Source organism: Triticum urartu, chromosome 7A (assembly GCF_056163025.1).
Source record: "Triticum urartu cultivar PI428250 chromosome 7A, HENAU_Tu73, whole genome shotgun sequence".
Taxonomy (NCBI): Eukaryota; Viridiplantae; Streptophyta; class Magnoliopsida; order Poales; family Poaceae; genus Triticum; species Triticum urartu.
This window is the reverse complement of record NC_141879.1, coordinates 606,162,009-606,306,187: the sequence shown is the minus strand read 5'-3', so window position 1 is coordinate 606,306,187 and position 144,179 is coordinate 606,162,009. Positions and strand designations below refer to the sequence as shown.

Sequence of the window (144,179 nt, the reverse complement as noted above, 5' to 3'; positions counted from 1 at the left end):
TCAAGCATCAAACTTTTCTTAGTATTCAACGCACTCATAAGAAAGTTTTATTATCAATCTTGCATACCAAGCATATTAGGATTTTAAGCAAATTACCATGCTATTAAGACTCTCAAAATAATCTAAGTGAAGCATGAGAGATCAATAGTTTCTATAAAACAAATCCACCACCGTTCTCTAAAAGATATAAGTGAAGCACTAGAGCAAAACTATAAAGCTCAAAAGATATAAGTGAATAACATAGAGTATTCTTTCAAATTCCAAATCATGTATGGCTCTCTCAAAAGGTGTGTACAGCAAGGATGATTGTGGTAGACTAACAAGCAAAGACTCAAATCATAAAAGATGCTCCAAGCAAAACACATATCATGTGGCGAATAAAAATATAGCTCCAAGTAAAGTTACCGATAGAAGTTGACGAAAGAGGGGATGCCTTCAGGGGCATCCCCAAGCTTTGGCTTTTAGGTGTCCTTAGATTATCTTTGGGGTGCCATGGGCATCCCCAAGCTTAGGCTCTTGCCACTCCTTGTTCCATAATCCATCAAATCTTTACCCAAAACTTGAAAACTTCACAACACAAAACTTAAAGTAGAAAATCTCGCGAGCTCCGTTAGCGAAAGAAAACAAAAGACCACTTCAAGGTACTGTAATGAACTCATTCTTTATTTATATTGGTGTTAAACCTACTATATTCCAACTTCTCTATGGATTTTAAACTATTTTACTAGCCATATATTCATCAAAATAAGCAAACAACACACGAAAAACAGAATCTGTCAAAAACAGAACAGTCTGTAGTAATCTGTAGCTAGCGCAAGATCTGGAACCCCAAAAATTCTAAAATAAATTTCTGGACGTGAGGAATTTATCTATTAATCATCTTCAAAAAGAATTAACTAAATAGCACTTTCCAAATAAAAATGACAGCAGTTCTCATGAGCGCTAAAGTTTCTGTTTTTTACAGCAAGTTCAACAAGACTTTCCCCAAGTCTTCCCAACGGTTCTACTTGGCACAAACACTAATTAAACACAAAAAACACAATCAAAACAGAGGCTAGATAATTTATTTATTAATAAACAGGAGCAAAAATCAAGGAATAAAAATAAAATTGGGTTGCCTCCCAACAAGCGCTATCGTTTAACGCCCCTAGCTAGGCATAACAAGCAAGAATAGATCTAGGTATTGCCGTCTTTGGTAGGCAATTCTTCAATGAGGCATCTATCTCCCTTAGGAATTTCTTTCTTTCTAGTGATTATCAAACTCTTAGGCACAAGATTGAAAAATTCATTTGTAGCAATTGGTTCCTTAATGATAGCAAAAAGATTGGGATGAATACTTATAGATTTAAGATCCGCAGTTTCCTTACTAGATGATTCAGCCTTATTTTTAGGAACATACATAAGCTTGGAAATTTTAGTAGGAGGACTTGGAGTATTCTTTACGGAAGAAAAATCGGTTCCCAAGTTTGTAATGATACCCTCAAGTTTATCGATTCTAGTGGAATCTAGATTTATTTTCTCATTAACTATGGGTTCCTTTTCCTTAATATTTTTCAAAGTCATTCCTACCCTAGATCCATATTGGGTAATTTGATTGTGGATCTTTTTAACTAGATTTTCAATTAATTCAATGGTAGCAACTTTATTTCAATAATTTCAAGTCTTTGCATGACATGCTCCAAAGTTAACATAGTTCCATTAACCAAAAGAGGTGGTGAGCCAAATAAATCTAACATAGCATTATAAGAATCAAAAGTATGGCTACCCAAGAAATTCCCTCTGGTAATGGTATCAAGGATATATCTATACCAAGGACTATCACCTATATAAAAATTGCGGAGAAGAACTGAAGTAGATTGCTTCCTGGTAGATCTATTTTAAGCATTGCAAATTCTATACCAAGCATCTTTTAGATTTTCTCCCTCCCTTTGTTTAAAATTTAGAACTTCATTCCCGGGAGACAACGGAGAAGATATGAGACTAGCCATGGCGACAAGCAAACAAACTAACACACGAGCAAACAAAAAACAAACGGGCAAAAAGAGGCAAATAGAGAGAGAGAGGGAGGATAGAGAGAGAGGGCGAATAAAACAGCAAGGGTGAAGTGGGGGAGAGGAAAACGAGAGGCAAATGGCAAATAATGTAATGCGGGAGATAGGGATTGTGATGGGTACTTGGTATGTTGACTTTTGCACAGACTCCCCAGCAACGGCGCCAGAAATTCTTCTTGCTACCTCTTGAGCAATGCGTTGGATTTCCCCGAAGAGGAGAGGATGATGCAGCAAAGTAGCGTAAGTATTTCCCTCAGTTTTTGAGAACCAAGGTATCAATCCAGTAGGAGGCTACGCGCGAGTCCCTCGTACCTACACAAAAACAATAGCTCAACGCAACCAACGCACTTAGGGGTTGTCAATCCCTTCACGGTCACTTAGGAAAGTGAGATCTGATAGAGATGATAAATAATATTTTTTGGTATTTTTGGTATAGAGATGCAAAGTAAAAAATAAAAGCAAAGTAAAAGCAAAGCAATAATAAAGTGATGGAGATTGATATGATGAAAAAGAGACCCGGGGGCCATAGGTTTGACTAGTGGCTTCTCTCAAGAGCATAAGTATTCTATGGTGGGTGAACAAATTATTGTTGAGCAATTGACAGAATTGAGCATAGTTATGAGAATATCTAGGTATGATCATGTATATAGGCATCACGTCCGAGACAAGTAGACCGACTCCTGCCTGCATCTACTACTATTACTCCACTCATCGACCGCTATCCAGCATGCATCTAGAGTATTAAGTTAAAAACAGAGTAACGCCTTAAGCAAGATGACATGATGTAGAGGGATAGTTTCATGCAATATGATAAAAACCCCATCTTGTTATCCTCGATGGCAACGATAAAATACTTGCCTTGCTGCCCCTTCTGTCACTGGGAAAGGACACCGCAAGATCGAACCCAAAGCTAAGCACTTCTCCCATGGCAAGAAAAACCAATCTAGTAGGCCAAACCAAACTGATAATTCGAAGAGACTTGCAAAGATAACCAATCATACATAAAAGAATTTAGAGAAGATTCAAATATTATTCATAGATAGACTTGATCATAAACCCATGATTCATCGATCTCAACAAACACACCGCAAAAAGAATATTACATCGAATAGATCTCCATGAGAGAGGGGGAGAACATTGTATTGAGATCCAAAAAGAGAGAAGAAGCCATCTAGCTACTAACTATGGACCCGTAGGTCTGAAATAAACTACTCACACTTCATCAGAGGGGCTTGGATGATGATGTAGAAGCCCTCCATGATCGATGCCCCCTCCAACGGAGCTCCGGAATAGGCCCCAAGATGGGATCTTGTGGATACAGAAAGTTGCGGCGGTGGAATTAGGTTTTTGGCTCCATCTCCGATCGTTTGGGGGTACGTAGGTATATATAGGTGGAAGAAGTACGTCGGTGGAGCTTCGAGGGGCCCACGAGGCAGGGGGCGCGCCCTAGGGGGGGGCGCCCTCCACCCTCGTGGCCTCCTCGTGGCTTTCTTGATGGAGGGTCCAAGTCTCCTGGATCTTATCTGATGAGAAAATCACGTTTCTGAAGGTTTCATTCCATTTGGACTCCGTTTGATATTCTGTTTCTCCGAAACACTAAAATAGGCAAAAGACAGCAATTCTGGGCTGGGCCTCCGGTTAATAGGTTAGTCCTAAAAATAATATAAAAGTGTAAAATAAAGCCCAATATAGTCCAAAATAGTAGATAATATAGCATGGAGCAATCAAAAATTATAGATGCATTGGAGACGTATCAGCCGGTATTCTCCCTCTTTATGTAAACGTTGTAAAATTAGAGAGAATAGGCATAAGTATTGTGACATAATGTGTAATAACAGCCCATAATGCAATAAATATTGGTATAAAAGCATGATGCAAAATGGACGTATCAACTCCCCCAAGCTTAGACCTCGCTTGTCCTCAAGCGAAAGCCGAAATCGAAAAATATGTCCACATGTTTAGAGATAGAGGTGTCGATAAAAATAAAATACGGACATGAGGGCATCATGATCATTCTTAGAACAACAAATTATATAATTCTTGTCATATGATCTCTTATGCTAGAGTAATAATGCAATCACAATTTCAAGTATGAATCATAAACTTCATTGAAAACTAACAAACTATAATCTCAGTCATTGGAGCAATTGCAATTTATCATAACATAGGAAGGAGTCAATATAAGAGCCTTTCAGCAAGTCCACATACTCAACTATCATATAGTCTTTCACAATTGCTAACACTCACGCAATACTTATGGGTATGGAGTTTTAATCAGACACAGAGAAAGATAGGGGCTTATAGTTTTGCCTCCCAACATTTTACCTCAAGGGTAATGTCAACAATAATAGTTCATGAAAACTCACATCCAATTAGCCATATATACCAGGATATTTCCAACATGGTGTGCTTGCCAAAAGATAAAATGTAAAAAGGAAGGGTGAAGATCACCATGACTCTTATGCAAGGTAGGAGATAAAAGTAAAAGATAGGCCCTTCGCAGAGGGAAGCAGAGGTTGTCATGCGCTTTTATGGTTGGATGCACAAAATCTTAATGCGAAAGAACGTCACTTTATATTGCCACTTGTGATATGGGCCTTTATTATGTAGTCCGTCGCTTTTATTTCTTACATATCACACAATCGTATAAAGCTTATTTTCTCCCACACTAATAAGTCATACATATTTAGAGAGCAATTTTTATTGCTTGCACCGATGACAACTTACTTGGAGGATCTTACTCAATCCATAGGTAGGTATGGTGGACTCTCATGGCAAAACTGGTTTAAGGGTGTTTGGAAGCACAAGTAGTATCTCTACTTGGTGCAAAGAATTTGGCTAGCATGAGGGGGAAAGGCAAGCTCAATCATGTTGGATGATCCATGACAATATAATTTATCTCAGATGTAAGAAAACATAACCCATTACGTTGTCTTCCTTGTCCAACATCAACCCTTTAGCATGTCATATTTTAATGAGTGCCCACAATCATAAAAGATGTCCAAGATAGTGTATTTATATTTGAAGACCTCTCTTTCTTTATTACTTATTATTAATTGCAACGATGACCAAAACTATGTTTGTCAACCCTCAATAACTTTTATTCATCATACTCTTTCTATGTGAGCTCATTACTCTCCATAAGATCCATATGATCTCTTTTATTCCCTTTTTATTCTTTCTCTCCTCTTTTATTCACTCAAGATCATGGCAAAATAATCAAGCCCTGACTCAACACTAATCTTTATTATATATAGCTCACGGACTCGATTACATAGAAGGATCATAAAGCAAAACTCACAACTAGATCATGCTAAGAACTTTTATTCTACTAGATCAAAATATTATCAAAAGGATCGAACTAAGAAAAACGGGAAAGATAAAAGTGATGGTGATACGATACCGGGGCACCTCCCCCAAGCTTGGCAGTTGCCAAGGGGAGTGCCCATACCCATGTGATTATGTCTCCTTTGTTGGTGAAGAAGATGGAGTTGTTGATGCTGGATAGTCGCACATCGAGCGTAGGAGATCTTCCAACTTGCGGATAATGCACTTGAGTGCGATGATATGCTCCTTCAACAAAACATTTTCACGTGTTTTTTCGATAAAGGGCGATTTTATTAATTCAAAATGTAGCATCAAGTGGATACAAAGCATTATGAGTAACGTCCGGCCTCTGCATAACTAGGATGCACACAGCCAAATCCGAAAGTCCGACAAAAAAATCATCAAATAAAAACTGACAAAATGGTAATAGTGGAGTCCTATAGACCGACACTATGCCTATGTCGAAGGAGGTGGTGGGTCGATCCGAAGGTTATGCTGTCACCCATCTCGGGAAAAAACCTCCATAGCCACCTGCTCCAATCGCGTACACACCGCCTTGAACAACGGTTGGTACTCCGGTTGTTGTAGAATAGACCACGTATGTAGCGAGTGCGTACACCGGAAAATAACCTGCAAGGAAGAAGCATTTTTTCCATTTAAAATAAAATCATTTCTACATAGCCAAAGCGACCAAACTAAGGCATACGCTCCCACCCTTATTAGCGTTTTGAAACTATTTGGAATACCGTCCAACCACTGACCAAAAATATTGGCAACACTTGTGGGTGGATGCAAATTTGACACTATTTGGATGAGTGACCACGTAGAACGTGCAAACTTACATTGAAAAAAGAGGTGTTTGATTGTCTCGTCATGAGTACAAAAACAACACTTCTTACTCCCTTGCCAATTGCGTCGTGCGAGGTTGTCTTTAGTTAACACAACTCCCCTACGAAGATACCACATGAAAATTTTCACTTTTAGTGGAATCTTGGACTTCCAAATTTTCTTGTTATTACTGACAGGTACCTCAGAATGTGTGAGCGCACGGTACATAGAGTCTATAGTGAAAGACCCAGATGTAGTAAGGTTCCAGCAAAACACATCACGGCCTTCTGTCAGGTTAACCGAATCCAACCTGGATAAAAGATTATGCCATGACACAAGTCGGGGGCCAATCAAATCCCGTCTGAACGAAATATTCGGTGGGGATGAATGGAGCACATGTGCAATAGTATTATTCTTATCGCGAGCAATGTTGTATAAGGCTGGATATTGTTCTCGGAGACTAGCATTACCTAGCCATATGTCCTCCCAAAAACGAATCTCCGACCCGTCCTTTATCACGAAAGACCCAAAGCGAAAGAGATGTTTCTTTGTCTCCATTAGGCTAGCCCAAAAGTGCGAGTCGCCGGGTTTCCAAAATGCCTGGGACACCGCCTTTTGGCCTAGATGCTTGTTGCGCAACATGGTTTGCCAAACCCCATTCTCAGTAAGAAGTTTGAATAACCATTTACTGAGTAGAGCCTCATTCTTGACCTGCAGGTCATGAATTCCAAGGCCACCTTGGTCTTTCGGCCTACAAACCACGCTCCATTTGGTCAGCCTGTATTTTTTCTTTTCACCGTCTCCTTGCCAAAAGAATCTAGATCTAAAATAGTCCAGTCTTTCTAGGACCCCTTTTCACGTGTGAGATACTTGTTTTGTATATGAGCTAACTCAATCATCTTGAAAGCTTCGATCTTAGTTGGGGTAAGAAGATTGTGATCAAGTTGAAGGATGTCTTCTGTTGCCAGAACTTGGTCCTCCGTGGCCTTCTTGATCCCTTGATCCTTGTTGATCTTCATGGGTTCTTCTCTCTTCAGCTCTATCTTCATTAGCCAAGCATCGTTGCCCTCATTGTTGGAGGAGGAGGGAGACGACATGATGCTTGGCTTTGATAACCCTGGCAGAAAACAGCTCGAAACAAGAACATGAATTTTTTGAGTGATACGGTGGTCAAAACTTTTGGGAGATTATATAATGAATTTTTATTGACCAAAATACGTGTCGTGCAAGAAAACGGAGTCCGGAGAGCACACGAGGTGCCCATGAAGTAGGGGGCGCTCGTGTCCTTCCCGGACTGCTTCTTATTTTTCTATTTTTCTAAATATTCCAAAACGGAAGAAAATTGCCATTAGAACTATTTTGGAGTTGGTTTACTTACCGTACCACATACCTATTCCTTTTCGGAGTCTGAAACGTTCCAGAAAGTGTCCCTTATGTATTCCTCCGGGGTTACGGTTTCAATAACATTGGTTTCAACATTTATAGGATTACCTGAGATATAATGTTTTATTCTTTGACCGTTCGCCACCTTCGGGTTTGTGCCTTCGAAGTTGTTGATTTTTATGGCACCGGAACGATAGACCTCCTTGATAACGTAGGGACCTTCCCATTTAGAGAGAAGTTTTCCTGCAAAAAATCTTAAACGAGAGTTGTATAGCAATACATAATCACCTACATTAAACTCACGCTTTTGTATTCTTTTGTCATGCCATCTTTTAACTTTTTCTTTAAATAATTTGGCATTCTCATAGGCTTGGGTTCTCCATTCATCAAGTGAGCTAATGTCAGATAACCTCTTCTCACCGGCAAGTTTGAAATCATAATTGAGATCTTTAATAGCCCAATAATCCTTATGTTCTAGTTCAAGAGGTAAGTGATGACCCACAAGTATAGGGGATCTATCGTAGTCCTTTCGATAAGTAAGAGTGTCGAACCCAACGAGGAGCAGAAGGAAATGATAAGCGGTTTTCAGCAAGGTATTCTCTGCAAGTACTGAAATAAGTGGTAACAGATAGTTTTGTGAAGGGATAAATTGTAACGAGCAACAAGTAACAAAAGTAAATAAAGTGCAGCAAGGTGGCCCAATCCTTTTGTAGCAAAGGACAATACGGAACAAACTCTTATAATAGGAAAAGCGCTCCCGAGGACACATGGGAATATCGTCAAGCTAGTTTTCATCACATTCATAGGATTCGCGTTCGATACTTTGATAATTTGATATGTGGGTGGACCGGTGCTTGGGTGCTGTTCTTACTTGAACAAGTATCCCACTTATGATTAACCTCTATTGCAAGCATCCACAATTACAACAAAAGTATTAATGTAAACCTAACCATAGCATGAAACATGTGGATCCAAATCAGCCCCTTACGAAGCAACGCATAAACTAGGGTTTAAGCTTTTGTCTCTCTAGCAACCAATCATCTACTTATTACTTCCCAATGTATTCCTCTAGGCCCAAATAATGGGGAAGTGTTATGTAGTCGACGTTCACATAACACCACTAGAGGCTAGACAACATACATCTTATCAAAATATCAAACGAATACCAAATTCACATGACTACTAATAGCAAGACTTCTTCCTTGTCCTCAGGAACAAACTTAATTACTCACAAAGCATATTCATGTTCATAATCAGAGGGGTAATAATATGCATATAGGATCTGAACATATGATCTTCCACCAAATAAACAAATTAGCATCAACTACAAGGAGTAATCAACACTACTAGCAACCTACTAGCACCAATCCCGGACTTTGAGACAAGAATTGGATACAAGAGATTAACTAGGGTTTGGAGATGAGATGGTGCTGGTGAAGATGTTGATGGAGATTGCCCTCTCCCGACGAGAGGAGCGTTGGTGATGACGACGATGATGATTTCCCCCTCCCGGAGGGAAGTATCCCCGACAGAAGAGCTCTGCCGGAGCTCTAGATTGGATCCTCCAAGGTTCCGCCCCGTGGCGGCGGAGTCTCGTCCCGAAAAGTTCCTTCTTATTTTTTTCTCATCGAAAGACCTCATATAGGAGGAGATGGATGTCCGAGAGCCACCAGGGGGCCCACGAAGTAGGGGGGCGCGCCCTAGGGGGGGGCGCCCCCCACCCTCGTGAGCAGGGTGTGGGCCCCCTGGCCTTTATCTTTGGCATGGATTTTTCTTTATTTATTTTAAGATGTTCCGTGGAGTTTCAGGACTTTTGGATTTGCGCAGAATAGGTCTCTAATATTTGCTCCTTTTCCAGCCCAGAATTCCAGCTACCGGCATTCTCCCTCCTTATGTAAACCTTTTAAAATAAGAGAGAATAGCCATAAGTATTGTGACATAAAGTGAAATAACAGTCCATAATGCAATAAATATCGATACAAAAGCATGATGCAAAATGGACGTATCAACTGTTGGGGAACGCAGTAATTTCAAAAAAATTCCTACGCACACGCAAGATCATGGTGATGCATAGCAATGAGAGGGGAGAGTGTTATCTACGTACCCACGCAGACCGACCGATCCAAGCACCGTTACTCCGGCATCTCCGATCCTAGTTGGAATAGGATTCCCCGAGGGGGAAAGAGAGAGAGAGAGGGGGGCCGGCCACCTCTCCTTGTCCTAATTGGACTAGGGGAGGGGGGAGGCGCGCGGCCCACCTTGGGCTGCCCCTTTCTCCTTTCCACTAAAGCCCACTAAGGCCCATATAGCTCCCGGGGGGTTCCGGTAACCTCCCGGTACTCCGGTAAAATCTCGATTTCACCCGGGACACTTCCGATATCCAAACATAGGCTTCCAATATATCAATATTTATGTCTCGACCATTTCGAGACTCCTCGTCATGTCTGTGATCACATCCGGGACTCCGAACTAACTTCAGTACATCAAAATGCATAAACTCATAATAACTCTCATCGTAACATTAAGCGTGCGGACCCTACGGTTCGAGAACAATGCAGACATGACTGAGACACATCTCCTGTCAATAACCAATAGCGGGACCTGGATTCCCATATTGGCTCCTACATATTCTAGGTAGATCTTTATCGGTCAGACCGCATAACAACATACGTTGTTCCCTTTGTCATCGGTATGTTACTTGCCCGAGATTCGATCGTCGGTATCCAATACCTAGTTCAATCTCGTTACCGGCAAGTCTCTTTACTCGTTCCGTAATACATCATCTCACAACTAACATATTAGTTGTAATTCTTGCAAGGCTTATGTGATGTGCATTACCGAGAGGGCCCAGAGATACCTCTCCGACAATCGGAGTGACAAATCCTAATCTCGAAATACGCCAACCCAACATGTACCTTTGGAGACACCTGTAATGCTCCTTTATAATCACCCAGTTACATTGTGACGTTTGGTAGCACCCAAAGTGTTCCTCCGGCAAACGGGAGTTGCATAATCTCATAGTCATAGGAACATGTATAAGTCATGAAGAAAGCAATAGCAACATACTAAACGATCATGTGCTAAGCTAATGGAATGGGTCATGTCAATCAGATCATTCAACTAATGATGTGACCTCGTTAATCAAATAACAACACTTTGTTCATGGTTAGGAAACATAACCATCTTTGATTAACGAGCTAGTCAAATAGAGGCATACTAGTGACACTCTGTTTGTCTATGTATTCACACATGTATTATGTTTCCGGTTAATACAATTCTAGCATGAATAATAAACATTTATCATGATATAAGGAAATAAATAATAACTTTATTATTTCCTCTAGGGCATATTTCCTTCAGTCTCCCACTTGCACTAGAGTCAATAATCTAGATTACACAGTAATGATTCAAACACCCATGGAGCCTTGGTGCTGATCATGTTTTGCTCGTGGAAGAGGCTTAGTCAACGGATCTGCAACATTCAGATCCGTATGTATCTTGCAAATCTCTATGTCTCCCACCTGGACTAAATCCCGGATGGAATTGAAGCGTCTCTTCATGTGCTTGGTTCTCTTGTGAAATCTGGATTCCTTTGCCAAGGCAATTGCACCAGTATTGTCACAAAAGATTTTCATTGGACCCGATGCACTAGGTATGACACCTAGATCGGATATGAACTCCTTCATCCAGACTCCTTCGTTCGCTGCTTCCGAAGTAGCTATGTACTCCGCTTCACATGTAGATCCCGCTACGACGCTTTGTTTAGAACTGCACCAAATGACAGCTCCACCGTTTAATGTAAACACGTATCCGGTTTGCGATTTAGAATCGTCCGGATCAGTGTCAAAGCTCGCATCAACGTAACCTTTTACGATGAGCTCTTTGTCACCTCCATATACGAGAAACATATCCTTAGTCCTTTTCAGGTATTTCAGGATGTTCTTGACCGCTGTCCAGTGATCCACTCCTGGATTACTTTGGTACCTCCCTGCTAAACTTATAGCAAGGCACACATCAGGTCTGGTACACAGCATTGCATACATGATAGAGCCTATGGCTGAAGCATAGGGAACATCTTTCATTTTCTCTCTATCTTCTGCAGTGGTCGGGCATTGAGTCTGACTCAACTTCACACCTTGTAACACAGGCAAGAACCCTTTCTTTGATTGATCCATTTTGAACTTCTTCAAAATCTTGTCAAGGTATGTGCTTTGTGAAAGTCCAATTAAGCGTCTTGATCTATCTCTATAGATCTTTATGCCTAATATGTAAGCAGCTTCACCGAGGTCTTTCATCGAAAAACTCTTATTCAAGTATCCCTTTATGCTATCCAGATATTCTATATCATTTCCAATTAGTAATATGTCATCCACATATAATATCAGAAATGCTACAGAGCTCCCACTCACTTTCTTGTAAATACAGGCTTCTCCGAAAGTCTGTATAAAACCAAATGCTTTGATCACACTATCAAAGCGTTTATTCCAACTCCGAGAGGCTTGCACCAGTCCATAAATGGATCGCTGGAGCTTGCACACTTTGTTAGCTCCCTTTGGATCGACAAAACCTTCTGGTTGCATCATATACAACTCTTCTTCCAGAAATCCATTCCGGAATGCAGTTTTGACATCCATTTGCCAAATTTCATAATCATAAAATGCGGCAATTGCTAACATGATTCGGACAGACTTAAGCATCGCTACGGGTGAGAAGGTCTCATCGTAGTCAACCCCTTGAACTTGTCGAAAACCTTTTGCGACAAGTCGAGCTTTGTAGACAGTAACATTACTGTCAGCGTCAGTCTTCTTCTTGAAGATCCATTTATTCTCAATCGCTTGCCGATCATCGGGCAAGTCAACCAAAGTCCATACTTTGTTCTCATACATGGATCCCATCTCAGATTTCATGGCTTCCAGCCATTTTGCGGAATCTGGGCTCACCATCGCTTCTTCATAGTTCGTAGGTTCATCATGATCTAGTAGCATGACTTCCAGAACAGGATTACCGTACCACTCTGGCGCGGATCTCACTCTGGTTGATCTACGAGGTTCAGTAGCATCTTTATCTGAAGTTTCATGATCATTATCATTAGCTTCCTCACTAACTGGTGTAGGTGTCACTGAAACAGTTTTCTGTGATGTACTACTTTCCAGTAAGGGAGCAGGTACAATTACCTTGTCAAGTTCTACTTTCCTCCCACTCACTTCTTTCGAGAGAAACTCCTTCTCTAGAAAGTTTCCGAATTTAGCAACAAAAGTCTTGCCTTCGGATCTGTGATAGAAGGTGTATCCAATAGTTTCCTTTGGATATCCTATGAAGACACATTTCTCCGATTTGGGTTCGAGCTTATCAGGTTGAAGCTTTTTCACATAAGCATCGCAGCCCCAAACTTTCAGAAACGACAACTTTGGTTTCTTGCCAAACCACAGTTCATAAGGCGTCGTCTCAATGGATTTTGATGGTGCCCTATTTAACGTGAATGCGGCCGTCTCTAGAGCGTATCCCCAAAACGGTAGCGGTAAATCAGTAAGAGACATCATAGATCGCACCATATCTAGTAAAGTACGATTACGACGTTCGGACACACCATTACGCTGTGGTGTTCCTGGTGGCGTGAGTTGTGAAACTATTCCACAATTTTTCAAATGTACACCAAACTCGTAACTCAAATATTCTCCTCCACGATCAGATCGTAGAAACTTAATTTTCTTGTTACGATGATTTTCAACTTCACTCTAAAATTCTTTGAACTTTTCAAATGTTTCAGACTTGTGTTTCATTAAGTAGATATACCCATATATGCTTAAGTCATCTGTGAAGGTGAGAAAATAACGATATCCTCCACGAGCCTCAATATTCATCGGACCACATACATATGTATGTACGATTTCCAACAAATCTGTTGCTCTCTCCATAGTACCAGAGAATGGTGTTTTAGTCATCTTGCCCATGAGGCACGGTTCGCAAGTACCAAGTGATTCATAATCAAGTGGTTCCAAAAGTCCATCAGTATGGAGTTTCTTCATGCGCTTTACACCGATATGACCTAAACGGCAGTGCCACAAATAAGTTGCACTATCATTATCAACTCTGCATCTTTTGGCTTCAACATTATGAATATGTGTATTACTACTATCAAGATTCAATAAGAATAGACCACTCTTCAAGGGTGCATGACCATAAAAGATATTACTCATATAAATAGAACAACCATTATTCTGTGATTTAAATGAATAACCGTCTCGCATTAAACAAGATCCAAATATAATGTTCATGCTCAACGCTGGCACCAAATAACAATTATTTAGGTCTAATACTAATCCCGAAGGTAGATGTAGAGGTAGCGTGCCGACCGCGATCACATCGACTTTGGAACCGTTTCCCACGCGCATCGTCACCTCGTCCTTAGCCAATCTTCGCTTAATCCGTAGTCCCTGTTTCGAGTTGCAAATATTAGCAACAGAACCAGTATCAAATACCCAGGTGCTACTGCGAGCATTGGTAAGGTACACATCAATAACATGTATATCACATATACCTTTGTTCACCTTGCCATCCTTCTTATCCGCCAAATACTTGGGGCAGTTCCGCTTCCAGTGACCAGTCTGCTTGCAGTAGAAGCACTCAGTTTCAGGCTTAGGTCCAGACTTGGGTTTCTTATCTTGAGCAGCAACTTGCTTGCCGTTCTTCTTGAAGTTCCCCTTCTTCTTCCCTTTGCCCTTTTTCTTGAAACTAGTGGTCTTATTGACCATCAACACTCGATGCTCCTTCTTGATTTCTACCTCCGCAGCTTTCAGCATTGCGAAGAACTCGAGAATAGTCTTGTTCATCCCTTGCATATTATAGTTCATCACGAAGCTCTTGTAGCTTGGTGGCAGTGATTGGAGAATTCTATCAATGACGCAATCATCTGGAAGATTAACTCCCAATTGAATCAAGTGATTATTATACCCAGACATTTTGAGTATATGCTCACTGACAGAACTGTTCTCCTCCATCTTGCAGCTATAGAACTTATTGGAGACTTCATATCTCTCAATCCGGGCATTTGCTTGAAATATTAACTTCAACTCCTGGGACATCTCATATGCTCCATGACGTTCAAAACGTCGTTGAAGTCCCGATTCTAAGCCCTAAAGCATGGCACACTGAACTATCGAGTAGTCATCAGCTTTGCTCTGCCAGACGTTCATAACATCTGGTGTTGCTCCAGCAGCAGGCCTGGCACCCAGCGGTGCTTCCAGGACGTAATTCTTCTGTGCAGCAATGAGGATAATCCTCAAGTTACGGACCCAGTCTGTGTAATTGCTACCATCATCTTTCAACTTTGCTTTCTCAAGGAACGCATTAAAATTCAACGGAACAACAGCACGAGCCATCTATCTACAATCAACATAAACAAGCAAGATACTATCAGGGACTAAGTTCATGATAAATTTAAGTTCAATTAATCATATTACTTAAGAACTCCCACTTAGATAGACATCCCTCTAATCCTCTAAGTGATCACGTGATCCAAATCAACTAAACCATGTCCGATCATCACATGAGATGGAGTAGTTTCATTGGTGAACATCACTATGTTGATCATATCTACTATATGATTCACGCTCGACCTTTCGGTCTCTGTGTTCCGAGGCCATATCTGTATATGCTTGGCTCGTCAAGTATAACCTGAGTATTCCGCGTGTGCAACAGTTTTGCACCCGTTGTATTTGAACGTAGAGCCTATCACACCCGATCATCACGTGGTGTCTCAGCACGAAGAACTTTCGCAACGGTGCATACTCAGGGAGAACACTTCTTGATAATTTAGTGAGAGATCATCTTATAATGCTACCATCAATCAAAGCAAGATAAGATGCATAAAAGATAAACATCACATGCAATCAATATAAGTGATACGATATGGCCATCATCATCTTGTGCCTGTGATCTCCATCTTCGAAGCACCGTCATGATCACCGTCGTCACCGGCGCGACACCTTGATCTCCATCGTAGCATCGTTGTCGTCTCGCCAAACTTATGCTTCTACGACTATCACTACCGCTTAGTAATAAAGTAAAGCATTACATCGCGATTGCATTGCATACAATAAAGCGACAACCATATGGCTCCTGCCAGTTGCCGATAACTCGGTTACAAAACATGATCATCTCATACAATAAAATTTAGCATCATGTCTTGGCCATATCACATCACAACATGCCCTGCAAAAACAAGTTAGATGTCCTCTACTTTGTTGTTGCAAGTTTTACGTGGCTGCTACGGGCTTAAGTAAGAACCAATCTCACCTACGCATCAAAACCACAACGATAGTTTGTCAAATAGACTCCGTTTTAACCTTCGCAAGGACCGGGCGTAGCCACACTCGGTGCAACTAAAGTTGGAGAGACAGTCGCCCGCAAGCCACCTATGTGCAAAGCACGTCGGGAGAACCGGTCTCGCGTAAGCGTACGCGTAATGTTGGTCCGGGTCGTCTCGTCCAACAATACCGCCGAACCAAAGTATGACATGCTGGTAGGCAGTATGACTTATATCGCCCACAACTCACTTGTGTTCTACTCGTGCATATAACATCAAACCATAAAACCTAGGCTCGGATGCCACTGTTGGGGAACGCAGTAATTTCAAAAAATTTCCTACGCACACGCAAGATCATGGTGATGCATAGCAACGAGAGGGGAGAGTGTTATCTACGTACCCACGCAGACCGACTGCGGAAGCGTTGACGCAACATAGAGGAAGTAGTCGTACGTCTTCTCGATCCGACCGATCCAAGCACCGTTACTCCGGCACCTCTGAGTTCTTAGCACACGTACAGCTCGATGACGATCCCCGGGCTCCAATCCAGCAAAGCGTCAGGGAGGAGTTTCGTCAGCACGACGGCGTGGTGACGATCTTGATGTTCTACCATCACAGGGCTTCGCCTAAGCACCGCTACAATATGATCGAGGTGGAATATGGTGGCAGGGGCACCGCACACGGCTAAGGAACGATCTCAAGGATCAACTTGTGTGTCTAGAGGTGCCCCCCTGCCCCCGTATATAAAGGATCCAAGGGGGAGGGGGCGGCCGGCCAGGAGGAGGGCGCAGGAGGAGTCCTGCTCCTACCGGGAGTAGGACTCCCCCCCAATCCTAGTTGGAATAGGATTCCCCGAGGGGGAAAGAGAGAGAGGGGGGCCGGCCACCTCTCCTTGTCCTAATAGGACTAGGGGAGGGGGGAGGCGCGCGGCCCACCTTGGGCTGCCCCTTTCTCCTTTCCACTAAAGCCCACTAAGGCCCATATAGCTCCCGGGGGGTTCCGGTAACCTCCCGGTACTCCGGTAAAATCTCGATTTCACCCGGGACACTTCCGATATCCAAACATAGGCTTCCAATATATCAATCTTTATGTCTCGACCATTTCGAGACTCCTCGTCATGTCCATGATCACATCCGGGATTCCAAACTAACTTCGGTACATCAAAATGCATAAACTCATAATAACTGTCATCGTAACGTTAAGCGTGCGGACCCTACGGTTCGAGAACAATGCAGACATGACTGAGACACATCTCCGGTCAATAACCAATAGCGGGACCTGGATGCCCATATTGGCTCCTACATATTCTACGAAGATCTTTATCGGTCAGACCGCATAACAACATACGTTGTTCCCTTTGTCATCGGTATGTTACTTGCCCGAGATTCGATCGTCGGTATCCAATACCTAGTTCAATCTCGTTACCGGCAAGTCTCTTTACTCGTTCCGTAATACATCATCTCACAACTAACATATTAGTTGTAATGCTTGCAAGGCTTATGTGATGTGCATTACCGAGAGGGCCCAGAGATACCTCTCCGACAATCGGAGTGACAAATCCTAATCTCGAAATACGCCAACCCAACATGTACCTTTGGAGACACCTGTAATGCTCCTTTATAATCACCCAGTTACGTTGTGACGTTTGGTAGCACCCAAAGTGTTCCTCCGGCAAACGGGAGTTGCATAATCTCATAGTCATAGGAACATGTATAAGTCATGAAGAAAGCAATAGCAACATACTAAACGATCGTGTGCTAAGCTAATGGAATGGGTCATGTCAATCAGATCATTCAACTAATGATGTGACCTCGTTAATAAAATAACAACACTTTGTTCATGGTTAGGAAACATAACCATCTTTGATTAACGAGCTAGTCAAATAGAGGCATACTAGTGACACTCTGTTTGTCTATGTATTCACACATGTATTATGTTTCCGGTTAATACAATTCTAGCATGAATAATAAACATTTATCATGATATAAGGAAATAAATAATAACTTTATTATTGCCTCTAGGGCATATTTCCTTCAGTCTCCCACTTGCACTAGAGTCAATAATCTGGATTACACAGTAATGATTCTAACACCCATGGAGCCTTGGTGCTGATCATGTTTTGCTCGTGGAAGAGGCTTAGTCAACGGATCTGCAACATTCAGATCCGTATGTATCTTGCAAATCTCTATGTCTCCCACCTGGACTAAATCCCGGATGGAATTGAAGCGTCTCTTGATGTGCTTGGTTCTCTTGTGAAATCTGGATTCCTTTGCCAAGGCAATTGCACCAGTATTGTCACAAAAGATTTTCGTTGGACCCGATGCACTAGGTATGACACCTAGATCGGATATGAACTCCTTCATCTAGACTCCTTCGTTCGCTGCTTCCGAAGCAGCTATGTACTCCGCTTCACATGTAGATCCCGCTACGACGCTTTGTTTAGAACTGCACCAACTGACAGCTCCACCGTTTAATGTAAACACGTATCCGGTTTGCGATTTAGAATCGTCCGAATTAGTGTCAAAGCTCGCATCAACGTATCCTTATATCATCCGAGCCTATGGTTTATGGTTTGATGTTATATGCACGAGTAGAACACAAGTGAGTTGTGGGCGATATAAGTCATGCTGCCTACCAGCATGTCATACTTTGGTTCGGCGGTATTGTTGGACGAGATGACCCGGACCAACATTACGCGTACGCTTATGCGAGACCGGTTCTCCCGACGTGCTTTGCACATAGGTGGCTTGCGGGCGACTGTCTCTCCAACTTTAGTTGAACCGAGTGTGGCTACGCCCGGTCCTTGCGAAGGTTAAAACGGAGTCTATTTGACAAACTATCGTTGTGGTTTTGATGCGTAGGTGAGATTGGTTCTTACTTAAGCCCGTAGCAGCCACATAAAACTTGCAACAACAAAGTAGAGGACGTCTAACTTGTTTTTGCAGGGCATGTTGTGATGTGATATGGCCAAGACATGATGCTAAATTTTATTGTATGAGATGATCATGTTTTGTAACTGAGTTATCGGCAACTGGCAAGAGCCATATGGTTGTCGCTTTATTGTATGCAATGCAATCGCGATGTAATGCTTTACTTTATTACTAAGCGGTAGTGATAGTCGTAGAAGCATAAGTTTGGCGAGACGACAACGATGCTACGATGGAGATCAAGGTGTCGCGCCGGTGACGATGGTGATCATGACGGTGCTTGGAAGATGGAGATCACAGGCACAAGATGATGATGGCCATATCATATCACTTATATTGATTGCATGTGATGTTTATCTTTTATGCATCTTATCTTGCTTTGATTGACGGTGGCTACCTCATACTTCTCCCTACTTCGGCCTCATACTTCTCCCTCTTGGTGCGCTCCGTGGCTGCCCTCTTCTCGGCCTCGACCAGCGCTTGCTTAAGGGTCGCCACCTCAGACGTGGCCCCTACAATAGCCACGATAATCCTATCATTTTTTGCAATTGCACCTTTTTATATATGTTTAAACAAGGTATTTCTTACCTTCATTGTCCTCGAGCTGCTTCTTGGCACGCCCGAGCTCTTGCTCAGACCGCTCGAGGTTCTGCTTTAGCGTGTCCACTTCCGCAGTCAGTGCGGCGGACGCAAGCAGAGAAGCCTGCATACGCATATTGACTCCCTTTTGTTAGACTCCTGCGAATTTTATTTGATCCTCTATTCGGATTTTCTTCCCGAACGCCAAACAGAGCATCAGGGGCTACTGTCTATGCGGTAATATTATTTACACATTCTTTACTTACCTCAAAGCCTGTTAAAAGGCTAGTACAAGCTTCAGTCAGTCCGCTCTTGGCGGACTGAACCTTCTGGACCACTGCACTCATAATGGTGCGGTGCTCCTCGTCGATGGATGTGCCTTGGAGCGCCTCCAACATATTGTCCGGCGCCTCCGATTGGACGGGGGTCACCGGCACGGTGGGCTTGCTCCTCTTGGAAGGAGGTCCCCCGCCGGACTCTGGAACCTTTGAAGGTTCCGGAGCGGTGTCCGGCCTAGAGCTGGACTTGGAGCCCTGGGGGGTTTCATCCCCTTTACTCCTGGAGTCCAGGAGGTCGCCTTGCGGCGCCTCCAGGACCACCTCCTCCCGGCTTGGAACCTGTTGGGACAACACTTCGGTGTCGTCCGTAGGGCGGGGGGAGGAAGCCGTCGGAAGCGAGTTCACATCCGACGAGTCCAGTGATCCGCTCGACGACGCGTCGAGCCGGTCTTTGGGTGGGCTGCATAAACATATTCGACATAAGGGAAAGCTGTGCAATAAACGAATACTATGAATTACTCTGGTATCCGGATACTTACGGTTTTGCCAGGGGCTTGGCCCTGGGAGGCCACTCCTCTCCGCCGTCGTCGGCATCGGTGGAGTAGACCGGAGGAAGGGTTTTCCCCTTCTTGGACCATCCAGCCTCCCCAGAGAGGGCGACCTTCCTTTTCTTCTCTCCTCCCGCTGGAGGGGGAGAGGTCTCATCTTTTTCCTCCCCGTCTTCACGGGAGGAATGCACCTCGGAACCGTCAGATGATGGATCCGACACCTCCTGGCGCCGGGCACTCTTTCGAGTCCCCATGACCTTTTTCGCGGCCTTCTTCTCCGGCACCACATAGGGTGCCGGAACCAGCAGCTTCGCCAAGCGAGCGTCCGCTGGGCCTTTGGGCAAAGGAGCCGGACAGTTGATCTGTCCGGACGTCACCTGCCAATCTTGTCAAAGGTAAGGGAGCTTAGATCCCGCATGGAGTCAAACTATGAAAAACTGATACCCTGTAAAAGGAAAAAACAGCTTACCGCATGAGCGTGACACTGCATACTGAATCCGCGATCCTCGGTAGCGGATGCGGGGGCCTTGGCGCCCTTGAAAAGCACCTTCGAGGCATCTTCGTACGTCGTGTCGAAGAGCCTGCTCAGAGTTTGGTGCCGCGCCGGGTCGAACTCCCACAGGTTGAAAGCCCGTTGTTAACACAGGAGGATCAGGCGGATGAGCATAACCTGGACTACGTTGACAAGTTTGAGCTTCTTGTCCACCAGGGTTTGGACGCATGTTTGGAGTCTGGTCAGCTCTCCTTTTTTACCCCACGACAGGCCCGTCTCCTTCCAGGAGGTGAGTCGCGTAGGGGGTCCGGATCGAAACTCGGGGGCTGCGACCCACTCGGGGTCGCACGGCTCGGTGATGTAAAACCACCCCGATTGCCACCCCTTCAGGGTCTCCACAAAGGAGCCCTCGAGCCATAATACGTTGGCCATCTTGCCCACCATGGCGCCTCCGCACTCCGCCTGGTTGCCGCGCACCACCTTCGACTTGACATTGAAAGTCTTGAGCCATAGGCCGAAATGGGGGTGGATGCGGAGGAAAGCCTCGCACACGACGATAAACGCCGAGATGTTGAGGACAAAGTTCGAGGCCAGATCGTGGAAAATCCAGGCCATAGTAGAACATGAGCCCCCGGACAAATGGGTGAGGAGGGAAGCCCAGTCCGCGGAGGAAATGGGGGAGGAACACCACCCTCTCATGGGGCCTAGGGATGGGGATGAGCTGCCCCTTTTTGGAAAGCCGGTATGCAATGTCATTAGACAAGTATCCGGCCTTCCTCAGTTTTTTTATGTGTCCCTCCATGACGGAGGAGACCATCCACTTGCCTCCCGCTCCGGACATGGCTGGAGAAGGTTGAGGTGGGGAGTGCGGACTTGGGCGCTGGAGCTCGAGTGCGCGAGAATGGATAAGCAAGGGAGGAAGAAGGCGTAGGTGAAAAGCTGGATCCTTATCCCCTTATATGGGTAGACGCAACTACGTGTCCCCACCAGCCTGGTAAAACTCGCTTATCTCCAAGCGCCGTAATCAATGGCGCGGTTGGGTTACCCACGCCCGTATTGATGAGAATCCCAGAATAAGGGGACACGATCTCTGCTTTAACAAGACGTGCCAAGGAAACCGCCTCGCATGACATGCTGAGGTGGGATAATGAAACGACTCGGATAAAGGCTTGGCCGTGGTGTGTCATGCTACGGAATACGTCAGCAGATTAGATTGGTGTAAATATTATTCTCACTATGGCAATATGTGGAAACTTATTTTGCAGAGCCGGACACTATCTTTGTGTTCAAAATCTTCTATGAAGTACTTGGAGGAGGAACCTGCCTAGCAATGCCGAAGACAATCTGTGCGCGGGACTCGTCATCATTGAAGCCTGGTTCAGGGGCTACTGAGGGAGTCTTGGATTAGGGGGTGTCCGGATGGCCGGACTATACCTTCAGCTGTACTCCTGGACTATGAAGATACAAGATTGAAGACTTCGTCCCGTGTCCGGAAGGGACTTTCCTTGGCGTGGAAGGCAAGCTTGGTGATACGGATATGCAGATCTCCTACCATTGTAACCGACTTTGTGTAACCCTAACCCTCTCCGGTGTCTATATAAACCGGAGGGTTTTAGTCCGTAGGACAACATACACAACAATCATACCATAGGCTAGCTTCTAGGGTTTAGCCTCTCCGATCTCGTGGTAGATCTACTCTTGTACTACCCATATCATCAATATTAATCAAGCAGGACGTAGGGTTTTACCTCCATCAAGAGGGACCGAACCTGGGTAAAACTTCGTGTCCCTTGTCTCCTGTTACCATCCGGCCTAGATGCACAGTTCGGGACCCCCTACCCGAGATCCGCCAGTTTTGACACCGACACCCCCTAATCCAGGACTCCCTCAAGGGGGTTATGTGGAGAAGACAAAAAAGGAGAAAGTCTCACATCAACGAGGCTAATCAATGGGCTATGTAGATGCCCACCGATTGATGTTAATGCAAGGAGTAGGGATTGCCATGCAACAGATGCACTAGAGCTATAAATGTATGAAATCTCAACAAAAGAAACTAGTGGGTGTGCATCCAACTTTCTTGCTCATGAAGACCTAGGGAACTTGAGGAGGCCCATTGTTGGAATATACAAGCCAAGTTCTATAATGAAAAATTCCCACTAGTATATGAAAGTGATAACATGGGAGACTCTCTACTATGAAGATCATGGTGGTACTTTGAAGCACAAGTGTGGTAAAAGGATAGTAACATTGTCCCTTCTCTCTTTTTCTCTCATTTTTTTGGGCCTTCTCTTTTTTATGGCCTTTCTCTTTTTTGGGCCTTCTCTTTTTTATGGCCTTTCTATTTTTTTATTCCTCACTTGGGACAATGCTCTAATAATGATGATCATCACACTTCTATTTATTTACAACTCAATGATTACAACTCGATACTAGAACAAAGATGACTCTATATGAATGCCTCCGATAGTGTACCGGGATATGCAATGAACCAAGAGTGACATGTATGAAAGAATTATGAACAGTGGCTTTGCCACAAATACTATGTCAACTACATGACCATGCTAAGCAATATGACAATGATGAATGTGTCATGATGAACGGAATGATGGAAGGTTGCATGGCAATATATCTCGGAATGGCTATGGAAATGCCATAATAGGTAGGTATGGTGGCTGTTTTGAGGAAGATATAAGGAGGTTTATGTGTGAAAGAGCGTATCATATCACGGGGTTTGGATGCACCGACGAAGTTTGTGCCAACTCTCAATGTGAGAAAGGGCAATGCATGGTACCGAAGAGGCTAGCAAGGATGGAAGGGTGAGAGTGCGTATAATCCATGGACTCAACATTAGTCATAAAGAACTCACATACTTATTGCAAAAATCTACAAGTCATCAAAAACCTCGGCACTACGCGCATGCTCCTAGGGGGATAGATTGGTAGGAAAATACCATCGCTCGTCCCCGACCGCCACTCATAAGGAAGACAATCAAATAACACCTCATGTTTCAAATTTGTTGCATAACGTTTACCATACGTGCATGCTACGGGACTTGCAAACTTCAACACAAGTATTTCTTAATTTCACAACTACTCAACTAGCATGACTTTGATATTATTACCTCCATATCTCAAAACAATCATCAAGCATCAAACTTTTCTTAGTATTCAACACACTCATAAGAAAGTTTTATTATCAATCTTGCATACCAAGCATATTAGGATTTTAAGCAAATTACCATGCTATTAAGACTCTCAAAATAATCTAAGTGAAGCATGCGAGATCAATAGTTTCTATAAAACAAATCCACCACCGTTCTCTAAAAGATATAAGTGAAGCACTAGAGCAAAACTATAAAGCTCAAAAGATATAAGTGAATAACATAGAGTATTCTATCAAATTCCAAATCATGTATGGCTCTCTCAAAAGGTGTGTACAGCAAGGATGATTGTGGTAGACTAACAAGCAAAGACTCAAATCATAAAATATGCTCCAAGCAAAACACATATCATGTGGCGAATAAAAATATAGCTCCAAGTAAAGTTACCGATAGAAGTAGACGAAAGAGGGGATGCCTTCAGGGGCATCCCCAAGCTTTGGCTTTTAGGTGTCCTTAGATTATCTTGAGGGTGCCATGGGCATCCCCAAGCTTAGGCTCTTGCCACTCCTTGTTCCATAATCCATCAAATCTTTACCCAAAACTTGAAAACTTCACAACACAAAACATAAAGTAGAAAATCTCGCGAGCTCCGTTAGCGAAAGAAAACAAAAGACCACTTCAAGGTACTGTAATGAAATCATTCTTTATTTATATTGGTGTTAAACCTACTGTATTCCAAATTCTCTATGGATTATAAACTATTTTACTAGCCATAGATTCATCAAAATAAGCAAACAACACACGAAAAACAGAATCTGTCAAAAACAGAACAGTCTGTAGTAATCTGTAGCTAGCGCAAGATCTGGAACCCCAAAAATTCTAAAATAAATTTCTGGACGTGAGGAATTTATCTATTAATCATCTTCAAAAAGAATTAACTAAATAGCACTTTCCAAATAAAAATTACAGCAGTTCTCATGAGCGCTAAAGTTTCTGTTTTTTACAGCAAGTTCAACAAGACTTTCCCCAAGTCTTCCCAACGGTTCTACTTGGCACAAACACTAATTAAACACAAAAAACACAATCAAAACAGAGGCTAGATAATTTATTTATTAATAAACAGGAGCAAAAATCAAGTAATAAAAATAAAATTGGGTTGCCTCCCAACAAGCGCTATCGTTTAACGCCCCTAGCTAGGCATAACAAGCAATAATAGATCTAGGTATTGCCGTCTTTGGTAGGCAATTCTTCAATGAGGCATCTATCTCCCTTAGGAATTTATTTCTTTCTAGTGATTATCAAACTCTTAGGCACAAGATCGAAAAATTCATTTGTAGCAATTGGTTCCTTAATGATAGCAAAAAGATTGGGATGAATACTTATAGATTTAAGATCCGCAGTTTCCTTACTAGATGATTCAGCCTTATTTTTAGGAACATACATAAGCTTGGAAATTTTAGTAGGAGGACTTGGAGTATTCTTTACGGAAGAAAAATCGGTTCCCATGTTTGTAATGATACCCTCAAGTTTATCGATTCTAGTGGAATCTAGATTTATTTTCTCATTAACTATGGGTTCCTTTTCCTTAATATTTTTCAAAGTCATTCCTACCCTAGATCCATATTGGGTAATTTTATTGTGGATCTTTTTAACTAGATTTTTAATTAATTCAATGGTAGCAACTTTATTTCAATAATTTCAAGTCTTTGCATGACATGCTCCAAAGTTAACATAGTTCCATTAACCAAAAGAGGTGGTGAGCCAAATAAATCTAACATATCATTATAAGAATCAAAAGTATGGCTACCCAAGAAATTCCCTCTGGTAATGGTATCAAGGATATATCTATACCAAGGACTAGCACCTACATAAAAATTGCGGAGAATAACTGAAGTAGATTGCTTCCTGGTAGATCTATTTTAAGCATTGCAAATTCTATACCAAGCATCTTTTAGATTTTCTCCCTCCCTTTGTTTAAAATTTAGAACTTCATTCCCGGGAGACAACGGAGAAGATATGAGACTAGCCATGGCGACAAGCAAACAAACTAACACACGAGCAAACAAAAAACAAACGGGCAAAAAGAGGCAAATAGAGATAGAGAGGGAGGATAGAGAGAGGGGGCGAATAAAACGGCAAGGGTGAAGTGGGGGAGAGGAAAACGAGAGGCAAATGGCAAATAATGTAATGCGGGAGATAGGGATTGTGATGGGTACTTGGTATGTTGACTTTTGCACAGACTCCCCAGCAACGGCGCCAGAAATTCTTCTTGCTACCTCTTGAGCAATGCGTTGGATTTCCCCGAAGAGGAGAGGATGATGCAGCAAAGTAGCGTAAGTATTTCCCTCAGTTTTTGAGAACCAAGGTATCAATCCAGTAGGAGGCTACGCGCGAGTCCCTCGTACCTACACAAAAACAATAGCTCAACGCAACCAACTCACTTAGGGGTTGTCAATCCCTTCACGGTCACTTACGAAAGTGAGATCTGATAGAGATGATAAATAATATTTTTTGGTATTTTTGGTATAGAGATGCAAAGTAAAAAATAAAAGCAAAGTAAAAGCAAAGCAATAATAAAGTGATGGAGATTCATATGATGAAAAAGAGACCCAGGGGGCATAGGTTTGACTAGTGGCTTCTCTCAAGAGCATAAGTATTCTATGGTGGGTGAACAAATTATTGTTGAGCAATTGACAGAATTGAGCATAGTTATGAGAATATCTAGGTATGATCATGTATATAGGCATCACGTCCGAGACAAGTAGACCGACTCCTGCCTGCATCTACTACTATTACTCCACTCATCGACCGCTATCCAGCATGCATCTAGAGTATTAAGTTAAAAACAGAGTAACGCCTTAAGCAAGATGACATGATGTAGAGGGATAGTTTCATGCAATATGATAAAAACCCCATCTTGTTGTCCTCGATGGCAACGATACAATACTTGCCTTGCTGCCCCTTCTGTCACTGGGAAAGGACACCGCAAGATTGAACCCAAAGCTAAGCACTTCTCCCATGGCAAGAAAAACCAATCTAGTAGGCCAAACCAAACTGATAATTCGAAGAGACTTGCAAAGATAACCAATCATACATAAAAGAATTTAGAGAAGATTCAAATATTATTCATAGATAGACTTGATCATAAACCCATGATTCATCGGTCTCAACAAACACACCGCAAAAAGAAGATTACATCGAATAGATCTCCATGAGAGAGGGGGAGAACATTGTATTGAGATCCAAAAAGAGAGAAGAAGCCATCTAGCTACTAACTATGGACCCGTAGGTCTGAAATAAACTACTCACACTTCATCAGAGGGGCTTGGATGATGATGTAGAAGCCCTCCATGATCGATGCCCCCTCCAACGGAGCTCCGGAACAGGCCCCAAGATGGGATCTCGTGGATACAGAAAGTTGCGGCGGTGGAATTAGGTTTTTGGCTCCGTCTCCGATCGTTTGGGGGTACGTAGGTATATATAGGTGGAAGAGTACGTCGGTGGAGCTTCGAGGGGCCCACGAGGCAGGGGGCGCGCCCTTGGGGGGGGGCGCCCTCCACCCTCGTGGCCGCCTCATGGCTTTCTTGATGGAGGGTCCAAGTCTCCTAGATCTTATCTGATGAGAAAATCACATTTCCGAAGGTTTCATTCCATTTGGACTCCGTTTGATATTCTATTTCTCCGAAACACTAAAATAGGCAAAAGACAGCAATTCTGGGCTGGGCCTCCGGTTAATAGGTTAGTCCTAAAAATAATATAAAAGTGGAAAATAAAGCCCAATATAGTCCAAAATAGTAGATAATATAGCATGGAGCAATCAAAAATTATAGATGCATTGGAGACGTATCAGCCGGTATTCTCCCTCTTTATGTAAACCTTGTAAAATTAGAGAGAATAGGCATAAGTATTGTGACATAATGTGTAATAACAGCCCATAATGCAATAAATATTGATATAAAAGCATGATGCAAAATGGACGTATCAACTCCCCCAAGCTTAGACCTCGCTTGTCCTCAAGCGAAAGCCGAAATCGAAAAATATGTCCACATGTTTAGAGATAGAGGTGTCGATAAAAATAAAATACGAACATGAGGGCATCATGATCATTCTTAGAACAACAACTTATATAATTCTTGTCATATGATCTCTTATGCTAGAGTAATAATGCAATCACAATTTCAAGTATGAATCATAAACTTCATTGAAAACTAACAAACTATAATCTCAGTCATTGGAGCAATTGCAATTTATCATAACATAGGAAAGAGTCAATATAAGAGCCTTTCAGCAAGTCCACATACTCAACTATCATATAGTCTTTCACAATTGCTAACACTCACGCAATACTTATGGGTATGGAGTTTTAATCGGACACAGAGAAAGATAGGGGCTTATAGTTTTGCCTCCCAACATTTTACCTCAAGGGTAATGTCAAGAATAATAGTTCATGAAAACTCACATGCAATTCTTTGCGTGAAAACGACATGATGCTTGGCTTTGATAACCCTGGCGGAAAACAGCTCGAAACAAGAACATGAATTTTTTGCGTGATACGGTGGTCAAAACTTTCGGGAGATTATATAATGAATTTTTACTGACCAAAATACGTGTCGTGCAAGAAAACGGAGTCCGGAGAGCACACGAGGTGCCCACGAGGTAGGGGGCGCTCGTGTCCTTCCCGGACTGCTTCTTATTTTTCTATTTTTCTAAATATTCCAAAGGGGAAGAAAATTGCCATTAGAACTATTTTGGAGTTGGTTTACTTACCGTACCACATACCTATTCCTTTTCGGAGTCTGAAACGTTCCAGAAAGTGTCCCTTATGTATTCCTCCGGGGTTACGGTTTCAATAACATTGGTTTCAACATTTATAGGATTACCTGAGATATAATGTTTTATTCTTTGACCGTTCGCCACTTTCGGGTTTGTGCCTTCGAAGTTGTTGATTTTTATGGCACCGGAATGATAGACCTCCTTGATAACGTAGGGACCTTCCCATTTAGAGAGAAGTTTTCCTGCAAAAAATCTTAAACGAGAGTTGTATAGCAATACATAATCACCTACATTAAACTCACGCTTTTGTATTATTTTGTCATGCCATCTTTTAAATTTTTCTTTAAATAATTTGGCATTCTCATAGGCTTGGGTTCTCCATTCATCAAGTGAGCTAATGTCAGATAACCTCTTCTCACCGGCAAGTTTGAAATCATAATTGAGCTCTTTAATAGCCCAATAATCCTTATGTTCTAGTTCAAGAGGTAAGTGATGACCCACAAGTATAGGGGATCTATCATAGTCCTTTCGATAAATAAGAGTGTCGAACCCATCGAGGAGCGGAAGGAAATGATAAGCGGTTTTCAGCAAGGTATTCTCTGCAAGTACTGAAATAAGTGGTAACAGATAGTTTTGTGACGGGATAAATTGTAACGAGCAACAAGTAACAAAAGTAAATAAAGTGCAGCAAGGTGGTCCAATCCTTTTGTAGCAAAGTACAAGCCGGAACAAACTCTTATAATAGGAAAAGCGCTCCCGAGGACACATGGGAATATCGTCAAGCTAGTTTTCATCACGTTCATATGACTCGCGTTGGATACTTTAATAATTTGATATGTGGGTGGACCGGTACTTGGGTGCTGTTCTTACTTGAACAAGCATCCCACTTATGATTAACCTCTATTGCAAGCATCTGCAACTACAACAAAAGTATTAAGGTAAACCTAACCATAGCATGAAACATGTGGATCCAAATCAGCCCCTTACGAAGCAACGCGTAAACTAGGGTTTAAGTTTCTGTCAGTCTAGCAACCCATCATCTACTTATTACTTCCCAATGTCTTCCACTAGGCCCAAATAATGGTGAAGTGTTATGTAGTCGATGTTCACATAACACCACTAGAGGCTAGACAACATACATCTTATCAAAATATCAAACGAATACCAAATTCACATGACTACTAATAGCAAGACTTCTCCCTTGTCCTCAGGAACAAACGTAATTACTCACAAAGCATATTCATGTTCATAATCAGAGGGGTAATAATATTCATATAGGATCTGAACATATGATCTTCCACCAAATAAACCAATTAGCATCAACTACAAGGAGTAATCAACACTACTAGCAACCTACTAGCACCAATCCCGGACTTTGAGACAAGAATTGGATACAAGAGATTAACTAGGGTTTGGAGATGAGATGGTGCTGGTGAAGATGTTGATGGAGATTGCCCTCTCCCGACGAGAGGAGCGTTGGTGATGACGACGGTGATGATTTCCCCCTCCCGGAGGGAAGTATCCCCGACAGAAGAGCTCTGCCGGAGCTTTAGATTGGATCCGCCAAGGTTCCGCCCCGTGGCGGCGGAGTCTCGTCCCGAAAAGTTCCTTCTTATTTTTTTCTCATCGAAAGACTTCACATAGGAGGAGATGGACGTCGGAGAGCCACCAGGGGGCCCACGAAGTAGGGGGGCGCGCCCTAGGGGGGGCGCCCCCACCCTCGTGAGCAGGGTGCGGGCCCCCTGGCCTTTATCTTTGGCATGGATTTTTCTTTATTTATTTTAAGATGTTCCGTGGAGTTTCAGGACTTTTGGATTTGCGCAGAATAGGTCTCTAATATTTGCTCCTTTTCCAGCCCAGAATTCCAGCTACCGGCATTCTCCCTCCTTATGTAAACCTTGTAAAATAAGAGAGAATAGCCATAAGTATTGCGACATAAAGTGAAATAACATTCCATAATGCAATAAATATTGATACAAAAGCATGATGCAAAATGGACGTATCAACTCCCCCAAGCTTAGACCTCACTTGTCCTCAAGCGAAAAGCCGATAACAATAAATATGTCCTCATGTTTAGAAGTAGAGGCGTCGATAAAAATAAAATACGGACATGAAGGCATCATGATTATTCTCATAACAGCAACCTATAAAGATTTTGTCATATGATTACTTATATTCAAGTGATGATCTATTCACAATGCAAATGTATAAATCTTAAACCTTATTGGGCTCCGACAAACTATAATCTCAGTCACTGAAGCAATTGCAATTTATCATAACATCGGAAAGAGTCTATGTCTGAGCTAAAAAGTAAGTCCGCATACTCAACTATCATTTAGTCCTCCATAATTGCTAACACTCACGCGATACTTGTGGTTACGGAGTTTTAATCGGACACAGAGAAAGATAGGGGCTTATAGTTTTGCCCCACAACCTTTTACCTCAAGGGTAATGTCAACAATAATGGTTCATGCTCCCCTACATCCAATTAGATATATATATATATATATATATATATATATCATGTTCTTTCCAACATGCTGAGCTTGCCAAAGGATAAAATGAAAAAGAAAAGGTGAAGATCACCATGACTCTTGCATAAGGTAGAAGATAATAATAAAGGATAGGCCCTTCGCAGAGGGAAGCAGAGGTTGCCATGCGCTTTTATGGTTTGATGCATAAAATCTCAATGCGAAAGAACGTCACTTTATATTGCCCCTTGTGATATGAACCTTTATTATGCAGTCTGTTGCTTTTATTACTTCCACATCATAAGATCGTATAAAGCTTATTTCTCCCACACCAATCAATCATACATATTTAGAGCAATTTTTATTGCTTTGCATCGATGACAACTTACTTGAAGGATCTTACTCAATCCATAGGTAGATATGGTGGACTCTCATGGAAAAACTGGTTTAAGGGTATTTGGAAGCACAAGTAGTATTTCTACTTGGTGCTGAGAATTTGGCTAGCATGAGGGGGAAAGGCAAGCTCAACAAGTTAGAGGATCCATGACAACATACTTTATCTCAGATATAAGAAAGACATAACTCATTACGTTGCCTTCCTTGTCCAACATCAACTCTTTAGCATGTCATATTTTAATGAGTGCTCCCAATCATAAAAGATGTCAATGATAATATATCTATATGTGAAAACCTCTCTTTCCTTATTACTTCCTATTAATTGCAACAATGACCAAAGCTATGTCTGCCAACTCCCAACAACTTTTAATCATCATACTCTTTGTATGTGAAGTCATTACTCTCAATAAGATCAATATGAACTTTTTGTTTCTTTTTATTATTTTTCTCTTTTCTTTTATTCACCCAAGATCGTGGCAAAATAATCAAGCCCTTGACTCAACACTAATCTTTATTATCTATAACTCACGGACTCGATTACATAGAGAGATCATAAAGCAAACTCAAAACTAGATCATGCTATAAACTTTATTCTACTAGATCAAGATACTACTAATAGGATCGAACTAAGAAAAACGGTAAAGATAGGAGTTGTGATTGTGATACGATACCGGGGCACCTCCCCCAAGCTTGGCAGTTGCCAAGGGGAGTGCCCATACCCATGTGATTATATCTCCTTGGTTGATGAAGAAGGTGGAGGTGTTGTTGATGATGCGGGCTTGTCATCCATCTTCCAAGGCATTGGTTCACCATCATAGAAGGATGATCGAGTCTCCAGAATCCTCGAATCTGCAGCCAAACTCATTCTTTTGAATCTATATTCATACTCACAGTTTTGGTTTTGCAGGTCATATATTTGGGCTTGGAGGTGCTCGATCTTCTCATATAGCTTGAAGATGGCCTCCTCGGTGTTCTTGGCATCCGGCTTGTAGTTGTTAGTGAACTCCGCGAGCATCGTGTGGCTAGCGTTGATTCCACGCTCCACCATCCCCTGACACTTGAAAATTTGTTGCTCCATTGCTTCGAGCCTCGTCTCCACGATTCCAGTTCCTTTTGGTCCCTCAACATCGTGGATGTGCAACAACCCATCACGCATCTCAATGGTTTGAGGGTGTCGCAGCACCTCCGCGAGGTAAGGGTTGATGACCTTCTCGAAGAACTTGTCCTTGGAAGCACTTGGGGACTTCATGATAATCTAGATCTGTCAGAAAAATAGCTCGAAACAAAGACATGAGATTTTTGCGTGATACGGGAGTCAAAACCCCCGGGAGATTATATAATGAATTTTTACCGACCAAAATACGTAACGTGCAAGAAAACGGAGTCCGGAAGGCACACGAGGTGCTCACAAGGTAGGGGGGCGCGCCCAGGGGGGTTGGGCGCGCCCACCACCCTCGTGTCCTTCCCGGACTGCTACTTATTTTTCTATTTGTCTAAATATTCTAAAACGGAGAAATATTTCCTTAAAAATTGTTTTGGAGTCGGTTTACTTACCGTACCACATACCTATTCCTTTTCGGGGTCTGAAACGCTCCGAAAAGTGTCCCTTATGTATTCCTCCGGGGTTACGGTTTCAATAATATTGGTTTCAACATTTATGGGATTACCTGAGATATAATGTTTGATTCTTTGACCGTTTACCACCTTCGGATTTGTGCCATCGAAGTTGTTGATTTTTAAGGCACCGGAACGATAGACCTCCTCGATAACATAGGGGCCTTCCCATTTAGAGAGAAGTTTTCTTGCAAAAAATCTTAAACGCGAGTTGTATAGCAATACATAATCACCTATATTAAACTCACGCTTTTGTATCCTTTTGTCATGCCATCTTTTAACTTTTTCTTTAAACAACTTGGCATTTTCATAAGCTTGGGCTCTCCATTCATCAAGTGAGCTAATATCAAATAACCTCTTCTCACCGGCAAGTTTAAAATCATAGTTAAGCTCTTTAATGTCCCAATATGCCTTATGTTCTAGTTCGAGAGGTAAGTGACATGCTTTTCCATAAACCATTTTATACGGAGACATACCCATAGGATTTTTATATGCAGTTCTATAAGCCCATAATGCATCATCAAGTTTCTTGGACAAATTCTTTCTAGACCTATTAACAGTCTTTTGCAAAATTAATTTGAGCTCTCTATTGCTCAACTCTACTTGACCACTGGACTGTGGGTGATAAGGAGATGCAATTCTATGATTAACATCATATTTAGCAAGCATTTTACGCAAAGCACCATGAATAAAGTGTGAACCACCATCAGTCAGTAAATATCTAGGGACTCCAAACCTCGGGAAAATAACTTCCTTAAGCATTTTAATAGAAGTGTTATGATCAGCACTACTAGTTGGAATAGCTTCTACCCACTTAGTAACGTAATCAACAGCAACTAGAATATGTGTGTATCCATTAGAGGCAGGAAAAGGTCCCATATAATCAAAGCCCCAAACATCAAATGGTTCAATAACAAGAGAATGATTCATAGGCATTTCTTGTCGTCTACTAATATTACCAATTCTTTGACATTCATCACAAGACAAAACAAACTTACGGGCATCCTTGAAGAGAGTAGGCCAATAAAAACCAGATTGCAATACCTTATGTACAGTTCTATCTCCAGCGTGGTGTCCTCCATAAGCCTCGGAATGACACTTGCGTAGGATCTGTTCTTGTTCATGCTCAGGTACACAACGTCTAATAACACCATCTACTCCTTCTTTATAAAGATGTGGGTCATCCCAAAAGTAATGTCTTAAATCATAGAAAAACTTTTTCTTTTGTTGGTATGTGAAGCTAGGTGGTATAAATTTAGCAACAATATAATTAGCATAATCAGCATACCATGGAGTACTACGAGAAGTACTTATAACATTTAATTGTTCATCAGGAAAGCTATCATTAATAGGTAGTGGGTCATCAAGAATATTCTCTAACCTAGACAAGAGTTCTGCAACGGGGTTCTCAGCTCCCTTTCTATCAACAATATGCAAATCAAATTCTTGTAGCAAGAGAACCCATCTAATAAGTCTAGGTTTAGCATCTTTCTTTTCCATAAGATATTTAATAGCAGCATGATTAGTTTGAATAGTTACTTTAGAATCAACAATATAAGATCTGAACTTATCACACGCGAATACAACTGCTAAAAGCTCTTTTTCAGTAGTAGCATAATTTCTTTGAGCATTGTCTAGAGTCTTACTAGCATAATGAATAACATTTAATTTCTTATCAACTCTTTGCCCTAGAACAGCACCTACAGCATAATCACTAGCATCACACATAATTTCAAAGGGTATATTCCAATCAAGTGGCTGAACAACAGGTGCAGAGACTAATGCTTTCTTAAGTATTTCAAATGGTTCTACACAATCATCATCAAAGACAAATGGTATATCTTTTTGCAATAAATTAGTCAGAGGCCGAGAAATTTTTGAGAAGTCCTTAATGAACCTTCTGTAAAATCCGGCGTGACCAAGGAAACTTCTTATACCTTTGATGTCCTTGGGACATGGCATCTTTTCAATAGCATCAACCTTGGCTTTATCAACTTCAATACCTCTTTCAGAAACTTTATGCCCCAAGACAATACCTTCATTAACCATAAAGTGGCACTTTTCCCAATTCAAGACAAGATTAGTTTCTTCACATCTCTGCAACACTCGATCAAGATTGCTCAAGCAATCATCAAAAGAGGAACCATAGACGGAAAAGTCGTCCAAGAAAACCTCACAAATCTTTTCACAAAAGTCAGAGAATATAGCCATCATGCATCTTTGAAAGGTAGCAGGTGCATTACATAAACCAAAAGGCATACGTCTATAAGCAAAAGTACCAAAAGGGCATGTAAAAGTAGTATTTGATTGATCTCTAGCCGACACAGGTATTTGAGAGAAACCAGAATAACCATCTAGAAAGCAATAGTGTGTATGTTTGCATAATCTTTCTACCATTTGATCAATAAAAGCTAAGGGGTAATGATCTTTCTTAGTAGCTTTATTTAATTTGCGGAAATCAATTACCATCGTATAACCTGTGATAATTCTTTATGGAATCAATTCATCTTTATCATTAGGAACAACAGTAATACCTCCCTTCTTAGGGACACAATGGACAGGACTTGCCCACTCACTATCAGCAACGGGATAGATTATACCTGCCTCTAGAAACTTTAGTATTTCTTTTCTTACCACTTCTTTCATTTTAGGATTCAGACGTCATTGAGGATCACGAACTGGTTTGGCATCTGCTTCCAGATTTGTTTTATGTTGACATAGAGTGGGACTAATGCCCTTAAGATCATCAAGAGTATATCCAATAGCAGCACGATGCTTTTTCAGAGTTTTCAATAATCTTTCTTCTTCATGCTCTGAAAGGCTAGCACTAATAATAACAGGATATATCTTCTTTTCATGAAGATAAGCATATTTAAGATTATCAGGCAAAGGTTTAAGCTCAAACACGGGATCACCCTTGGGTGGAGGAGGATCCCCTAAAATTTCAACAGGCAAATTATGTGGCAGAATAGGTTCCTTTTTAAAGAATACTTCATCTATTTCCCTTCTTTCATTCATGAACATATCATTTTCATGGTCTAGCAAATAGTGTTCTAAAGGATCACTAGGAGGTACGACAATAGAAGCAAGACCAATAATTTCATCCTTACAAGGTAATTCTTCCTCACGATGTTGTTTACTAAATTTAGATAAATTAAACTCATGAACCATATCATCCAAGCCAATAGTAACAACATTCTTTTTGCAATCTATGGTAGCATTGACAGTATTTAAGAAGGGTCTACCAAATATAATTGGACAAAATCTATCTTGCGGAGAAGTAAGAACAAGAAAATCAGCAGGATATTTAGTTTTCCTACACAAGGCTTCAACATCTCTAACAATTCCAATTGGTGAAATAGTATCTCTATTGGCAAGTTTAATTGTGACATCAATACCTTCTAACTCAGCAGGTGCAATTTCATTCTTAATTTCTTCGTATAAAGTATGCGGTATAACACTAGCACTTGCACCCATATCACATAAGCCATGATAACAATGATCTCCTATTTTAACAGAAATAACAGGCACGCCTACCACAGGTCTATGTTTATCTTTAGCACAAGGTTTAGCAATTTTAGCAGTTTCACCTTCGAACTGAATAACATGCCCATCAATATTATCAGACAAGATATATTTAACAATAGCAATATTAGGTTCTACTTTAACTTGCTCAGGAGGTGTATAAGTTCTAATATTGCTTTTACGAACAACAATTGAAGCTTTAGCATGATCCTTTATTCTAATAGGGAAAGGTGGTTTCTCAACATAAGAAGTAGGAACAATAGGATCATTATAAGTGACAGTCTTTTTTTCAACTTTAATAGGTGCAAATACTTTTACTTCTATGGGAGGATGATATTTAAACCACTTCTCCTTAGGGAGATCAACATAAGTAGCAAAAGATTCACAGAAAGAAGCTACTATCTCAGAGTCAAGTCCATATTTAGTGCTAAACTTACGGAAAATATCGGTATCCATAAAAGATTTAACACAATCAAACTTAGGTGTCATACCTGACTCCTTACCTTCGTCGAGGTCCCAATCTTCAGAGTTGCGTTTAATTCTATCCAATAAATTCCATCTGAATTCAATAGTCTTCATCATAAAAGAGCCAGCACAAGAAGTATCGAGCATGGTGCGATTGTTATCAGAAAGCCGAGCATAAAAACTTTGCATAATTATTTCTCTCGGGAGCTCATGAGTGTGGCATGAATATAACATTGATTTAAGCCTCCCCCAAGCTTGAGAGATTCTTTCTCCTTCGCGAGGCCAAAAATTATATATATAATTGCGATCACGATGAACAAGATGCATAGGGTAATACCTTTGATGAAATTCCAACTTCAATCTTTTATAGTCCCATGATCTCATATCATCACATAGCCTATACCATATCAATGCGTCTCCCTTCAAAGATAAAGGGAAGAACTTCTTCTTAGCAACATCATCGGGTGTACATGCAAGCTTAAATAATCCACAAACTTCATCCACATATATTAAGTGCTCATCAGGATGCTTTCTTCCATCTCCTGTAAAAGGGTTAGCTAGCAGTTTTTCCATCATACCCGAAGGAAATTCAAAAGGAGTTTCAATTTCAATAGGTTCAGTAGGTTGAGGAGCAACTCTTTGATCTACCGGATGGGGTGAAGATACCCCGAACAAGCCCCTTAGAGAATTACTTTCCATAGTAACAAGTGACAGTAAATTTCAGCATACTATATAAAATTTTCCTTACCAAATTCCACCTACCAAAGGCGCTACACTCCCCGGCAACGGCGCTAGAAAAGAGTCTTGATGACCCACAAGTATAGGGGATCTATCGTAGTCCTTTCGATAAGTAAGAGTGTCGAACCCATCGAGGAGCGGAAGGAAATGATAAGCGGTTTTCAGCAAGGTATTCTCTGCAAGTACTGAAATAAGTGGTAACAGATAGTTTTGTGACGGGATAAATTGTAACGAGCAACAAGTAACAAAAGTAAATAAAGTGCAGCAAGGTGGTCCAATCCTTTTGTAGCAAAGTACAAGCCGGAACAAACTCTTATAATAGGAAAAGCGCTCTCGAGGACACATGGGAATATCGTCAAGCTAGTTTTCATCACGTTCATATGACTCGCGTTCGATACTTTAATAATTTGATATGTGGGTGGACCGGTACTTGGGTGCTGTTCTTACTTGAACAAGCATCCCACTTATGATTAACCTCTATTGCAAGCATCTGCAACTACAACAAAAGTATTAAGGTAAACCTAACAATAGCATGAAACATGTGGATCCAAATCAGCCCCTTACGAAGCAATGCGTAAACTAGGGTTTAAGTTTCTGTCAGTCTAGCAACCCATCATCTACTTATTACTTCCCAATGTCTTCCTCTAGGCCCAAATAATGGTGAAGTGTTATGTAGTCGATGTTCACATAACACCACTAGAGGCTAGACAACATACATCTTATCAAAATATCAAACGAATACCAAATTCACATGACTACTAATAGCAAGACTTCTCCCTTGTCCTCAGGAACAAACGTAATTACTCACAAAGCATATTCATGTTCATAATCAGAGGGGTAATAATATGCATATAGGATCTGAACATATGATCTTCCACCAAATAAACCAATTAGCATCAACTACAAGGAGTAATAAACACTACTAGCAACCTACTAGAACCAATCCCGGACTTTGAGACAAGAATTGGATACAAGAGATGAACTAGGGTTTGGAGATGAGATGGTGCTAGTGAATATGTTGATGGAGATGAAGGAAATATGCCCTAGAGGCAATAATAAAGTTATTATTTATTTCCTTATATCATAATAAATGTTTATTATTAATGCTAGAATTGTATTAACCGGAAACATAATACATGTGTGAATACATAGACAAACAGAGTGTCACTAGTATGCCTCTACTTGACTAGCTTATTTATCAAAGATGGTTATGTTTCCTAACCATAGACAAAGAGTTGTTATTTGATTAATGGGATCACATCATTAGATGAATGATCTGATTGACTTGACCCATTCCGTTAGCTTAGCACTTGATCGTTTAGTTTGTTGCTATTGCTTTCTTCATGACTTATACATGTTCCTATGACTATGAGATTATGCAACTCCCGTTTACCGGAGGAACACTTTGTGTGCTACCAAACGTCACAACGTAACTGGGTGATTATAAAGGTGCTCTACAGGTGTCTCCGAAGGTACTTGTTGGGTTGGCGTATTTTGAGATTAGGATTTGTCACTCTGATTGTCGGAGAGGTATCTCTGGGCCCTCTCGGTAATGGACATCACATAAGCCTTGCAAGCATTACAACTAATGAGTTAGTTGTGAGATGATGTATTACGGAACGAGTAAAGAGACTTGCCGGTAATGAGATTGAACTAGGTATTGAGATACCGACGATCGAATCTCGGGCAAGTAACATACCGATGACAAAGGGAACAACGTATGTTGTTATGCGGTCTGACCGATAAAGATCTTCGTAGAATATGTAGGAGCCAATATGGGCATCCAGGTCCCACTATTGGTTATTGACCGGAGACGTGTCTCGGTCATGTCTACATTGTTCTCGAACCATAGGGTCCGCACGCTTAAGGTTTCGATGACAGTTATATAATGAGTTTATGAGTTTTGATGTACCAAAGGAGTTCAGAGTCCCGGATGAGATCGGGGACATGACGAGGAGTCTCGAAATGGTCGAGACGAAAAGATCGATATATTGGACGACTATATTCGGACATCGGAAAGGTTCCGAGTGATTCGGGTATTTTCAGAGTACCGGAGAGTTACGGGAATTCGCCAGGAGAAGTATTGGGCCTTATTGGGCCATACGGGAAAGAGAGAGGGGCTGCCTAGGGCAGGCAGCGCGCCCCCCCCAAGGCCTAGTCTGAATTGGACTAGGGGGGAGGGGCTGCGCCCCCTCCTTCCTTCCCTTCTCCCTTCCCCTTCCTTGTCTCCTACTCCTACTACATGGAAGGACTCCTAGTTGGACTAGGAAAGGGGGAATCCTAGTCCCGGTGGGAGTAGGACTCCCCTAGGGCGCGCCATAGAGAGGGCCGGCCCTCCCCTCCTCCACTCCTTTATATACGGGGGCAAGGGGGCACCCTAGAACACACAAGTTGATCTTCGTGATCGTTCCTTAGCCGTGTGCGGTGCCCCCCTCCACCATATTCCACCTCGGTCATATTGTAGCGGTGCTTAGGCGAAGCCCTGCGACGGTAGAACATCAAGATCGTCACCACGCCGTCGTGCTGACGGAACTCCTCCCCGATGCTTTCTGGATCGGAGCCCGGGGATCGTCATCGAGTTGAACGTGTGCCAAGAACTCGGAGGTGCCGGAGTAACGGTGCTTGGATCGGTCGGATCAGGAAGACGTACGACTACTTCCTCTATGTTGCGTCAACGCTTCCGCTTCGGTCTACGAGGGTACGTAGACAACACTCTCCCCTATCGTTGCTATGCATCACCATGATCTTGCGTGTGCGTAGGAAATTTTTTGAAATTACTACGTTCCCCAACAGTGGCATCCGAGCCTAGGTTTTTATGGTTTGATGTTATATGCACGAGTAGAACACAAGTGAGTTGTGGGCGATATAAGTCATACTGCTTACCAGCATGTCATACTTTGGTTCGGCGGTATTGTTGGATGAAGCGGCCCGGACCGACATTACGCGTACGCTTACGCGAGACTAGTTCTACCGACGTGCTTTGCACAGAGGTGGCTGGCGGGTGTCAGTTTCTCCAACTTTAGTTGAACCAAGTGTGGCTATGCCCGGTCCTTGCGAAGGTTAAAACAGCACCAACTTGACAAACTATCGTTGTGGTTTTGATGCGTAGGTAAGATTGGTTCTTGCTTAAGCCCGTAGCAGCCACGTAAAACTTGCAACAAACAAAGTAGAGGATGTCTAACTTGTTTTTGCAGGGCATGTTGTGATGTGATATGGTCAAGACGTGATGAGATATAAGTTGTTGTATGAGATGATCATGTTTTGTTGAAGTTATCGGCAACTGGCAAAATCCTTATGGTTGTCTCTCTATTGTATAAGATGCAAGCGCCCAATAATTGCTTTACTTTATCGCTATGCGATAGCAATAGTTGCAGGAGCAATTGTTGGCGAGACGACCATGTGACGACACATTGATATAGATCAAGATGATGGAGATCATGGTGTCATGCCGGTGACGATGGAGATCATGATGATGCTTTGGAGATGGAGATCAAAGGCGCAAGATGATCATGGCCATATCATGTCACATATTTATGATTGCATGTGATGTTTATCTTTTTACATCTTATTTTGCTTAGTTCGACGGTAGCATTATAAGATGATCCCTCACTAAATTATCATAGTAAAAGTGTTCTCCCTGAGTATGCACCGTTGCGAAAATTCTTCGTGCTGAGACACCACGTGATGATCGGGTGTGATAGGCTCTACGTTCAAATACAACGGGTGCAAAACAGTTGCACACGCAGAATACTCAGGTTAAACTTGACGAGCCTAGCATATAACAGATATGGCCTCGGAACACGAAGACCGAAAGGTCGAGCGTGAATCATAGAGTAGATATGATCAACATAGTGATGTTCACCGTTGAAACTACTCCATCTCACGTGATGAACGGACATGGTTTAGTTGATATGGATCACGTGATCACTTAGAGGATTAGAGGGATGTCTATCTAAGTGGGAGTTCTTAAGTAATATGATTAATTGAACTTTAATTTATCATGAGCTTAGTCCTGGTAGTATTAGCATATCTATGTTGTAGATCAATAGCTCACGTTGTTGCTTTCATATGTTTATTTTGATATGTTCCTAGAGAAAAATTGTGTTGAAAGATGTTAGTAGCAATGATCCGGATTGGATCCGTGATCTGAGGTTTATCCTCATTGCTGCACAGAAGAATTATGTCCTTGATGCACCGCTAGGTGACAGACCTATTGCAGGAGCAGATGCAGACGTTATGAACGTTTGGCTAGCTCAATATGATGACTACTTGATAGTTTAGTGCACCATGCTTAACGGCTTAGAATCGGGACTTCAAAGACGTTTTGAACGTCATGGACCATATGAGATGTTCCAGGAGTTGAAGTTAATATTTCAAGCAAATACCCGAGTTGAGAAATATGAAGTCTCCAACAAGTTCTATAGCTAAAAGATGGAGGATAATAGCTCAAGCAGTGAGCATGTGCTCAGATTGTCTGGGTACTACAATCACTTGAATCAAGTGGGAGTTAATCTTCCAGATAAAATAGTGATTGACAGAATTCTCTAGTCACCATCACCAAGTTAGTAGAACTTCGTGATGAACTATAATATGCAAGGGATGACGAAAGTAAAGTCCTGAGCTCTTCGCGATACTAAAATTGACGAAGGTAGAAATCAAGAAAGAACATCAAGTGTTGATGGTTGAAAAGACCACTAGTTTCAAGAAAAGGGCAAAAGGGAAGAAGGGGAACTTCAAGAAGAACGGCAAGCAAGTTGTTGCTCAAGTGAAGAAGCCCAAGTCTGGTCCTAAGCCTGAGACTAAGTGCTTCTACTGCAAAGGGACTGGTAAGCGGAACTGCCCCAAGTATTTGGCGGATAAGAAGGATGGCAAAGTGAACAAAAGTATATTTGATATACATGTTATTGATGTGTACTTTACTAGTGTTTATAGCAACCCCTCAGTATTTGATACTGGTTCAGTTGCTAAGAGTAGTAACTCAAAACAAGAGTTACAGAATAAACATAGACTAGTTAAGGGTGAAGTGACGATGTGTGTTGGAAGTAGTTCCAAGATTGATATGATCATCATCGCACACTCCCCTATACTTTCGAGATTAGTGTTGAACCTAAATAAGTGTTATTTGGTTTTTTGCGTTGAGCATGAATATGATTTGATCATGTTTATTGCAATACAGTTATTCATTAAAGTCAGAGAATAATTGTTGTTCTGTTTACATGAATAAAACCTTCGATGGTCATACACCCAATGAAACAAGTTCGTTGGATCTCGATCGTAGTGATACACATATTCATAATATTGAAACCAAAAAGATGCAAAGTTAATAATGATAGTGCACCTTATTTGTGGCATTGCCGTTTAGGTCATATTGGTGTAAAGCGCATGAAGAAACTCCATGCTGATGGGCTTTTGAAATCACTTGATTATGAATCACTTGATGCTTGCGAACCATGCCTTATGGGCAAGATTACTAAAACGCCGTTCTCCGGAGCAATGAAGCAAGCAACAGATTTGTTGGAAATCATACATACTGATGTATGTGGTCCGATGAATATTAAGGCTTGCAGCAGGTATCATTATTTTCTGACCTTCATAGATGATTTGAGCAGATATGGGGATATCTACTTGATGAAACATAAGTCTGAAACATTTGAACAGTTCAAAGAATTTCAGAGTGAAGTGGAAAATCATCATGACAAGAAGATAAGGTTTCCACGATCTGATCGCGGAGACGAATATTTGAGTTACCAGTTTGGTCTTCAATTAAAACAATGTGGAATAGTTTCACAAATTCATGCCACCTAGAACACCACAGCATAATGGTGTGTCCGAACATCATAACCGTACTTTATTGGATATATTACAATCTATGATGTTTCTTACCCATTTACCACTATCGTTTTGGGGTCATGCATTAGAGACAGCTGCATTCACGTTAAATAGGGCACCATCAAAATCCGTTGAGACGACGCCTTATGAACTGTGGTTTGGCAAGAAACCAAAGTTGTCGTTTCTTAAAGTTTGGGGTTGCGATGCTTATATGAAAAAGTTTCATCCTGATAAGCTCAAACCCAATTCGGAGAAATGTGTCTTCATAGGATACCCAAAGGAGATAGTTGGGTACACCTTCTATCACAGATCCGAAGGCAAGACATTCGTTGCTAAGAATGGATCCTTTCTAGAGAAGGAGTTTCTCTCGAAAGAAGTGAGTGGGAGGAAAGTAGAACTTGATGAGGTAACTGTACCTGCTCCATAATTGGAAAGTAGTTCATCACAGAAATTTGTTCCTGTGACTCCTGCACCAATTAGTGAGGAAGATAATGATGATGATCATGTCACTTCGGATCAAGTTACTACCAAACCTCGTAGGTCAACCAGAGTGAGATCCGCACCAGAGTAGTACGGTAATCCTATTCTGGAGGTCATGTTACTTGACCATGACGAACCTACAAACTATGAGGAAGCGATGATGAGCCCAGATTCCGATAAATGGCTTGAGGCCATGAAATCTGAGATAGGATCCATGTATGAGAACAAAGTGTGGACTTTGGTGGACTTGCCCGATGATCGGCAAGCCATTGATAATAAATGGATCTTCAAGAGGAAGACGGACACTGATAGTAGTGTTACTATCTACAAAGCTAGAATTGTCGCAAGAGGTTTTCGACAAGTTCAAGGTGTTGACTACGATGAGAGTTTCTCACTCGTATCTATGCTTAAGTCTGTCCGAATCATGTTAGCAATTGCCGCATTTTATGAAATCTGGCAAATGGATAAACAAAACTGCATTCCTTAATGGATTTATGAAAGAAGAGTTGTATGTGATGCCACAAGAAGGTTTTGTCAATCCTAAAGGTGGTAACAAAATATGCAAGATCCAGCGATCCATTTATGGACTGGTGCAAGCATCTCGGAGTTGGAATATACGCTTTGATAAGTTGATCAAAGCATATAGTTTTATACAGACTTACGGTGAAGCCTGTATTTACAAGAAAGTGAGTGGGAGCACTACAACATTTCTGATAAGTATATGTGAATGACATATTGTTGATCGGAAATAATGTAGAATTATTCTACAAAGCATAAAGGAGTGTTTGAAAGGAGTTTTTCAAAGAAAGACCTCAGTGAAGCTGCTTACATATTGAGCATCAAGATCTATAGAGATAGATCAAGACGCTTGATAAGTTTTTTCAATAAGTACAAACCTTGACAAGATTTTGAAGTAGTTCAAAATGGAGCAGTCAAAGAAAGAGTTCTTGCCTGTGTTACAAGGTGTGAAGTTGAGTAAGACTCAAAGCCCAACCACGGCAGAAGATAGAAAGAGAATGAAAGTCATTCCCTATGCCTCAGTCATAGGTTCTATAAAGTATGCCATGCTGTGTACCAGATCTATTGTATACCATACACTGTGTTAAGAGAGGGAGTACAATAGTGATCTAGGAGTAGATCAATGGACAGCGGTCAAAATTATCCTTATTGGAATAAGGATATGTTTCTCGATTACGGAGGTGACAAAAGGTTCGTCGTAAAGGGTTACGTCGATGCAAGTTTTGACAGTGATCCAGATGACTCTAAGTCTCAATCTGGATACATATTGAAAGTGGGAGCAATTAGCTAGAGTAGCTCCATGCAGAGCATTGTTGACATAGAAATTTGCAAAATACATGCGGATCTGAATGTGGCAGACCCGTTGACTAAACTTCTCTCACAAGCAAAACATGATCACTTTTTGGGTCTTAATCACATAGCGATGTGAACTAGATTATTGAATCTAGTAAACCCTTTGGGTGTTAGTCACATGGAGATGTGAACCGATCACACAAAGATGTGAACTATTGATGTTAAATCACATGGCGATGTGATCTAGATTATTGACTCTAGTGCAAGTGGGAGACTGAAGGAAATATGCCCTAGAGGCAATAATAAAGTTATTATTTATTTCCTTATATCATGATAAATGTTTATTATTCATGCTAGAATTGTATTAACCGGAAACATAATACATGTGTGAATACATAGACAAACAGAGTGTCACTAGTATGCCTCTACTTGACTAGCTCATTAATCAAAGATGGTTATGTTTCCTAACCATAGACAAAGAGTTGTTATTTGATTAATGGGATCACATCATTAGATGAATGATCTGATTGACTTGACCCATTCCGTTAGCTTAGCACTTGATCATTTAGTTTGTTGCTATTGCTTTCTTCATGACTTATACATGTTCCTATGACTATGAGATTATGCAACTCCCGTTTACCGGAGGAACACTTTGTGTGCTACCAAACTTCACAACGTAACTGGGTGATTATAAAGGTGCTCCACAGGTGTCTCCGAAGGTACTTGTTGGGTTGGCGTATTTTGAGATTAGGATTTGTCACTCCGATTGTCGGAGAGGTATCTCTGGGCCCTCTCAGTAATGCACATCACATAAGCCTTGCAAGCATTGCAACTAATGAGTTAGTTGTGAGATGATGTATTACGGAATGAGTAAAGAGACTTGCCGGTAACGAGATTGAACTAGGTATTGAGATACCGACGATCGAATCTCGGGCAAGTAACATACCGATGACAAAGGGAACAACGTATGTTGTTATGCGGTCTGACCGATAAAGATCTTCGTAGAATATGTAGGAGCCAATATGGGCATCCAGGTCCCGCTATTGGTTATTGACCGGAGACGTGTCTCGGTCATGTCTACATTGTTCTCGAACCGTAGGGTCCGCACGCTTAAGGTTTCAATGACAGTTATATAATGAGTTTATGAGTTTTGATTTACCGAAGGAGTTCGGAGTCCCGGATGAGATCGGGGACATGACGAGGAGTCTCAAAATGGTCGAGACGTAAAGATCGATATATTGGACGACTATATTCGGACATCGGAAAGGTTCCGAGTGATTCAGGTATTTTCAGGGTACCGGAGAGTTACGGGAATTCGCCAGGAGAAGTATTGAGCCTTATTGGGCCATACGGGAAAGAGAGAGGGGCTGCCTAGGGCAGGCCGCGCCCCCCCCCCCAAGGCCTAGTCCGAATTGGAGTAGGGGGAGGGGCTGCGCCCCCTCCTTCCTTCCCTTCTCCCTTCCCCTTGCTTGTCTCCTACTCCTACTACATGGAAGGACTCCTAGTTGGACTAGGAAAGGGGGAATCCTACTCCCGGTGGGAGTAGGACTCCCCTAGGGCGCGCCATAGAGAGGGCCGGCCCTCCCCTCCTCCACTCCTTTATATACGGGGGCAAGGGGGCACCTTAGAACACACAAGTTGATCTTCGTGATCATTCCTTAGCCGTGTGTGGTGCCCCCCTCCACCATATTCTACCTCGGTCATATTGTAGCGGTGCTTAGGCGAAGCCCTGCGACGGTAGAACATCAAGATCGTCACCACGCCGTCATGCTGACGGAACTCCTTCCCGACGCTTTGCTAGATCGGAGCCCGGGGATCGTCATCGAGCTGAACGTGTGCCAAGAACTCGGAGGTGCCGGAGTAACGGTGCTTAGATCGGTCGGATCGGGAAGACGTATGACTACTTCCTCTACGTTGCGTCAACGCTTCCGCTTCGGTCTACGAGGGTACGTAGACAACACTCTCCCCTATCGTTGCTATGCATCACCATGATCTTGCATGTGCGTAGGAATTTTTTTGAAATTACTACGTTCCCCAACAGGAGATTGCCCTCTCCCGATGAGAGGAGCGTTGGTGATGACGACGGTGATGATTTCCCCCTCCCGGAGGGAAGTATCCCCAGCAGAATAGCTCTGCTGGAGCTCTAGATCCGCCAAGGTTCCGCCTCGTGGCGGCGGAGTCTCGTCCCGAAAAGTTCCTTCTTATTGTTTTTCTCATCGAAAGACCTCATATTGGAGAAGATGGACGTTGGAGAGCCACCAAGGGTCCCACGAGGTAGGGGGCGCGCCCTAGGGGGGGGGCGCCCCCCACCCTCGTGAGCAGGATGTGGGCCCCCTGGCCTTCATCTTTGGCGTGGATTTTTCTTTATTTATTTTAAGATGTTCCGTGGAGTTTCAGGACTTTTGGAGTTGTGCAGAACAGGTCTCCAATATTTGCTCCTTTTCTAGCCCAGAATTCCAGCTGCCGGCATTCTCCCTCCTTATGTAAACCTTGTAAAATAAGAGAGAATAGCCATAAGTATTGCGACATAAAGTGAAATAACAGTCCATAATGCAATAAATATCGATACAAAAGCATGATGCAAAATGGACGTATTAGTAAGTGACATGCTTTTCCATAAACCATTTTATATGGAGACATACCCATAGGATTTTTATATGCAGTTCTGTAGGCCCATAATGCATCATCAAGTTTCTTGGACCAATTCTTTCTAGATCTATTAACAGTCTTTTGCAAAATTAATTTGAGTTCTCTATTATTGAATTCTACTTGACCACTAGACTGTGGGTGATAAGGAGATGCAATTATATGATTAACTACTTAGCAAGCATTTTATGGAAAGCACCATGAATAAAATGTGAACCACCATCAGTCATTAAGTATCTAGGGACTCCAAACTTCGGAAAAATAACTTCTTTAAGCATCTTAATAGAGGTGTTATGATCAGCACTACTAGTTGGAATAGCTTCTACCCACTTAGTAACGTAATCAACAACAACTAAAATATGTGTGTATCCATTGGAGGCAGGAAAAGGTCCCATATAATCAAAGTCCCAAACATCAAATGGTTTAATAACAAGTGAATTATTCATAGGCATTTCTTGATGTCTACTAATATTACCAATTATTTGACATTCATCACAAGATACAACAAACTTACGGGCATCCTTGAAGAGAGTAGGCCAATAAAAACCGGATTGCAATACCTTATGTGCAGTTCTATCTCCAGCATGGTGTCCTCCATAAGCTTCGGAGTGACACTTGCGTAGGATCTATTCCTGTTCATGCTCAGGTACACAACGTCTAATAACACCATCTACTCCTTCTTTATAAAGATGTGGGTCATCCCAAAAGTAATGTCTCAAATCATAGAAGAACCTTTTCTTTTGCTGGTATGTGAAACTAGGTGGTATAAATTTAGCAACAATATAATTAGCATAATCAGCATACCATGGAGCACTACGAGAAGCATTTATGACATTTAATTGTTCATGAGGAAAGCTACCATCAATAGGTAGTGGGTCATCAAGAACATTTTCTAACCTAGACAAGTTGTCTGCGATGGGGTTCTCAACTCCCTTTCTATCAAGAATATGCAAATCAAATTCTTGTAGCAAGAGAACCCACCTAATTAGTCTAGGTTTAGCATCTTTCTTTTCCATAAGATATTTAATAGCAGCATGATCCGTGTGAATAGTTACTTTAGAATCAACAATATAAGGTCTGAACTTATCACAAGCAAATACAACTGCTAAGAATTCTTTTTCAGTAGTAGCATAATTTCTCTGAGCATTGTCTAGAGTTTTACTAGAATATTGAATGACATTTAATTTCTTATCAACTCTTTGCCCTAGAACATCACCTACAACATAATCACTAGCATCACACATAATTTCAAAGGGTAAATTCCAATCAGGTGGCTGAACAATAGGTGCAGAGATCAATGCTTTCTTAAGTATTTCAAATGCTTCTACGCAATCATCATCAAAAACAAATGGTATATCTTTTTGTAATAAATTAGTCAGAGGCCGAGAAATTTTTGAGAAGTCCTTAATGAACCTCCTATAAAAACCGGCATGACCAAGGAAACTTCTTATACCTTTGATATCCTTGGGACATGGCATCTTTTCACTAGCATCAACCTTAGCTTTATCAAATTCAATACCTCCTTCAGAAACTTTATGCCCCAAGACAATACCTTCATTAACCATAAAGTGGCACTTCTCCCAATTCAAGACAAGGTTAGTTTCTTCACATCTCTGTAAAACTTGATCAAGGTTGCTTAAGCAATCATCAAAAGAGGATCCATAGACGGAGAAATCGTCCATGAAAACCTCACAAATCTTTTCACAAAAGTCGGAGAATATAGCCATCATGCATCTTTGGAAGGTAGCAGGTGCATTACATAAACCAAAAGGCATACGTCTATAAGCAAAAGTATCGAACGGGCAAGTAAAAGTGGTCTTAGATTGATCATCAGCTGACACAGGTATTTGAGAGAAACTAGAATAACCATCTAGAAAGCAAAAATTTGTATGTTTGGATAATCTTTCTAGCATTTGATCAATAAAAGGTAAGGGGTAATGATCTTTTTTAGTAGCCTTATTTAATTTGCGGAAATAAATTACCATCCTATAACCTGTAATAATTCTTTGCGGAATCAATTCATCTTTATCATTAGAAACAACAGTAATACCTCCCTTTTTAGGGACACAATGGACAGGACTTACCCACTGACTATCAGCAACGAGATAAATTATACCTGCCTCAAGGAGCTTTAGTATTTCCTTTCTTACCACTTCTTTCATCTTAGGATTCAGCCGTCGTTGGTGATCACGAACTGGTTTGGCATCTTTCTCCAAATTTATTTTGTGTTGACATAGTGTGGGACTAATGCCCTTAAGATCATCAAGAGTATATCCAATAGCAGCACGGTGCTTCTTCAGAGTTTTCAATAATCTCTCTTCTTCATGCTCTGAAAGGTTAACACTAATAATAACAGGATATATCTTTTTCTCATCAAGATAAGCATATTTAAGAGTATCAGGTTACGGTTTGAGCTCAAACACGGGATCAACCTTGGGTGGAGGAGGATCCCCTAGGATTTCGACAGGCAAATTTTGTTTCAGGATGGGTTCGTATTTAAATAATACTTCATCTATTTCCCTTCTTTCATTCATAAACATGTCATTTTCATGGTCTAGCAAATATTGTTCTAAAGGATCACTACGAGGACGACAATAGAAGCAAGACCAATAATTTCATCTTTACTAGGCAATTCCTCTGCACGGTGTTGTCTGAAAAATTTAGAGAAATTAAATTCATGAGACATATCACCTAAACCAATAGTAACAACATCCTTTTTGCAATCTATCTTAGCATTAACTGTGTTCAAGAAGGGTCAACCAAATATAATGGGACAAAAGTTATCTGAACCAAGAACAAGAAAATCAGCAGGATATTTAGTTTTCCCACACAAGATTTCAACATCTCTAACAATTCCAATTGGTGAAATAGTATCTCTATTGGAAAGTTTAATTGTGACATCAATATCTTCTATCTCAGCAGGTGCAATATCATGCATAATTTCTTTGTATAAGTCATGAGGTATAGCACTAGCACCCATATCACACAAGCCATGGTAACAATGATCTCCTATTTTAACAGAAATAACAGGCATGCCTACCACGGGTCTATGTTTATCTTTAGCACATGGTTTAGCAATTCTAGCAGTCTCATCACAGAAATGAATAACATGCCCATCAATATTATCAGACAAGAGATCTTTAACAATAGCAATATTAGGTTCAATTTTAATTTGCTCAGGAGGTTTATAGGTTCTAATATTGCTTTTACGAACCACTGTTGAAGCTTTAGCATGATCTTTTATCCTAACAGGAAAAGGTGGTTTCTCAACATAAGCAGTAGGGACAATAGGATCATTATAAGTGATAGTCTTTTCTTCAACTTTAATAGGTGCGGCTACTTTTACTTCTATGGGAGGATGATATTTAAACCACTTCTCCCTAGGGAGATCAACATGAGTAGCAAAAGATTCACAGAAAGATGCTACTATTTCAGAGTCAAGTCCATATTTTATGCTAAATTTACGGAAAACATTGGTATCCATAAAAGATTTAACACACTCAAACTTAGGTGCCATACCTGACTCCTTACCTTCGTCGAGGTCCCAACCTTCAGAGTTGCATTTAATTCTTTCCAATAAATCCCATTTGAATTCAATAGTCTTCATCATAAAAGAGCCAGCACAATAAGTATCGAGCATGGTGCGGTTGTTATCAGAAGGCCGAGCATATAAATTTTGAATAATCATTTATCTTGAGAGCTCATGATTGGGGCATGAATATAACATTCACTTAAGCCTCCCCCAAGCTTGAGCGATGCTTTCTCCTTCGCGGGGCCAAAAATTATATATATAATTGCGATCACGATGAACAAGATGCATAGGATAAAACTTCTGATGAAATTCCAATTTCAATCGTTTGTAGTTCCATGATCCCATATCATCACATAGCCTATACCATGTCAATGCATCTCCCTTCAAAGATAAAGGGAAGACCTTCTTCTTAATAACATCATCGGGCACACCTGCAAGCTTAAATAATCCACAAACTTCATCCACATATATTAGGTGCTCATTAGGATGCATTGTTCCGTCTCCTGCAAAAGGATTAGCTAGCAGTTTTTCTATCATACCCGAAGGAATCTCAAAGTAGAAATTTTCACTTTTAGTAGGTTCAGTAGGTTGAGGAACAACTCTTTGCTCTTTTGGTCGGGGTGAAGATACCCCGAACAAGCCCCTCAGAGGATTACCTTCCATAGTAACAAGTGACAGTAAATTTCAGCACACTATATAAATTTTTCCTTACCAAATTCCACCTACCAAAGGCGCTTCACTCCCCGGCAACGATGCCAGAAAAGAGTCTTGATGACCCACAAGTATAGGGGGTTTATCATAGTCCTTTTGATAAGTAAGAGTGTTGAACCCAACGAGGAGCAAAAGGAAATGATAAGCGGTTTTCAGCAAGGTATTCTCTGCAAGCACTGAAATTATAGGTAACAAATAGTTTTGTGATAAGATAATTGATAACGAGCAACAAGTAACAAAAGTAAGTAAAGTGCAGCAAGGTGGCCCAATCCTTTTTGTAGCAAAGGACAAGCCTTAACAAATTCTTATATAGAGAAAAGCGCTCCCGAGGACACATAGGAATATCGTCAAGCTAGATTTCATCACGATCATATGATTCGCGTTCGGTACTTTGATAATTTGGTATGTGGGTGGACCGGTGCTTGGGTACTGCCCTTACTTGGACAAGCATCCCACTTATGATTAACCTCTATTGCAAGCATCCGCAACTACAACAAAAGTATTAAGGTAAACCTAACCATAGCATGAAACATACGGATCCAAATCAGCCCCTTAGGAAGCAACACATAAACTAGGGTTTAATCTTCTATCACTCTAGCAACCCATCATCTACTTATTACTTCCCAATGCCTTCCTCTAGGCCCAAATAATGGTGAAGTGTCATGTAGTCGACGTTCACATAACACCACTAGAGGAGAGACAACATACATCTCATCAAAATATTGAACGAATACCAAATTCACATGACTAGTAATAGCAAGACTTCTCCCATGTCCTCAGGAACAAACGTAACTACTCACAAAGCATATTCATGTTCAAAATCAGAGGGTTATTAATATGCATATAGGATCTGAACATATGCTCTTCCACCAAATAAATGAACTAGCATCAACTACAAGGAGTAATTAACACTACTAGCAACCCATAGGTACCAATCCCAGACTTGGAGACAAGAATTGGATACAAGAGATGAACTAGGGTTTGAGAGGAGATGGTGCTTGTGAAGATGTTGATGGAGGTTGACCCCCTCCCGATGAGAGGATCGTTGGTGATGATGATGGCGATGATTTCCCCCTCCCAGAGGGAAGTTTCCCCGGCAGAACAGCTCCGTCGGAGCCCTAGATTGATTCCGCCAAGGTTCCGCCTCGTGGCGGCGGAGTCTTTTCCGGAAAGCTGGCTTATGATTTTTTTTCCTCATTGAAAGACTCCATATAGCAGAAGATGGACATCGGAGGGCCACCAGGGGTCCCACGAGGTAGGGGGCATGGTGTGCCCCCTGGTGAACTTCTTGCGCTCAGTATTTTTTATATATTCTGAAAATGACTTCCGTGAAGTTTCAGGACTTTTGGAGCTGTGCAGAATAGGTCTCTAATATTTGCTTATTTTCCAGCCCAGAATCCCAGGTGTCGGCATTCTCCCTCTTTATGTAAACCTTGTAAAATAAGAGAGAATATGCATAAGTATTGTGACATAATGTTTAATGACAACCCATAATGCAATAAATATTGATATAAAAGCATGATGCAAAATGGACGTATCACTATACAAACCTGCTGAACATCTCCCTGGATCAACAAAATCGTGTCATCCGCGTACTGAAGGACAGGGAACAGATCAGCCACACCAAGAGGATGTTTGAGGTTTCCTGCCCTATACTCTTGGTTGCAAAGCTGCTGCAGGACATCTGCCACCAGTATGAACAGATAAGGGGACATGGCATCTCCTTGCCGCAGCCCACTCTTGGATGGGATTTTGCTCCCAAGGTGCCCATTAATCATAATCCTGGAGGAGCTGGATTCCAGGAGCTCAGTGATCCATCTGATCCATCTATGACTGAATCCCCTTGCTGCAAGTAATTGTCGAAGCGCCTCCCAACTGACACTGTCGAAGGCTTTTTGAAAATCAAGCTTTAAGACAAACATCGCCCGCTTCTGTTTCTTTGCTTGCTGTACTAACTCAGCTGCCAACACATAATTCTCAAGAATGTTCTTGCCCGGGAGGAAGCCGGACTGTAGTGGGTGTACCAGACTCAGTATTTGTCTCTGAAGCCTCATAGCAAGTACCTTAGAAGCTAGCTTGGGTAGGCTGTGCACCAAGGAAATGGGCCTGAAGTCTCTGATATCCGTGGGGTTTTCCTTTTTTGGGATCAACATGATGTGCGAAGTGTTGATATTGCGAAGGGGGGAGTTGTGATCATATAATTCATGGAAGAATTGCATCAAGTCATCCTTCAACGTACCCTGGAAGTTCTTGTAGAACTCATTAGTGTACCCGTCTGGTCCTAGGCTCCGATTGTTGGGGCTTTTTGGATTACTGATGCGACTTCAACCCATGTGAAGGGCTCTTCTAGTGTGTTAAGAGAAGCATGTTGATACAGTCTGGACAGATCAACAGTAGGAAGGCAGGGAGATTCCTTCCCAAAAATGCTAGTGAAAAAGTCTGTTGCTACCCCAATCTTGTCCTCCTCCCCAAAGAATTCCACCCTGTCCTTTATTGACATCTTAATCTTGTTCTTCCTGTGGTGGCAGTTTGTTGCAGCGTGGAAGAACTTCGTGTTCTCATCACCGAGGGTGCAGCCCCGTATCTTTGCCCGACGTCTCCATATACTTGCTTGCCGAAGAATCAGCTATCGTGCTTTCTCATTCGCATGCTTCCTCAGAGAAGACTCAAGGTGGGACAAGCTTCTCCTTTCTTCCACGGCATCCATGTACGCAACAACCACTACAAAAAATACACTTCCGTGATGATACGTGTTTGTCACATTAGGTCGCGTTTTTTGTCATGCATGTACATCCATGATGATTTTATGACAGAATCAAGATAGTCATACCTGTGCTGTCGTAGAAGTGTTCCATGACATTACCAAAATTATCATCACGGAAGTGTCCACTTCCATGACGATAAATCGCGCGTCATAGAAGTGCTTTCGTCAAGGGTGACCGACACATGGCATCCACCGTAACGGAACGCCGTTAAGCTATCGGGTCGGATTTTGGATCCGATAACCCGTTAACAGCCCTGACCAATGGGAAATTTCCACGTGTAAAATTCTGATTGGCCAAAGGAAACACGTATTGCCTCACCGTTGGGACAGATGTCATCCACTCATTGGACAGGAGGCGCCTATGATAGGTCGACACGTGGCACGGCCCAACAGTGGCCCATTCCGGTGAAAAAGGCCGGCCCAATAAAAATTAGCAGGCCGGCCCATATAAGGCCTACTTGTGTCAGGTCCATTTAAGCCCACGGCCCATACGAGATGTGCCAATTCGGCCCGTCAATGGCCCGTTAAAGATTTGACACCATTGCAGCCCATCGTCAGTCCGAGCTCGTTAATAGCCCGCTATATATTTGGGCTCAATATCGTCCCGATGAGATTTCGGTCTGTTAACGGCCCATTTAATGGATGGGCCAATTTTCAGGATGTACCTCTTTCGGCCTTTTAGTGACCCATTTAAATGTTGGGTTAATTTCTGGCCCGGTGTGTCTTTCAGCCTGTTGACGGCCCATAAATCTGATGGGCCATTTGCAGTCGGACCTGAGTTTCGGCCTTTTAGCGGCCCATTTAAGTGTGGGGCCAATTTCTGGCCCGGTGTCACTTTCAGCCTGTTGACGGCCCATAAATCAGTTGGGCCATTTGTAGTCGGACCTGAGTTTTGGCCTTTTAGTGACCCATTTAAGTGTTGGGCCAATTCCCGGCCCTGTGTGCCTTTCGGCCTATTAACGGACCATAAATGAGTTGGGCCATTTGTAGTCGGACATTAGTTTTGGCCTTTTAACGGCCCATGCCCTTCATGGTCCAATACCAATCCAGTTTCTCTTTTCGCCTGCTAAAGGCCCACAACACAGTTGGGCCGTTTACAATACGACCTGACTTTCGGCCTCTTAGCAGCCCATGCTCTTCATGGTCCAATACAAGCCCGTTGTCTCTTTCGGCCTGCTAAAGGCCTACAGTATAGTTGGGCCATATGTAGCCCAAACTTAGTAACGGCCTGTGAAATAAATTGGGGCCACCTGTTACCCGCTTTGATGTCGGCCTGTTAACGACTCGGGAGGTAAGAGGGCCGACCATTAACTTTTGGCCTAGTAACGGCCCATTAACTTAATGGGCCCACTAAAGTTCGTTCATGTCTTTAGGCCAAATTTGATAATTTGAGACCATTACGACGAGCAATTATGCATAGGACCAAAACCGATCAAGCAAAGGTACGACATACATGGAATAACGTTGCACATCTAGCATATATTACAGGAAATTACATCCATTGGGCAATCAAAGATTGATGCCAGTGCAAATAAATGAGCAGAACCTAACCATCTACAACATCACAATCTGCAACCTTAGCACAGATGACGCCCATAAGCATGTGGGCAAGTTATTGCTGCTTTGCTACACTGTCTCTGAAAACATTGATCAGTTGTTGTGTCGCACGACTCTGCACCTCTAATTCATCCACCATTTCCATCATTGCTTTAGCCATTAATTGGTTCCCAAACATACATTTATTCCGTTGCATTCGAGACAGAGGATACTGAACAGATTCAGATGGCGATTTTGGCAGGCTTGTATTATTGATAGTGGAGAGTGTCTCGACCACTGCATCATAACATAAATTAGGACGGGAACCAAACAGATTAATCATGAGTTATTGCCATATTATCTGGCCTAGATTTACTGGAAAGAAACAATGGGTTTGCCTTGCTGTTTTCAGAGTTTGTCTTCTTATCTTCAGCAGCCTGCACAAAATTAACACACTAGCATTGCTATCATTGGCCAAGTCAGATAATAGGAAAGCAACATTGACACAACGAACGTTTGGGAAACTAGCCTACACCAAATTAACACAATATGGCACAGCTATCATCAGCCAGGTAAGGTAATACGAAAGCAACATTGACACAATGAATGAATGGGCAACCAGAGAAGCACTACAATTCAGTAATGTGCGTGATATGAGATAGTACATTCATGCAGCTCAGTATGCAAAACTACCAGGCAGTTTTCCTTACAAAAATCAACATTGGCGCCTTTAACATTTTGCTACAACTAATTTTAGATCAGATAAAGGTTAGATTCATGCCGATTAACAAAATACATGCTGATATAAAATTATAGTGATATACAACAGGTACTTACATCAGCATTGGAGCACAGAGAATTCCGGCAAGATATTTTCCTCGAATACGATCCCAATGGAGGAAGTCTTGTATCGTTTAACCTTATTTTCTAAAAGAGAGATGGGTAAGAAACATGTAGAAAATATGATCAGAATGCTATAAAATTTCATGATGCGAGGATACGCACACGCTTCTTAGAATGGAGTTGACATTCTTTTGCTGGACTGGAGCAGACTACTTCTTTGGCCACTGGAATCTGCTTATTATCAGTGGGAGTTGGGTTTCTCTGTGTTGGAGCAGTATCCATGAAAAATGGAGTTGGTTTATTATCTCCTGGCATTTGGATCTTTTGCAAAGACCTGGTTTGTAACCTTTCAGATTCTAACATAGCCGTCTTCCCCTTGCATGCCTTATATAGAAGAATGGTGATTCAGTTATAAAACATGCTACAGCAGAGATGGAATAGGTACTGAAGAATAGAAAGGCATGACATATTGACATGTATTCCCTCCATCTGGAAATAAATGGATGGGTCTAGGCGTATTTCAGTTCTAGATACATCCAGTTTTATCCATTTCTGCGACATTTAATCCGGACGAAGGGAGTATGATGTAAGAGCTAGGGATACGACAGGACAACACAGTAAAAAAACACTGAAAAACCCACTACAGAACCAAAGTATTCAAACCCAATGATATGAGATAGTACACTCATGCAGCTCAGGATGAAAAACTACCAGGCAGTTTTCCTTGCAAAAATCAACATTGTGGCCTTTAATCATACATTTTGCTACAACGAAAATTTAGATCAGATAAAGGTTGGATTCATGCCGATTAAAAAAATACATGCTGATGTAAAAATATAGTGATATACAACATGTACTTACATCTACATTGGAGCACAGAGAATTCCTGCAAGACTCTTTCCTCATAAACGATACCATTGCAGAAATTCTTCTATCTGTTAAGCTTATTTTCTAATAGAGAGATGGGTAAGAAACAAGTAGAAAATATGATCAGCATGCTATAAAATCTCATGATGCAAGGATACGCACACGCTTCTTAGAATTGAGTTGACATGTTTTTGCTGGACTAGAGCGGACTAGTTCTTTGGCCACTGGAATCTGCTTATTATCAGTAGGAGTTGGGTTTCTCTGTGCTGGTGCAGTATCTATAAAAACTGGAGTTGGTTTATTATCTCCTGGCGTTTGGATCTTGTAACACTCCGGATGTAATTTACCTTATATGTATTCCAACTCTTGCCGTTTCCGGCGCTAAGTTATTTTATTTCTCCGCTGTCGGGTTTTTGTCTCCGTGTGGTGTTGTCTTTGTCATGCATCTCATATCATGTCATCATGTGCATTGCATTCGCATACGTGTTCGTCTCATGCATTCGAGCATTTTCCCCGTTGTCCGTTTTGCATTCCGGCGCTCCTATGTCCTCCGGTGGTCTTTTCTACCTCTTTTCTTGTGTGGGGGTTAAACATTTCCGGATTGGACCGAGACTTGCCATGCGGCCTTGGTTTACTACCGGTAGACCGCCTGTCAAGTTTCGTGCCATTTGGACTTCGTTTGATACTCCAACGGTTAACCGAGGGACCGAAAAGGCCTCGTGTGTGTTGCAGCACAACACCTCTCCAAATTGGCCCAAAACCCACCTAAACCTACTCCATCATCTAGAGCATTCGATCACGACCGCGTGGCCGAAAACCGCACCTCATTTGGAGCTTCCTAGCTCCCTCTACCTCTATAAATAGATCCCCTTCTGAAATCCCGGATCTCATCCCCCGAAACCCTAAATTTCCGCTCCCCGCGCCGCCGGACACGTCCGGAGCAGACCGGACGCGTCCGACACTGCCTCCGCGCCTATCACCGCCTGCCACGCGGCCCGCCGACCTCCACCGCCGCCGTGGCCCGTCCTGGCCCGCAACCGGCCCTCTCCGTCGCCTCCTGGGCCGTGCCCCCGCGCCTGACGCCACCGCCTTCTTCCCGCCGCCCGGCGACGCCGCGCCGCCGCACGGACTCAACGTCGGCCGCCGCCCTCCGCCGTCCAGCGCCGCCGCAGGCCGCCGACCGGCCATCGCAGCACCCCGCGCCCGCCGCCTCTCCTCTCCTCCCGCGCCGGCGACGAACCCCTCCATTCCCGGCGTCCTCCTCCGGCCGGTGCCCTCCCCTTCGGCGAATCTCGTCGATGCCGGCCGCCGCGTCCATTGACTCCGGTGAGATCCGCGAAGCTACAGTACCTGCTACAGTACCCGGAACCCGATCTGGATCTAGATCTCGGTTGACCCCAAACCCTAATTCCGTATTTTTTTAGCATTTTTCTGCATGCTATAACTCTGCATCCGTAGCTCCGATTCATGCGTGTAGCATATCAAAATGTTCATCTCGACGAGTACATAATTTCATCTCATTGAATCATTTTCATTTGAGCTAATCTTGATGCCCGAAATGCGGTTGGAAGAGGGCTATGTGATGGATTTGTCAGATCTGTTTCAGCAAATAGCTATTTGTCATTTTTGCCATGTTTAATGTGTGCATGCTATGATCCTGAGCTCTACATGTGTTTTGTTATATGCCATGCCATATTTACAGAGGTGCTTGCCATGTATTTGTGTGATAATTGTGGTGACTAGCACAAGCTTGCAAAGTAGCGTAATCGGTAATGCTGATTTTAGGGACTTAGAATTTCACAAAGTCCTTGTTCTGTTTTTGTTGTTATGCCATATGTTCATGTTGTTTCCTAGTGATCCGTGCCTCTTTTGAGGATGATCAGTAAGGATGTTTTGTTAATATTGTGGTGCTATATGCATCCATGTCTTTGTTTGCATTTATGGAGCACCCTAGCTTGAGTCAATCGAGCTCTACTTTTGCTATAAAATAATCCTGGCAGATTGTTGACATGTTTAGCGATTTTGCCGACGATGTTGCTATTGATCCGTGCATGCTATGTTGTTGTTCTTGCCATGTCTAGATTCTATGCCATGTATTCTTGATGGGTGTATGCTTAGTTTGTCATGCCATGCTCTGTACAGAGTGCATCGATCTCGTAAACATGCCTACTCGTTAACTGTTTTGCATGCTCCAGTTTTTTACTAAGTCTCAATCTGTTTATGTTTTTGCCATGTTCACATGCTTGCAATTGTATTTTCTGATCCATTTTTGCTCAAGGTCACTAAGGGACTTTTGCTCTAGTTTCCGTCATACGGTGTTATGTTCTCGGATTTTGCGTTCCTTATGCGGTTGGGTTATAATGGGAACCCCTTGATAGTTCACATTGAATAAAACTCCTCCAGCAATGCCCAACCTTGGTTTTACCATTTGCCACCTAGCCTCTTTTCCCTTGGGTTTCCGGAGCCCGAGGGTCATCTTTATTTAAACCCCCCCACCCCCCGGGCCAGTGCTCCTCTGAGTGTTGGTAAAAACTAGAGCCCTGTGCAGCGCCCCCTCGGGGAAACTCGAGGTTTGGTTTTAGTTGTATGGAGCGCTCATCTGAGTGTGCCCTGAGAACGAGATATGTGCAGCTCCTATCGGGATTTGTCGGCACATTCGGGCGGTGTTGCTGGACTTGTTTTACCATTGTCGATGATGTCTTGTAACCGGGATGCCGAGTCTGATCGGATTGTCTTGGGAGAAGGAATATCCTTCGTTGACCGTGAGAGCTTGTGATGGGCTAAGTTGGGACTCCCCTGCAGGGATTTGAACGTTCGAAAGTCGTGCCCGCGGTTATGGGCAGATGGGAATTTGTTAATGTCCGGTTGTAGATAACCTGAAACTTAACTTAATTAAAATGAACCAACCGCGTGTGTAACCATGATGGTCTCTTCTCGGCGGAGTCCGGGAAGTGAACACGGTGTTGGAGTAATACTTGACGTAGGTTGTCCTAGGATCACTTCTTGATCATAGTTACTCGTCCGTGCCTTGCCTTCTCTTCTCGCTCTCTTTTGCGAATAGGTTAGCCACCATATATGCTAGTCGCTTGCTGCAGCTCCACTTAATACCTTGTCTTACCTATAAGCTTAAATAGTCTTGATCGCGAGGGTGCGAGATTGCTGAGTCCCCGTGACTCACAGTTTACTTCCAAACCAGATGCAGGGACCGATGATACCGTTCCAGACGATGCGCTTGAGCTCAAGTGGGAGTTCGATGAAGACTCTCGCCGTTACTACGTGTCTTTCCCAGATGATCAGTAGTGGTGCCCAGTTGGGGCGATTGGGGACTTTTGTCGCATGTGGGGGTTGATCTTTATTTTCGTACCATAGTCGGACCATGAGTGTATTGGATGATTGTAATGTTATTCATGTATTTGTGTGACGTGGCGAGTGTAAGCCAACTATGTATATGTTCCCCTTTTATTTATTTACATGGGTTGTTGTGAAGATTACCTTACTTGCGACATAGCTTTCAATGCGGTTATGCCTCTAAGTCGTGCTTCGACACGTAGGAGATATAGCTGCATCGAGGGCGTTACAAGTTGGTAATCAGAGCCTTCCCCGACCTTAGGAGCCCCCTGCTTGATTGAATCGTTGATGTTGTTGAGTCTAGAAAAATGTTTTGAGTCATTTAGGAATTATATATCGGAGAGTTTATGAATTCTTTTTACTCCCTAGTCCCTTCATCGCTCTGGTAAGGCATCCTGACGTAGAGTTTTGACTCTTCTCTTCTCAAATTTCACTAAAAAAAATTTAGGATCACGCGGGTATCTTGGAATCGTTCCGATCGATTTGTAACGGGAACATTGTTCTTGGTGCCTCCTGTCATTTAGGGGTTGTGGCAGTGTACCGAGGAGTTGAGCTCCAAGGTGTTGTCGTCACAATTTTATCGTTGAGATTCTGGAATACCTGAGTTTCACCGACATCAAAAATCTCTTTTATGCAGTTCTTGGTGAGATAACCTCGACGCCACCCAGTACTGGGGCGGGAGTTCGGGAGTATTGCCATAACTTGTATAACGGATGCTTTTCAAAGGTTGAGGTAGATGATTTCCGAAGGTTTCTCGGTTATGTGTTGAAGGATGGATACAACTGGATGTAGGATTGGCTAGATTTGGGTGAGATATTATGCTTCCCCTGTATCCCCAACACCTGATTGCATAACCGGAAAGGTTCGGGAGTTTCATAGGTGGGAATTCTTGTAGCTCTAGTTCTTCTTCCGCGGATATTTGGTTTGGGATTGGGTAATCCTCACCTAGTATTCGTTCTTGTTCATACCTTGTTGGTTTTATTATTCTACCTCAATTCTAAGTGGCTTCTCAACTTATGGAAATGTGACCATTTCAATTGGAATGCATTCGTTCATTTGGTTCGGATGTGAAGACTTTATGTTGCAATTTCAACCCGTTTGATTCAGCTTCAGTATTTGTCTGTCAAGTTGCTAACGGATGTCAACCTCTTCAGGATGGCTCCTCCAACGCGCACGACTCTGAATCCTGATCCGCCACCACCACCTCCACCTCCGGAGGCATGGCAAGCTGTGGTGGCCGCTACCAATGCAAACACGTAGCTGATCATGCAACTTCTTCAAGAGCGCAACCAAGGGAACCAGGGCCATGGCAACAATCAGAATCAGTTTGCTACACTCAACCAGTTCCTTGCTAACTAGCCAAAGACCTTCAGCAATTGTGTTGAGACAACATACGCTGATGATTGGCTCGTGGACATATGCAAGCATTTCGAGTGCAGTAACGTCAGGCCAGAGGAGTTTTTCAAGTTCGCCTCCTTCCAACTCAAAGACCAAGCTGCAGAATGGTTTCAGCAGTACAAAGATTCCAGAGGAGGCCGTGCAATTACCTGGGATGAATTCCGTCAAGACTTCAAAGCTCATCATATTCCTCAGAGTGTGGTTGAAAGCAAGCGTGAGGAATTCCGCAACCTGAAGCAAGGCACTATGTCTGTTTACCAGTACAACATCATGTTTCAGAAGCTCGCCCGTTTTGCTAAGCAAGACGTCCCTGACGAGAAGAGCATGATATACCAGTTCAGGGGTGGTCTCAGAGAAGAAATCCAGCTAGCTCTCGTCCTTTTTGAGCCCAAGAAGTACGATGAGTTTTACAATATGGCAATGAAGCAAGAGACTGCTCAACTGAAGTGCGATGCTTCCAAGAAGCGAGTCAGAGATGCAACTCCTTCCTCAACTCAAGTGGCTAAGTAGCAAAAGTATTGGCTGCCTCCTCCTCCATTCCGTCAGCCTTATCAGCAGAAGAGCAAAGGTGGCAATGGATCTTCCCACCCACCCAACCCTGGCTTTCAGAACAAGACTTCGTCTCAAGCTCCAAGATCAAGTGCTCTGTATCACCGTCCGCTGTCAGAGGTCACGTGCAACAAGTGCCAACAAAAGGGTCACTATGCCAACAAATGCTTCAATCAGAGGCGTCTCCCTCCTCCTCCTCCCGTGAGATCGGCAAGTACCGCAGTGGTCAAGCATAACCCCAAGCACGCCAAGGTCAACTTGATGAATGCAGCTCAGGCAGAGGACTCGCCAGATGTCATCATGGGTAACCTTCCTGTTAATGATATTCCTGCAAAAGTTCTTTTTGACACTGGTGCATCGCATTGCTTCCTTTCTAAACCTTTTGCATCAAAGTATGAGTGCGATTATTAGCATTTGCAAAGACCTTTGCAAATCGTGTCTCCGGGCAAGCAAATGACAGCTAATATCTGCGTCCCGGATGTTACTATCACGTTGGGCGACTACAAATTTCTAGCTTCTCCTATTGTTCTGGGCGACTCGGATATTGATCTTATTCTCGGAATGGATTGGCTTTCTAAGCACAAGGCTCATCTTGATTGTGCTGCCAGGCAGATTCGATTGACTCATTCGTTTGAGGATGTAATTGTCTTTGCAGCTCGTGATGATACCATCCGTCTGTTTTCTCTCAATGATAAGGGTGAACTGTATGCCATCTCTCAAATTCCAGTCGTTTGCGAATATCAAGACGTCTTTCCAGAAGAGCTTCCAGGAATGCCTCCGCACCGGCCAGTTGAATTCGTCATCGATCTTGAGCCTGGCACGGAACCTGTTTGCAAACGTCCTTACAAGCTTGGACCTGAAGAGTTGAAGGAGCTGAAGAAGCAACTTGATATTCAAGAGCGAATGGGTCTCATCCGACCTAGTTCTTCTCCGTGGGGTTGTGGAGTTCTTTGTGTGAAGAAGAAGGATGGAACGGACCGACTTTGTGTTGACTACCGTCCATTGAACAAGAAGACTATAAAGAACAAGTACCCACTTCCCAACATCAACGAGTTGTTTGAATAACTCAAAGGTGCTCAAGTTTTCTCCGAGCTTGATCTTCGTATGGGCTATCACCAGATTCGAATTCGTGAGCAGGATATCCCCAAGACATCATTCAGAACAAGCTATGGTTCATATGAATACACTGTCATGTCTTTTGGCCTCGTCAATGCTCCTCCGACATTCTCTCGCATGATGAACTTCATCTTCTACCCCTACAAAAATGACTTCGTCTTGGTCTACCTCGATGACATTTTGGTCTTTTCCAAGAAAAAGGAAGATCATGCCAAGAACTTGCGTTTGGTGCTCGATAAGCTCAGAGAACATCATTTCTATGCCAAGTTTTCAAAGTGCGAGTTTTGGCTCGATGAGGTTCTCTATCTTGGGCATATCATCTCTGCCAAGGGCATAGCGGTGAATCCTGAGAAGGTGTCTGCAATTGTGAATTGGGAACCACCTCAGAACGTGAAGCAACTCCACAGCTTCCTTGGTCTCGCAAGCTATTATCGAAGGTTCATTGAGAACTTTCCAAAGATCGCGAAGCCTCTTTCCAACCTTCTCCAGAAGCACGTGAAGTACATTTGGTCTCCTGAATGTGACATCGCTTTCAACACCTTGAAAGAGAAATTAGTCACTGCTCCAGTTCTGACTCCTCCTGATGAATCCAAACCATTCGAGGTCTTCTTTGATGCCTCTCTTCAAGGTCTCGGTGCAGTATTGATGCAAGAGAAGAAAGTTGTGGCCTATACCTCTCGCCAGTTGAATCCCAACGAGAAGAACTACCCCACTCATGACCTTGAGTTGGCGGCAGTTGTGCATGCTCTTTTGAATTGGAGACATCTCTTATTGGGAAGAAAAGTGGACATCTTCACTGACCACAAGAGTCTCAAGTACATCTTCACTCAGCCTAATCTCAACCTCAGGCAGACTCGTTGGGTCGAAATGATTCAAGAGTATAATCCGAGTATCGAATATACTCCAAGTAAGGCCAATGTAATTGCTGACGCATTGAGCAGGAAGGCTTACTGCAACAGTTTGATTCTCAAGCCTTACCAACCTAAGCTTTGTGAAGCTTTCCGCAAACTCAATCTGCAAGTTGTTCCTCAAGGTTTCCTCGCCAACCTTCAAGTCTCTCCTACTTTGGAAGATCAGATTCGTGAGGCTCAACTTCTTGATGCTATGGTGAAGAAGGTGAAGATTGGGATTGCCAAGAGTCAATCCAAGTACAAGTGCTATCGCCTTGATGACAAGTGTTGGGGATATTACTACTGGGCGTAAACCGGCCTATCTGGGCCGGGTTAACTTCATCAGTAGTTAAGTAAGTTAAAGCCCAAGAAGACAGAGGAGGGCTCAAGGCCCGTGGTCGGCTCAAGGCCTGCAGCCGTAAACCGGCGTTAGTAGTTAACCTGTATTGTAAGTTAGGAATAAGAAGAGACCAAACCGGACACATCTATGAGCCGGTATTGGGACTCCGTAAGCCGACGAGAGTCACCCGTGTATGTAAGGGGACGACCCGGCGGCGGTTCAAGGACAATAGAGAACAACTCGAGACATAGGCGAAGCTTGTTTGCTCCCTAGTCATCAAAACCCCATCAATTCCATCACAACTAGACGTAGGCTTTTACCTTCATCGAAGGGGCCGAACTAGTATAAACTCTCTTGCGTCCTTGTGTCCGCTTTAACCCCTTCAAGCTAACCCGTCGCGATGGCTCCATGACTAAGTCCTTTCTCTAGGACATCTGTCGTGACAAAACAACGACAGTTGGCGCCCACCGTGGGACTATCGCATGATGGTTTCCGGTTCTTGGAGGGCCGCTTTGAAGGACTCGAGGGCTACGCTGTAGGCCGGATGACTAAGAGTCATCGCGGCAAGCTCTACATCGACGACGCAGGCTGGGGCCCCGAGGCCGGCTCAATTGAGTACGGGTACCGGGTCCCCTTTGGTAGCATTTACATTTTCATTGGCAAGATCGGTGAACCGGGCCCTGAGCCGGACATCTGCACCGACCTCGTCGAGACGGCTCAGCATGCGCAATCCGCCCGGGTTAAACCGGCCATGAAGCGTGCCTTCGTGGGAGTCATCCATGGAGGAAGTTATGAGGACGGATCGGAATTTCGCGGGGCGACTGTCATTTGTTCCGGTGACGAATCTTCGACCGGAGAAACCGAATCTCTTTATCAGCAACAAGATGGCCGGATTGGGAGCTGTTCCGATGGCAACAGTATTCCGGACCCCTCTGATCTGCCCAACCAGGTTGGAATATTCATGGCCGGAACACAAGCAGCGCTTCATTCTTCGACAGCTACGGCAACGATCTCCGGTTCAGCAGCGGCGACGGCTGCCGGGGCAGGAGGCCCTGTGCGCCCGCCGGCTCAGGTTTGAAAGTGCGTTATATCGACTAGAGGGGGGTGAATAGGCGATTTTTATGAAATTCTTCAGAACATAGGAGTTTTGAAGACAAACGATAAAAATTAAACCTATTACCATGCAGCGGAAGGTAGACTACGCTACGCAAACCATAGTCAAGTATTCAATGAAGTGAAAGCACAAAGACTAATAGCAGCTAGGTAGTAAGGATCAGGTAGGAAGATATTGTGAAGCCAAACAGAACACGCAGTCACTCAGTGAAGATAAATGATAGAGCAAACATACAATGACTTCATAAGGAGGAACAATAAGTAAAGTGAAGTGAAGATGAAACCAGTGACTCGTTGAAGACAATGATTTGTTGGACCAGTTCCAGTTGCTGTGACAACTGTACGTCTGGTTGGAGCGGCTAGGTATTTAAACCTTAGGACACATAGTCCCGGACACCCAGTCCTGAACACACAGCTCAGGACACCCAGTCCTCACCGTATTCTCCTTGAGCTAAGGTCACATAGACCTCGCCCAATCACTCTGGTAAGTCTTCAAGGTAGACTCCCAAACCTTCACAGACTTCGTTCACTGGCAATCCACAATGTCTCTTGGAAGCTCAGAACGCGACGCCTAACCGGCTGGAGGATGCACAGTCCTCAAGTGTAATAAGTCTTTAGATCACACAGACAAGAAGACTTAAGTGATGCCCAATTCTCTCTGGCTCTAGTGGTTAGGGCTTTATCCTCGCAGGGAATTCTCTCTCAAAGGCTTCGAGGTGGGTTGCTCTCAAACGACAAATGCCGTACTTTCAATCTGAGCAGCCAACCGTTTATGGTTGTAGGGGTGGGCTATTTATAGCCACTTGGCAACCCGACCTGATTTGTCCGAAATGACCCTGGGTCACTAAGGAACTAACACGTGTTCCAACGGTCAGATTTCAAACTCACACGGCAATTTTACTTGGGCTACAAGCAAAGCTAACTTGTCCGACTCTGGACAAGATTCGCTCTCATTGTCTTCACTCGAAGACATAGGTTTTTGGTTTAGGCATCACTTCAGTCATTCTGACTGGTTCTCTTGGACCCCACTTAACAGTATGGTGGTTCCTATGACTCAACACAAAAGAAAAAGAACTACGAAAGATCTAAGTCTTCGAGCTCCATAGGCTTCATATCGTGTATTCTCTTGTCATAGTCTTCAATGTGAATATCTTCATATACCACCTTTGACTTCAATGTCTTCATACATTTTTAGGGGTCATCTCTGGTAGTAAAACTGAATCATGAGGGACTTCTACCTGTGTTATCCTGCAATTCTCACAAACACATTAGTCCCTCAACTAGGTTTGTCGTCAATACTCCAAAACCAACTAGGGGTGGCACTAGATGCACTTACAATCTCCCCCTTTTTGGTGATTGATGACAAACTAGTTGAAGTTTTCAACGGGGAATATAATCTGTGAAACTGTAAAGGATAAGGAATTGTCTTCATAAATTGCAAGGGCTCCCCCTGAAGATGTGCATATTAGTTAATTTGCTTTTGGTGTGCAACTGCACATGGCAGGTGGTACATGTGGAGATCCGCTTCAACTTATGATGACAATCCACTATGCATGTGAAAGTATATGAAGATAATGCCATGCATAATGGAAAATGGACGTCTGCAGAATGAGCTAGGTGCGGAATTTATCGTCGCACATGCGGAATTTATCTTCGCAAAACAAGGTGGCAAATAAGTAGCAGACGACCATCTAGTTTAAGTGTTACAACTCATAAGAACCAAATGTAGCAAAAAACGAGAGTTGTAAGCACGAAGCAAAATATAAGGCACCCGCCCATATGAACCCGCTTGAAGACTATCAATCTCATATGCTTCTCCCCCTTTTGTCAGTAATGACCAAAAAGGTTTGAAGACATAGAGCCTCTACTCGTTCCCATGAGGAGTAGGTGAAGTAGCAGGATTGTTGGTGTTGTTTGGCGGTGCAGAAGAGCTTGGAGGTGCTGAAGGATATGGCGGTGAAGTAGCATCGTCTTCTTCCTCAATAATTTTGACAGTGACTGTGGCAGCAGAGGAAGAGAACTCAGAGTCTTCAAGGGATGGAGTTCCTAGCAGCACAGCCCTTCGAGGAGGTGTGGAGTCAAACTTGAATCTCTCAGTGAAGCCATCCTCTTGAAGATCAGCTTCAGAAAGCATCATCGTTAGCCCTTTCCATGTGCGGCGACAGGTTTCATGGGCAAAGAACGCATTCTTGGTGGCAAGATTTCGAGTGCGATTAACATCCACCAAGAGGCTTTTCATCTGACGCTTCAGCCAGTCATGATGCCTATCTTGTTTCTGATGTAGAGCCACAAGAAGCTCTCGGTCGTTGAGAACACGAGTGTGCTTCTTGGGTCTTGGAGCGGTGGCACTGTCAGTGGCTTCAGTTGAAGCAGGGTGTGGTGCACGTGTAGTGCCAGCCAAAGGATACACCCGAGAAACTGCTTCAACGCCTTCAACGTTCTGAGTAAAACTCTGATGTTCTGCATTCTGAAGACTTAGAGGTTGCTTGGCAGGCTCAGAATATATGGCTTCAGTAGACATGTCCACGTCAGGCAAGAAGATCCGATGGTTGCGGGCTGAGGGCTGATACGAGATGGCGGAGTGTAGTTTGATCAGCCGCATGACCCAAGGGGCGTAGAACTTCAAACCAAACAGATCCATGCCTGATGCAGCAAGTTGGCGTATGAATAAGTCCTGTGCATTGAAGCATTTGCCATGAAGTATATAGAAGACCAAAGTCTTCATTGCACCCAGAAGCTTGGCATTTGTAGAGTGCCCTTTGATAGGCCAGAGAGTTCGCCTGATGATGTGATAGATGGTTCTGGGCAGGTACTCAAGGTCTTCAACGAAGAACTCTGTGGGATAAGCAGCATCTTGAGGCAATGGCTTCATCATGCTGAGCATTTGACTCATATTAGGTTCTGGCCGCTGAAAGATGCTCTCAATAGCTTCAGCATGCAGCTGACAGCCTTGCTCGAAGAGATCGCCAGGAGTGGGCAAGCCAGTGAGCTCAATGATGTCAAATGCATTGGCTTCGTGATGAACATTGCCAGACATCCACTCCAGGACCCAAGTCTTCGGATCTCTGCTATACCCTTTGATGTGAAGTATGGCATAGAATTGTAGCAGCAGCTCTTCATTCCAATGCTCTTCATCAGTAACAAACTGCAGCAGACCCACTTGCTTGAAGCAATCCAACGCTTCTTCTAGACAGGGCAGACCAGCTATAGCTTCAACATCAAGGCGCTTGTGTGGGAAGATGCAACCTTGGTTGTAAAGAATGCAAGAGTAATAGCTTCGCTGAGGATAGCTCCAGAACCGATCAGATGATATCCGTTCCCTTGAGTAGGGGTTCCTGGAGCTATTGAAGAACGTGTTGTCTGCCCTGAAGCCATTGATGTTGAAGGAGCCAGGTGCTGATGCAGGACCTGGAAACCTTGGCAGTCTTGGGATTGGCTTCTGGACCTGAGGCCTGTGCTCAACATGATAGTTGAATTGGGGACCGGCAGCAGACTCAGGAACAGAAGTGGCAGGATCAGTGGCTTCACTGTCTTCTGAAGCTTTTGCTGGGGAGGGCTCCACATTAGCTTCGTTGTTGGTTGTGGCAGCCTCAAGATTTTCATCCTCCACTTGACTAGTTGGAGGGTCGGTCACAGGCACGTTCTCCTGGAGAACTGCTTCTTGGTGGAGCAGGGGAGTGGGATCTTGTGGTACTTCTTCTTCTGCGGCTGATGCAGCCGGAATGTCTTCAGCATAGACTTGAGGCCTTGGACCTTTGTGAAGCCTGCGGAACGCAGACGACGCCTATGGAGTTGGAGTGGGCTGGGCCTCATAGTCTTCTTCCTCTTGTGGGCAATCCGCCCATGAAGCATCCTGTGCAATTGGCGTCAGTGGACGACCAATGCTGATGAGTTCGCTGTTTTCAAACTGAGGAAGGACTGCATCATCTTCTACATTGTCATGATGACCAATGTCTTCAGCAGCGATAGGATCAGCTGCTGGAATGTCTTCAGCGTCAGGAGCCTCTGTGGAAGCAGGCTCATGAACTGTCAGTTGACGTTCTGCGTCAGGATGAACCATAGAAATGGGTTCAACTATCAAGGGCTCTGTGGGAGCAGCCCGAGCTTTCTTGGTCTTTCTCTTTTTCTTGGTGGGGGCAGTAGGAGAGGCTTCAGAGTGTTTCCTGTTCCTGGCTTCAGCCTCAGCAGTTCTTGTCTTCTTGAGCTCTGAAGTTATTGACCGGCTCTTTGGCTTCGAGCCATTCATTCTTGTTGGGAAGACAATCGGAACTGCTTCTTGCCTTGGTGCATCAGATTCAGCCGTAGCAGGCTTCTTCTTCTTCTTTGCGGCCATCCTGGGGTCGATGCCAGGATGCCCAAGTGCTTTGCGCTTCTCAGCCTCATTATAGGCTTGCACACATCTGTCAACCAGAGTCTTCATGCACTCACGCGAACCCTGAGCTTCTGCACGCTTCTTCACAAAGGCTTCCTTGAGCTCGTGCATCATTGTCTTGAAGTTCTTCACTTCTTGCACGCTGAGCTTGGCCATATGCTTCTTGAACTGAGCCTTTTCATAGTCAATCTTCTGCTTCAGTTCAACAATGCGCTGGGCAATAGCAAGTTCTGAAGCAATTGCGCCTTGGAAGGCGACACTGAGGCCAATAGGTAGCTGCAGATCTTTAAAGCTGATGTTTGGCGTGTCAAACCACTCGTCAATGAAGTTGTGGATGATGGTGACATCAAAGAGAGGAAGATCATTGAAGATTTCTGCTTCTTCTTTGCTCTTGATGAGTTGCTCAAGAGCGTCATCTGCAAGATCTTCATCACTTGACAGATCAATGTCGTCATTGCGCAGGATGGCAGCAGCTGTTAGCTCTTTGCCAGTGTAAGACAGAGGCATCTTGGCCTTCTAGGGCTTGGAGACGCGTGATAAATCTTTAGACTGCACACTGTCTTCAGGAGGTGTAGTTGCCAATGGCTTCGCCCTTGAGATTTTTGGTGAAGGGGCTGGCTTTGAAGCTTTTGGCTTCTTCAACTGCTTTGGCTTCGGCACTGCAGGCGCGTCATCAGACTCAGTGTCAGCCGCAGGCTCATTCACTGCAGTCCCTTGAACCAAGATGTAGGTGATGAGGCCTTCAAGGTTGGCGAAAGGACCAATGACATTGGGTTCTACATGTCGTGTGCCATCTGCCCTTGGAGATGAGGGACCAGGGTTGAAGTCTAACCCAAAAGTCTTCTTGTTCTGCTTCACAGCGTTTTGAGCAAACTGGAATTTGCGCTTGAACAGATTGTCGTCACGACACCATAGCAGTGACGACGAGTGTGCATCAGCAGGCTGTGGTCCACGGACCACGCATGGATAGAAGCCTTGAGCAATGGCTTCATCTCTGGACCTGGGTAGAAGATTCTTGAATAGGATGTCTCCCCACGGTCTCTTGATGGCAATTTTCTCAGCATACTCCTGGGTCACAAATCTGTATTTGAACCATTGTTCTGCCCAATATCTTCGAATCCATTGGATTCGGGTCTTGCGCTGACTGTAATCCTCTTCAGGATCTGTCTTGTACATTTCTGAGAGTTCATCTGGCAGATCTCTGGAGGTCTCACCACGACGCTTTCTGCCACCCTTCCTTGCTGCCTTTTCTGAAGCCATAAACTTTAACTTGAAAGGGTTCAAGACGTTCAAAGGCTTCAAAGGTTTTCGTTTGCTGGACCAACAGGAACTGGCTTCGGGAGAATTTATGTGATGCTGTAAGAATTCTGCAAATGAATGCAGACTATGAGAACCAAAGGATTCTCCCACGGACATGTACCTGTGACAGCATTAAGGTGTGAGGGAAGGGGAAGAGGTCATATGCATTCTCAGAAGATTTTGAAGATAGATCAATTTAGAAGACATTGACCTCATCGTGCGAAGACATTCACTCATAGATAAGAAGTTGGTTCCAGATTTGTATGAATCCACAGATCAGTACAAGTGAGGAATCTAACTACTTTGTGAAGCACAAGTGAATATACTAGGCACGTTATGAGATGCAGTATGAGAGAGATCTAGCTTGTGTGAACAGAAACTGCTTGTGGTAGAAAGTGACAGATCAATAGGATCAACGGTGTTGTAAAAAGGGAGTTTTATTTACCACACTGAGAACTGCTAGACGGAGTGGGAGATGAGGCCGAGCAGTTCACTCTTTCGTGCCCTAACTTGGCGACGGAGGACACCTACAGCGACGGCGGAGAGGACGATGTCCGCGGTCGGCGTGAAGACGGCGTCGGAGAGGTTGCGGCAGCGAAGCGCTTCGTCGCCGGCGTCGTCGAGAGCTAGCGGTGGCGCTAGGGTTCGTGCGAGGGTGGAAGAAGAGATAATGACCGCTGTGAGTGTGTATTTATAGGCACAGGGGCGGCACTGTGCTATTACACAGGTGCCCCTGGCGATTCGCATCTGAGGAACACGTGGCCAGTATACGGAATTTTGGGGTTTGTTCCACGTCCCACACATGCCTGGATTGTCGGGTGGTCGTTCCTACTTCTCCGGATTTCATGTGGAGGAATGAGCATTGAAAACGGACTTAATGGTTGTCTCTGTATCTTCTGCTGACAAGGACGCAGAGAAGACATTCGACAATTTCAATAGAATGCATATGACTTGGAGAGATAGAGTTTGAGATAGAAAGCATAGAGAAGTTGGGGTCCGATCACATTCACTTAGTTCAAGAGATTCAACACGAAGACATAGCTATAAGTGAATGCTGTAGAGGACAGAACACTAGCATATATATATATATATATATATAATCAACATAGTGAAGATAATCATGAAAATATGTTGAGTTCAAATCCAAACCAAATGTGAAGACATTGCAAGGTAATGCCATGAGTGAAACACTTCAAAATAGAACGTTAGGTGGTGGCGTTACCCACCGTATAGGAAGTATTAGACCCAGACACGGCGCACAATTATCGTGGCGCTCCGAAGTCAAATTCCACATTAATGTATTCAAACTTAGAATGTATGTCTTCATTGATTGAAGATATACTTCACTTCGTGTGTTGCACATCTAAGTCATCAATATGCATATGCGTTAGGATGTGTGCCTGATCACAGGACATTTGAGGATTCTAGGATATTTAGCTCACACCGTAACTTGCAAAACCTCTTCTCATCCAAGGGCTTGGTGAAGATATCTGCCAATTGCTCTTCAGTGTTGACGTGTATGATATCAATGTCTTCCTTCACAACATGATCTCTGAGAAAGTGATGACGAATTTCAATGTGCTTTGTCTTCGAGTGCTGAACTGGGTTGTTGGCAATGTTGATGGCGCTTTCGTTGTCGCAGTAAAGTGGCACTTGCTTCAAATGAATGCCATAGTCCTTGAGTGTTTGCTTCATCCACAGAAGCTGAGCGCAGCAAGATCCAGCAGCAATGTATTCAGATTCAGCAGCAGAGAGAGATACACAGTTCTGCTTCTTTGAAGACCAACATACAAGTGATCGTCCCAGAAAGTGACTTGTGCCTGATGTAGACTTGCGATCAACTTTGTCACCAGCATAATCAGCATCCAAGAATCCAACCAGATCAAACTCTGAGCCCTTTGGATACCATAATCCAAGAGTTGGGGTGTGAGCCAAATATCGAAGAATTCGCTTCACAGCTAAGTGATGCGACTCCATTGGTGCCGCTTGAAATCGAGCACACATGCAAACACTAAGCATAATATCTGGCCTAGATGCACATAGATAAAGTAAAGAACCAATCATGGAGCGGTATACCTTTTGATCGAACTCTTTACCATTGTCGTCAGGACCCAGATGATGTTTGGCTGGCATTGGTGTTGTGAAGCCTTTGCAGTCTTGCATACCGAACTTCTTCAGGCAATCTTTGAGATACTTCTCTTGAGATATGAAGATGCCATTGCGTTGTTGTCGTATTTGAAGACCAAGGAAGAACTTCAGCTCCCCCATCATGGACATTTGATATTTCTCTTGCATCATATATCCAAACTCTTCACTGTACTTCTGATTGGTGCAGCCGAAGATAATGTCATCCACATATATTTGGCACACAAACAGTTCACCATCATATATCTTCGTGAAAAGAGTGGGATCTAGGGAACCAGGTATGAAGCCTTTGCTCTTCAAGAAGTATTTGAGCGTGTCATACCAGGCCCTAGGGGCTTGTTTGAGGCCATACAGTGCCTTGTTGAGCTTGTATACCATGTCAGGATGTTTTGGATTTTCAAAGCGAGGCGGTTGTGCAACATACACTTCTTCTTCAATCTTGCCATTGAGAAAGGCACTCTTCACATCCATTTGATATAGAAGTATGTTATGATGATTTGCATAGGCTAGCAGTATGCGTATGGCTTAAAGTCTAGCCACAGGAGCAAATGTTTCATCGAAGTCAATGCCTTCCACTTGAGTATATCCTTGAGCAACGAGACGAGCTTTGTTTCTGACAACTTGACCATGCTCATCTTGCTTGTTGCGGTATATCCATTTGGTGCCTATTATATTGTGCTTTCATGGATCAGGATGCTTAACCAGTTCCCATACATTATTCAGCTCAAGCTGTTGAAGCTCTTCTTGCATAGCTTGAATCCATTCAGGTTCCATGAAGGCTTCTTCAACTTTCTTGGGTTCTGATATTGAGACGAATGCGAAGTGCCCACAGAAATTTGCTAGCTGAGTTGCCCTTGAACGAGTGAGTGGACCAGGTGCATTGATGCTATCAATTATTCTTTCAATCTGCACTTCATTGGCAACGCGAGGATGTACAGGGCGAAGACTTTGCTCTTGCTGTTCATTGTCGTTGTTGGAAGGAATGTCTTCAGGCTGAGCATTGTCTTCATGTTGATCAGGTGCTGAAATGATAAGTTCTTCTTCAGGATGAGCTTCAGAAGGTATAATTTCTCCAGTTCCCATTAGCTTGATTGATTCACTGGATGGAACTTCATCCAGCACACTTAGCAGCTGCTCTCTTTGTGAATCGTTGGTCTCATCGAACCGCACATCCACTGTTTCAACCACTTTGTAATGAAAGAGATTGAAGACTCTGTAGGAGTGCGAATCCTTTCCATATCCAAGCATAAAACCCTCATGTGCTTTTGGTGCAAATTTTGAGGTGTGATGTGGGTCCTTGATCCAGCACCTTGCGCCAAATACTCTGAAGTAACTGACATTTGGCTTTTTGCTATTAAGGAGCTCATAAGATGTCTTGTTCAGTAGCTTGTGAAGATAAACACGATTGATTGTATGGCATGCAGTATCAATGGCTTCGGGACAGAATTTTCTTGGGGTCTTGTATTCATCTAGCATCGTTCTGGCCATCTCAATTAGTGTTCTGTTCTTGCGTTCGACGACGCCATTCTGCTGTGGCGTGTACGGGGCTGAGAATTCATGTGTGATGCCCAAGGTATCAAGATATGTATCAAGGCCAGTGTTCTTGAATTCAGTGCCATTGTCACTTCTTATGTGCTTTATCTTGGCGCCAAAATTGTTCATAGCTCGATTGGCGAAGCATCTGAAGACATCCTGCACTTAAGTCTTGTAAAGGATTATGTGCACCCAAGTATATCTAGAATAATCATCAACAATAACGAAGCCATAGAGGCAAGCAGTAGTAGTTAGAGTTGAGTAATGAGTGGGACCAAAAAGATCCATGTGAAGCAGTTCGAAGGGTTGAGTAGTGGTCATGATTGTCTTCGAGGGATGTTTGGCCCTCGTCATCTTCCCTACTTCACAGGCACCGCATAAGTGGTCTTTCTTGAACTTGACACCCTCGATGCCTATGACATGCTTCTTCTTCGCAAGGGTGTGGAGGTTCCTCATGCCAGCATGTCCAAGCCTTCGATGCCAGAGCCAGCATTCTGAAGCCTTTGCTAGAAGACATACTGCAAGCTGTGGCCCTGCTGAGAAATCTACCACATACAAATCATCTTTTCGATACCCTTCAAACACTAGAGACTTGTCAGATTCCATTAGTACAAGCCAACGATATTTTCCAAACATTACGATCATGTTCAAATCGCAAAGCATTGAGACAGACATTAAGTTGAAGCCAAGGGATTCAACAAGCATGACTTTATCCATGTGTTGATCCCTTGAGATTGCAACTCTACCTAGACCCAATACCTTACTTTTACCAGTGTCAGCAAATGTGATGTGGCTCTTGTCGGATGGACGTAAGGTTGAGTCCATAAGAAGACTTCTTTTGCTAGTCATGTGATTTGTACACCCACTGTCAATAATCCATTCTGAAGACGCTGGTGTCGTACCCTATAGTGCAGTTAGGGGGGATAGGCTTCACCAAGACATTGTGAAGCAAAAACATTTGATGAACCAGTGGGTTATGAAAGCTTAGATCCAGGTTAGGACTAATAGGGAGAGTAGCAAGCGATTCAGGTACGAAGTACATAGTAAGACCATTTGGGCATTTGATCTTGCGCCCTACAAGATGTTTAAGGTCCCCAGCAATAGCGTCCGACGACTTTGGTTTTCTGCTGGAGACCTTTCCCTGCAAAAGAGAGTTAAGCCTTCTTAACCACCCACATCTTCAAGGGTGGCTTAGAAGCAATAAGTCTAAGTGCAGCATCTGAGAATTTTGGCTTTGAAGCCTTAGCAAACAGTCTTGCAGGCGGACAATAGTACTCATAAGAATAAGCAGAATAATTCTTGGTCTTATGAACATGGCGATTTGATGAACCGCTCTCATATTCATATGCCTGAGTATGATTTTCCTGCAAAACATTTGTGTTAGTGCGACTCAGGTGAGTCCCCTGTCTGTATGAAGCCTTTTGACCGTATGAAGCCTTTGGTATGAGGTTTGTCTTCTTCACGTGAGGTGTCATGATGACATTCACAGGAAGACTCTCCAGACACCTTTTCGGAACCCAGATCTTCTTCATAGGTGGTCCATTCCTGCAGTTAGTACCAATGTACCTGGCAAACACTTCACCATTCTGATTCTTAAACAGTATATAGTTTGCATCAAAGGATTCATTAATGATAATGGGGTTAGCACAAGTGAAGCCAGATAGATTGGATGGATCTGCTGAAGGTTCCTTTGCAGCAACCCACATGGTTTTGGGGTACTGCTCAGGTTTCCAGTAAGAGCCATCTGCATTCATTTTCCTTACGAACCCTACACCCTCTGTCCTAGGGTTTCGGTTCAGAATCTGCTTTTTCAGGACATCACATAGCGTCTGATGCCCTTTAAGACTTTTGTACATCCCTGTTTCAAGCAATGTCTTCAACCTAGCATTCTCATCAGCAATAGCGGTGGTATCCTCAGCAGAGGGGTTACCGCATCAACAGTTGAAGATATTGCAACAGCAGTAGCAGTAGAACATTCAGCAACAGAAGTAGCATTATCATGCTCAATGCATTTAAGACATGGTGGTTCAAATCCTTCCTGAGCGGGACTGATCTGTTTGGCACGAAGTGACTCATTTTCCGTTTGAAGATCTTCATGAACCGCTCTCAATTTCTCAAGATCTTGCTTCCTTTGAAGATAATCATAGGAAAGCTTTTCATGAGTTGTTGAGAGAGTTTCATGACGACTTTGAAGTTCCTGATACTTAACGTGAAGATTTTTTATGTCTTCAATTAAGGATTCAGATCGAGTCATTTCAGCACCTAACAGATCATTGCTTCTGTCTAACAGTTTTTGAATATGTTCCATAGCTTTCTGTTGTTCAGTTGCAATTTTAGCAAGTGTTTTGTAGCTAGGTTTTGAACCACAATCAGAGTCATCGTCACTAGATGTTTGATAGTGAGTAGTGCGTGTGTTTACCTTGGCACCGTGTGCCATGAAGCAGTAGGTAGAAGCGGAGTAGTCCTTGTCATTTGCATCGGTGTCGGTGATGCAGTCATTGTCTTCAGTGTTGAAGATGGACTTGGCAACGTATGCTGTAGCCAGACTTGCGACACCTGAGTCGGATTCCTCCTCAGACTCCACCTCCGCCTCCTCAGAAGCAGACTCCTCCTCTGAATCCATTTCCTTGCCAACAAACGCACGTGCCTTGCCAGATGAGCTCTTCTTGTGTGATGAAGACTTTGAGGAAGACTTGGAAGAAGACTTTGAGTATTTCTTCTTCTTCTTCTTCTTGTCGTCAGAGTCATATTCCTTGCTCTTCTTCTTCTTTTTGTTCTCATTGTCCCACTGTGGACACTCAGAGATGAAGTGGCCAAGTTTCTTGCACTTGTGACATGTTTTCTTCTTGTAGTCATGAGTAGGAGCTTCATCATTCCTTGAACTTGATCGGGAAGACTTTCTGAAGCCTTTCTTCTTGGTGAATTTTTGGAACTTCTTGACAAGCATAGCAAGTTCCCTTCCAATGTCTTCAGGGTCATCAGAACTGCTGTCAGATTCTTCTTCAGATGAGGAGACAGCTTTTGCCTTCAAGGCACGAGTTCGCCCATAGTTTGGACCGTAGATCTCTCTTTTCTCCGAAAGCTGAAACTCATGTGTGTTGAGCCTCTCAAGTATGTCAGACGGATCGAGTGTCTTGAAATCAGGACGTTCTTGAATCATCAGGGCCAGGATGTCAAACGAACTATCAAGTGATCTCAGCAGCGTCTTGACGACTTCGTGTTTGGTAATCTCAGTGGCGTCGAGGGCTTGAAGCTCATTTGTGATGTCAATGAGTCGGTCAAATGTGTGCTGAACATTCTCATTGTCATTTCGCTTGAAGCGGTTGAAGAGGTTGCGAAGGACACTGATTCTTTGATCTCTCTGGGTTGAGATGCCTTCATTGACCTTGGAGAGCCAGTCCCAGACCAGCTTGGATGTCTTCAAAGCACTCACATGGCCATACTGTCCTTTGGTCAGATGACCACAGATGATGTTCTTGGCAGTAGAGTCCAGTTGAACGAATTTCTTGACATCAGCAGCAGTGACACCTTCTCCAGTCTTGGGAACGCCATTCTCGACGACATACCATAGGTCGACGTCAATGGCTTCAAGATGCATGCGCATCTTATTCTTCCAGTAGGGATATTCAGTTCCATCGAAGACGGGGCACGCAGCGGAGACTTTAATTATCCCTGCAGTCGACATAGCTAAAACTCCAGGTGGTTAAACCGAATCACACAGAACAAGGGAGCACCTTGCTCTGATACTAATTGAAAGTGCGTTATATCGACTAGAGGGGGGGTGAATAGGCGATTTTTATGAAAGTCTTTAGAACATAGGAGTTTTGAAGACAAACGATAAAAATTAAACCTATTACCATGCAGCGGAAGGTAGACTACGCTAGGCAAACCATAGTCAAGTATTCAATGAAGTGAAAGCACAAAGACTAATAGCAGCTAGGTAGTAAGGATCAGGTAGGAAGATATTGTGAAGCCAAACAGAACACGCAGTCACTCAGTGAAGACAAATGATAGAGAAAACATACAATGACTTCACAAGGAGGAACAATAAGTAAAGTAAAGTGAAGATGAAACCAGTGACTCGTTGAAGACAATGATTTGTTGGACCAGTTCCAGTTGCTGTGACAACTGTACGTCTGGTTGGAGCGGCTAGGTATTTAAACCTTAGGACACACAGTCCCGGACACCCAGTCCTGAACACGCAGCTCAGGACACCCAGTCCTCACCGTATTCTCCTTGAGCTAAGGTCACATAGACCTCGCCCAATCACTCTGGTAAGTCTTCAAGGTAGACTCTCAAACCTTCACAGACTTCGTTCACTGGCAATCCACAATGTCTCTTGGAAGCTCAGAACGCGATGCCTAACCGGCTGGAGGATGCACAGACCTCAAGTGTAATAAGTCTTCAGATCACACAGACAAGAAGACTTAAGTGATGCCCAATTCTCTCTGGCTCTGGTGGTTAGGGCTTTATCCTCGCAGGGAATTCTCTCTCAAAGGCTTCGAGGTGGGTTGCTCTCAAACGACAAATGCCGTACTTTCAATCTGAGCAGCCAACCGTTTATGGTTGTAGGGGGTGGGCTATTTATAGCCACTTGGCAACCCGACCTAATTTGTCCGAACTGACCCTGGGTCACTAAGGAAGTGACACGTGTTCCAACGGTTAGATTTCAAACTCACACGGCAACTTTACTTGGGCTACAAGCAAAGCTGACTTGTCCGACTCTGGACAAGATTCGCTCTCATTGTCTTCACTCGAAGACATAGGTTTTTGGTTTAGGCATCACTTCAGTCATTCTGACTGGTTCTCTTGGACCCCACTTAACAGTATGGTGGTTCCTATGACTCAACACAAAAGAAAAAGAACTACGAAAGATCTAAGTCTTCGAGCTCCATAGGCTTCATATTGTGTCTTCTCTTGTCATAGTCTTCAATGTGAATATCTTCATATACCACCTTTGACTTCAATGTCTTCATACATTTTAAGGGGTCATCTCTGGTAGTAAAACTGAATCATGAGGGACTTCTACCTATGTTATCCTACAATTCTCACAAACACATTAGTCCCTCAACTAGGTTTGTCGTCAATACTCCAAAACCAACTAGGGGTAGCACTAGATGCACTTACAAGGTTCTATCAGAACTATTTGATGCGTTGGCTGTGCTTATGGCGGAAGTTAATCCGCCAGATCAGGACGTTCACAACACGGAGATTGCAAAGGTAAAGGAACAGATCACCCAGGCCAAGGCGGATTTGGCGGCTGAGGACACCAGGATGGCGCAGAGCGGGCCGCTTTAGACGCACAGGCCTACAGGCTTATGTTGGACCAGAGCGCGTCGCATGAAGTCATGAGGAGGAAGCACCAATCCCGCTTACCTCCGGTTTTCGAGGCCAGAGACCTTTTCAACACTCCAGGACCAAGAGCCGGCAATCCGCTAGAGGGGAACCGGGCAGAAGCCCCTGGGACCGGTGCACCGGTTCAGCCTCGTCAGATGGACCCGCCTCGTCAAAACACCATTATACCTCAAGATGCTTTAACACCTCCGGGTCACTACTCCAACCCAATGGACAATCTTGTTGCCGCTGCTGCACGGCTGGAGGCCATTCCAATTGAAGGTGACTCGCCGCAGGCAGTAGAGACGCGACGGGTCAAGGAACTTCTGAGGACAGCTTTGGCCCAACAGGAAGCGTACTCGTACAGCCGCGACCGGATCCACTCGACCCCCCGTCCAAGACGGAGCTATAGCAGACATATGGATGAACCAGCAGTGTTGAGTAATGAACGACGTGGAGCACCCCGTGGCAACAACCCGACGGGTGGTGCTGATGACGCTCAGGAAGTGGTGAACCGGGCCCGAGCGCGCAGGGAGGCCGAGTTAGCCGCACAGCATCAGGCTTGGCAGCTCACGCCGGTTCGTCCAACCATCTCGATCGAACCTGGTGTTACTTCTAGTTCTTTGGGGGTGCCTTGCCTTATCCCCGCTTTACGCAACGTGCGCCTGCCCAAGGATTTCAAAGGCCCGCGCAAGGCACCAAATTACACGGCGGATCAACCTCCAGAGACATGGGTGGAGAGCTATGAGATGGCCATGGAGATGCTTGATGTGGATGACACGGCGTGTGTGAAATACTTCACCATGATGCTTGAAGGAACGGCCCGTACTTGGTTAAAAAGCTTGCCAGCTAATTCTATCAGTTCATGGGACCAATTACGAGCCCGGTTTATCAGCAATTTCAAGGATACCTGTAAACAGCCTATGTCGATAGTGGACTTAGCTGCATGCGTCCAGGAGGAAGGAGAATCAATGACTCATTGGGTGCGCCGGGTTTCACAAGTGTTGCACTCCTCAGACCGCATCAACGCTGACACCGCAGTATTAACCCTAGAAGGCAACTGCCGGTTTGGGCCCCTGAAGTTGAAATTGGGACGGATGAAACGTCATTGCACCGACATGGGGACCCTCATGGCCGCTTTGGTGAAATATGCTAATTCTGATAGTACCAAGGATCCCGAATCTGATGATGACAAGACAAGGAAAGGGAAGAAGAACAGCAGCTCCAAAGGTCAGCAGCATCACTGGGTAGGCAATGGTGGAGGAGGCAAGCGTAAAGCGGATGGTAACATGGACTTTGTGGCTAATACCAACGCACAGGACAATGGCCAGCGACGCAAGGGTAGGCCGAAAAATCGTAATGGAGCACCCAACCCTAACCCAAACCGCCTAAACTATCTGCTAAGCCAGCCCTGTCCAAGACATGGGACGAAAGAAGCGCCAGCAAACCACCTTTGGAAGGATTGCTTTATTATCCAGGAGTTCAAGAATTCTAATAATTTCCGGTATGATCATGAATCTGGTGGTGGCTCAGGATCTGGGCCGGGTTACGGTGGAGGAAGTTCCGGTTCAGGATTTAATGGTAATCCGGGCGGACATAATGGTCAAAATAGTCAGAACAACCAGGGTGGTTACAACCAACAACAGCAACAGTCAGGTTACCAGAGCAACCCAAAGCAGTTGAGTAGTGGACAGTACCATGTCTTCACCACTAGCTTGGACAAGCGAGACCGGAAGGTTCAGAGGCGGGCAGTCAACTCTGTTGAACCGGCCATACCCCGTTATCTACGTTGGTCTGAACAGCCAATCATATGGAGCAGAGAGGATCACCCTCCCCAGGTCGATAATCCGGGTCAGTTGGCTCTGGTGGTGGCGCCTCAGGTGGGAGGTTATAAGTTCACCAAGGTGCTCATGGATGGAGGGAGCAGCATTAACATCCTGTACTGTGAGACCTTCCGTCGTATGGGACTAACAGATAAGAATCTCAAACCGTCTAATACAGTATTCCATGGTGTAGTGCCTGGCATATCAGCATATCCCGTTGGTAAGATAGCTCTGGAAGTGGCCTTTGGGGATGATCATGATTCCAGGTCGGAGACATTGACGTTTGAAGTGGTGAAAATCCAAAGTCCATATCATGCCCTGTTTGGGCGACCAGCCTACGCCAAGTTTATGGCTCGACCCTATTATGTGTATTTGTAGCTCAAGATGCCAGGTCACAAGGGGACAATAACGGTTCACGGAAGCCGCAAAATCGCTTTGGAATGCGAGGAAGGAGATGCGGCTTATGCAGAGTCGGTTTGTGCCACCGAGGAGTTGAAGTACTATAAAGACAATGTTGATCCGGCGGACATGACTCCGTTGAAGAAGCCAACTACGGAGCATGATCCGGCCCTGAAGTTCAAATCGGCAGCAGAAACTAAGCTTGTTGACTTCGTACCTGGCGATTCGTCCAAGCAGTTCAGCATCAGTGCCAACTTGGATCCGAAATAGGAAAGTGCGCTCATCGAGTTCATCCGTGAGAATCGGGACATTTTTGCATGGAAGCCCTCCGACATGCAAGGTGTACCGAGGCAACTCGCTGAGCACACACTTAATGTGGATCCTAAATATAAACCGGTGAAACAGTTCCTCCGCCGGTTTAACGAAGAAAGACGCAAGGCGATTGGAGAAGAGGTAGCCAGGCTCTTAGCAGCTGGCTTTATTGTTGAAGTTTTTCACCCTGAGTGGCTTGCCAATCCGGTGCTGGTCCTCAAGAAAAACGGCACCTGGCGCATGTGTGTGGATTACACAGATCTTAATAAAGCTTGTCCAGCAGATCCTTTTGCCCTCCCCCGTATTGATCAAATTATTGATGCTACGGCGGGTTGTGAGCGCTTAAGTTTTTTGGATGCATATTCTGGCTATCATCAGATCAAAATGGAAGTTAAGGACCAGGAGAAGACAGCATTTATAACTCCCTTTGGAGCCTTCTGCTATGTGTCTATGCCCTTCGGGCTCAAGAGTGCCCAGGCAACTTACCAACGGTGTGTACAAAATTGTCTTCACAAGCAGATTGGCCGTAATGTACATGCTTATGTGGATGATATCGTGGTTAAATCCAGGGAGAAGGAGACTCTGATTGATGATTTGAAGGAAACCTTTGATAACCTGAGAACATACAAGATGATGCTTAATCCGGACAAGTGTGTCTTTGGTGTACCGGCGGGCAAGCTATTGGGTTTTCTAGTGTCCAATAGGGGAATTGAGGCTAATCCGAAGAAGATCACGGCTATCACCTCCCTGGCTAAACCGAAGTGTATCAACGATGTTCAACGCCTGGCAGGCCGGATTGCTGCGCTAAGCCGGTTTATCAGTCGCCTGGGTGAGAAGGCAATCCCTTTGAATCAGATGTTGAAAAAGACGGATTAGTTTGTCTGGAGTTCTGCTGCTGATGAAGCATTTGAGGACTTAAAGCGGCAATTGGCCAATCCGCCTGTGCTCGCCGCTCCCATTGACAAGGAGCCGTTACTGCTATATGTTGCTGCTAATGTTCGGGCGGTCAGCGTAGCTATTGTGGTGGAGCGAAAGGAGGCAGGTAAGGAGCATCCGATTCAACGTCCGGTCTATTATATCAGCGAGGTGCTCATTGAGTCCAAGGAAAGGTATCCGCATTGGCAGAAGCTGGTGTATGGAGTTTTTATGGCAAGCCGGAAGCTTAAACAATATTTCCAAGGGCACTCAATTACGGTGGTCAGTTCTGCTCCTTTGGGAGATATCATCCAGAACCGGGAAGCAACTGGCCGGATTGCAAAGTGGGCCATAGAGCTGGGGCCGTACGGTTTGAAGTATGTGCCTCGGACAGCGGTTAAGTCTCAAGCACTTGTTGATTTCATCAATGATTGGACGGAAATGCAAGCACCTGAAGAAAAGCCGGATCATACGTATTGGACCATCCATTTTGACGGATCCAGGCAGTTGGAAGGCTCGGGGGCTGGAGTCGTATTAACTTCCCCACGAGGTGATAAGTTTTGTTATGTTCTCCGTTTAATGTTCCCTTGTACTAACAATGCAGCTGAGTATGAAGCCTTGCTCCATGGTCTCCGGATGGCTAAGGAGATGAATCTAAGTCGAGTTAAGTGCTTCGGTGACTCGGACCTTGTGGCTCAGCAAGTGTCTGGCACTTGGGACTCCAAGGACCCACTCATGGCAGCATATCGTTGTGAGGTGGATACTGTCGCAGGTTATTTCAAAGGCTATCAGGTGGACCACGTGGATCGGCGGAAAAATGAAGCGGCAGACGCTTTAAGCCGGCTGGGCTCTCAGCGCAAACCGGTCCCACCCAATGTTTTTCTGGATGTGCTGCACAACCCGTCGGTCAAGATCCCTGGTGAAGAGGATTTGGCTATTCCTGATCCGGAGGCTCAATTGGTGGCGAATCTTCATGTTATTCCAAATTGGACGCTTCCTTACCTGGCGTACAAGAACCGGGGTGAGTTGCCAGAGAATGAGATTCTAGCCCGGCAGATAAACCGGCGATCCAAGTCCATGGCTATCATCAACGGCGAGTTGCATCATTACAGTATATCAGGAGCTTTTCAACACTGCGTGTCTCCTGAAGAAGGCCGTGAAATTTTGTGTGGGATCCATGAAGGAGATTGTGGTCACCATGCTGGTTCAAAGTCTCTGGTGGCTAAAGCGTTTCGCCATGGTTTTTATTGGTTAACTGCTCATGCTGATGTGGAGGATCTGGTCAGACGATGTGATGGTTGCCAAAGGTTTTCAAGGCATGCTCATGTACCGGCTCAAGAATTGAGAATGATTCCAATTACTTGGCCGTTTGCGACTTGGGGGATGGATATGGTTGGGCCTTTAAAAAGGTCCAAAGATAAGAAGACCCACCTCCTGGTGGCGATAGACAAGTTTACAAAGTGGATGGAGGCAGAACCTGTTAGCAAGTGTGATGCGGCCATGGCGGTTCAGTTCATCAAAAAGGTGATTTTCCGGTTTCGCTTTCCGCACAGTATTATCACAGATAATGGTACCAATTTGTCCAAAGGTCCTATGAAGGAGTTCTGCGAACGGGAGCACATCCGGCTCGACGTTTCATCAGTGGCACATCCACGGTCCAATGGTCAAGCAGAAAGAGCTAATCAAGAGATCCTGAGAGGCATCAAGCCCCGGCTCATGGTTCCTTTGCAGAGAACGTCGGGTTGTTGGGTAGAAGAATTACCATCTGTGCTATGGAGCATCAATACAACGCCCAATAGATCAATAGGGTATACATCGTTCTTCATGGTTTATGGAGCGGAGGCGGTTCTCCCCAGTGATATCCGTCATGATTCACCTCATGTAACGGCTTATATCGAAGCGGACAACGAGACAGCACGGCAAGATGCTTTGGACCGGTTGGATGAAGAGCGTGACATCGCAGCCGCCCGATCGGCGATTTACCAGCAGGATCTTCGTCGTTATCACAGTCGCCGGGTCAGAACCAGAACCTTTCAGGAGGGAGATTTGGTGCTTCGGCTCATCCAAGATCAAACTGGTATGCATAAGTTATCCCCACCTTGGGAGGGGCCTTTCGTGGTCAGCAAGAATCTGCACAACGGGTCATACTATCTGATAGATATTCGAGAACATAAGGACTCACATACATCAGAGGAGGAGACCAACAGGCCGTGGAACATAGCTCATCTTCGGCCTTATTATACCTGAGCCATTGGTTCTACTTATGTACATATTACAACGATGTATATATTAACTATAATAAACCGGAACCTCAGCTAAAGCGGGGTATCTGTTCTTTTACATCATGTGTGGTTACACGGAGTTGTTTTACAGCGGCTTCCGGTTTACCCCTTGAGTTCGCTTTGCTAAAAGCATCGTGTTATATCACTTGGAGGATTGGTCGTGTCCGAACCAATACCATGCCTCTTGATAGGCGAGAGCCACCAGATCACTTGGGGACTTGGTCATGTCTGAACCAGTCATGCCTCTTGATTGGCCTAAGGCCACAGAATCACTTGGGGGCTTGGTCGAACCCGAACCATGACCATGCCATTTGGTCGACATAAATGCCACGGTTTCATTTGGGGACCTGGCTGACTAGAACCATAGTTACACCTAACGGGAGCTTGGTCGTGTTTGGCCATGGTAACGCCATTTGATCAGCTTAAATAAACCTTTTTGGCAAATGGTTTTGTCGTTGCTTTTGCTTCACACTTTTCTTTGAAGGGGGGGTTTTGCTTTTCATTGTGTTTTTTAAACCGACAAAGTTTTTTTAACCAATCAATTGATGGAACACAGTTCACGTCAATCCGGAGACTATTTGTCCGGTTTGATCCTTGTTGTTAACATCCTCTTATGGAGTAACACGGTGTTTATTATAACCCGGCACGGTTTACATGGTAAACCAGCGTCATATATATATATATATATATATATATATATATATATATATATATACAGGAGCTGTTATCTCCTCCAACAGTGTGGGTTTGCAAAACTCTGCTTCAAGATTGGCCGAGCCAACTTCACACTCAACGATGGCAGGTATTATGTATCTCCAAAATTTGATCATATACTTAAAATTTTGTTTTGGATGTTTTGATTTCATATATACAGACATCATATTCCGCCTGACGGTACAACCGCGGTGGCACTTGACGAATTTCTCATTTCAGAAAGTGTTTTGGAAAGTTCATTACCACAGGAAGAACAAGTTATGCACGAAGGCATATCAACATCATAGGTATCAGCTAGCCTATTACAAGGCAACATGGTGCCCATAATAATATATTTTTTCACAAAGGAGAGGCAGTTTTAAAACCGGCTTCCGGTTCAAGCTTGGTCACCAGCCTGGCCTGATGGTTGTGGGTCATCCTGCGCCGCTTCAGCTTCCGTTTCTCTACCCAGTGGCTGGAAATCCACAGTTGTCCAGTCGATTCCCATTAATGCTTGAAAAATAGCTTCATCACGGATCAGCAATGACGGGTCAATATCGGGAGCGTAAGTATGCTTACGGATTGGAGGGATCAGATTTTCTGATTCATGGATTGGTGCAGCTATTCGCTTGTTCTGACTGTCATATTGCGCTTGATAATGAGACAAGTCTGCTTCCTCAGCCAACTGACAAGCTAGTGGACGTACCTCCCGATTTATTGCTCGCAGATCCGCTTCACCAAATTCTGACCCGTCTTCCTTCAAGCTGGGATAGCCCTGAGCCGCTTCAATAGGATCAAAATCCGGCACCCAGGCTTTTGCCCGGATTAAGGCATTGATTGCACCGGTTCGAGCAGCAGATTTCTTCAGCTCTTCAACCCGGGCAGGAAGCACTGATAGTTTCATCAGAGTATCTTGAATCAAAGTGGGCGCCGGTTTGTTATGAGACGCGGTGCAGATGATCCGCTGGGCACCAGTATACAATTGTTCAACCAATGTATAGGCGGCTTTCAATTTCTTCCGCACATCTGACCCCAAGTGACCAATGCGTGTCCCTGAAATACCATAAAGGGTTAATAAACCGGCGACTCTGTAAGAAGGCAGAGCCAATTCAGAAGGCAAGTTGGCTTACCAAAGATAGCAATGGTCATGGCATGAACGTGCCGCTTTATGCTGGTCAGTTCATCCGTCACTGGTTTTAGTGCAGCCTCGACATCCTCTGCTCGTTTGATCAAAGCGGACTTTTCAGTGGCCCAATCCGCCCGTTTCTTCTTGAAGTTCTCCTTAAGTTGTTCCATGGCGCTTAAAGCACTGGCCAATTCCTCTTTTGCTTTGGAGGTTTCAGCCTGTTGGGTTTTCAGGTTTTCTTGAAGATCGATGACTTGGTTTTCTTTCGTCTTCAGCTCCGCCTGCATGCATACAGATATATGTTTCAACAAATCGGTAGAAGGATTCAAGTACCAACCACATAGCAAGTTATGCGCTTAGCACTTGGGGGCTAATGCATATTCGATCTTCATCTTTCAATTGTTTACAAAGTCCCAAGATCAATACAAGTATTCAACTTGGCACTTGGGGGCTAATGGCTATTTGATCATATATATTCTGATGCGGCAGTTTCAGTTACTTAAAGTACCGGTTTAACTATGCTAAGTTGAACCAGCCCTTGGGGGCTACATCAACAAATTTCAAAGCATCAAGATTTATATTATTAAGTCCCGGTTTGAAAGAATATTTCAAACCGGCCCTTGGGGGCTAGGAGAGTCAGCAAGAATGGAAGCATACAAGCAGGAAGGAGCATATGGAAGTTACCTCATATTTATCTTTCATCATATTAACCAGACCGGCTTCGTAGTCACGGCTGGTATACAGCCGGTTCAGATAGCCGGAATGGATATCTTGGGCGTTCAGAGAAGGGTAAGTCGTCAGATCAGCGTTCCACTTGCCTTTGCCAAAGGCAGCAAATTCTTCCTTGGCAGAATGTTTGGATAAAGCGACAGGATTGCTTGGCTCAGTATGGCCAGTGCCAGTAATGACAACCTCATCATCCTTGGTACTGCCGGTTTGCACTGGAGCTGTTGGCTTGTCAGTAGGTTTCGCTGGACCGGTGGAGCTTTCAATCCGAATGGAACCTGTGGGCTGATGGATAGGACCTGAGGTATAAGTAGGTCACTCTTCAGCAATAAGATCATCATCTTGCTGCGGTGGATCGTTGGGAATATCCTCAGGAATAGCCGCTTCAGCATTGGGCGTCTTGTCTGCTTCAAGAACGACATCTTCTTCAGCCGCTTTGTCCAGGCGGGCTTTCTTGCTTGGCCTAGGTTTGGCCCTGAGAAGAATAATAAAATCAAATACAGCATATGTTCTAAGGCGATGTACTGCAAACATCACAATAAGTATAGCTTACCTAAGCACCGTTTTAAGCGGTGGGAGCTGAGTAGCCGAGGACTCGCCAGAAGATGAGTGGGAAGTAACCTGGTAATTGGAGTCAGACGGATTAAGAGGTTGACGAAAGCAGCCCGCTTTAGGACAAGCACTGACAAGCAAATTAGAGACCTCTGAATGGCGTTTCCGAACCGGACTATTCGGTAAACCGGCGGAGGTAACTACCTGGCCGCTGTGCCGGGTTGTGCGACAAGCTTCGTGTTGTTGGGTCTTCATAAGAAATTTAGGATCCAAATAAGCAAGAGGATGAGAAAATTTAACTTTCCGGTTTGCCTGGCGGATTTTTTGTGAAGGCAAAGTTTCTGAATCGGAAGAGAGAATAATTACCTCTGCAACATCCGCGTGGCTGGCTTCGGCATCATCCTGACAAATATCATCATCAATAAAACGCATGAAAAATAAACCAAGTGAGTCAAGCTCTACCTCAAAGTCCAGATTATCCACATCATGATCAGTGGTCGGATTAGAAGATGCAGTGGTTCTTTTCCTGTGGGCAGTCTTCTTCACAACTTTAGTCTTTTGCCGGGTTGCTCTTTCCGGTTTGTCTAGTTTATCTGGTTTCTCCTGCGGCAGTTTTTTGCTCCAAAATGGATCATTGCCCTGATTATGCAGACACTGATATTAAAAACACTGACCAGACATATCAATAACAGATTCAGCAAAGAGAAAAATCAAAGTCTTACAGCTGGCGGTTTGTTGGTAGCACAGAAGGGAAGCAGGCCGATTCTAGCGCAGACGTGTTCCGGTTCATTCAGTATCTTATGCATAGCCTCTATGATTTCTTCATCGGAGAGCTGGAGTTTTGAATGTCGCAGTGCGTCATCAACACTGTCAGTATACTCGCACATCAAACCGGAGCGCTGACTAAGGGGCAGTATGCTCCATGATATCCAACAGCGAGCGAGATCAACCCCTGTTAAACCGTTGGCCATAAAGGCTCTGAGCTTTGACAGCTGGGGAGCATATTTGCTTCTCTCCTGGGCAGTCAATCTTTGAGGAAAAGGGTGTGTATTGCTGAGCCGCTCCGGACTAAAGCCAGGCAAGGGATTCTCACCAGCAGGGGAGGTGTCTTTGCAGTAGAACCATGTCTGATTCCACTCCTTGGGGTGACTGTGCAGCTTGGCGTGAGGGTATGTGACCTCTTTCCTTTTCTGAATCGCCATGCCACCCAACTCCGTATTAGAGCCATCAGTAAACTCAGTACGGCGGTTTAGATGGAAAAGGTCTCTGAACAATTCCACTGTGGGATCCTCTTGAAAGAACACCTCACAGAGCACTTGGAAGTGGCACATATTTGTAACAGAGTTGGGGCCAGTGTCTTGCGGATGGAGTTGGAAATCGGCTAAAACATCCCGGTAAAATTTAGAACCGGGCGGCTTAAAGCCCCGGGCTAAGTGATCTACAAAAACAACAACCTCTCCTTCTCGAGGTGTGGGAGGGCATTCTTTGCCAGGAGCCCTCCAATGGATGGTATCTTTGCTGCCTAAAGCGCCAATCAGGACTAAATCGTCCAGTTGATCCTCTGTGACGCGAGAAGGAACCCAATTGCACTCATATACTTGCTTGTCCATGATGGAATCTACAAGGTAGAAGATCCCGGTTCAAAAATGCATTTGATCAAGGTACGTTGGTATGGGCACTATTAAACCGGAGACAGAACTATCTGAACCGGAGTTTCATGAAGCAACCAACATCTGGCGGTTCAACAAGGGGACTAATGGCATATACTGGTTTGGAAAATTTTCTATAAGGTTAAACCGCCTGATCTAAGCATTGAAAAGCTGAGATTGCGGATAGACAAGTACGCACAAACAGGTTTCACAAGATTTCTTTACAGCATTGGATCTGAAGCAAGTTCAGAGAAGAGATAAATACTTAGAGGTTCAAAGGAGCAGTACCGAACCAATGAGCAAAACGTTCATATAGACCCATGGTTTGAGATGCATAACTAAAGGCGAAGGTCAAACAACTATCATTGCACAGAATAAAGATTTGCGGATTCATCTAAAGATCTATTGTATGAGCAAGAGGCAGGCGATGAACACTGAAGAACTGCGAAACCCTAGGCCAGATCTGCGGGGGGAAAGATAGAAGATTTACCGGAGCTGAGGAAGATGCGGAAGGTTGCTGCGATGTTCTGGTGCGCTCAGGTTGATGCAGCGGCCAAGGATGAGGCAGAGGTCGACGGCGGCGGCGGAGCTCCGAGGCTGGCGACGCGAGGAAGATGAAGAAGGCACGGAAGGAGAAAGGAAATGACCCTTCAGTCCTATTTATAAGGCGAAAGAACATGAGTCAGGCGCGACAATCAAGGGGCCACAAAACGGAGTTGTCGCCTCGATTTCCGCTGATCTATTAAACAAAGAAGCATAATGGAAAGCTTCGTTATGATAGGTGACATCACTCCGGTTTACAGCAATCAGAGAAGATGACATCATGGCGGTTTACCAATTTATAAGAAGATGTTGAAGATGAAGCTTTTATTAAAGGATTGACATGAACCCGTTCAAATCAATCTGGGGCCTAATATTGGGGATATTACTACTGGGCGTAAACCGGCCTATCTGGGCCGGGTTAACTTCATCAGTAGTTAAGTAAGTTAAAGCCCAAGAAGACAGAGGAGGGCTCAAGGCCCATGGTCGGCTCAAGGCCTGCAGCCATAAACCGGCGTTAGTAGTTAACCTGTATTGTAAGTTAGGAATAAGAAGAGACCAAACCGGACACATCTATGAGCCGGTACTGGGAGTCTGTAAGCCGACGAGAGTCACCCGTGTATATAAGGGGACGACCCGGCGGCGGTTCAAGGACAACAGACAACAACTCGAGACATAGGCGAAGCTTGTTTTCTCCCTAGTCATCGAAACCCCATCAATTCCATCACAACTAGACGTAGGCTTTTACCTTCATCGAAGGGGCCGAACTAGTATAAACTCTCTTGCGTCCTTGTGTCCGCTTTAACCCCTTCAAGCTAACCCGTTCCGATGGCTCCACGACTAAGTCATTTCACTAGGACATCGGCCGTGACAAAACAACGACAACAAGGACACTCTCTTCTTCGAGGATCGCATTGTTGTGCCTAAAGGTGACCTTCATAAAGTCATTATGAACGAGGCTCACAATTCACTCCTCTCCATCCACCCTGGGAGTACAAAGATGTACCAGGACCTCAAGCAGGCGTATTGGTGGACTCGAATGAAGCGCGAGATTGCTCAGTTCGTGTATGAATGTGATGTCAGCAGAAGAGTGAAGGCAGAACACCAACGAACAGCTGGTCTCCTCCAACCTCTTGCCATTCCGGAATGGAAGTTTGACCACATTGAGATGGACTTCGTGACTGGATTTCCAAAGTCCAAGCGTGACAATGATGCTATCTTTGTTGTCATCGACAAACTCACTAAAGTGGCTCACTTTCTGCCTATCAAAGAGTCTATCACTGCAGCTCAATTGGCAGAGCTTTATACCTCTCGGATTGTCTCTCCGCACGGCATTCCACAGTTGATATCTTCAGATCGTGGCAGCATCTTCACCTCAAAGTTTTGGGATTCTTTTCAGAAGGCCATGGGCACCAACATCCGTTTCAGCACAGCTTTTCATCCTCAAACTAGCGGCCAAGTCGAGCGTGTCAATCAGATTCTTGAAGATATGCTCAGGCCTTGCGTTATCTCTTTCGGTATGAAGTGGGAAGATTGTCTTCCATATGCCGAGTTTTCCTACAACAACAGCTTTCAAGCGAGTTCGGGCTAGGCCCCATTTGAAATTCTCTATGGCAGGAAGTGTCGTACTCCTCTTAACTCGTCAAAGACTGGTGAACGTCAACTTCTTGGAAATGACTTGATCACAGAGGCAGAAGAGATGTGCAAAGTCATTCGTGATAACCTCAAAGCCGCGCAATCGTGCCAGAAGAGCTACTATGATAGTAAGCATCGTGATTTGGCTTTCGAGATCGGAGACCATGTTTACCTCCGCATCTCTCCAATGAAAGGTACTCGTCACTTCGGTATCAAAGGGAAGCTTGCCCCTAGATACGTGGGTCCTTTCAAGATCGTCAGCAAGAGAGGCGATCTCGCCTATCAACTCGAGCTTCCCTCCAAATTTGCAAACATGCACGACGTGTTCCATGTCTCTCAGCTCCGCAAGTGCTTCAAGACCCCTGACCGCACCGTCAACTTCGAAGACATTGATCTCCAAGAAGACCTTTCTTATCGTGAGCACCCCGTTGCTATTCTTGAAGAAACTGAGCGCAAGACTCGCAACAAGTCAATCAAATTCCTCAAAGTCAAGTGGTCACACCATTCCGACCGTGAAGCCACCTGGGAGCGCGAGGATCACCTCCGTTCTGAGTACCCGGAGTTTTTCCAGTCCTAGATCTCGGGACGAGATCCTTTCGTAGTGGAGTGTTGTAACACCCTGGATGTAATTTACCTTATATGTATTCCAACTCTTGCCGTTTCCGGCGCTAAGTTATTTTATTTCTCTGCTGTCGGGTTTTTGTCTCCGTGTTGTGTTGTCTTTGTCATGCATCTCATATCATGTCATCATGTGCATTGCATTCGCATACGTGTTCGTCTCATGCATTCGAGCATTTTCACCGTTGTCCGTTTTGCATTCTGGCGCTCCTATGTCCTGCGGTGGTCTTTTCTACCTCTTTTCGTGTGTGGGGGTTAAACATTTCCGGATTGGACCGAGACTTGCCATGCGGCCTTGGTTTACTACCGTTAGACCGCCTGTCAAGTTTCGTGCCATTTGGACTTCGTTTGATACTCCAACGGTTAACCGAGGGACCGAAAAGGCCTCGTGTGTGTTGCAACCCAACACCTCTCCAAACTGGCCCAAAACCCACCTAAACCTGCTCCATCATCTAGAGCGTTCGATCACTACCGCGTGGCCGAAAACCGCACCTCATTTGGAGCTTCCTAGCTCCCTCTACCTCTATAAATAGATCCCCTTCCGAAATCCCGGATCTCTTCCCCTGAAACCCTAAATTTCCGCTCCCCGCGCCGCCGGACACGTCCGGAGCGGACCGGACGCGTCCGCCACCGCCTCCGCGCCTATCACCGCCTGCCACGTGGCCCGCCGGCCTCCACCGCCGTCGTGGCCCGTCCCGGCCCGCAACCGGCCCTCTCCTTCGCCTCCTGGGCCGCGCCCCCGCGCCCGACGCCGCCGCCTTCTTCCCGCCGCCCGGCGACGCCGCGCCGCCGCACGGACTCAACGTCGGCCGCCGCCCTCCACCGTCCAGCGCCGCCGCAGGCCGCCGACCGGCCATCGCAGCGCCCCGCGCCCGCCGCCTCTCCACTCCTCCCGCGCCGGCGACGAACCCCTCCGTTCCCGGCGTCCTCCTCCGGCCGGTGCCCTCCTCTCCGGCGAACCTCGTCGACGCCGGCCGCCGTGTGCATTGACTCCGGCGAGATCCGCGAAGCTACAGTACCTGCTACAGTACCCGGAACCCAATCTGGATCTATATCTCGGTTGACCCCAAACCCTAATTCCGTATTTTTTAGCATTTTTCCGCATACTATAACTATGCATCCGTAGCTCCGATTCATGCGTGTAGCATATCAAAGTGTTCATCTCGACGAGTACATAATTTCATCTCACTGAATCATTTTCATTTGAGCTCATCTTGATGCCCGTAATGCGGTTGGAAGAGGGCTATGTGATGAATTTGTCAGATCTGTTTCAGCAAATAGCTATTTGTCATTTTTGCCATGTTTAATGTGTGCATGCTATGATCCTGAGCTCTACATGTGTTTTGTTATATGCCATGCCATCTTTACAGAGGTGCTTTCCATGTATTTTTGTGATAATTGTGGTGACTAGCACAAGCTTGCAAAGTGGCGTAATCGGTAATGCTGATTTCAGGGACTTAGAATTTCACTAAGTCCTTGTTCTGTTTTTGTTGTTATGCCATATGTTCATGTTGTTTCCTAGTGATCCGTGCCTCTTTTGAGGATGATCAGTAAGGATGTTTTCTTAATATTGTGGTGCTCTATCCATCCATGTCTTTGTTTGCATTTATGGACTAACCTAGCTTGAGTCAATCGAGCTCTACTTTTGCTATAAAATAATCCTGGCAGATTGTTGACATGTTTAGCGATTTTGCCGAGGATGTTGCTATTGATCCGTGCATTCTATGTTGTTGTTCTTGCCATGTCTAGATTCTATGCCATGTATTCTTGATGGGTGCATGCTTAGTTTGTCATGCCATGCTCTGTAGCGAGTGCACCGAGCTCGTAAACATGCCTACTCGTTAACTGTTTCGCATGCTCCAGTTTTTTACTAAGTCTGAATCTGTTTATGTTTTTGCCATGTTCACATGCTTGCAATTGTATTTTCTGATCGCTTTTTGCTCAAGGTCACTAAGGGACTTTTGTTAAGTGCTTTGAGTATATCCATGCCATTCCTTGCCTTGCCATGTTAAGTTCCTGTAGCATGTAGTTTTCATGCTCTAAATTGTGCTTCCTGATGGTAAATTCCAAACTTGTGTTAATTTCACTAAGTCTGAAACCTGTTATCATTTGCACTTGTGACATGCTTGTTTAAACCTGTTAGTGGATGAATTAGCCGTAGCTCAGTGTTCATATTTTGTCAAGCTTCATGAGTGGATACCTTCCATGTATTTTTTTGTCATGTTTGAGTGTTGTAGCATATTTATCTTGATGCATTTAGTTGGTCACTTGCTAATTATTGCAGACCGGTGCCATATTTGTTTTGCTTGCCATTTCCAAACCGTGCATCCGATTCCAGTGATCTTTATATCGATTTCAACCGAAATCACCTCAACTTTCCAGTGGCACTCTTGGGTTTCTAAGTTGAGTCCAGGTTCAATCATTCCTTGTCAAATCATGCATATGCATCACATATCGCATCCCGCATATCATACCATGTTTGCATCATGTTGTTTAAGCATTGCACGTGGTTGATTGTGTTCTGTTTGCTTGTTGTTCTTGTTTGCGTAGAGCCGGGAGACGAGTTCATGAACGAGGAGCCCGTTGAGTTCGCTTATGAGGATCAAGTCAACTCTGACAACTTTGCAGGCAAGATGACCATACCCTCGAAATCACTTCTATCTTTGCTTGCTAGATGCTCGCTCTTTTGCTATGCCTATGCTACGATACCTACCACTTGCTTATCATGCCTTCCTATTTCCATGCCAAACCTCTAACCCACCATGTCCTAGCAAACCGTTGTTTGGCTATGTTACCGCTTTGCTCAGCCCCTCTTATAGCGTTGCTAGTTGCAGGTGAAGATTGGAGATGGTTCCTTGTTGGAACATTGTTTATTGTTGGGATATCACCATATTATCTTGTTTATCTTAATGCATCTATATACTTGGTAAAGGGTGGAAGGCTCGGCCTTTTGCCTAGTGTTTTGTTCCACTCTTGCCGCCCTAGTTTCCGTCATATCGGTGTTATGTTCCTGGATTTTGCGTTCCTTACGCGGTTGGGTTATAATGGGAACCCCTTGATAGTTCACCTTGAATAAAACTCCTCCAGCAATGCCCAACCTTGGTTTTACCATTTGCCACCTATCCTCTTTTCCCTTGGGTTTCCGGAGCCCGAGGGTCATCTTTATTTAACCCCCCCCCCCCGGGGCCAGTGCTCCTCTGAGTGTTGGTACCAACTAGAGCCCTGTGCAGCGCCCCCTCGGGGAAACTCGAGGTTTGGTTTTAGTTGTATGGAGCGCTCATCTGAGTGTGCCCTGAGAACGAGATATGTGCAACTCCTGTCGGGATATGTCGGCACATTCGGGCGGTGTTGCTGGACTTGTTTTACCATTGTCGAGGATGTCTTGTAACCGGGATGCCGAGTCTGATCGGATTGTCTTGGGAGAAGGAATATCCTTCGTTGACCGTGAGAGCTTGTGATGGGCTAAGTTGGGACTCCCCTGCAGGGATTTGAACTTTCGAAAGCCGTGCCCGCGGTTATGGGCAGATGGGAATTTGTTAATGTCCGGTTGTAGATAACCTGAAACTTAACTTAATTAAAATGAACCAACCGCGTGTGTAACCGTGATGGTCTCTTCTCGGCGGAGTCCGGGAAGTGAACACGGTGTTGGAGTAATGCTTGACGTAGGTTGTCCTAGGATCACTTCTTGATCATACTTACTCGTCCATGCCTTGCCTTCTCTTCTCGCTCTCTTTTGCGAATAGGTTAGCCACCATATATGCTAGTCGCTTGCTGCAGCTCCACTTAATACCTTGTCTTACTTATAAGCTTAAATAGTCTTGATCGCGAGGCTGCGAGATTGCTGAGTCCCCGTGACTCACAGTTTACTTCCAAACCAGATGCAGGGACCGATGATACCGTTCCAGACGATGCGCTTGAGCTCAAGTGGGAGTTCGATGAAGACTCTCGCCGTTACTACGTGTCTTTCCCAGATGATCAGTAGTGGTGCCCAGTTGGAGCGATTGGGGACTTTTGTCGCATGTGGGGGTTGATCTTTATTTTGGTACCATAGTCGGACCATGAGTGTATTGGATGATTGTAATGTTATTCATGTATTTGTGTGACGTGGCGAGTGTAAGCCAACTATGTATATGTTCCCCTTTTATTTATTTACATGGGTTGTTGTGAAGATTACCTTACTTGCGACATAGCTTTAAATGCGGTTATGCCTCTAAGTCATGCTTCGACACGTAGGAGATATAGCTGCATCGAGGGCGTTACAAGTTGGTAATCAGAGCCTTCCCCAACCTTAGGAGCCCCCTGCTTGATCGAATCGTTGGTGTTGTTGAGTCTAGAAAAATGTTTTGAGTCATTTAGGAATTATATATCGGAGAGTTTAGGAATTCTTTTTACTCCCCAGTCCCTTCATCGCTCTGGTAAGGCATCCTGACGTAGAGTTTTGACTCTTCTCTTCTCAAATTTCACTAAAAAATTAGGATCACGCGGGTATCTTGGAATCGTTCCGATCGATTTGTGACGAGAACATTGTTCTTGGTGCCTCCTGTCATTTAGGGGTAGTGGCTGTGTCCCGAGGAGTTGAGCTCCGAGGTGTTGTCGTCACAATTTTATCGTTGAGATTCTGGAATACCTGAGTTTCACCGACATCGAAAATATCTTTTATGCAGTTGTTGGTGAGATAACCTCGACGCCACCCAGTACTGGGGCGGGAGTTCGGGAGTATTTCCATAACTTGTACTCCCTCCGTTCGGAATTACTTGTCTTGGATTTGTCTAGATACAGAGGTATCTAGCACTAAAATGAGTCTAGATACATCCGTATCTATATAAATCCAAGACAAGTAATTCGGAATGGAGGGAGTATAACGGATGCTTTTTGAAGGTTGAGGTAGATGATTTCCAAAGGTTTCTCGGTTATGTGTTGAAGGATGGATACAGTTGGATGAAGGATTTGCTAGATTTGGGTAAGATATTATGCTTCCCCTGTATCCCCAACACCTGATTGCATAACCGGAAAGGTTCAGGAGTTTCATAGGTGGGAATTCTTGTAGCTCTAGTTCTTCTTCCGCGGATATTTGGTTTGGGATTGGGTAATCATCACCTAGTATTCGTTCTTGTTCGTACCTTGTTGGTTTTATTATTCTACCTCAATTCTAAGTGGCTTCTCAACTTTTGGAAATGTGACCGTTTCGATTGGAATGCATTCGTTCATTTGGTTCGGATGTGAAGACTTTATGTTGCAATTTCAACTCGTTTGATTCAGCTTCAATATTTGTCTGTCAAGTTGCTAACGGATGTCAACCTCTTCAGGATGGCTCCTCCAACGCGCACGACTCCGAATCATGATCCGCCACCACCACCTCCACCTCTGGAGGCATGGCAAGCTGTGATGGCCGCTACCAATGCAAACACGCAGCTGATCATGCAACTTCTTCAAGAGCGCAACCAAGGGAACCAGGGCCATGGCAACAATCAGAATCAGTTTGCTACACTCAACCAGTTCCTTGCTAACCATCCAAAGACCTTCAGCAATTGTGTTGAGGCAACAGACGCTGATGATTGGCTCGTGGACATATGCAAGCATTTCGAGTGCAGTAACGTCAGGCCTGAGGACTTTGTCAAGTTCACCTCCTTCCAACTCAAAGACCAAGCTGCAAAATGGTTTCAGCAGTACAAAGATTCCAGAGGAGGCCGTGCAATTACCTGGGATGAATTCCGTCAAGACTTCAAAGCTCATCATATTCCTCAGAGTGTGGTTGAAAGCAAGCGTGAGGAATTCCGCAACCTAAAGCAAGGCACTATGTCTGTTTACCAGTACAACATCATGTTTCAGAAGCTCGCCTGTTTTGCTAAGCAAGACGTCCCTGACGAGAAGAGCATGATATACCAGTTCAGGGGTGGTCTCAAAGAATAACTCCAGCTAGCTCCCGTCCTTTTTGAGCCCAAGAAGTACGATGAGTTTTACAATATGGCAATGAAGCAAGAGACTGCTCAACTGAAGTGCGATGGTTCCAAGAAGCGAGTCAGATATGCAAATCCTTCCTCAACTCAAGTGGCTAAGCAGCAAAAGTATTGGCTGCCTCCTCCTCCATTCTGCCAGCCTTATCAGCAGAAGAGCAAAGGTGGCAATGGATCTTCCCACCCACCCAACCCTGGCTTTCAGAACAAGACTTCGTCTCAAGCTCCAAGATCAAGTGATCCGTATCACCGTCCGCTGTCAGAGGTCACGTGCAACAAGTGCCAACATAAGGGTCACTATGCCAACAAATGCTTCAATCAGAGGCGTCTCCCTCCTCCTCCTCCCGTGAGATCGGCAAGTACCGCAGTGGTCAAGCATAACCCCAAGCACGCCAAGGTCAACTTGATGAATGCAGCTCAGGCAGAGGACTCGTCAGATGTCATCATGGGTAACCTTCCTATTAACGATGTTCCTGCAAAAGTTCTTTTTGACACTGGTGCATCGCATTGCTTCATTTCTAAACCTTTTGCATCAAAGTATGAGTGCGATTATCAGCATTTGCAAAGACCTTTGCAAATCGTGTCTCCGGGCAAGCAAATGACAGCTAATATCTGCGTCCCGGATGTTACTATCACGTTGGGCGACTACAAATTTCTAGCTTCTCCTATTGTTCTGGGCGACTGGGATATTGATCTTATTCTCGGAATGGATTGGCTTTCTAAGAACAAGGCTCATCTTGATTGTGCTGCCAGGCAGATTCAATTGACTCATTCGTCTGAGGATGTAATTGTCTTTGCCGCTCGTGATGATACCATCCGTCTGTTTTCTCTCAATGGGAAGGGTGAACTGGATGCCATCTCTCAAATTCCAGTCGTTTGTGAATATCAAGAGGTTTTTCCAGAAGAGCTTCCAGGAATGCCTCCGCACCGGCCAGTTGAATTCGTCATCGATCTTGAGCCTGGCACGGAACCTGTTTGCAAACGTCCTTACAAGCTTGGACCTGAAGAGTTGAAGGAGCTGAACAAGCAACTCGATATTCAAGAGCGAATGGGTCTCATCCGACCTAGTTCTTCTCCGTGGGGATGTGGAGTTCTTTTTGTGAAGAAGAAGGATGGAACGGACCGACTTTGTGTTGACTATCGTCCATTGGACAAGAAGACTATAAAGAACAAGTACCCACTTCCCAACATCAATGAGTTGTTTGAACAACTCAAAGGTGCTCAAGTTTTCTCCAAGCTTGATCTTCGTATGGGCTATCACCAGATTCGAATTCGTGAGCAGGATATCCCCAAGATATCATTCAGAACAAGCTATGGTTCATATGAATACACGGTCATGTCTTTTGGCCTCGTCAACGCTCCTCCGACATTCTCTCACATGATGAACTTCATCTTCAACCCCTACACAAATGACTTCGTCTTGGTCTACCTCGATGACATTTTGGTCTTTTCCAAGAACAAGGAAGATCATGCAAAGCACTTGCGTTTGGTGCTCGATAAGCTCAGAGAACATCAGTTCTACGCCAAGTTTTCAAAGTGCGAGTTTTGCCTCGATGAGGTTCTCTATCTTGGGCATATCATCTCTGCCAAGGGCATATCGGTGAATCCTGAGAAGGTGTCTGCAATTGTGAATTGGGAACCACCTCAGAACGTGAAGCAACTCCACAGCTTCCTTGGTCTCGCAAGCTATTATCGAAGGTTCGTTGAGAACTTTTCAAAGATCGCGAAGCCTCTTTCCAACCTTCTCCAGAAGCATGTGAAGTACGTTTGGTCTCTTGAATGTGACATCGCTTTCAACACCTTGAAAGAGAAATTAGTCATTGCTCCAGTTCTGACTCCTCCTGATGAATCCAAACTGTTCGAGGTCTTCTGTGATGCCTCTCTTCAAGGTCTCGGTGCAGTATTGATGCAAGAGAAGAAAGTTGTGGCCTATACCTCTCGCCAGTTGAAGCCCAACGAGAAGAACTACCCCACTCATGACCTCGTGTTGGCGGCAGTTGTGCATGCTCTTTTGACTTGGAGACATCTCTTATTGGGAAGAAAAGTGGACATCTTCACTAACCACAAGAGTCTCAAGTACATCTTCACTCAGCCTAATCTCAACCTTAGGCAGACTCGTTGGGTCGAAATGATTCAAGAGTATAATCCGAGTATCGAATATACTCCAGGCAAGGCCAATGTAATTGTTGATGCATTGAGCAGGAAGGCTTACTGCAACAGTTTGATTCTCAAGCCTTACCAACCCGAGCTTTGTGAAGCTTTCCGCAAACTCAACCTACAAGTTATTCCTGAAGGTTTCCTCGCCAACCTTCAAGTCTCTCCTACTTTGGAAGATCAGATTCGCGAGGCTCAACTTCTTGATGCTATGGTGAAGAAGGTGAAGATTGGGATTGCCAAGAGTCAATCCAAGTACAAGTGCTATCGCCTTGATGACAAGGATACTCTCTTCTTCGAGGATCGCATTGTTGTGCCTAAAGGTGACCTTCGTAAAGTCATTATGAACGAGGCTCACAATTCACTCCTCTCCATCCACCCTGGGAGTACAAAGATGTACCAGGACCTCAAGCAGGCGTATTAGTGGACTCGAATGAAGCGCGAGATTGCTCAGTTCGTGTATGAATGTGATGTCTGCAGAAGAGTGAAGGTAGAACACCAACGAACAGCTGGTCTCCTCCAACCTCTTGCCATTCCAGAATGGAAGTTTGACCACATTGAGATGGACTTCGTGACTGGATTTCCAAAGTCCAAGCGTGACAATGATGCTATCTTCGTTGTCATCGACAAACTCACTAAAGTGGCTCACTTTCTGCCTATCAAAGAGTCTATCACTGCAGCTCAATTGGCAGAGCTTTATACCTCTCGGATTGTCTCTCCGCACGGCATTCCACAGTTGATATCTTCAGATCGTGGCAGCATCTTCACCTCAAAGTTTTGGGATTCTTTTCAGAAGGCCATGGGCACCAACATCCGTTTCAGCACAGCTTTTCATCCTCAAACTAGCGGCCAAGTCGAGCGTGTCAATCAGATTCTTGAAGATATGCTCAGGCCTTGCGTTATCTCTTTCGGTATGAAGTGGGAGGATTGTCTTTCATATGCCGAGTTTTCCTACAACAACAGCTTTCAAGCGAGTTTGAGCAAGGCCCCATTTGAAATTCTCTATGGCAGGAAGTGTCGTACTCCTCTTAACTGGTCAGAGCTGGTGAACGTCAACTTCTTGGAAATGACTTGATGACAGAGGCAGAAGAGATGTGCAAAGTCATTCGTGATAACCTCAAAGCCGCGCAATCGCGCCAGAAGAGCTACTATGATAGTAAGCATCATGATTTGGCTTACGAGATCGGAGACCATGTTTACCTCCGCGTCTCTCCAATGAAACGTACTCGTCACTTCGATATCAAAGGGAAGCTTGCCCCTAGATACGTGGGTCCTTTCAAGATCGTCAGCAAGAGAGGCGATCTCGCCTATCAACTCGAGCTTCCCTCCAACTTTGCAAACGTGCACGACGTGTTCCATGTCTCACAGCTCCGCAAGTGCTTCAAGACCCCTGACCACACCGTCAACTACGAAGACATTGATCTCCAAGAAGACCTTTCTTATCGTGAGCACCCCTTTTCTATTCTTGAAGAAACTGAGCGCAAGACTCGCAAATGGTCAATCAAATTCCTCAAAGTCAAGTGGTCACACCATTCCGACCGTGAAGCCACCTGTGAACGCGAGGATCGCCTCCGTTCTGAGTACCCAGAGTTTTTCCAGTCCTAGATCTCGGCACGAGATCCTTTCGTAGTGGTGGAGTGTTGTAACACCCCGGATGTAATTTACCTTATATGTATTCCAACTCTTGCCGTTTCCGGCGCTAAGTTATTTTATTTCTCCACTGTCGGGTTTTTGTCTCCGTGTGGTGTTGTCTTTGTCATGCATCTCATATCATGTCATCATGTGCATTGCATTCGCATACGTGTTCGTCTCATGCATTCGAGCATTTTCCCCGTTGTCCGTTTTGCATTCCGGCGCTCCTATGTCCTCTTGTGGTCTTTTCTACCTCTTTTCGTGTGTGGGGGTTAAACATTTCCGGATTGGACCGAGACTTGCCATGCGGCCTTGGTTTACTACCGGTAGACCGCTTGTCAAGTTTCGTGTCATTTGGACTTCGTTTGATACTCCAACGGTTAACCGAGGGACCGAAAAGGCCTTGTGTGTGTTGCAGCCCAACACCTCTCCAAACTGGCCCAAAACCCACCTAAACCTGCTCCATCATCTAGAGCGTTCGATCACGACCGCGTGGCCTCCACCGCCGGAGCGGACCGGACACGTCCGCCACCTCTTCCGCGCCTATCACTGCCTGCCACGTGGCCCGCTGACCTCCACCGCCGCCGTGGCCCGTCCCGGCCCGCAACCGGCCCTCTCCGTCGCCTCCTGGGCCGCGCCCCGCGCCCGACGCCGCCGCCTTCTTCCCGCCACCCGGCGATGCCGCACCGTCGCACGGAGTCAACGTCGGCCGCCGCCCCCCACCGTCCGGGGCCGCCGCAGGCCGCCGACTGGCCATCGCAGCGCCCCGCGCCCGCCGCCTCTCCTCTCCTCCCGCGCCGGCGACGAACCCCTCCGTTCACGGCGTCCTCCTCCGGCCTGTGCCCTCCTCTCCGGCGAACCTCGTCGACGCTGGCCGCCGCGTGCATTGACTCCGGCGAGATCCGCGAAGCTACAGTACCTGCTACAGTACCCGGAACCCGATCTGGATCTAGATCTCGGTTGACCCCAAACCCTAATTCTGTATTTTTTAGCATTTTTCCGCATGCTATAACTCTGCATCCGTAGCTCCGATTCATGTGTGTAGCATATCAAAATGTTCGTCTCGATGAGTACATAATTTCATCTCATTGAATTATTTTCATTTGAGCTCATCTTGATGACTGAAATGCAGTTGGAAGAGGGCTATGTGATGAATTTGTCAGATCAGTTTCAGTGAATAGCTATTTGTCATTTTTGTCATGTTTAATGTGTGCATGCTATGATCCTGAGCTCTACATGTGTTTTGTTATATGCCATGCCATCTTTACAGAGGTGCTTGCCATGTATTTTTTTTGATAATTGCGGTGACTAGCACAAGCTTGCAAAGTAGCGTAATCGGTAATGCTGATTTCAGGGACTTAGAATTTCACTAAGTCCTTGTTCTGTTTTTGTTGTTATGCCATATGTTCATGTTGTTTCCTAGTGATCCGTGCCTCTTTTGAGAATGATCAGTAAGGATGTTTTGTTAATATTGTGGTGCTCTATCCATCCATGTCTTTGTTTGCATTTATGGAGCAACCTAGCTTGAGTCAATCGAGCTCTACTTTTGCTATAAAATAATCCTGACAGATTGTTGACATGTTTAGCGATTTTGCCGAGGATGTTTCTATTGATCTGTGCATGCTATGTTGTTGTTCTTGCAATGTCTAGTTTCTATGCCATGTATTCTTGATGGGTGTATGCTTAGTTTGTCATGCCATGCTCTGTAGCGAGTGCATCGAGCTCGTAAACAAGCCTACTCGTTAACTGTTTTGCATGCTCCAGTTTTGTACTAAGTCTGAATCTGTTTATGTTTTTGCCATGTTCACATGCTTGCAATTGTATTTTCTGATCCCTTTTTGCTCAAGGTCACTAAGGGACTTTTGTTAAGTGCTTTGAGTATATCTATGCCATTCCTTGCCTTGCCATGTTAAGTTCCTGTAGCATGTAGTTTTCATGCTCTAAATTGTGCTTCCTGATGGTAAATTCCAGACTTGTGTTAATTTCACTAAGTCTGAAACCTGTTATCATTTGCAATTTTGCCATGCTTGTTTGAACCTGTTAGTGGATGAATTAGCCGTATCTCAGTGTTCATCTTTTATCAATCTTCATGAGTGGATCCCTGCCATGTATTTTGTTGTCATGTTTGAGTGTTGTAGCATATTTATCTTGATGCATTTAGTTGGTCACTTGCTGATTATTGTAGACCGGTGCCATATTTGTTTTTCTTGCCATTTCCAAACCGTGCATCCGATTCCGGTGATCTTTATATCGATTTCAAGCGAAATCACCTCAACTTTCCAGTGGCACTCTTGGATTTCCATGTTGAGGCCAGGTTCAATCATTCCTTGTCAAATCATGCATATGCATCACATATCCCATCCCGCATATCATACCATGTTTGCATCATGTTATTTGAGCATTGCACGTGGTTGACTGTGTTCCGTTTGCTTGTCGTTCTTGTTTGCGTAGAGCCGGGAGACAAGTTCGTGAACGAGGAGCCCGTTGAGTTCGCTTACGAGGATCAAGTCAACTCTGACAACTTTGCAGGCAAGATGACCATACCCTCGAAATCACTTCTATCTTTGCTTGCTAGATGCTCGCTCTTTTGCTATGCCTATGCTACGATACCTACCACTTGCTTATCATGCCTCCCATATTGCCATGTCAAACCCCTAACCCACCATGTCCTAACAAACCGTTGTTTGGCTATGTTACCGCTTTGCTCAGCCCCTCTTATAGCGTTGCTAGTTGCAGGTGAAGATTGGAGATCGTTCCTTGTTGGAACATTGTTTATTGTTGGGATATCACCATATTATCTTGTTTATCTTAATGCATCTATATACTTGGTAAAGGGTGGAAGGCTCGGCCTTTTGCCTAGTGTTTTGTTCCACTCTTGCCGCCCTAGTTTCCTTCATATCGGTGTTATGTTCCCGGATTTTGCGTTCCTTATGCGGTTGGGTTATAATGGGAACCCCTTAACAGTTCGCCTTGAATAAAACTCCTCCAACAATGCCCAACCTTGGTTTTACCATTTGCCACCTAGCCTCTTTTCCCTTGGGTTTCCGAAGCCCGAGGGTCATCTTTATTTAAACCCCCCGGGCCAGTGCTCCTCTGAGTGTTGGTCCAAACTAGAGCCCTGTGCAGCGCCCCCTCGGGGAAACTCGAGGTTTGGTTTTAGTTGTATGGAGCGCTCATCTGAGTGTGCCCTGAGAACGAGATATGTGCAGCTCCTATCAAGATTTGTCGGCACATTCGGGCAGTGTTGCTGGACTTGTTTTACCATTGTCGAGGATGTCTTGTAACCGGGATGCCGAGTCTGATCGGATTGTCTTGGGAGAAGGAATATCCTTCGTTGACCGTGAGAGCTTGTGATGGGCTAAGTTGGGACTCCCCTGCAGGGATTTGAACTTTCGAAAGCCGTGCCCGCGGTTATGGGCAGATGGGAATTTGTTAATGTCCGGTTGTAGATAACCTGAAACTTAACTTAATTAAAATGAACCAACCGCGTGTGTAACCGTGATGGTCTCTTCTCGGCGGAGTCCGGGAAGTGAACACGGTGTTGGAGTAATGCTTGACATAGGTTGTCCTAGGATCACTTCTTGATCATACTTACTCGTCCGTGCCTTGCCTTCTCTTCTCGCTCTCTTTTGCGAATAGGTTAGCCACCATATATGCTAGTCGCTTGCTGCAGCTCCACTTCATACCTTGTCTTACCTATAAGCTTAAATAGTCTTGATCGCGAGGGTGCGAGATTGCCGAGTCCCCGTGACTCACAGTTTACTTCCAAACCAGATACAGGGACCGATGATACCGTTCCAGACGATGCGCTTGAGCTCAAGTAGGAGTTCGATGAAGACTCTCGCCGTTACTACGTGTCTTTCCCAAATGATCAGTAGTGGTGCCCAGTTAGGGCGATCGGGGACTTTTGTCGCATGTGGGGGTTGATCTTTATTTTGGTACCATAGTCGGACCATGAGTGTATTGGATGATTGTAATGTTATTCATGTATTTGTGTGACGTGGCGAGTGTAAGCCAACTATGTATCCGTTCCCCTTTTATTTATTTACATGGGTTGTTGTGAAGATTACCTTACTTGCGACATAGCTTTCAATGCGGTTATGCCTCTAAGTCGTGCTTCGACACGTAGGAGATATAGCCGCATCGAGTGCGTTACAGATCTTTTGCAAAGGCCTTGTTTGTAACCCTTCAGATTGTAACATAGTCATCTTCCCCTTGCATGCCTTGTATAGAAGAATGGTGCTTTAATTATAAAACATGCGACAACAGAGAGATGGAATAGGTACTGAAGAATAGAAAGGCATGACATATTGACATGTATTCCCTCCATCCAGAAAAATGGATGGGTCTAGGCGTATTTCAGTTCTAGATACATCCTTTTTTATCCATTTCGGCAACATGTAATCCGGACAGAGGGAGTATGGTGTAAGAGCTAGGGATACGACAGGACAACACCGCAAAAAAACACTAGTTGAATGTAAAACTGTATGGTAGCGGAATACGTGCAGAAATAATTAAGGCAACATACACGTGTATGATTGGGAAAATAAGATGGCATTGCAACAGAGCACTAGAACAGCACTTCAATGTAAAAAAACATGGTATGGTAGACAGATGAAGTACATACTGATGAATAACAATGCATAAGATATTCAGAAGCATGATGTCCAAATGAAGCAGATGGCATTGCGATAGAGTAGAATGACATTACTTGAATTTGAAAACATGTTATCATGAATGGAATAGGTACTGAAAAACAGGAAGGCATGACATATTTACATGCATGATTAGCATGCTAAGCACATGGCATTGCAACAGAGTAGATACACTCCAGGACATTATATGCATGTTGTACCCATATCACAGGCCAAGTTTGAGAAAGGACCTTGTGGGGTGAAGAGGATTCATCATCTTTCAGCAAGTCTTCTGAAGAACTGCCTTTACATGTTCCATCATATTGGGTATCATTGACATCAAGTTTATTGGCCTTTACATTGCTCCGTGAGGTTCTTGTGGATATATCAGTGTGTGCAATTATATCTGACATGCATGGAAGACAACTAGTAGTTAGATTTATCTAATGAGTGCCTGTAGGAGACGACATAAATAGTAGGACTGGGGTTAACTAGCAGAAACAGGTCTCATAAACTAAAGGGAGAACACAGATGAAAGCTACAGAATATGTATCGTTTGTACTCGAGATTAACTAGATGGCACACAAAAGTATTAAAGAACAACATAGGTAATACTAGAAGTGGTATAATACTATAATCACTAGCCTGTGGGATAGCATTGACTGATGGATGATAACTATGGAATAGCATTACCTAAAGAACAAGTATCTTAGCTGAACTATGGAACAGCGTTAACTCCTGAACAAGACCCGTAAGAGATCAGCATGAATATATAGTGAAATGTGATGATCTATTTTCCATGCTTAGATGAATAACAAAGCCATAAATGTTGCACACAAGTAAGATGAGGGTACAACCTATCTGACTGCCATCCATAGGAGTGAGCATCATGTGCTGACTTGTCGATGGCCCTGCAGTTGTTGTGGCTGTCCATGTCGGGCACGCGCATTCGATGCAGGGAACTGTTGAGTGGGGACTATAGCTCCCTTCTGGTGTATGCTTCCCTTGTTGGAGCAGCTGCGGTGAGTCGGAAGACGGTGTGTCTGAAGATGCAGATAATGCATAATGTTAAGAACGACATATCTGTTTGATCTGAAGAAATACACTAAGAGATCAATAGCAAGGTACGAGAGTGGTCACACGTCTGTTGACTGAAGACTAAATTGGGGTCACACGATTTTATTTTATTTTGGTACTGTCCGATCTACGTCGGATGGCTAGCCGTCTTGTGCCTCCCGGCTGACTCTGTTCGGAATCTTCCCCGAAGAGCCAGCGACCAACGGCAGAGCAGCCTGCCTCCGCCGTCCATGGCCCCAGCCAAAACCCCGCTCCCTGACCCACCGCACTGCCGTGGTTGCGCCGCCCCCGGGCCAATCCACAAAGACTCCCCTTCATCCAGATCTGGCGGCGGCAGTACCTTCAACCCACGCAACTCTAAAAGATAGCCATCTAAGTGCTGCTTCCGTGGCGAACTTGCGGCCCCGCACCATTACGTTAGACACCAGCCAACCGGCAGCCTAGGAGCCCTGCTGCCTCGAGGGGTGTTGTTTCCCATTGGGAATCGATTGGCCCAGAATAAAAATTCAGACAACTGACGCCTAAATAAAGTGATTTGAGATGAGGGTGCGACCTATCTGGCGGCATGGTGAAGTAGGCAGGTCCAGCTGCCGAGTCGGTGAGGCCGGCGCGGTTGCGGTGGCGACCGATGGCAGGGAAAGAGCGACGGTCGACGGCTACGCGGAAGCAGCACCAGGACTCTGGACGGATCCGAAGTTGGAGCCGCTCCGGTGCCGTGAACAACGGCGGGGGTGAATCGTCTCCGGTACGGTTCACGCGGCCGTCGTCGAGGCAGCACCAGCAGCACGGAGTAAGAGGCACATGGCCCAGTGCACGACGGCAAATGGATAGCGTCTCCGGCATTAGGGAGGAGGGCGGCTGTGAAATTGGTGCGGTGGGGGCGCCATGGAGGTGGGGCTGAGGCTTCGCGGCTGGGGAGAAGGGAGCTTCCCGGGGAGAAGGTGATTTGGCGCACACGAGGTATGAATGGGGGCGAGCGGGGGGAATTGGGAGGGGAGTGGAACCATGTCTTACGGACACATTTGTCTGAAATGTGAGGGGGAGTTACAGTTCTACCCTTGCCTATAGGCTTCTCGGCTTGGGTCTGTGTACTGAGGGTCAGGGATAGTAGAGTAACTTTGCTTCTCCCCAAATAGTGGGCGGGAGCGATTTTAGGCGAGGAGGGCATGTTTTGAACTATAGTGGGCGCGAGCGATTTCGGGTGAGGAGAGCGTGTTTTGAAATAGTGGGCGCGAGCTATTTCGGGTGAGGAGAGCGTGTTCTGACGACCATGGTTTATGAATTATTCGGCACATGTCATTTCGGCCGAGGAGAAGGCACGCTTGGATGAAGTTACGAACCTACCCTCGATGTACAACAGGCCAATTGATGTGTGTCCCACATAGGACGGTAATTTCACGTCTCCCATTTATTTGCTCGGGCGAATTCCACCGAGCAGAGAGGATGTTTAACAGTTCGTTCAAATTTTGGGAGAATGAGCATCCATGTCTACCTTACCAAGTCGATTTGGATCAAATTTTGAAATATTAGCTTGCCACTTCTTTTTTAGATGGAGAGATGATGCTCGGGAGTAATGTGTTTTTACATGCTCGTTGCTAGCGATTTACTATATGACAAATAGTTGACCCACTCAAAAACACGAATCAAACCCAAAATGAAATATCTCGATTCAATGAAATAGCTCGTTCAGTAGGTCAAAATAGTGAACTAAATCCAAAATTGAACACCTCAATCGAGTAGCATGTTGTACAGTATTATAGTACTCCATGAACATGTTGAAAGTCAAATTAATGAACTTGTTTGATATATGCATATATCTGTTCATGTGTGGATTGCAGACCACATGTTCTCCAATTTAAATATTTGAATGCAAGTTTATATCAAAACATGGTTTATATCAGTCTTTGATGCATAAAACGTGACCTCCCCCTCTCCCGGACTCCTTCTCTCTCTCTCTCACCGACAATCTTCAATTTTGTCGCACGCATCTGACACAAAAACCTTGTTGGTCCCTCTCCCTTTCTCTCCATCTCTCTCTCTCTCTCTTTGTGTGTGGGGGGGGGGTCTTTCTAGTTCACATGCATATATACACCATCTATAGGTCTCTCTCACACACTATGTATGATACTCTGGCTAGTCCAAGCTAGATATCTTGGGTGCACTCATCGTACGCACACAAATTCCTTGGCTCTTTGCCCGTAACTCTCTCACGCACCACTATGTCGTCTCAGAGCTCTTCCCCCCCTCTCTCAAACTCTCCATCCACCTGGGTCACACATACACATGCATATCTCACTCGCACTTGATAGGCCCATCTAAAACTCTATCTCTCCCCCTCGTTCTCTCTCCATCCCACACGCGCACACACACAATCTCATGCCCAGCTAGCCAAGTATGATGGTCTCTCACTCAATTGTAGGCTCACGCAGTCCCCCCTATATGTATATGACTAGCTAATCTTAGTCTCCATCACAAACATGTGCATGGTCTATCTCGATTTGTCTCGGGGCATCTTTCTATCACGCACGCACTCCCTCGATCTCCCACCCATGTAGTCCCCTCATGATCTCGACGGGATCTCTCTATCACAAACACACCCTCTCTCCCTCCCCATGCGTCCATGCCATCCATGTGTCCCTCTCGACCTTTGTTCCTTGTTGGCCAGACCTCTATTGGACATGTGCTACAGGGGTGTCTCTCTCCGTTGCAAACAATCACACACTAGCTATCTTCGTGTATCTCCTCGCCTCGCTTTTCCATCTCGGAGATGCATGCGTGATATGTTCGCATAAGAAACGAAAAAACACACTCTCTCTCTAAATTATCATTTGTTGTCACTTTCTCTTTCACACACATACTCTTTTTGCACACTTACTCATTCTCCTTCACACACACTTGATCTATCTCGACTGAGGCACTCTCCTTGGTCCATAGCATATAGATTTATTGTAAAGTCAAACATCACAAAGTTTGACCATGTACGTGGAGAAAAAGAATTACATCTAGTACGACAAACATATACCATTAGATTCACCATGAGATGTAGTTTTGTATGATGTATCTTTGGTATTGTAGATATAAATAATTGCGTAAACCTGATCAAAGTTTCCAAAGTTTGACTTCTAAAAAATTTACATGCACTGCATTATCGAGCGGATGGAATATCTCTTTCCCCCTCTCAACTATCTGACGCACCACTCAGCCTTATCGGGGCTCCTCAATCTCTATCAAACTTTATTGGTCAGTTTAGTTCGTGACCTGACCCTCATGCCTTGATGGCCGGTACTGCCTGGTGTGGACGTGAGATGTAAAATATTTCTGCCTGGCCAGGCTTGTGTGGTGCTGAAGCGTTTGGTTCATGCCTGGGCCAGGAAAAGCATCAACGTCCCATCAATCAATCCGTGCATCAATTATTTAATGCTAATATCCATCCATGTTGTTATTAGCCTCGTGGCCACACAACCAGGCACGGCCAGGCGTTCGAAATCGGTCGCCTGGGCCAGGCTACTTGCAGTGTCTAGAGTTCAGCCAGGCTAATTAAAGTGCAAGGGAACCCAGGCCAGGTGGGCTTTCTTTTTCATAGGGTAGCAACCAAACAAGCATGCATGAAATCCAGCCACAACCCCAGGCCAGGAAAAAGATGCTCAGGACGCAAGCCAAACTGGCCTTATATCTCCCTGGTTCACACATACACATGTCTCGCTCGCGCTATACATATAGACCCATCCAACACTCTCCGCCCTTGTTCTCTCTCCATGTGACACGCACCCCCCCCCTAAGTACCATAATCCCTCACTCCATCATAGGCGCAAGCACTCCCATCTCTTACTAGCCATTAGGAACACACGTATTGTCTCCTTCCATCCATACGTCTATCTCGATATCTCTCGGGGCATCTTCTATCGCGCACACACCTTGTCACTCGATCTCCCAGCCATGTAGTCACATCACGATCTCCAAGGGATCTCTCTATGACAAACATACACTCTCTCCTCCCCATGTCTGCATTTTCTCCGTGCGTCTCTCTCGACCTCTCTCCCTTGTTTGTCAGACCCCTCTTGGCCACGTGCTAGGGGTCTTGCTCTCTCGGTTCCAAACAACTACACACTATCTCATCACCTTGCCTCCGTTGTCGAAGATGCATGTGTGATATGTTTGCATAAGACACGAACACTTTTTCTCTACTTTTATCGTGTTTTGTCCATGTCTCTTTCACACACGCACACACACATTTTTCACTCTCTCTCTCTCTAGTTAGGGACTCTGTCACGTCCATAAGCATAGGGATGTTTTGAAAAGTCAAACCTCAGAAAAGTTTGACCAGGTATATGTGGAGAAAAACATTTACATCTGGAACGATCATTAGATTCATCACAACATGTACTTACTTCATACTATCATTTATCTTTGGTATTGTAGATATAAGTAATTTCTTTATAAACTTGGTCAAAGTTTCAAAAGTTTGACTTAAAAAAATGTTGGAACTACATTATCGAACGGAGGGAGTAGCTGTTTCTCTCTCTCTCTGCTATCTCTCACGGGCCTCCCCTCTCACTCGAACTCTCTATACCGACGGATTATACGCTCATTGTGTCGGCGTATAGCTCCGTATATTGTTTAGTTGACCGGTCAACCAATCCACATGCTGCCTTGTCAGCTCATGTTCTGTATCTTCGTGTGCTGGCCCATGTGGCAGTGGGTGAAAATAAGTAAACTAGAGGCCCATCTGACACGCGGTGAAGTAAACAAAGTTGAAACCACTCGGGGTAGCACCCCGCATGCTAGTAAATTGAGGGCGCATTAAGGACAAACTTCTTGCGCATGAAGGACGCACTCGCGCACAATTCACCACTACGCGGTGGCATGCATAGAAGGACGCACTCGCGCACACCCAGCACACAACACACACCAGCACACGTGTACACCGGCGTCGCCGCCGGTTGAGATGGATGGCGAGGCAGCCAACGAGCGGAGGCGGCTCAAGCCAAAACCGCATCCGGCGAGCCTGGACTTCATCAGCAGCCTCCCCGACGACATGCTGCTCATCATCATCGGCCTCCTCCCCACAAAATCTGCCGTGCGGACTGCCCTGCTCTCCCGGCGGTGGCGCCCCCTCTGGCGCTGCGTCCCCCTCAACCTCACCGTCGACAGCTGCCTCTGCGACGGGGATTGCAAACACATGGCCGCAGTCTCCAAGATCCTTTCATCACAACTCATAATATTGCCGTGTCCTATTCCTACGTTTTCAAAATCCTACGAATCAAACAGGTCCTGAGTTGGTGATGATGTTGTGCCTCCCATCTTTCACCAATAGCCGTCGAATCTAGATCTGACGCATACAAACCAAGCTTCTCCATTTTTGCAAAAAGATGCCCGCACTTGTTCCCTATTTACAAACAACTCCTTGTCTCTCACAATCAGCCTTATCTCCTCCCCACCACATCTAGAAGGCCGTGGAAAAATCTGGCGCGATGGCCGCTACCGGAGCCGTCCACCCCCAATCTTGGTGTTCCGTGCAATGCACAGGCATCTACGCACAGGAAATTATGTCGAACAGGGCTAGTTGTAAGCAGGCTAGCTCTACAGCCATGATGACAGTGACTGCAGACGATGAGGCTGACTATGGTATGCCGAACACGGCGCCTATACTCAGGTGTCATCTCCGGCGCAGGGTCTTGTCACTTCATTGTGTGGAGCAGCACGTAATAATTTAACCAACGGGTAGTACAGTGCTAGTACTCCTACTACTACATTGGTAGTACTACTACTAGTACTAGTAGCACCACCATCTGGATTTAGGAGTACTACCACGTCCATCTGGATTTTAGTATTTGACTAGCAATATCTAGTAATGCATGTCACAAAAAATGTACTACTCCCTCTGTAAATAAATACATGGTGTTCTATTCCTATCGGCGAGAGAACTTAATGTTTTTTTGCTAACTAGAGTACTAATAGGATTACATGCAATGAACTAAACACCGCATGTCATGTTTGGTAGTCTCGAGTCATTGAAAGCATGCACGGCCCACATCTCTCATTGGTTGATATGTCATGAAATAAGAAACAAGGAGGGAGTTAATGCACCGTGCCTAAGTATTTTGGGATTATTTGGTTTTCGTAAGGTGACTTACACAACATTTTTGTTTACATGCATTAATATTTTATTAGTTAAATCAAAGGTCAAAACTTGGCGCAAAATGCAAAGGGGGCCAATAAACCAGTAAACATCAAACTTCTCTCGTTCGGCCCCAACTATAGGTCCGGTGAGATGACTATACTACACCGGCACGGAGGGGGACACAGCTTCATTGACTTACGGCAACTTCCTTTGGGTGAATGACACGTGGGCCCAGGGGGTGGCTGGCCCACTATCATACAGCCAAAGGCAGGTGCAGTAGAGGGCTGAGGAGTAGTACGAAATCCTACGCACCTACGCACGCTAACCAAGGGCAAGAGTGATCACTCGAATCGCAAGATCAGTTGACTAGAAGCTAAGCTAGACCCATGGAGGCGATGAGCGCGAGCATCAGCCGCCTGTGCCAGATGGTCCACGACACCGGCCTACGGCCCGACACCGAGGAATGTCTCTAGGTAGTATTGCTTGAGGCCGCTAGGGCGAGGGGCTGCTTGGACGACAGCTTCGTCTCCTTGTTCAACGAGGTCCGCGTCGGTTTCCTTGACAATTTCATCGTCGTCAAGAAGCTTGCGGACGACTTTGACGTAAGCCTCCAGCCGACACGCCCAGGATCTGCGATGCCCGCCACCCTCAACGGCCACTATGGTGACAACCTCTTCGATGCACTGGCCCTGTGACTGCCCGCCGTCGTGTCGGAGAATGTTCACCTCAAGGTCGCGCTCAACGCGCAGCGCCTGCGCAGCAAGACACCATCGACATAATCACCCACGTATACGCGCAAATCATCCACAAGGACTACTACATGCAAGAGGAGGACGATAGGACGCTGGCCTTCTTGGACCGCAGGGCAACCTTTGACGACACTGTTCAGAAGCACGTTGAGCTCGCCGCCAACACCACTGCTCCTCACACGTCGATTGGTGACCCGACGCACTAGGGCGTGAGGATGTCGTTGATGGATCCGTATGTATTTTTATCTTTCCGTCAAATCCATGTAGTAGTATATGATACTACATTAATTATCTTACCTTTTGCATCAACTTCATAATTTTCGTACGTACTCCATGCATGACCGGTGCCAGAACCAAACTTCTCATTACTCTAGGCAAAATCATTATTTTCTATCTATCGGTCGCGCCATGGAGCAGAACCAAATTTTACAAGTTACGAGTTCAAAAGGAAAAGCCTACCGTGTTCGTGTCGCACCCCCACACGGTTGGTCTGGCACGCCGCTCAAGTGGGAATGCGTGCGATGTTGCATTTTCACTTACAAGTGGGACCGCAGTTGAGCAAACTGACTATCGGCAAACCCCCACCCCACCCATCGCACGATGGCTGACAAAACAGGAGGGAGAAGAGATGGATGTAGCACGGACTCCAAGAAAATTGGTGTCGAATGGGACTCGTGTGGGTGGTGTGTGCCGTACTGCTAGACGTGAATGCTAGTTATGGTCCATGCCACCCCACTATATCGAGCCTATATCGAGGTACGTAGAACAAATTTCCTATAGTCCATGCTCAGCCCTCCTCTATCTCTCTTCTCAGCCAGCCAGCGGACGCGCGGAGCCCATCGTCTGTTTGCTCACATGCGGCCCCACATGTCAGTGAAAACGCAAGAGGACCCACTGAACCTGCACATCTTTCACCTCGACGTGCTGGTGATGAAAAACAAATCCAATAAAGATCTTCGGTGGCCGCTTTTGGAGTTACTCAAGAGTAGTAAGATTCTATTTACAATTTAACCCAAGATGCACATCTCGTGGCTTCAACTACCACTCTATTTTCTTTCATGACACGACCTGGATGTTGGATGTCCCACGTGTTGGCAAAAGGAGGAAGAGCCCGACCAAATCTTCGGTTGTGCTCTCGGATTAGACTAGTTGTGCTAACTTAAAAAATTTATTGTGTACTCCCTCCGTTCCAAAATACTTGACTTCCATTTGTCCAAAAATGGATGTACTTATATACTAAAACATGTCTAGATACATATATATTTTGACAAATAGAAGGCATGTATTGTGCAATGGAGGGAGTAGAATGGATGCAAGTTTTTGTATTGGGAAGAAGAGTACATCCATATATTGATAGAGCGCAATTTAGTAGAGGTTCTATCACTTTTAGATAGCACAGAGGCTAGAGATGAGATTAGTGCACTTGTTGATACTCCTACTAGAATAGAGGCTAGAAATGAGACTAGATGCGAGGAAGCAACGTCTACTTCTTTACACTCGAAGAAGAAAGAAGCACGCAAGATCGAGCCTCCGCAGATCAACAATGAATGCATCGAGAAGGCACTAATCCAACTTACAGGAGTAGTAAAATGTATTCTTATGGTTCTGGTTTTCTTTGGTCTTGCTTTTCTAGTCAAAATTATCATTGGAGTTCGTGCAAAACGGAGGTCCGTTTGGGGTCGTGCGTTGGAGTTGGCCTTACAAGTGGGACCGCAGCTAAGGAAACCGACTATCGGTAAACCCCCACCTCGCCCGCCGCGTGATGGCTGAAGTTAGAGAAACGACAAGGTTGAGGAGATTGCTCTAGCACGGACTCCAAGAAATAATATGGTGTCAGATGGATGTCGTGGTGGTGGCGTGTGCCGTACTCCTGGACATGAATGCTTGTTCTGGCCCATGCCACCCTACTACTCCTACTACTTACTCCTACTATATAGTACTAGTATCGAGGATTCGAGGTGCTGGTTACGTACAGCGAACACATTAACATATGGCTACAGTAAAAACACCTGCCCGACGCGCGAAGCATGTGAAGCTAGTACAAATAGTGTAATACTATTGTTGATTGGCCATTCATAAATTTAGTAAGTTTATCACAGGCATATCATTTTATTACATACAACAGGTCATCAACCCACATCGACAATGAGGATACATTATAAATACTAAAGTTTTCACCACACAACAAATAACGAGCAATGAAATGAACTTCAACTCAACCATTCCTCGGCATTGGAAACGCTTGCTTTGAACCACAAGTGATTCTCTGGGACGGGCCATCGATTGTCGATCTAGAAACCAATGCAGGACTGATCATCCAGGATGAAGCGTCCTACTATATCAGAACCAGGGTAGGGAACCACCCAAATGTCCGAGGTATAGACACATTTGCTTCTCATAAATAGTACTGTTAACGTTGTGTCAACAGCAGTTGGATCGCCTTTCACCATCATCAGATAGTTTTGTCCAAGGAAGAGCAAGTTTTCTCCAAGACTATCAATTCTGTACCAGGGAGAAGGAGTTGGCTCTAGCACACTAGTATCCATCCAGAATACCATGCAACGGGTGTTGGAATAGGTCCGGAGAGTGCGACCATGGGAGACTACACCTGCTTCCTTAGCAGTAACATCATTAGTGGGCTGTATACACACAAGAAGAGGTGATCCATCGGAATTAGTTGCCAGGCGCCGCAGAGTATATGGGCGCTGCTCGTCCTCATGCTTGTGATCATCACCATCGTCATCTCCCCCTTGGTTATAAAAATTTTCGAGTATAGGTGGTGGGATGTTCACAGGACCTTGGAAACACAAGAAGAAGGTTAATTAGTAAAGGGAAACTTGCTAACCCGCATGCATGTGGATGAAACAATTATAATTACGGTGGAAGACAAACGTACCGAAACTACGAGGTTCCCATGCAAAAACAGTGCCACGAGTGGTGGCAGCAAACACAAGGCCCTCGTATTGAATTGCATCACAGTACTCATCCGTGTACAGAAACTGATTTTTGAGCAATATCCATCGAGTCAAACCACCAAGGACGGCAACAAGCTTGTCGAAGATAGCAACAACTTGATAGTTGTTGTAATTCCAAGAGCGGTTGGGAACTCGACAAATTGCTATCTTCCGTAGAAGACAGTCACCATGATCATATTTGAACGTGCGTACAATACTGGTGTGCTCAACCTCTGGGCGTCTGCTGAGATTTTTGGAAGTGGAACCCGGTCACGAGTGTACACATTCACAAGTTCCCACTCGCAGTTGGACCCAATGTAAACAACCCAATCTCCATTTGCGCCTGCCCAAGCCTTGCCCTCAAGAGATGGCATCTTAACATCATACATATCATTATCAAGCGGCATCAACTGGCACAGGGCGAGGCCTCCGTCGTGCCGGCGCCAGTCATCAGGGTCACGGCGAAGAAGATAGGGGAGATCAAACCGCTCCTTGACTCTTGGGTTCTTTGTAATGATGTTATTAGTTGAGTCGAGAATGGGCTTGAACGAACCTGCCATGCTAGCCGAGGTGATGACGTCGCACCGATCAATGAGTTCCTCCACCATGTCATCTTTTAGATTAGGGAAAGAATAACGGGGTTGTTTCCGGCCTGTTCCCTCCATGGAGAAGACGACCGAACAATGGCAGAAGAAAGGGTGAAGGGCTAAAGGAAAATGGAGGAGGGAGAGGAAGAGCATGCGACAGCAGTTCCAAATCGAGAGGGAAAGTCAAAGAGTCGGTGGATGGTTGCGAGTTTTCCACGGTTCACGAAGAGGAGCCCCGTCCCACACGTCCATTCAGAAATACTCCTACTACTCGCCGTTGTCTCACTGATATGTTGGAATGGGACCACATGTCAACGAACATGGTGTGTAATTTCTCGTGCAAAATGCGATCTCACCGTGTTGGCCCGAGGTGCCGCATTAGTTATCGACCTTTATTTTTTTTAATGGCATGCCGATCAGTTTTGAAGCACGACGAACTGGTACTGTACGTAGAGAAAATATAAACTACTCTACCACTACTCCACCTCCAGTACCAGTAGTATAAAAGGATATATAGGCTGGAGCTTGAGCGCTTTCTTGCTAAGGGCTGCCCCTTGCTTCTCACACTACCACCCTCTCTCCAGATCTAAAAAAGACGCCCCCTCTCTCCCTCCTCACCCGTGGTCACAGATCCGCTGGGGAAGAAAAGGACGTGTAGCGTTGACCCACTCGTCGTCGGCGAGCGAGGTCACGCACTGACGACAAGGACGTCCTCTCAGACCTAGCGCCCGCGCGGGATGGCCTCCGTCCCCAAGCTCGATGCCGTAGTGTGTGCGGAGGACGATGACCACGAGCGAAGCCACTTCCCGCCGACCCTCAGGTATGCTACCTCTTTTCAAACCATAACCTTGTTCTATTGCCCCATCTGCCACGTCGTTGCATGTGGATCTTTTTCCACTCCACCATCTTCCCAATTTGCTATCCTCTGCTCTGCTGGCCACGCAGACGAAAACCATAATTTGCACTATTAAAGGAAACCCTACTTCATGCAGACTAATCCATGTCTGGGTTGAATAAGTAAAGGAAGGGAGACTGTACTGTCCAAGAGAGTAGGCATCGAACCCGCATCTAGGTTGAAAAGGGGAAAATCAGTAGCTAAGGAATGAGTCTCGTGTCTCTTGGTTGAAGAAGGGTAGAAAGGCATGACAACGCAATAGAGAATGACCAGGTCGATCGGTTTGTTGTCCTTGCATAGGAAAAAGGTGGCTAAAGAGAACAAAAATGGGACGTAATCCACATATGCTGCCTGGATATTTGTTGCTCTGCGCAACCATACCTCCCTCACCACTCTGCGTCCGTGGAGGTACATTGTACTGGTGCGCCCACTGTCCGAATGGGCCTCCCATGTTCTTATTTCCACTTTTTTTGCTGTTAGTATAACGCCAGCAGTCAAGTCAAGCAATGCTACTCCTAAGTGATGCCACATTTAACTAATGCCGCTCTCAGTCTAATGCCACCGATAAATTTAAGCAATGCCATTTAATGTCACTGGATTATTTCAGGGTTAGCTGTTGATTGTGGATGTATTAAAGATTTTTCAGCTAAGGCATTCTAATATTGTTGCACAGCCAGTATACCAACGATGAAACTTGTTACTACCTTCAGATTTTTGCACTGTTAATGCTTATAGATTACATACCTCACTTTCATGAGATAAGTTAATTTTTTTGTACAGTGTCACCAAAATGCCAAGGCGCTGATGTCATTTTATTTTGGTTAAACTGCACAGACAATTATGAAGACAAGAGGAAAGGTCAAGAGTGGGCACCTCCTCCTCCGGCTGTTCTCTTGATTCATTCGATCAAGTTTTTATGTTTGATCGATTATCAAGATTGGGATAGCAATTTTTAAGGTCCCCCCGAGTTCGAAATAATATTTACCTTGGAGGTACATGGTTTGCAATTTTTTTATACTATCATTAGTTAATAATGCTAGTTACCTTCAGACTTTTGTATTTGGTTTAATGCTCATGCACAGCTAGTATACCAATGCTGAAACTTGTTACCTTTACATTTTGTATTGTTAATTCTTATAGAAACCTTCCAGTGCTAGAGTTTATTGAAATCTGTTCAGTAAAACCATTGTACTGTACCCTGTAATAAACTAACTACTCTACTATTGCACTAGCCACTGGATTAGTGTATATTTGTAGCATTCGAATGGTGTTGCATTAGCGTATGTACATAAATAAAGTGTGGCAAGCTTTCCCAGATATGTGCTCAAGAAAACTACTACCTGTTTTTCTAAATACTAGAAGTTTGGGTACTTTAAATTGAACCGCGAAAACGCCTTATATTAAGGAACAAAGGGTGTAGAGTTCACTCAAATTATCCCGGTAAAGCTAGTCACACCTTTGTTAAAATTAATGTTCATTATGTTATCGGAGGAGGTCTGTATGTTTGTCTCTAATGCCTGTCGACTACATACCTGACATCATGATGTAATGTTAAGTCATTTCCTTTTGTACAGTGTCACTAAATTGTCAAGGCAGTGATGGCATTTTATTTTAGTAGAACTGCACAAAATTTGCTTAAAAGAAGAGGAAAGGTCAGGAATGGCTCAGTTTTTCAGAAAAAAAAACTATGTATGCCTTCCTGACATCAGCCGATGTTGCTTTATTTATTCCTTCAAACAGGTGGTTAGAAACAGTCTTGCTACCTTTCCCCATTAAGAAATTGGAATGCTTATATTTGTGAGTCTATGCTTCAACTAGTGCCACTTTTAGAGTAATCACACTTTCAATATCTATGCAAACAGGGATGTTCGATTTTAGTCGAACTGCACAAAAAGTCCAACCGGTTCAACATTAGGAGCATGTTTTTTTCTAAACCTTTATGTCCAATTGGTGGCACTATGAGCTGTTCATTACGAAGGTACATGGTTTGCTACTATCTTGCTACTCTTTTTGTACTGTCATTAGATAGTGATACTAGTGGTTTGCATGTGAATTTATTGGCAGGGTGGACCTACATTGGAGGTGCAAGACAGGATTCAATGATTGGATGCTCAATTTCGGTTGTATCGATTTCACCTCTTCCATCACTGCGAACATGGATATCCTTGGTCTGATGAAGAATAGGCGCTATATTTCTGCTCTGAACCAGCAAATCAATTCAGTATGAAATTGTCCAGGGCAAAACATAACTGTATACGATTGTCCAGTGTAGAACATGACAGATGCTAAGCGGAAGAGACATGTGTAAACCGAAAATACAAGGTGTGGTATATGTTTACTAGCTGCTTGATATTTGTGCAGACAGAGATGTCTGCCCGTTGCTATTTGGCAAACAAACAAAGTGTCCGCAATTTTAGTTGAACTGCATAAGAGAATAGTATAGTCACTGCATGCAGTGCCATTTGAAAATAGACACAGAAAGATTGGATAGTCACTTCATGGACTGCAGAAAAGTAGTATTGTACTATTTATTGGCCAACACTAGGTGCTTCATTGCTTTGGTATGATTACACAATGGGCATCATTTTGCCTAAGTTAAAGTTTGTATTCCGAAAATAGTCTCGCGGTGTGATCGAGAGAAGACCAAATCATATTGCAGTGGATGTTCCTCCATCATGTGTGGTTCATTCTCATGGTTCCAGCTGTTGGTGAAACCACTTACGTTTGCAAGAGGAATTGTAGACTTCACAAAAAAATTGTCTTTCAGTCTGTACTGAATGTTGGCCAAGAGAAGCATCCATGTTAGTAGGAAGAACAGATGTTTTTTTAGATCTTTGCTTTTGGAGCTACATATTTGTATATGATCTGTGAATCATTGAGATGCATTAACATGTTGATCTTATGTATGGGAATCGTACTAGTTAGTTTTAGTTGCGACGCAAGATCCGAAGTGGCTGATCTTTGCTTTTGGAGCTACATATTTGTATATGATCTGTGAATCATTGAGATGCATTAACAGTTACTTATTTCTGTTCGCTCAGTGTTTACAAGTTACTGATCGATCACTAGCTAGCCTACAAATGCGCTCCTGGCAGTTTTATTTGCGACGCAAGATGCGAAATGGCAGTTTTTTGAATAAAAATGCCTACCTCTAAAGAAACTGACAAGCTACACTATCGATCCTAAACGGATAAAAATGCCTACCTTTGAAGAAACTGACAAGCTACACTATCAATCCTACACGGATAAATAGCGAATCACGCACGTACTGCCTCCTTTCCGGTTTGCAGGGCTCAATTCAAGAAACGACCTACTCGATCCTACACGAATAAATAGCGGATCACGCACGTACTAGTGCCTCCTTTCCGGTTTGCAGGGCTTAATTCAATCCTCTCACCAACGAAGGTACTCCCTTCGTCCGGGTTTATTAGTCCCGTGAGCAAAGCAGCAAGACCAAGGCATGGCAATAATTAATGACATGCAAAAGTTTAAGCCTAATTAATTCCAGCAATTTAAGTGGCTGCATGTGTGCCCTCGGTTGCGACTCGTTGCATGCTGCTTCGCGTACTGCCTGTGAGCGATTCTGAGTGCCTACATGCAGCCGGCTGTAATTAAGGCAGCTAACTGATGCGAAAAAAGATACGCTTTAATTGTTGCGGGCTTTTTAAATCCATGGAATCATTATTGACAAGCAGGGAGATGATTCGAGTGCACTCGTTTGACCGCCATGCCGGCGTGCGACCCAGACGGGACGGGACGGCACAGTCATAATTTCAGTTTCTCTAGTTTTCGACGGCAAGCTGGCGCGCTAAGCCATTATGCATTGAATTCCGATGACCGTCGCGCTACCTTCCGCCTATAAGTATTGTTTCCCGGCCTTCTCCGGTGCCACCATGACCCAACTCGCCATATCCTCATAAGCCCACACCGGCCCGACGTCGCTCACCACGTCCGCCATGCCCCCGCCCGTCTGCGGTACGCAACGTCGGAGGCGGTCACCGCCGGAACTAGTGTTCGGGTTTTCACCGGAAGGCAGACGAAGGGAGGAGGCATTCTATCTGTCTTTAGATGGCAATGCGGAGATCGAGGAGTTGTTGGAGCGCGGCCGCATGGCAGAGGAGCAGGAGTTGTTCGAGAGCGACCGCCTGGCGGAGGAGCACCGTATCGCCAATTTGCGCCGCCAGCGGGACATGGAGCAGCAGCGCACCGACGCTGTGAGTCGCGAGCAGAGCGCCCGCAACTGGGCCGACTACGTGGAGGCCGGCGCCCGGCAAATAGCCATGGAGGCTGTCGGGCACGCACGCGTTCACGATGCCGATTTTTACTACCAGCTCGTCAAGTGGGTTTCCCGCTTGGAAGCCGAAGCTTCAGTGGACCATGCCGGCATGGAAAGGGCCAACGCGCGTGAGCAACGCGCCCTATTGCACCTCTTGCAAGTCTGAGGCGAGGCGCACGACGCCGGGGCCGGCGTTTAGCGTGTACCACAGATGGCGGCCGGCATCGTCTAGTTAGCTAAGAGTAAATTAGTACTTGTACGCTACTAGAGTATTAGTGGGAGTAGATAGTTAACTTGGCTATGATGGTTGTCAACGTGGAAGTTCAGTACTCTATATGTGGATCAGACCTGTTACTTTGCTCTGAATGTTGAACTTTCCATTTGAACGTATGGAATGGGCTGTTATTTTTTAAATGGGTTGTGTTTGTCCTTCACGGGTTTAGAGGCTAACTTGTGGGCCTAGCAAGTTGACGCGTACACAATTAGGAGATGATTGTACATGGAGAGGATGACAGCAGAGACCCGCCAAGGTCATGGCAGTACGCAAGCAAGTGCCTCCTTATTTCAAGCCAATAAAAAAATGGCTCCTCCTAGTGGATTTCTGACATCTGGGTCCCATGATATTATCAACGTAGTCAATAAACGAGAGAATTGCACAACGAGCAGCTGACACCAGGGACCCAGCAGCTCGCCCAGTTATTTTTGTTTGGGTTAATTTGATAAATGCCACTCCAAATCTGGTGTATCCGAGAAATGCCACTGCAATTTCCAAACTTCGAAAAATGCCATTTCATGCCATTTCTAGTGGCATTTTTCGAAGTCTGGAGTGGCGTTTTTCAAAGTTTGCAAACTGCAGTGGCATTTTTCAAAGTTTGCAAAAAAATTGCAGTGGCATTTTTTAAAGTTTGGAAATTGCAGTGGCATTTTTATGAATTGCCATAATTGGAGTGGCATTTATCTAATTTGTTTTTGAGACGGAAGCAGGGTGTCAACTGGGCTGTGCGGGACACTCTGGCATGTCTAGACAACCACTTCTTTTATGTTTACCACAGACCAGCCCAGTAGTTTTTTTGTTTCTGAAAATGGCTAGCCCAGTTTTTTTGTGATTTGTCAAGTCGCTTTATCAGGTTTGTTGGGCTACAAATCTTTCAAGATGAGGAGAGCTTCATTCGGCTGACCGAGAAAATGGCCTATCAGTAATGAGAAATGGGTTGTACATTTTTAAAACACATCAAACCGGCAATTAGTTTCAAATAACTTTTTTCGTTTTGAGATTTTAAATTGCATTGATTTTTATGCGTGCACAATTTATTGGATTTTATATTGATATACATTTATTTTTAAAATCAGTCTGAATGTGACTCGAAATTTCGGGATTAAAAACAGTTCAGACCGCACTGACATATGCGAAATTTCGTATAATTTTTTAACCGTGGCCACAATATGGGCTGTAATGCTAACAAAAAGAATATGGGCTCCAAAAAAACCCGTAAGAATTAGCAAATAGGCTGTAAATTATTTGAAATAATGGCAGATGGGATGTATGTTGTTTTCCACAGATTTGAGGCATTCCACAGATGGCCTGTATACTGTTGGATGTCCATCCAACGGTCGTCGTGCTTCTTCAATCTCTGCTCTTCCTGCTCCAGCCGCTCAAACAAGCGCCGGCGGGACTGTCTGCTCCCTCCTCCCCGCGGCCGGCTGTGCTGCCGCACAGGCCTCACCGCCCCACCGTACTCCCATTCCTGGCCTAGCCATCCCTCTACTCACCCACACTTGCTGTTATTCTCCGGGATGGCAGACGAACCAGTAAACCCTCCTACAGTCGTACTCCCCTCCGCGTGGGAAACAAAAACAACTGCCGAGTCTTCCCTGCCTCCAGTCGTTCCCTTCCTAGGCCTCGTCGTCGTCCACCGCCCTGGTGCTCTCGGCGTGGCATGGTCAACGTGGTCAACGACCGACATGCATCTGAAGTGGACTGTACGTGGAGAGGCTGACAGCTGGGTCTACGGCCGCATGCAAGGAAATGCCTCCTTATTATGCGCAAAATAATGATTCCTCCACCTGACATCTGGGACCCACCGAAAGGTCCTCTGTATTTCGTGAAAAAACGTTACCATCGCTGACAGCTCGGACCCACCAGCTATATCTTCGCACGCAAGGAAGTGCCTCCTTATTACGCACAAAAAAATGAATACTCCCCCTGCTAGCTGGGACCCAGTATAGTGGGCCTACTAAGTTGACGGGGATGAAGGGCTTTGTCAACTTAGTCAATATGCACGATTCTAGCTCGACTGACCGTACGATGTCCATCCAACGGTCGTAGTGCTTCTTCAACCTTTGGTCTTCTTGCTCCAGCCGCCCAAAGAAGCGCCGGTCGTGCCGCCTGCTCCTGCCTCCCGTGGCCGACTGTGCTGCCGCGGAGGCCTCACCGCCCCATACTACTCCCACCGCTGGCCAGGCCATCCCTCCACTCCACTCACCTACACCCCCTGTTATTCTGCGGCGACGGCAGCGCAGCCGAACCAGTGAACCCTCGTACTCCTCTCCGCATGGGCATCCACTGCCGCGTCTTCCCCGGCTCCGCGTCGTCCCCTTCCTAGGCCTCGCCGTCGTCCACCACCGTGGTGCTCTCGGCGCGGCGTGGTCAATGTGGTCAACGACTGAATTCCATCAGAAGAATACTATATGTGGAGAGGCTGGCAGCTGGGTCCACGGCAGCCGCAAGGAAGTGCCTCCTTATTACGCGGAAAAAAATTATTCCTCCACCTGACAGCAGGGACCCACCGGACGCCCACCAGTATTTCATGAAAAAAACGTTTGCCCCTGACTGCTGGGACCCACCCGACGGGCCATCGTATTTCGCGAAAAAAAAATGTTCCCCCTGCTGTCACCTCGAACCCACAGGAAGTGTCTCCTTATTACGCACAAAAAATGAATACCCCCCGCTAGCTGGGACCCACCTTGGTGGGAGGCTGACTTGTGGGCCTACTAAGTTGACGGGGACGGAGGGCTTTGTCAACTTAGTCAATATAAATGATTCTAGCTCCAGTGACCATACGATGTCCATCCAACGGCCGTAGTGCTTCTTCAACCTCTGGTCTTCTTGCTCCAGCCGCCCAAAGCAGCGCCGGTCGTGCTGCATGCTCCTGCCTCCCGTGGACGGATGTGCTGCCATGGAGGCCTCACCACCCCCTACTATTCCCACCGCTGGCCAGGCCCTGCGGCGATGGCAGCCTCACACCGCAGCCGAACCAGTGAACCCTCGCACTCCTCTCCGCGCGGGCTTCCACTGCCGCGTCTTCCCCGGCTCCGCGTCGTCCCCTTCCTAGGCCTCGCCGTCGTCCACCGCCCTGGTGCTCTCGGCGCGGCGTGGTCAACGTGGTCAAGGAACGACTTCCATCGGACATGGACTGTACGTGGAAAGGCTGACAGCTGGGTCCATGGCCGCAGCAAGGAAGTGCCTCCTTATTACGCGGAAAATAATGATTCCTCCACCTGACAGCTGGGACCCACCGGATGGGCCACTATATTTCGCGAAAAAAATGTTTCCCCTGACTGTTGGGACCCACCAGCTACATCTTCGCACGCAAGGAAGTGCGTCCGGGCAAAAAAAACGATTCACCCTCCTGACTGCTGGGACCCACCAGCTACATCTTCGCACGCAAGGAAGTGCGTCCGGGCAAAAAAAACGATTCGCCCCCCTGACTGCTGGGACACACCAGCTACATCTTCGCACGCAAGGAAGTGCTTGACAGTCGGGACCCACCTAGTCGAAGCGTACGTAGCGTTGTCATTCTGGTCGCGAACATGTATGTACATATATACTGGTGGATGTAGAGGCGCGCATGTGTCGTAGTAGAGGCGCGTACGTGTTGTAGTGGAGGCGCGCACGTAGCATGTACACGTACGTACAGCGGCCAGGGTGCAAGAAAGAAAATACGGCTACGTATGTGCACATACGGGCAGGGTCTCGAACGCCTACTCGCGCATACGTACTGCCAGGGCTCGTGTACATGGCTGGGTCGGAACGGAGAAACAGCGTCGTCATCGTGTTCATGGGGAGGCAACGGAATGCGTAGTGTTCATGGGGAGGCAACGGAATGCGTCCTGTTCATCGGGAGACAATGAAACGCGTGGGAGCCAACCACCTGGGTCGGAACGGAATGCGTGGTCGTGTTCATCGGGAGGGCTTGGACGGAACAGGAGATGGAAACGAGGCCTGGCATACCGCACAACGGAGGAAACGGACCTCCTACGTTCGGAACGGGGTCATGTTGATCGGGAGGGGTCTGGTGTATCGCAAAATGGAGGAAACTGACCTCCTACGGTCAAAACGGGGGTCCTGTTGATCGGGAGGGGTGTGGCGTACCACAAAACGGAGGAAACGGACCTCCTACGGTCGAAACAGGGGTCCTGTTGATCGGGAGGGGTGTGGCGTATCGCAAAACGGACGAAACGGACTTGTGTTGGAGCGCTACGGTTGAAACGAGGGTCCTGTTCATCGGAAGGGGTGTGGCGTACCGCAAAACGGGACTCCACGGGGTACTGTTCATCTCCACCGTCGACCTCCTCCAGCCTCCACGGGCTCCTGTTCATCCAGTCTCCATCGCGCGCTACTCCACCAGCTACTGTTCAACCACCCCTCCACTGTCTACTATTCATCCAGCCCTCCACACCATGGGGTCCTGTTCAACCACCCCTCCATGGGCACCCCTCCACCGTCTACTGTTCATCCAGCCCTCCACCACACCACGAGGTCCTGTTCATCCAGAGGCAACGCCGCCGCTCACTGTTCATCCCAGAGGCAGCATTGATCGGCTTCAGTTAGCAGCAGTAGCAAAGGAATCGCTCAATCGGTTCAGTTAACAGCCATCGATCGATCACTCGGGTTTAGTAACGCGTAGCCTACAGTGCAATCGCTCGGGTTCAGTTAGAGCCCAACGCCTCGCTCGGGTTCAGTTAGAGCCAACGCCTCGCACACATGCGCGTACGTGTACGAGAGAAACGCGCATCGCTCGGCCCCCGACCTCCCACCATAACCGGGAACTCCCCGAAATTTTCCTCCCCCTCGCTTCTACCACGGTTTTTCCGTCATGGACGGCCCAAAGAATGTCATGCAGCTGCGTCTCCGGCCCGCCCAGGATGAAAAGCCCATTTTCTGTCATGATTTTTTGTCATAGAAGTAGGAGCCCACCACATCTATGATGATACCGGGTTTTGTCACAATTATCATCATAGAAGTCATATGTATGACAGAAAAAATTCGTTCGTCCCAAAATGTCACGGATGTGTCTTTTTTTTGTAGTGAACATGTTTGTAGTTTTCCAATGTGAGACGCAGAGGTGTTTGGCTACGCTCCCGTTTCCTTAGGGCTGCTCTGGTCCTTCTTAGCTTGAAACTAAGGAGCGATGTTACTGTGGCGAACGGCCTGGAGCCCCTGCTCCAACTGTCATTGATCATGTCTATAGTTTTCGGGAGCTGCAGCCAATAGTTCTCAAAGCGGAAAAGAGAGCTCCTGGGTGTATCCATTGAGCATTCCACACATGTCAGGACGTGATCTGAAGTTTTTGCTGTCAGGGCAGATGCGGTGGTGTTCAGAAAGCCCAGGTTCCAATCGGCGTTTGCCAGCACTCTATCCATCTTTATCAGAGTTGGTTGTTCTCTTTTGTTCGACCAAGTGAAAGATCTGTTCGCCACCTTTATTCGTCAAGAGCTCTCTCTCTGATCCATGAATTAAACAGGTCCATCAGCACCCAGTTCTTCCTTCCCTATGATTTTTCGTGTGCAAACCGGTACATGTTGAAGTCACCAAGCATGATCCATGGTCCCTGCACTTGCGCTGCAACTTGATCTATGACTGTGAAGAAATCTTCTCGCTCATTCTCCTGGCGCGGTGCGTAAACGGTAGACAGAGTGAAGCTGTCATTGTTGCTTCTGGACTGGAAGTGTGCAGTGATGCAAAATATGTGTCTCCTAATCTCAGTGGCCCTGGAAACATTCTCCTCCGAGGCAACTAGCAAGCCTCCTGAGGTTCCAGAAGCTGGCATGTGAATGAAAGATTTGTGGTTGGAGGGGAGGAAAGAGGTTGCCTTCATCGCGTCAATCTCCTGCAGCTTGGTCTCCTGCAAACAGAGGACATTCAATCGACTGGGCAGGAGTGCATCCTTGACCAGCGTACATTTGTCAGTATCACCAAGCCCTCTAACATTCCAACAAGCGATCCGCATTAAGTTATGTGTGTGGCTCCAGGCAGTAAAAGAAGATGAGCAACAAGATAAGCTAAAGACTGACATTTTATTAAGCATAGGCTCTGGCGAGCGTACAAGGTTTGGCATGCGGAATAACAGGAAAGGGAAATATGAAACACAATGCAGATACAATGCCCATCGGGCCACAAACTAGGATGCAGAGCTACTAGAGTAAACGGACACCAAATAGGAAAAGGAAACATGGAGGGGGAACGATCCTTGTAGTTCCAGTAGTCAACTGTCTGTTTAGCCATGGGTAGACCTGGAGGACTCAGATGAAGTAGGGGAGGATGGCCCTGCGCCCGCTGTGATGTCGCTGAAGTTCAGGTCGCAGCAACGCGCAAGCAGCTCGGCCTTGCCCCTCGTGATCGGCCTTGGAGTGCTCTCGAGGGGCAGCCCGACGATCGAAGCCGCTGTCAGGTTCTTGCTCTTCTTCTTGCCTGTCGAGCAGCGACCGCTCACCTCGCTCCCCGAAGGGCTGGCAGAGGCCTTGCGCTTGGATGCACGCTTGATAGGGTCCACGCGCGCCCCGTCATACAGCTGCTAGATGTGTGAGCAGCGGCGGGGCGAGGCACGCAGGGCCGGATCCGCCACACCTGGCGCCCCCGTCCGTTGCCGGCAGCACGGCGGGCGGCTGCGGCTCGGTCGGCAGCTACTGCTCTGCGGGCGGCTGTGGCGGCGCTTCCACGACGGAGAGGCCGTCGCAGATGGTGATAGTCACCGATTGTAACAGCTGCGTAGTCGGTGGGGTTGGCCTCCGGTCGGCGGCGGAGGGCTCGGGCTGTGGTGCTCTGCAGGAGCAGAATCTTGTGGCTATCTCGACAGGTAGGATAGCACAGGCGCCGTGCTGCATATCAGTGCAGGCCACTGGAGAGAGGAAGCCCAGCATGTGCAGCCCAACAAAAGGGCCAAGCACAGGGCGGATGGGCCGCGTGCAGATGGGCCGTGCAGTAAGCACCTGGTGGGCCTGAATCCGGATCTGGGCTAGGGGCGACTTGGTGGCTGGGAAAGGAGACTTGCCTGCCAATGACAGGAGAGGACCAACATCTGGGATTAGAGAACTGGGGACGAACGGCTTTGGCGGGTGCTTTCACTCGATAGCTGGTAGGAGAGGTGGGGTGCGGGAACAGAATTCCCCTGATAAGGTTTTGGGCCAGAGCTTGAATAGGATGGACCGACAAGTGTGGTTCTCGATAGAGCCGACCGTGAGGTCAAAGCAGATGAAATGGCTCTGTCACTTGCCGGCCCGATGATCACCACCCCTGAGGTGGCCCGACAGTTGCTCAGCTTGACGGAGAATGTGAAGATCAGCATGTCAAGGTCAAAGGCCACCTCAGCATGGGGTCGTCTGACCTCGGTAGCTATGAGCTCGGGCTTGAGGCAAAGACGAGCATCGTCCTCATGGGCTATCTCTTGGATGGTGGGGATGGCGAAGGTGTCGCACTTGCTGAGTCTAGGCTTGGCAGCTAACTTGAGCATGGCGATGGAGTCACCAAAGGTGGCATAGCCCGGGTACTGGAAAGCGTGGAACGCTCGGTCGGCCATGCTCTCATGGACCACTCGTGTGGCGCGCGGGTTTGCATGCCCACGTCACAGGCCACGAGTTGGAGCATGGTCACCATTCTCAGGGGGGAGGTTATGGTTAGGGTTTGGTGGGGAGGAGGGGGCGCCTAGCGTGCGTGCCATGTCCCAGACTTCATTGATGAGGACGTCGGCGTAGATGCCGGCGCCGTCTATGCGGTGGAAGGCAAGGTGGGGGCGATATGCTGCAGGGCTTCTACTTTGGCGAGGACAAGGATGCATGAGAAGTCGTTCCCATGGAGGCATGCGTGCCCCAGCCCTAGCAGGCTGGCGAAGCTGGCAATACTAGCCATCACTCCACGGCGATCCCAGAGCTCGAGAGGCATCTTCTCGAGGGATAGGCTGACAATGTGGCGGAAGGCGAAGGAAAAGGCATTGTCGCCGGTGTTGTGCGGCAGGATGTCGATCCTACGAGTGTCGGTCTCGATAGGACTCGCTCGCACGGCCGCAGCCTGCTCCTCCTCCCTAACGAAAACTGCATAAACAGTGCCTAGAGCGCTCCCAGCATAGCGGATGGCCGTGATGCCGAGCCGCTCCCTGAAGATGCGCTTGAGCCAGGGGAGGAAGCCAGGCATCGGGGGGTGATGTTGACGAGGCAAACAAGTGCATTTTGGTCAGGAAGTAGAGGGTAGTGAACGTCAAGGGAGGTTGGACGACCTCGGATGACAGGCTCCATGGGGGAAGGAGGTGCAGGAAGCAGGTGCGGGGGGCTAGGGGCATGCAGGAGGAAGGGAGAGGGGTGCAGGCTGTGGGTGCAGAGGAGTTAGAGCATTGGAGGTGGACGGGATGACTAGTGCGTTGTTGGAGAAGGGTGTCCGCTCCGTACCGCTATAAGTAGTCGCGGAAGCAGAAGGTGGAGGAGCAGAACCGTGTGATGGATTGCATTGGGAGGAGATATGGCCCACCTGACGGCAAGACCAGCACACTACAGGGTCACGGCAATCCTTTCTGCGGTGATCGAGCGACAAACATTGGAAACATCTATGATGTAAATCTTTAGGCTTTGAAAGGCCCTTTACTACATTGGGCGCAATGCGTCGTGCAGAGATCGCCTGATTCCGAGGAAGCAGGTTTGACAGCAGGGCGTGCAGGTAGGAATTATGACGGAGAACAGGTGTGTCATTAGGTTGGTTCTCGCATCCAGCGTCAGCAGATCCCCGGCTAAGCGGATGTAATCTCTCCGCGTGCTGGAGGGGGGAGCGATCGGATTGGCGTGCATGCGCAGCTGTCAGCGGGTCCAAGGGATTGGCATGATTACGGCCGTGTTGGGCATGCAGCCATGCATGCTCCACTACAACATGCCACGGGAAAACCGGAATAGAGGGATCCGGCTCATCGCGTGACGAGGCAGGAGAGCATTGCATGGTGCATGGGTGGGGGCCAAGCAGCGATGGGAGGGGTGGCCGTGCACGACTAGGAAGAATGCTACATGACGGTCCCTGGCAGCCAGAGGGCGGTCCGTCCGTTACGGAGAAGGACATGTCAAACGCTCCCCATAGCCAGACTCGCCTACGAACGATCTCCCATGCAATGTCGGCGTGCGCAACTTGAAATTCAAACAGACCAACGGTCAACAGCCGCACCCAGAAGCCGGCCGGTTTGCCGCCGAACCAGTGGTGCAGCAGACGAGCGACGAACGCCGGTGTGCAGAAAACCCCAACGGTCAGCACCTCAGCCCAAAGAACGGTGGCCCGCCGGGGTCCGGCGATCACCGAGACGGTGCCGCAGCCGTATCGTTCGAGCATGCAGCTTTCAAACCTGACCCCCTCTTCGTCAGGCGGCTCCATGGCGCTTGCACAGCGAGCACCGGTGCGCCCAAGGCAGCGCAGGAGTTAGAGAACTAGCGCAAGGATCAAACAGAGAGAGGATCAAGAACCCTAAGATGCGCTAGACATTCGGGCAAAGATGAACAGACCTAGCTAATGCAAAGATGAACAGATCCTAACTAATGCAAGCAAGCAGAGCCACACTAGGAAGGGAAGCTAACGAGGAAAAAACGTAAGCCGGCGAGGAGCAGAAACGCAAGAGCCCTAAACCCTAACAAGAGCAAGCCAGGAGAAACAGTACAGCGGATCAAGTGAGCGGACCGTAGCTTTGCGAGGGCTTGGTGAGGTAGACAAGATGCAGCTTCAAGACAAGGAGCAAACCTGGCAGCCTCTCGGGTCGTCAACTGTACCTGGGAGAGCCAAGGAGAGGCAGATTAGGCCGCGACCGTATCATATCAGTTCATGGTTGAAATTATGGTCTCTCCTGAACATGTGATTTGTGAAATGTTTAGGAATGAATTGTTTTTGGATTTGTAAAGTACCTTGTTAGCTGCAGATTTATACTTTCTACGTAATTATTTGCAGAAACTTATAGTTCATCCTTAGTGAAATTCACTGTAATCCATCCCTTCAGGTTGGTACCAGTTTTGTTATTCAATATCTAGACCGTTTTCTATTGTGACATTTGTCAGATTTTTGTACTTGGCATGATTTGGTGCAAGGTGTAGAGCAGCATGATCAAGCATGGCTAAACATATTTGTAAGTAGAGAAGTTCGCAAGTCACGTGTCCAAGGAAGAGAGATAAGCTTTTTCTCTTTGTTGTACCAAGTAATTTAACTTCCCAATCCACTATATTATTGTGTACTGAACACAATCTGAAATAACCCTTTTTACAAGAAAAACATATACATACGTAATTATATGTATATATACCAGTGTAATTGTGTGAGATCAATTTGTAAGTGCTAATTGATGAAAGATGTAGCATTAGTAATATCCTTCTGATATGTGGTAAATGAGCATATTGTTGCTTGTAGATAGATTTTTTATGACTTCAACATGAGCCTTCCATCTCCTTGATGATGTGTTATCCCAAACTCATGCGAGTTCATATATCAGTTTTTATTTTCTAGAAGTAAATTTTGATATTGTGTAAGTTATGTATGCTTGGAACCCCATGCCCATGGAAAATTGTGCATTTCTTTTCTAAGACACTATTCATGACATAGACTCTTACCTACATGAACCAGCATAATGTCAGAAAAAAAATTTAAAGAAGTATATCTTCATTTATCTAAATTAGTTTAGATACATGGCAGGGGAAATTCTACCTGACGCTCATTGTGTCATATAGTCGACGAAATGCACCATGTTGTGGGCTGGCCCATCATGCTCAGAGACGAGAATGGCCGCTCGAAGCGGGGCCGGAGATGACACAGTCAAATCAGATTTTGCTGCATTATATGGTCTCTTGGCAGTTTTAGTTTTCCCGTGAAAAATGGTATCAATTTGTTTATGTTGTATACTATTTCATTGTTGCGAGGCAGCAGCCACTAGAACAAAATTTGTAATTTAGAATGTTTAGCGCTTAGTGGTCGTGAGTAGTTGTGTCTTAGTTTAAGGAATATGTGTCCTTGTTGCCACTTATGAAACAAATATTGCAGTTTAACACTTTTGTAAAAAAAATCCTTTGCCTAAATACTACAGGCTCATTTTTTCTTCTTAATTTTCCTAAATATACTATTTACTGTTAGGCATGCAATACTAATTGTCTGATGTCTTTAATATCTTTTAGGTGAGAAGATAAATGAGGCGAGAGCTTAATAGAGCTAATATTGTTGGCGCATATGTTTTGAGCAAACAACTAAAAGAAGATATATGTGCTAGTGTGTTGAGCCTATTGGATTGAAGCCAAAGGATGAAGTGACTTATCGTCATACCTCCATTCCACAGATTGGGGATGTACAATGAAATTGTGGCATTGTCGTTCTTCCATTATTGATATTAAGGTTTGGCCAAAGTGACGTGTTTAATGTGTCACCATTTCTAGCGGAAAATGATGTGTGAGGTGAAGCCCATGTTAACTGAAGGGGAACGAAGACAAAGACGATAGCCATGGGTGTATTTGCTTTTGCCACATGCTCTCCGCCCCCTCAATATAGGACATGACGGACTATGCGAAAGCCGAGTAAGGAGAGCTATATGATTTTTTGCAAGGTGAAGATTGAGAAGAAAAGGTTTGACATAGAATAAGGGATTTATCTGTTCGAAGTTGTATGTTCGATTATTCTGGATGTGTACCTATCGAATATATGACATCAGTTTGATCAATGCCTCACTACATTCTTTCGTTGTCTCTTAGCAGTGCATTTACGCGTCTTTTTGTGATTCCGTAGCGTAGCACGGGCATCTTACTAGTATCTAAAAACATGGCAAACTTGCCATGTTCAAAAAACACGGCAAAATTATATATGTTCAAAACATGGCAACCTTGTCATTGCACTTTTTTATCCGAAAACATGGCAAACTTGCCATGGCAACTTTGACATGTTCAAAAACACGACAAAGTTATATATGTTCGAAAATATGGCAAAGTTGTCACGACAAACTTAAGATGTTTTCGGCAAATGTATTAATGGGGCATGGCAAAAATACCTTTATTCACAGCCAAAAGTGGGATTTCTTTTACGTTTTTCTTGCCATGGCAACTATACTTTTAATGACATGTCAAATTTTACTCTATTTATTTGAAATGGCAAATTTATTGTATAGAGCATGGCAATTTTAATCTAAATATGATGGCAAATTTACATTTCCAGAACACGATTTTTTTAATATGTAGCATGGCAAATGTACTTGTGTAGCCATGTCAATTTTTAATTTATTTCCATGGCAAAATCACACCATTTTTGCCATGGCAAAATTTACTACATTTTTTTACCATGTCACACTTTTAATGACATGTCAAAAAATACTTTATTTTTGTCATGGCAAATTTATTGTAAAGAGCATGGCAATTTTAGTTTAAATATGATGGCAAATTTACATTTTCCAGAATATGGCAAATTTTTACTATGCAACATGGTAAATATACTTGTGTTCCCATGGCAATTTTTAATTTACTTTACCATGGCAAAAATGACTCCATTTTGGCCATGGCAAAAATACTTTTATTCACATGGCAAATTTTAGTTTAATTTACCCTCTGAAATTTTTATTCATGCCAAATTTCTGTAATATAACTTTTTCATAATTATATGGTAGTTTTGTTCCTAGATATTTTTTCAGTAAGTCTTTTTCTTGGTCCAGTGCATTTTTTAGGTTCTTTTTGTGTTTTCTCTATTTTTATTATTGGGACAGAAGCAGTTTTGAGGCCTACAATATTGTAATTCTTTTGTTTTCTTCTTCTTGAAGGTAGTTATGTTTCTGGACTAGTCCTATTGGGCTGGTCCGTTGGTGGGTAGGAAGCAGGTCTTTCGGATCGAACAGAAAGGTTTGTCACGGAGGGGCTGTTTTACCGAACAAAAGGTTCGGTCTGGGATACCCCACGCCGAACGATTGTTAGGGCATCTCCAGCCGTGCCCCCAACAGGGTCCCCCAAGCCACTTTTTCAGCGACGGCGCCGAAAAAACGCCCCAGTCGCGTCTTCAGGACGCCGAAAATCGCCGGTTCGAACCTTTTTTTTGTCCGGCGGTCACAGGTCGAACCCGGCGCGCTGGGGAGCAGTTGGGGGCTCTGGCGCTAGGGAAAAGCACGCCTGGCCCACACCGACAGCGGAAAAGTTAAGGTTTTCTTCCCCCGACTCGCCTCGCATCCCCCGCGCCCTCGGCCACCACTAGCTATATCCCGGCGACGGCCGCCGCCCTACTCCGCTAGATAGCCATTCACCGCCGGAAAATAGCAGCGCTTCGCCGCGGCAGCCCCTCCCACAGCAGATGGGCGTTTCCGGTCGCCGTTTCCGGCCACGGAGGCGCGGTTTAACGGCGGGTACACGCCCACCGAGCGCAAGGTGTTCGACGTTTTGCCTGCCTCGGCGATGGACTCGGATGAGGAGGAAGAGCTCGCCGCGCTGCTGGAGGAGGAAGCCGCGGCAGACGTCCAGGAAGAAGAGCATCTCATGGTGCTCGCCGCCCTCGGCCAGCCGCTGGCGAGCAATGAAAAGCCGCGGCGAGGTGGCTCGGCGCCGGGGCGGATGAAAGCAAAGAACCGGTATCGTCTCCAAGGCTACTGCATGCTCTACTCCGACTACTTCGCCGATGCTCCACTTCATGGCGAGAGAACATTTTGGCGCCGTTATCGGATGAGCCAAAAGCTCTTCCTCGGGATTGTGAATTCCATCCGGGAGTTCGACAACTACTTTAAGTGCAAGATGGATTGCACTGGCGCTCTTGGATTCACCTCCATCCAGAAGTGCACGACAGCGATGAGGATGCTTGCATATGGAGCTCCCAGTGATTCACTCGACGACTATGGGCGCATGGCCGAGTCCACCAGCATAGAGTGTTTCTACAAGTTCTGTCGGGCAGTGGTGGCAGTGTTTGGGCCACAATACTTGAGAACACCCAATGTGGAAGACACTGCTCGGATCCTAGCCCAGAATGCAGCAAGAGGATTTCCTGGGATGCTTGGAAGCATTGACTGTATGTATTGGAAATGGAAGAATTGCCCATTTGGTTGGCAGGGGATGTACAAAGGCGCCAAAGGCGGTTGCAGTGTGGTGCTTGAGGCGGTAGCCACACAGGACCTTTGGATTTGGCACTCCTTCCTTGGTATGCCAGGAACTCACAATGACATCAACGTGCTGCAGGGCTCTCCTGTTTTTGCCAAGCTCGTTGAGGGCCATTCTCCTCCGGTGAACTTCAAGATCAATGGGCACCAATACAACAAGGGGTACTACCTAGCAGATGGCATCTATCCGAGATGGTCGACATTTTGAAGACGATCTCAAACCCTGCGGCAGGAGGCAAGAACGCCTGGTTTGCGAAAGTTCAGGAGGCTTGCAGGAAGGATGTCGAGCGGGCATTTGGTGTGCTCCAATCTCGATTCGCTGTTGTTCGGTACCCCGCTCAGACCTGATCCAAAGATCAAATGTGGGAGATTATGACTTGCTGTGTCATCTTGCACAACATGATCATCGAGAGCGAGCAAGAAGACCCAGTGTTTGACACTGAACCATACTACAGGCAGGGTCCTCTAGCCGAAGTTGATCACCAGCTACCGGCAACTTGGATTGCCTATCTCAGTATGCGTCAGGAGATTCGAGACCCACAGGTGCATCATCAACTGCAGAAAGATCTGATTGAGCACCTATGGAGGCTCAAGGGGGACGCCGTGTGATGAAATACGAGTTTTTATTTGTTGAACTATATAATTTGTATTGAACTATTTGTTGTTGTACTATTTTGTTGAAGTATTTGATTTTTCTGTGATGAAATGTGTGATAAGAAATAATCATGTTGATAATTGAACGTCGAGACACGGCGAAACCACGCCGAATATGGGCCTATTCTCGTCCATATGGGCCCTTTATTCGCCGAAATTGGGCTGCAAAGTGGGCCAATTTCGGCGCCTGGGGGCGACGACTGGGCGCAAAACTGCCCCAGCGCCGATTGTATCGCTGGATCGCCCTCAGGGAGCGATTTTTATGCGTCCGGGGGGGGCCAACGGCTGGAGATGCCCTTAGTTATCGGGGTCAAAAAGAAAACCCCCCATCCGGACCCAGTTTGCCGCCAGCCACCGCGCCCCACCTCTCCCCTGTTTCCCCTCCATGCCTAAGCGTCCGACGACCTCCGCCTCCACACTGCCGCCCCGCCATCTGTTTCCAGACGCGCCCGCGGACGGGCGGACCGGCGCCCGCGGACGGAAGGACTGCCCTCTGTACCGCCGCCGGACCTCCGGCTCCACGCGCCGGCACCACCGCCTCGACCTGTGCCTCCCCGACCAGCTGAACGAGGTCGTCTGCCGGCAGAGTGGTGGACCGCCGGACCGCCGTGTATGTACGTGCCGCCGGACCTCCGCCTCCGCCTGTGCCTCCCCGACCAGCTGAACGACGTTCGCTTTGGTTTTTCGTGGTATGGATCCCTCCCCTCTCCGCGTGTGCCTTCCGCTGTGTGCGTCCGTGCTCTCTACATTATGTGTTTGATGAATAACAAATTTCTGAAATTTTGCGATGAACGATATTCAGATTCGTTCGACAATTTTTTGTTTCATTGTTCCCATGTTCAATACCAGTGTCATCTACTGTCAGTTATAAGCTTACTTCATAGAGTGCCATAGTTAAAACTGATATGCAAACATATGTATTGGAGCACGGACTGCAGGAGGTCTTACTCTTACCAAAGTTTGTACTGCATGTGTATTTCAGTATTTCTTTACATTGTCGCTTACCAAAGCACCAGTTAGTGCCACATTGTCGCTTACCAAAGCACCAGTTAGTGCCACATTGTCGCTGACATCCACTGCTATCTCTCAATGCTTTATCTGCAGCCTAATCTTCAAGACATACAGAAGGCGCACATATTTGACTCAAGAATAAGGCGTTTGTCTGATTCAGGTATGTCTTGATTACCGGGTTCAGATATCTAAAAAAAACAAATGTGGCCACCGCTTATGGCATGAAAAACAAGGAAAAACAGAAGTTTAGACTATAGTTTTATTACCAATACATCTAAGCAAAGATTCTAATGGTAAATATAGATATATATCAAACCTTGCTTCATTTACTGTGAACATCTTTGTTGATCGACCACTGAACTGTGCATGCAACAATCTGAAAAAGAGTTTTTTACCACTGAGATCGGTTTTAGTTTCTTCTCCTGTTCATGTGCAGAAAAAGGTTGTTCTTTGTATGTTGCAGTAAACTATGGTCTTATTCATCATTGGTTTAGCTGCAGAAAAACATTTTTTTTTCATTCTCAATTGTAGCATCTTCTGGCATATATGGCACTAGCAAGCGTGCACGTGCAAATGCACGTCTCGACTAATATACAAATATATGTGAGAATTAACATGCATACAAAGATATTTTGGTTGCACTAAAAAATATTACAAATCAAGAAGACATTTTCAGGTAGCATCATATGCATAGAGCCAAAAATAAAAATTATCTTAGTATTTTCTAATACGGCAAATCAATTCACATGCAACAGCCGGAATATTGTAGGGTAGACCGGATTTTTCATTTGTGGAATTTTTATTTAAAGGGAACATGATGGGATTTGTGAACGGCAGAGCACTTATCAATGAGGCGCGTTGTTAGGGGATTAACCCCTCACCTGCTGGTCTTGGGCGCATAGTTTCTAAAAAAAAAAAAGATCGGCACACAGTATGACTAAGTTTTCAAGCTCCGCGCGGCAACCAGGGCTTCACCGAAGAAGTACTCTTCAGCACCCAGGGCTTGATTGAAGAAGGACCCTTCTGTGGCAACAACAACAACAAAGTCTTTAGTCCAAACAAGTTGGGGTAGGCTAGAGGTGATCCCGCGACCAACTCATGATCCCGTACATGGCTAGTTCTTTGATGATACTCCAATCCTTCAGATCTCTCTTTACAGACTCCTTCCATGTCAAAAACGATCTACCCATCCTCTTTTTACATTATTCGCACGCTTCAGCCCTCGCTATGTACCGAAGCTTCTGGAGGCCTGCGCTGAATATGTCCAAACCATCTCAGATGATGTTAGACAAGCTTCTCTTTAATTGGTGTTACCCCAAATCTATCTCGTATATCATTATTCCAGACTCGATTCTTCCTCGTGTGGCCACACATCCATCTCAACATGCGCATCTCTCCCACCCCTAACTGTTGAACATGTCGTCTTTTAGTCGGTCAACACTCAGCGCCATACAACATTGCGGGTTGATCCGCGGTCCTTTAGAACTTGTGTTTTAGTTTTTGTGGCACTCTCTCGTCACAAAGAATGCCAGACGCTTGGCGCTACTTCATTCATCTGGCTTTAATTTGATGGTTCACATCTTCATTAATACCCTCATCCTTCTGCAGCATCGACCCCAAATATTGAAATGAGTCCTTCTAAGGCACTACCTTCCCATCAAGGCTAACCTCCTCCTGCTCGTGCCTAGTAGTACTGAAGCCGCACCTCATGTACTCAGTTTTAGTTCTACTAAGCCTAAAATCTTTCGATTCCAAGGTTTGTCTCCATAACTCTAACTTTCTATTGATCCTCGTACGACTATCGTCAACTGGCACCACATCATCCGCAAAGAGCATACACCATGGGATATATCCTTGTATATCCCTTGTGACCTCATCTATCACCAAAGCAAAAAAGATAAGGGCTCAAAGCTGACCCCTGATGCAGTCCTATCTTAATTGGGAAGTCAAGTGTCTCCATCACTTGTTCGAACACTTGTCTCAACATTATCGTACATGTCCTTGATGAGGGTAATGTACTTTGCTGGGACTTTGTGTTTCTCCAAGGCCCACCACATGACATTCCACGGTATCTTACCATTGGCCTTCTCCAAGTCAATGAACACCATATGCAGGTCCTTCTTTTGC

General features: G+C 45.1%; 1 long non-coding RNA gene across 1 annotated transcript; it reads left to right on the top strand.

Annotated features, from left to right (window-relative positions):
* The first annotated feature begins 141,384 nt into the window (after positions 1-141,384).
* Positions 141,385-142,453, top strand: LOC147960645 (uncharacterized). The gene is made up of 2 exons (XR_015611720.1): positions 141,385-141,730; positions 142,146-142,453. It is a non-coding gene; the product is annotated as an uncharacterized LOC147960645 (long non-coding RNA).
* Positions 142,454-144,179: the final 1,726 nt, after the last annotated feature.